The sequence below is a fragment of the Diceros bicornis genome, unplaced genomic scaffold (genome assembly GCF_020826845.1).
Source record: "Diceros bicornis minor isolate mBicDic1 unplaced genomic scaffold, mDicBic1.mat.cur scaffold_55_ctg1, whole genome shotgun sequence".
Classification (NCBI taxonomy): domain Eukaryota; kingdom Metazoa; phylum Chordata; class Mammalia; order Perissodactyla; family Rhinocerotidae; genus Diceros; species Diceros bicornis.
Window position 1 is genome coordinate 549,410 of NW_026691429.1, and position 144,179 is coordinate 693,588.

Genomic DNA, 144,179 nt, shown 5'->3' on the forward strand with positions numbered 1-144,179 from the left:
CTTATCATTGCTTGAAAAACTTACAAGAAGTGCTACTGTTTAACAAAACTGAAAAAATATATTTTGTCCTTTATGGAAAATAAGGAAGAAAGTATCAGGAAAGGAAAGAATAATTTAGCTCAAGTACTTGGTAAGAAATAGGAATACAAAAACAAATAACCAGAAATTGCTAGTATATGTATCAGCCATCTCAGAAAGAAGAAACAGGCCACTTTATTTCCTTTAAGGCCTGACATTTTTCTCTCTGCCCTTTTCCGACACCCTCCATTGTGTGGTCTCTAAGCAGCCCTACTGTGAGCAGCTGTAGACGCTAATTCGTGGTTCACTGAGGTGTCAATTGAGTCTTAAACCAAGGAAACAACAGCTGCAAAACAATACTTGACTCTGGTGCAAATATTTTCAAAGGTAGACTAAAGTTTCAACTGTTATTTTAGATAAACAAAACCCCAAACCATAACCTTCCATCAAGTCACAAAACAAAAGAACACGCGGCCGGAGTTTAATTCATTGCGTAGCGACATTTCTCATCGTGTTGCCGCTATTTAGACAGGCTTTCACGACTTTACCTTGACAAACGACTTCCTTCACTAGATGAAAAACTAGCTTCCGAAGCGATTTTGTTAGTTGTCTTTGTCCTGAATGTACCGCTGCCAATATTCAAACCTGTGAGAAGCACAAACATGGAGAGGGAGTGTCAGCCACCACGCAGCAACGAGTGAAGAAGAGGGCTCACAATAACTTTGGTGAAACAAATGTCAACAGGGGAAGATGCTGCTCAAGCCACAGAAGGCAGGGAGCTTCTGAGGCAAGGAACATGTTGATAGAACTCTGAAAGGAAGTGGAGCGTTTTCCGCTGATACTTAGAAGCCACAAAAAATAAAAAATAAAATCATTCGAAGAGCTCTATTCCAAATGACCACGATGCACATGTGAGCACATGGGTCTCTACTACAGCACCATGCACTGGATAATTCACCTTGTTATAACACATGGGCAGCAAGGGATCATCAAAATAATGGGTGCTGGGAACCAGGTCTCAGAAATAACTGACACCGCTGGATGACAGTTACCCACCCCACCCACCCTTAAGCCCTCTGCCAAATCCTCTGTTTTTCCATCTCCCAGGAGAGACTGAATCTCCATTGAAAACCATCAAGGCCACTCTTTAACCAGCCTGAAAAACTTGATGGGGAAGATGCACAATCCACCTCTTTCCTGGAGCCAGGGGAACCAGACTGTTCCCATGATGCTATCAGCGTGCAGGGCAATCCTTGACCTCTGCCCCCTGGGTGACTTCAGCCTTGGATGTTTCTGCTTCAAGTCTGATTCTTAACTGGCAGTCACCTGAGATCACGGATAGAGAGTGCATGGGTGTCTCTGCAAAAGGCATTTGCTGAGTTTCTATCCTGTAACCTGCTTGCCTGCATGTAACCTCTGCAGCCAAGCCATTCTCTTAAGAATGTGTCCGTGCTCAGCCTGAAGAGGGTTTCCATGTGCTTACCAGCATAAGGCCTTTTCAGACATGGAAAGGAAGGCGCAAGGTGGCAGTGGCTTTCCTTAGTGACAGGTCCAGAGGCAGAGACCTAACACATCTGATGCAGAAAGTAAGTGAAACATGCACTGCTTCTTCAATAGTCAGATTTGGGGTGGCTCCTGAGTTCAGGGTGCCCATCCTCACCACTACCTGTAACAGCAGTAGCGGGGTACGCTAACCACGGGGTACATGGCTTCCGTTTCCCTCCACCCTGCCAGCCTGCCTCCTGCTTCTCTTTGGAGCTCAGAGAAGTCCCCAGGATCAGAGTGAGAGCGAGAGAGTGAGAGTGAGAGTGAAAAGTATTGTGTGACCACACGTAAACTAAACGCCAGAGGCCGTATCTGACCTCAGAGATGGCTGACACCACCAGAAGGACTTCTATGATCCCAACGCAGGAAAATGTGGAATCTTGCAAAGCACATAGTGTAAATTTGAGTGTGGAGTGAGGGAACTGAATCTAGGGGTGCTTGATTATACAACCTATAAAGTATCACTTATGAATAAATTAATAAACAAATACATTAATCATTAGTATATTAATAGTAACAACATTTTTTTGTGTGTGTGAGGAAGATGAGCCCTGAGCTAACATCCATGCTAATCCTCCTCTTTTTGCTGAGGAAAACCGGCTCTGAGCTAACATCTATTGCCAATCCTCCTTCTTTTTTTCCCCCAAAGCCCCAATAGATAGTTGTATGTCATAGTTGCGCATCCTTCTAGTTACTGTATGTGGGATGCGGCCTCAGCATGGCTGCAGAAGCGGTGCGTCGGTGTGTGCCCGGGATGCGAACCGGGCCGCCAGTAGCGGAGCACACGCACTTAACCACTAAGCCATGAGGCCGGCCCCCAACATTTTTGATATACATCCAAGGGACTACAACTTATGTCAAATTTACTCATCCTTTGAACTTGTCCAATTAACTATCCATATAAAATAAACTTACCAAACATAGATGTGTGGAGTCACCTTCCAACCACGTGTGTCTGCTAACTGGCTGTAAGGCTCTGAGGGAGGTGCTACTCTCTTGTCGCCTCCTTTTGTGAAATGAGGGGGTTGGATAAATACTTTCTAAATCTCTCTGGATTCTAATTCTGTGACTCAAATGTGAAGAAAGTGGTGAAAAGCAAACGGTTAAGGGCTCACGAGTGCTACATCTTTCCAAAGTGATGAAGCCCTCCATCGGGGCAGAGGCCCTGCTTCATACCTCAGCCAACTACAATGTCTCACATTCGCGGAGTTCACATAACACCCAGCACCACCGCGGCCAGCAGTCGCTGAGGGCTGCTCTCTAACAGGCCCTGTGCTGGGCATTTCGCCTGCAGTGGCTCACTGAATCCTCAAAACAACCAAAATAACAGAATTTTGCAGCAACCAATTCTAACACTAATATTATCTAGGAAATAGCTCTCTGAAGACAGACAGCTAAGTCTAATGCACCATATGTCCCTCGAAAAAATGCCTGTCTGATATAGACATCTTTGAGACAATTGGGAAATCTGGATATGGCCTGGGAATTATGTGATGTTAAGAGATCACTGTTCATTCTGATGGGTGAAATTATGGAATGGTGGTTTATGTAAGGATAAGGAAGTGACTAAGGTGTACTTCCTTCTGTATGAATCCATTTATTTTCACAAAGGGAGCTGAAGTGACATACTAAAAAAAGGTGTAATAAAATAAAAACCAATGAAAATAATAAAAATGCAATAAAGTATAGGAAAACAAAGAAAATTACAATTAAAACAAAAATCCTAGATTGAAGGAACTACACTTAAGCTTAAAATTTAGCTTTACTGGGATTTACAGTCTTTTCATTTAAAAAGCCCAAAGTTTTCCAACATTCTGGTGAGGGAAAATAGCCCAGGATGATGTTCCCCATTGATGATTAAGAAACTGGAAGATGTGGGAAAAGAAAGAATTTGGGGTGTCTCCTGTGGTACTTAGTGACAAGTTACTATCATGACATGCCAGGTATAATCCAAGGGCCTGTAAGGACCATCGCCATGCCAGGGCTGGCACATATCCAGGAGAGAAGACTCTTCCAAATTCTTGTTTGTTAAGGACTGAAAAAGTACTGGCTGATTCTGATCCAGTGATAGCTTATTACAAAGCAAACTCCAGAAACTTTCAAAGAATGACCACCTTTCCCTGAGCACAGCACTAGCTGCTGCCTTGGGTCACCTAGACACTGGCTGTGAGTGCTGAATCTGCTCACTTACCTGACAGTTGTGATGCAGAAGCATCTGCCTTTTGGAACCTGTCTTCAGTTTGATTTGTATTATCCTGAAGGGTAGACCACTTCAGCAACTGGTAGGCTTTTGTTTCTATAGATTTAAAAAAAGGCACAGATAACTGGATATCCACATGCAAAAGAATGAAGTTGGACCCTTACCTTATACCATACACAAAATCAACTCAAAAAGGGTTAAAGACTTAAACATAAGACTGAAAACTATTAAATTCCCAGAAGAAAACATAGGAGAAAAGCTTCAGGACATTGGTTTTGGCAACGATTTCTTGGAGATGACACCAAAAGCACAGTCAACAAAATTAAAAATAGACACACAGGACTATCTCAAACTTAACTTTTGCATGTCAAAGGAAACAATCAACAGAGTGAAAAGGCAACCTACACAATGGGAGAAAATAACTGAAATCATATATTTGAAAACGGGTTAATATCCAGAATATATAAGGAACGTCTACCACTCGACAACAATAACAAAAATCAAATAACCCGATTAAAAATGGGCAAAGTGCTTGAATAGACATTTCTCCATATACAAATGGTCAATAAGCACATGAAAAGATGCTCAAAATCACTAATCACCAGGGAAACGTAAATCAAAACCACAATGAGATATCACCTCACACCCATCAGGATGGCCACTATCAAAAGAACAGAAAATCATCGTTGTGGAGGATGTGGACAAATCGGAACTCTTGTGCACTGCTGGTGGGTGTAGCTATTAGGGAAAACAGTATGGAGCTTCCTCAACAAATTAAAAATAGAATTACTATATGATCCAGCAATCCACTCTGGGTATATATCCAAAAGAACTAAAAACAGGATCTCAAAGAGTTATTGGCACACCCTTGTTCATCACAGCATTTTCCACAATGGCCAAGAGGTGGAAGCAACCCAAATGTCCATCAGTAGTTGAATGGATAAAGAAAATGTGGCATGTACATACAATGGAATATTATGCAGCCTTTAAAAAGAAGGAAATCCTGTCACATACTACAGTGTAGATGAACCCTGAGGACCTTATACTAAGCGAAATAAGCCAGTCACAAGAGGCCAAGTACTGTATGATTCCACTCATATGAAGTAACAAAAGTGGTCAAAATCATAGAAACAGAAAGTGGAAAGGTGGTTATTAAGGGCTGGGAAGAAGGGGGAGGGAGTATTAGTGTTTAGTGGGTATAGTGTTTCAGTATTGCAAGATGAAAAAGTTCTAGAGATCTGTTGCACAGCAATGTGAATATACTTAACACTACTGAGCTGCACACTTAAGAACAGTTAAGATGGTAAATTTAAAGTTATGTATTTTTTACCACAATTAAAATAAAAAGTAGAATTTGTCCATGACAATTCAGGTTTCTGCCTGTTGTCCCAGCATAATAATTAATAGAGTTGTCTTTTGTTAATCAAAAGTTTCCTAATTTAGACAATAAATTATATGGTGACGCTACTTAAGAGACATATGAGCCAAATGCAGTGCAATGGCACAGTTTGGCTACTCATCAAAAAACATCAACTGAAAAGATATCTGCTTGGCTCCTGACTGAACACTGATTGGATATATGATATTGCTAAATTGTTATTAACTGCTTTAGGTGTGAAAAAAATACACAGAAATACTGAATTTTCTACTACCTAGAAACAAGTTTCTTGAATTCCTCCTACGATGTTAACACTTTTCAAATGCATGCAAATTAGTTTTTTGAACTGTCCCTTTTTAGAAACTCTGAAAACAAACAAACGAAAAACAATTTAGTTGAACCCAGGTTTCAAGACTCGAAGTCAAGTTGTATGAATGTATTTGAGGTGGCCAAATTCTAGTCATTATTTTGAGTGGGTCTGTGGATAGGTTCAACTCACAGTAAAATGGTTTCTCTCCAGTCCAGGCCTTGCAGAAGCGGCTACAGGAATGAATCAGAAGACACATAACTGACTGCCTTGGTTGGGCAGCTGGTCCTCTGCAGCACGCGCTGCCCTGGCCCTCAGGCTTGCACATTCGAGTGTGGGGTCTCTGGGCTGAGTGAGGGGCGGGAAGGTCAGGAAGGGGAGGCGGCAGCAGGATGAGCTGGGGGACCCACCGCTGAGAAAATCTAACCAGGCTCATCGTAGGGACAGAGAAGAGCATCTGCAGGGAGCAAAGCCAGGTGCCCCAGAGGGGTCAGCAGCAGCCTGGGCACCCACAGGACACCCTTACCCTGCAGGACTGTTAACAGTGTCTGCTGTAAGTTAAAGTGGGGAAGACTGTTGGGAAAAACAATAAATAATGATCACGTAAAGAACCTGAGAGACACAACTTTCCCATTACCTCAAGGCTCAAGGATGCCTGGATGAAAGAGAGGCTGGAGAAATAGAGTTTTAGCACAGACATAACAAAACAGCATCCACGTCCACATCTCCAACATGGCCACAAACAAAAGGACTCCTGCTGTCAGCACCGGAGGCTGGCAATCACTGCTTTCCTGCTTTTGCTGGTTCAATTTAAGAACTTAACCATGAGCCCCTTATTACTGGATTAAAACTACCGTCACACTGACGAATACAAATGTAACTTATCTTGCCCTACTGAGAATCAATCAAGATAAAAATAAGTACTTAAAATGAGCATCATATTTTGAAATATTAAATGCTATATAGTTAAAATATGTACAGATCAGGGACTCAACTCTGAAAATAATAAATCCTAAGGCAACACTTTTTAACATTGCTGGATTGTGATATTAGTTGGGCAAACCTGAACTAGTATTTTGACAAATTTAATAAAGAAAACACCAGATGTCATGCATGCAGAAGGGGAAAGTACTGTTTTGCATAACTTGTGTATATGTGTTGGGTACTGGCCTAGGACAGAAAGTGTTTCTTGCTGTAGATTAGTCCCACTGTCCTAGGACAGCATCATAACACTCTCCTGTCAGTCCTACTACCTATATTACTTCAGATTTGTGGTAAGGTACTTTTGGGAGAGGAGAAGTATCAATAAAATCAAAGAATTCTAAAAAGGTAAGGAATCACTGTAAAAGAGGTAAAAATGTTCTGTTTTGTTTTTATTCTATAAAGATCAACCAAAAAGTTTTTCAGCTTTTAGGATACAAGTCCAGATCATAATGACCATATGCTATTTCTGCACTCAATTATACTGACTTGGTCAAGGAAAAGAGAGCAAAGATAAAAGTTAAAAAAAAAAAAGAATAGGAAAAGAAAAAAAGAGTAGCTTCTTGGTAAACAAAGGCTCCTGGCAGCTGGAAGCTGGAGTTAGGCTTTCCTCTCATCTATTGTTGTGAGGTAAATCATCTGACTCCAGTGAGCTGGCTCTCCTGCTCCTCAGAAAACACGTGCCTTTTATTTTTAGGAGAAGATTTTCGTGAAAAATATAAAGCTAGTAGTTGTGAGTTAATTTCACATTTGGGAGGATTAAGTATTCTGTCCAAATATAGGACAGTACGGATATTATCACTGGTCTGAGTCTAGCAAAGGAGGAATGTGAAGTGAATTCACATTAGCAGTAAGGGACCATTTTATTTTACCACTCTGGAAAAGAAAGGCCATTTCCATGTTCCACACACTTTCCATTCTGGTTTCCTTCTCTTCCTTCCTCTTATTCTTTTTTTTTAATTGAAGTATAATCAACATACAGCATTATATTAGTTTCAGGTATGCAACATAATGATCCAATATTTGTACATATTGTGAAATGATCACCACAGTTAGTTAACATCAGTCACCATACATAGTTACAAAGTTTCTTTTCTTGTGGGTGAGGAATTGTAGGATCTACCCTTCCCTTGCTTCTTGAAGGACTTGGACTCTGTAACTGGCCTTTCCCTTCAAGGCTGCCCTGAGTCTGCTTTCAACCGTACACAGTTTTGGAGGGATGTAGCTTGTCTCTCCAGTCTCGTTCTCCCAGAGCCCACCCCGCTTCCCAGCCATAGCTCCTTACTGGTATTTGATCTTTAAACCTTCTGTAGCCCTTCTCTAAGCGGAAAGTCAGTGAAGCTCACCCGGACAATTTTTATCTGGGACATAGCCGCCCTGACCTAAGTAATAGAGGGTTGGCAAAAATCAAGCTGAGGACTGCTGGGCACATGGCCTGCTCCCATCCCCGATGCATGCTTCCTCGTGTGGTTTAAGGGCAAAGTGAAGTTTAAAAGGTGAAAGGATTAAGTGTATTCACTTGGAGGAAGAAACACTAACTGAGGCAGGACCAAGACACCAAACCAGCCAGAGGGGTTGGAGCAGGCGGCAGGTGCTGCTGTCTAACAGGAGGTCTGTGTCGGGCAGCAGATGCTCAGAGCTGTGGTCATTCTCCCATGGCATGTATCACACCCTCAGTCACCCCTGTTTTAGTCAGAAGAGCTGCACAAAACATTTGAAGGACTGGGAAACAACCCAAAAAGGAAAAACAAAATTAAGGTTTGGTTAAAAAATAACAATGAGAGGATAAAGGCTACATAGCCTGCGTAGAAACAAGGGAAGAGGGTTTAAGAACAGAAATTGCATAGATTGGACAGGGCAGGATTATAAATGCAGATGCTCTGGGGCCAAGCAGGTAGCACAGAGAAGTGAGTCTGGCCAGCTGGAGAGCACATGCCTGGCCAGAGGGGACAGCTGTTCTCCGGCTACAGCCAACTGCTGCCAGGTGGGAAAGTGGGCCTAGTCTTGCCAGACTCCTGCCTTTCTTAAAAAAAAAAAATGCAACACTGCACAGGCCAAACAGAACACATTGGAAACCTCGAAACTAGATGGTGGTGAGCAATTTTTTCTGTGTTCCCTAAAAGTGGCACAAGAACACTCGGAGAAAAACTTCAGCCAAGGGATATAAGCTAGATGTTAGCAAAAGCTTCCGTAGTTGACAGAGCTGAGAGACCCGGGAACACACTATCAAGGCAGGCTGCAAGAGCTGTGTGGAGGTTTTTAAGTAGCTGCTTGTATCAAATAGACCAGGCTTCAGACTCTTTGGAGGCAAGAGTCTACGTCTTGCTAGGGGCACTCGAACAATTCAGACCTCCTCCTGGAAAAGCCTAGAGGTCTTGGCCAGGACGCCAACTTCATAAGTCAAGTAGGCAAAGCTACGGGCATGAAGTTTCTGGTAACTCAGGCCCAGGCTCTCCTAGAAGGAAGAAGGATAGTGAAGAATCAAGCAGTTCAAAGCTGCACTGTATTGCCCTGCAGATTTATAGTTACGAAATGAATGAACGAACAAAAGAGCAAAAGTAACAAGTCTAGAGTTCAAATCAGCCTGCTATAGACAAGTGGGGGCCGAGTTCCTCCAGTTCCAAGGAGAAAAGACTTGAGTCTTCTCAACTGCAAGTAAACCCTAAGTCTGCAAATTCGAGGACTAGGTAGCCCCTTAAGGCTTTACTTTCCAGCCTGTGACTGAGAACTCCAGAGAAACGTTTCCGCTCATTAGTCATGTCAAACTCTCAGAAAATTATTGAGAAGTGCGTATAATTAGATAAAACAAATATTTCTAAAGAATACAATTATTGTCAATTAGAATGTTCTGGTACACACAGAAACAAATATATCTGCATGCTCAAGCTTTCAGTTCTGGATCTCTCAGTCAAGCATCTATTATACAGTCAAATCTGTGTCAAGATTTAATTTAAAAAGTAGAAAATATTGCAATTTAAAACATAAAATAAAGGAGTCCGGGGGTTAAAATCCATCCTTGGCTATTAATTCCAGACTGATGACACAAAGAGATAAATATGTTTTTCCCTACTTTGTTACATAAGCCAGCCAAACCCAATCATCTATCTTCCTACAAAGTGGTGAAGAATCACTGAGATTGTTTTTTTTTTTTTTTTGGATATGCATTTCGTGTCTAGAAAATGGAAACAGCCAGAGAAGGAAAGCGAAAACATGCTGAATAAAGGGAGATAGGAGAGAGATGATGTTGAGGAGGGAAGAAAGAAAAAGCCTCAACTTCTTATCTTTTATTCTCTTTTATATGCAAATGTACACCTGCTAAAATATTTCTAAATCTAGAAAGAAAAAGAAAAAGAAAATATTTGATGAAAAAGTGCTTTTAACAACTCATTACAAGAACCAGAGAGAGGCAGGGTTCACCAGCCTCTAGGGGTGTCTCCAGGCAGAGAATCTGCCTCTGGCTTGCGCAGAAATCCCTAATGAAAGAAAGAAAAGTTGGGCCCGGAAAAGGAGTAACAAAGGGAGATGCAAACAATACCATCACTACAAATAGAAAAACAACCTTGAACCAACAAAGAACTGGGCATCTTTGAGTAAGGAAGGGGAATTACTATTCCTATAGGAAGTATGTAGAAATTTAAAAATTAAATTTGAAAAGTATTTTCTGTCCACTGAGTTTCCCAGTGCTGTTACTTTTCACATATTTCTACACCCATGCAAATTTTTTTCCACACTGTTACTAGATGTGTTGCTGATGCAGCAAACAGTCATTTTTGTAAAATAAAATAAAAATTGTGACATATATTTCTAAAATTAATTCTAAAGATAAATATTATCACTGAAAATCCAGAAGTCATTTGTCTAGTAATCTGCTCAAATGAAAACAAGAAAATATTAGGATATGGGTGCCTTCACAATTCTGAAAATACAGAAAACTCATCTATATTTAGGATTTTTTTCAAAGGCCATAAGTCAATGTGAACCTGAAATACATAGGTTGGATCCATGACGAGAATCACTTTTCATGTCCAGACTTTCTGCAATAAACTCCACTCCCCCAGTGTTGTGGGCCTGTAAATCTATTGCCAAGGTTTCTCTGTGCTCTCAGAGACTGCTGATGTACAGAGAAGAGAAACTCCTACTTCACATGAGTTGCCTGAAGCTGCTTCAGAAAATAAATATTTAGGGGCCAGCCCTATGGCATAGTGGTTAAGTTCGGCATGCTCCGCTTCGGCAGCCTGGGTTCGCAGGCTCGGATCCTGGGTACCAACCTATACAACTTGTCAGCCATGCTGTGGCGGCGACCCACATACAAAATAGAGGAAGACTGGCACAGATGTTAGCCTAGGGCTAGCCTTCCTCAAGCAAAAACAAGAGGAAGATTGGCAACAGATGTTAGCTCAGGGTGAATCTTCCTCAGTTAAAAAAAAAAATTTACATCACATTCTTAATTTCTACGGAGTAATTCAACAATTACACTTGAAAATAAATGTCAGGCTTGTAACTGAACTTTAACGAATGTTCCAAAACTGAACTGAACAGTTCCGCTGGTATTACTTCATATGTAAATTTATAACCATAGTGCCTGCCACTTAACATTGTTCAGCCATGGGAGGGGAATTTTTAACTCTCCAAGTCATGCAATCTTGAACTTTTCAAAGATTGAGTAATCTTGATCAGGAAGCTATATTTTATTGGCATAATTAAATATTTTTAAAAACAATATTTTTAGCAATTTGCATTCAATGATTTATATAATGAGAAGAATCAGAAATAAAGACAATAATATTATCATTAGCATTATAGTAGGGTCAGGAATAATCAATGTATAAGATGAACTAGATGTTAGAAATGTAAAATATGAAGAAATCTCTCTTCACCCCCTACAGTGGGTTGAATGATGTCTCCCCTAAAATTCATGTCCACCCAGAACCTCAGAATGTGACCTTATTTGGAAATAGGTTCTTTGCAGATGTAATTAGTTAAGGATCTCAAGATGAAATCATCCTAGATTTGTGGTGGGCCCTAAATCCAATGACAGGCATCCTGACAGGAAGAGTGGACACAGAGACAGAAAAGAAGGTGATGTGCTGATGGAGGCAGAGACTGAAGTCAAGCTGTCACAAACTGAGAGCCACCAGAAGCTGCAACAGGCAAGGAAGCCTTCTCCCCTAGAGCCTTCAGGAGCACGGCACTGCTGGCCTTTGGTTTAGACTTCTGGCATCCAGAACTGGGAGAGAATACATTTCTGTTGTTTTAAGTTTGTGGTACTTTGTTACAATAGCCCTAGGAAAATAATACACTTCGTGATCCTCGATTTTATTAAAGTATCTGAAGCCCAACCTCTTCTCTCCCCACTTGAGTCTCTTGCATAAAATGAAGGTGTTTCACAACATGACCTACAAAGGCTCTTTCAGCTTTGAGACCCCCTGCTCCATGGTTCTCAAACCTGGGGAGTCACCTGGGGGTGTTATAAAAGACTGATGCCTGAGCCCCACCCCTAGAGGTTCTGATGTAACTGGTCAAGGGTGTGGCTGGGGCATAGGTATCCACCCAGGATTCTACTGTCAACGACCAAGGAGAATTTCTCTAGGCATTTATGAATTAATTTCCTTGAATGCAGGAGCAACCAATCGAAAACACTCTTCAGAAAGGTGCCTTTCATTCTTTACTGACCATGTTAAACAAACACCACCGCCCTGTAATGTCATGAGTGAAGACGCTTTGCTGTAGCAGCAAAGGGGAAGCCCCAGCAGCCTGACATCTACCACAGAGACAGGGCCACAGGGACTGCCATGGACAATCCAGCAGCATGAGATGGTTCCCCTGGTTTTGCACGAGTTGGGGCTCCCAGGCTTGGCAGGTAACACGTCTTTCCTGATCCTCGTGCATTTCTGGGACAGGACAGGTGAGACACATTCTTAGTAAAGTCTCCTTAGTGGAGTGTTACGCCACTGTACTCTGGCGTCCAACGTTGTCACCACAGTCTTCTCTCCCAGGGTAAATCCAGTCACCAATGACAACCTGGCTATTGTATGTTCCCAGCCTTTTCCAATTTGATGTAAAACTCAAGCAATAACGTTTTGAGAAGCACTGCCCAGAACCCCAAGTGGCTGACCTCCCTCACAGCTTCTAAATGGACATACCTTAGTATGACATTGAATATTTCAGCTTGCCAAAGAATATCAGTGAGAAACGGCACTGTCAGGCAACCACTTTCAACACAGCTTGACCGAGAGAATAGGAGTCAAAAGAATGAGAGGCTGAATGGACATTCTTAGAGGCTTAATCCTCTTCAGATAAAAGCTGAGAGCCCTTTTCACACGGAGCTTAAGGAGATGAGTTTTGCCAGGATGGGCACGTGGGGTGGGGAAAGTATTGGTAGAGTGACTGAGTGAAAGAGACAGCGTTCTGGCCTGAATCAACAAGCATTTAAGGAAACTCCTTAATCTTTGGATTCCAACTCGTTTTTATTCATTCGTTTGACAAACTGAGTGCCCACTGTGTTGTGTGCCAGATACCGTGTCAGGTGACGGGTTTCTATGACATTTAGCATAACCTGTGTCACTTGCTAAAACTAAAACTCACTTCACTCTCAGAGGTAAATTCAGTATGAATACAAATAAAATTGCCAACGTGGGAAATTTCACTTGGGGGTATAAGTAGTTCAGATGAGATTTTCCCTCATAATCTAGATAAGCATGGCTTTAATCCTGGTCTAAGTGTTCCAGGGAAGCACTGACCTGAGTATTCTAGTCCTGCACGTGTACTCAGGCTCGCCCCGCTGTATAAAGGGCACACACACCTCCTGGCAAAATCCATACTCGGAAATCCTTGCAAGTGCCCACCTCTCTAGGCCTAACACGAGAGAAAGGAAAGGTATAGCTTCGCTCATCATCACTCGCAAAGCATCCTTGTGGAGCTCATCTTTTGTGATGATATACACTGATGTTTAATTAATCCAGACACCTTGATGCAGTCGCCTCTCTTGTAAAACGAAAGCAGCCGGCTGGTGGAACAGAAGGAGTTCAGGGATTAAATCTTGAAGTTTGAGTTCGATTCAAGATCCAACACACTAGCTATATGGCCTTGAGCAGGACTCAACCTTCCTAAGTTTCTGTTGGACTGACTGTAGAATGGGTCCCTAATGTTTACCCCACAGGACTGTTGTGAGGATCAGAGATGATGAAGACTTAGGAGGGGCAAGGACCCAGTCTTATTCCCAGGACTTAGCCAAAGTAAAGGTGCAATATACATGCAAATGATATACTATCTATTATAGGGAGAAAACCACACATTCATAGATATCAAAATTATTCTTTGATTTCTACCTTAATTCTTCACTGTGAACAACCAGACTAATGAAAGGGGTAGATTGTGTTAACAACAACAGATCATACAGGCTGTGGGAATATTTATTCTGGTTGTGTGTGTGGGTCTGTGTACGGGAGGGTTTCTATGTAAATCTTAGCACAGATTGCAGGAGCTCAACTTATGAAACCAACACTCTGCAAATGATTAACAAAGCAGATGCCTTCAGAGTGACAGCAAACTCTTTAAGGATGAGCCCCTCTGCCAAGGAGACCTATGTTTGGAAGTGATAAGCAAATAAGAAAGGGAAATAAAGAAATGAGAATATTGGCACATTTGACTTCTTTCATATGGAATGAGAATCACAGTCTCTTAGCATTAGAAGGAACGTCAGTTCCAGAAACAAGAATTCCTTCCACAGTGTCCCTCTAGAGAGTAGGTTCCTGCCATGGTTCAAGCACCCAGCACAGAATCTTATACCTGGAAGACACTCAGCTTGGTTTTGCCTCAAAGAAGAGCTAGAAAGTTCTTCCATTACTGAGCTGTGAATTCCTTCCCTGCACCACTCACACACAGAGCCCCCTGAGAGACTCTAAAATTACGCTTGATCAACGTTCTGTCTTGTACGTGGAGGCCTCGCAAATATTTAAAGATAGCTTTTGTACCCTTCTCAGGTTAAACTTCCCCAGGGCCCTCATCATTCAGAGCTTCCCCTCCATTCTGCCCAAACTCCTGGTGCCTGCCTGGGTTCACTTCGGTGTCTTTCTCTACTACATCTCCTCTGAGACGGCTGTAAAGCAAATAGTCACGCAGAAGGACCCACACTAAAGAAGAGCACTTCTGGACTGTCCAAACTCACTACTGGAACATGCTGGTCGTCAATTCGTCAATTCAGGAAGCAGCTTTAACAAGTAACTTTCAATCATAACATCAACTGGGTTTAGTTACACTAAAGTAGCCAAAGCTTCATTATAAAGCAATCTCATCCACAAGGGAGATTCCCACAAAAAGGACTCATGGGAAAACGTTGACGATAATTTTAGGGTATTAAGAATACTGGTGCCCTCATTAGACTCAAGGTTTTAAAAAACATTCTGTGTATATCTGTGTATATTTCCCAAAACATGTTCCACAGAATATTAATTCTGTTGGCTGTTCATAGGAAGGATTCCATTTTCAAATAGAAGATAATTATTTGAAACTTTAAGTTCACACCTTTAAATGGGTCATTTACTGAAAGTCTAAAAGTTTTCAACGTGCTCCCTGCACTGTGCATGTTGCAGAGGGAGAGCGCGATTATGCGGGATTTGGTCAGAGAATGTGTATTCCCTGAAGCATTTTCGGGGTGGAGCCTGCACAGAACACGCTTGGGGAAATGCTGCATCCGCCCATCCACACGGTGAGGCGGCACAGCAGGGGAGGACTGTCGCCTGGGAACCGTGTGCCCTGCAACGCCCTCACCTGTGAGCCTGTAAGAGTTATGGCACACAGGCACTCACAGGCAGAGATGCTGGGCCTTGACCAGTGAGAGCCCCAGGAGCCACTGCACCACGTTGTTGTGATTCTTCTCTAAGGGTTTCTCCACGGGACTAATTAGAAGTTCCAAAAATATCATGCAACTCTCCTCAAGATTCCTTTTTGATGGGGTAAATATCCTTCTGGATTCAAATCATCAATTGAGTTCTTAAGTGGAAATTTCTTGCAGAAACTAATTTAGCGGTACCACTGGGAAGCACTGTCTAGGAGGAATTATGGCAGCACAGGGCTTGGGCGAGTCTTGGTCCCAAGTGGCTACCGCAATTCAGGAGATGGTGTTCAGATGCCTTTCCAAGACTCGTCTCAGGATTATGCTTTCTGTGGCACTGTACCCCCAGCCCCCTGCTTCTTTTCCTCTTTGAGTTTGCTTTGTGAGATTCCTTTTAACTAGATGGCATTGGTTTGAAAAACTGGGGACTGTGGGGCCAGTGCAGAAGATCAATACTACTACTAACATTCACATGAATATTATTATTATAAATCGCAGCTTACATGTATTGAGTGTGTAGTACACGCCTGGCACTTGCACACACACGATCTCATGTAAACTTTAAGACCATCTTGCCAGGTGGTATGTCTGCTTTCCCAGTACAGAGGCTCAGGGAGGTGGAGAAATAGAGCAGGGAGTAAAATGCTGACACTGACGGCTGATGCCAAAGCCCAGGCTCAATTGCAACATCCCCTCAACCCTGAGAACAGCCTCTGGAATATTCCTTTTCTTTGGAATATTCTAGAAGGAATGCAGCCCATAAAACAGGAAAGTCTCAATAAAACTATTATAAAGGGGGAGGCAGAGTCTATCTTTTTTTTTTTTCTTTGTGAGGAAGCTCAGCCCTGAGCTAACATCCCATGCCAATCCTCCTCTTTTTTTTGCTGAGGAAGATTGGCCCTGAGCTAACATCCATGCCCATCTTCCTCTACTTTATATGGGATGCTGCCACAGCATGGCTTGACAAGCAGTGCGTCGGTACACTCCCGGTATCTGAGCCTGAGAACCCTGGGCTGCCACAGTGGAGCGCGCGTACTTAACCACTTGCGCCACTGGGCTGGCCCCAGACTCTATCTTAAATCAAACTATATACCTGCTTTACTCTACCAAGGCCAAATCTCCAATAATTATGCCAAAGACACAAAGATTTAATAAAGAGATAATGGTCAAGAACTTAGAGATTAAACTATTACAATGTTATATGTCAATTATATCTCAATTTAAAAAACTGGGGAAAAAAGAACTTAGAGAGCAAAGTAGTTTCAATCACAGACATGACAACAGCATTAAAGAGTCAAGGCACATGAGGCCCTCAAACATTAATTTCATGGGAAGTCCAGCGGGTGGGGAGCAAAGAAGAAAGAGAGTATGGTGGCGAGGACAGAATGGAAATGCTCAAAGTAAATGGCTTTGAAAGTTTATTTTTATATCTCCCAAGTTATTTTATATGTCTAAAACTTTGGCATGCAACAGGCACAAAGGATTTTTTTCTTTATTTCTTTTTTTTTTTTTTTTGGTGAGGAAGATTGGCCCTGAGCTAACATCTGTTGCCAATCTTCCTCTTTTTGTTTGAGGAAGATTGTCTCTGAGCTAACATCTTTCTCAATCTTCCTCTATTTTGTATGTAGGATGCCTCCATAGCATGGCTTGATGAGCAGGGTGTAGGTCCGCGCCCAGGATCTGAACCCATGAACCCCGGGCCGCCAAAGCAGAGCGTGCAAACTTAACCACTACGCCACCGGGCTGGCCCCACAAAGCATTTTTTTAAAACTGCCAACTATTAATTGACTGATGGTAGGTTGTTGGAATTAAAATTTCTTTAAAAATCTTAATGGTAAATAGCCCTTATTATTTCTAGGCACATCACACCTCTTTCTACAAGAAAAAAAGAAAGATTTGAAACTCCAGTACTTAACTATCTCTTCTCTTATAAAGAAAGTCTATGAGAAAATAACGTTTGCACTAATTTTGAGGACAGTCATCTGCTCACAGCAGGGAATGACTGGAAAGAATACTGAAAAGAGAAGCAAGAATGGGCAACGAGATCACTTCCTGGTTTCTCTCCAATAAGTCTTTATAATTTTAACTGAAATAAATTCAGAGGTCATTAGATACTTCTGCATTCAAAGATAAATGCAAGAGAAAAGTCTCCAAATGACTTCTTGATTATCTGCAATTTGGGATCATCTACACTTCTACTAACAAAAAAATAAAGAGGGAACGCTACCAGAGTTTTCTCAAAATGAAGAATAAAAATGCAATAAACATATCACTGGGAAAATGTTTAAAAGAAAAGAAAACCTCTGTATTTCGGAATGAAATATTATCTGATGCAGAATATATACAATAATTGCTCTATTATAAACTCTTTTTTCAAAACCAGAGTTCATCACAGAAACATGAGTTTAAAAAATTAATCATCAGGCTATGAATTGTATTGTCATAAAAGAAAACTATTCTTTTCCGCTTATAAACAACAAAACGACCACATATGCAGATGCATGCCTCAGTACCGCAGTGCAGTGGTGTGGTTACTTGTATAAATATTTAAAGTCAGACCTTTGAATTTATAATGAAGTAGTGTACCACTTTACAAAATAAGATCCTAGTAAATTTAGACGTATGACAAATAGAACTCTGTTCAGAATACTCATTGCTGCTGTTGATATTCTAAAACTAAAAATGTAATGATATTCAGATTCCAGCTAAACAAGCGTAATACATGTGCAGAAATCTTAATAGGTCTTGATGAAACGTTACTGCTAAAATTTTTAAATTATCACATGGGCTTTGTAACTGAGGCACAAGCAAGCTTCTTGTCTGGCATTTTTTTTTTTTCCTGCTCTTATTTTAATGAGACACATTCAATTATCACAGGAAAGAAAAGAGTAAAATCAGAAACAGCTGTAGTTGGCCACACAATGACTGGTGTTCCCCACGGAGACTGACGTTGTCACACAGACGCAGGTGCTGAAAGGCTATGTGATGGGGTGCTCACACGTGTAACTGTGTAACATGATCATGAAGAATTCAATAGGCATGCTTATTTTCCACCTCAGTTTCTGCTAATGTAAGCGCACACATCATGCTCTTACAATTAATCGTCCCCTCCAGCACGTAGTAGTTGAATATACTTGCTCTTAGCAGAGTCCACACACCACTAACCTAGAATGTTCTGATTATAAAACAAGGTTGAATCCTGTGTTTGAAACTCTTAGGCAACCATAACTTTACCTGTGATTGGAATCTTTGCTGCCATGCTCTCTTCCTTGCTCTCGTCTCCGCAGCCACTTGAAACGTCTAAAAATCAAACACAAGATAATAAAAGTGTATTTCAAGGTTATATTTACGGAATAGGCCTTTGCTTTTTTTTTTTTCTTAACTGCCATTCCTTTTATTTTCACTGCTTCCCCACCTCCTTTCTTTGCTTAGTTTATTTCTTGTCTGAAATAGTACTGTTCCTAAAAAGAAACCTATTCTAAAACTAAGGTATCTCTATGTTGCTTTCATGCAAAATGATTTAGCCTGACATCTATCAAATTTGACTGGGGCTTAAAACAAGCGAGCCTCAAATCCTGTGCATGTGTATCAGCTTCTGAATATATCCTGAGCAACTCATAGCTCTCTTGGGAATACATTATAGCGGTTTATTGGCATGTCTTAACAATAACGTTAAAATAATCACAATTTTCGGGCCGGCCCCGTGGCTTAGCGGTTAAGTGCGCGCGCTCCGCTGCTGGCGGCCCGGGTTCGGATTCTGGGCGCGCACCGACGTACCGCTTCTCCGGCCATGCTGAGGCCGCGTCCCACATACAGCAACTAGAAGGATGTGCAGCTATGACAGACAACTATCTACTGGGGCTTTGGGGGGAAAAATAAATAAATAAAATCTTTAAAAAAAAATAATAATCACAATTTCTGGATACTAAAAATTGGTTATTAAGTTTTGGGGGGCATAAACTCTGATTCTTAATCATCTGTTTAAACTTATAAAAGGTTCTATTATAATTAAAAAGAATGTTTACCAATTATGAGTAAATTCTATTAAGTGATATCAAAAACTTCACAGTACTCTATGTGAAGTACTTGATGGACTCATTTTCATAGAATCATCTTCATCTTTGTGGGATGATAATAATTATCTACTGCCAAGTGCTTAGTCCTGTTAAGATTTCAATTTATAAAAACTTATTTTATTGGAAATTCAGCAGGACAGCAGATCTACAATTAGGTTTCCTATTCCTGTTAGACTGAATGAAAACATATATTTATTGGAAGGTGGTATAAAACAAATAACATATTATACATATTAAAATTAGAAGTGTTCTTGAGTCTGCTTTTTTATAGGTACACCTTGAGAAAGGGTGTTTGCGTTGACTCTGAATGCGTTTTTGCTGTGGACAGACCCTTTAACAACAGTTACCTTGTTCCCTTGTAAGAACACTGTTGAGCCATAGAGTGGGTTTCGCTTCCTTTATTCCACTACTGTCATTCAGAATAGATGGCAAGCTGCAAGATGATTCATTACTGTGAACGGCCGAACTATCGTCACACTCTTCTGTAGGGGCTTTTTTCAATAACGCTGCTGCCTACAGTGTTTAAAAGAAATAAAAATAAACTCTAGCCACATTCCCGTTGGTCTCAAAGACCCAGCCTTCAGACATAATTTTAGGTTAAGCTTTACTTTGGATTTAATTTGCTTCCTGACATTTAATTGAAATTAAAATGTCTTCAAGATAAAATAACATCTGATTATTTTGCAGCATAATTTAATTCTTTACAACAACTTACACTTGTAATAATACATTTTTTTGTGGCCTGAATCTTATGTCATGCTGAAGTGTTCTGCTTGTGAAGTACGTATGTGAAATGTGACCACTCTTGTGAACCTGGGCTGGTTTATCCAAGATCGACTCTCTCATTGCATGAATGCTGTTGGTTTGGATTGAGAAAGAGATGTGGAAAAATGTGACCTTGCAGTATCCCCATCCTTCCAGAAATGACCCCTGAACTTCCCTCAAATGAGAAGACTGTAGAAAAACTTGGTGGCTGAGAAGGAGACACTAAGCAAAAAGAGAATTGCCCTTATTTTAAAGCATAATTGTCAATCAAGGATAAACACACTCTGCACTTTGCTGCTAAGTCTGCTGGGGAGCTCAGGAAACTTACTAGCCACACTGCCTATCTGTTTTCAAAGGGCACCAAATTGTCTTACCCATATCGCCTCATGTGTCCTGGGCAGGGAGGTGGGCACAGATTTTATCACAGCCAACTTGAGAGGCAGAGAAAAAGTAAAAATTAACAGGACAGGTAAATACCCATGTCTCTTAATTTCTAGGTCAACACTCTTCCCCCAAGAAATAAAACTATACTGGTAACAAGAGTTAAACAACCAATGATGACATTGTCCCGCTGCCAGAGTGTGTTTCTCTCTCATTTCCTACTTGGAAGTGGTGATTTGCCCAGGCTGCTGGGAGAGGAAATCTCGGTGGTGGTGCTGACCTTTCCCTGGTCTCTGGCAACAGTAGTAAATACAAGGAAATGTCCAACTCAACCTGTAGAATGGACACGAGACTCTACAAGTTAATATGAAGAGCAAAACTGGACAAAGCCTCATAGGTCATCTTTAGTTTGAGAGCGAAGGGGTAACAACAGAATTCTCTAGTGAACAAGGGGGAAGATAATCATCTCTTCTCATGAAGATGCCCTGACAGGAAGAATCACAGAGGCAGAATATGGAAGATCTTGCCTTGTAAGTTTGGCTTTGAACATACAAGGCCACTGCCATCGGCCTTGATATCCCTGCAAGGCTCCTGCCCTCTGCCCTCCCCTGGACCAGCTGGCCACCTGGATCCACGGCCTATCCTAGGGGCCGGAGCAGCTGATTTTAGGGGATTTAAGGAATTCTAGTCTCCTCGGCCGAAGGACTTGGTGTCAAGTTAGCCTTGTAGCCAGCACCTGTCTGTGGTCCAGTTCTAGTAACCAGGAGCTCTTCCTCTATTTACATAAAGTAGTCCCTGAATTTTACTCGAGTTGTGACAATTCTCTGTTGGGATGACCTGCACTGTATCCCTGTTTCTGCATACTGGGGTTCAGGTGTAGAGTCCTGCCCTCGAAGCTCAGGCCAGGGCTGGTTCCCATCACTGGCTGCCATAATGCCTCAATCCCAGCTGCCTACATGGACCACTGTACTGCACCTGCTTCCAGAATCTGTCCAGGAAGACAGGTGTGAAGAATAGTGTCACCTCCTTGACCTGCCATCTCTCAACTGTCAGTGCGCAAGCTGGACCACTGTGGCCTGTCTCATTTCCAGACCTCCACCTCTCCTGCTCTAGTCTGTCTGCTTCCACAGAGAGATAAGCTCCTATTCTGTGTGCCCAATCATCCTGGATCTATGAAAAGCATTTTAGAATATGAACAAAAAGAACTGACCCAAATTCTGAAGTGAAAGTTATAATTTTCTTTTCCTAAAATAATTCAAACATTCTGAGAGAGCCTCAAATATGTATTTCTTCGTCGTATTACCTTATGCAATAGCTGTAACTAATAATTTCTTGGCATGACTTCGTAAGAGCCACTGTTTTAACACATATTTTAAGAATAAAATTGTTAAAGGACTTTCTACACTTTTTACTGTAGAATTTGCAGATAATGGAAACTGTTTTGGATTGTCAATGACTCAGATTACTTGTAACTGGGCCCTCAATGATGACACACAATTTATCTCACTGTTTTGTGCACCTCTTTCATATTAAGACCCTCTTTTGCTTTAGCTGGGTTCCAACTGGGTTTCAAAAGAACACAATAAAATGCTATAATAATCCTGCAAATGTCTTTCTAATAAGTCCTTGTATACTTGATAAGAATACCACCACTGCTACTAGTTCTACACTCTGCCCTCTTTTTTTTTTTTTTACCATGGTGAGGTAAATAAAGTAGTGGGCATACTGCAGGTTTTCACTTATTTCATATATTTTATCCCATTTATCTTCACTACTCAATACTCTTATCTCTAGGATTTCTCTTACTTTTTTGATAGAGATGTTTATAAAAGGACTCATCTTTTAAGATAATCCTAGAGATAATTTCTCAAAGATGAGTCTTTTATTTTATAAGGATTTTGATGGATGGTCAAATTACATGAGAATGGTTGGCTTCACTTTACTGGACCACAGAGCCAAGAAAGAGAGCAGCAGATCTGCCCAATGGGTCATTCATAAGGGAACCCACAATATAAATCCCTAATAAGCAGGTAATAATGATAAGCAGGGACAGAAACAAAAGTCAATCTCAGACAAGGAATGGTTAGAGGTTTCTAGTCAAAAACAACTTCTGCAGAGTCAGGAAAAACATCTGTAATACATTCTCAGGATGTACTGTTTGCAGATGCTTTAGCCAGGCATATTTCTAAGGAAGCCCCCAATTTGAAGGAGCTTGCAGTCTGAAACTGACAACACTAACCCATACCTACAAAGAAACAAAAGCCCAGAGAAGAGGGAACAAGCTGCTTTACACAGCTCATGCTGGGACTGAATGGGCTCTGCAAATTGGAGCTCTCTATCTGAAAAATGCCACCAGACAACACTTTTACCATGGGCCTCCTGATGGTGCTTATGAATAGACTATGCTTGGGTCTCAACTTATCTGTTAGCTAATAAAGGCTCTCTTTGATTTCATACATTTGGAGCCCAGGAGGGAGACTGGGGACTGTCTCACTGTTCTCAGCAGTCTGGAGCCTAAGTCAATAGAACAAACTAGTTCCTCACTTTTCTGCCTTCCCAGGAGCCAGGAGAAAAGGCTTAGAAATTCAATGCCAAGGCACACACTATTTGTAGAATGACTGATGGTCATATTTGACATCTTAGAAAGGCAAATCGTCCTATGATTTACACTTAGCAGGACACTTAGAATTACTGGCTCAATTCTACCAGAATTTTTCTCAAAGGTCAGTTACGGTTCCTGCTAGGTCTAGAACCCCAAGAGTCATCTAGGCTGCCTCTTAATTTATATCCAGAAACTTAACTGTGATATTCAAATGCATAAATAGACAGATGAAGATAATAACGGAAAAGACTTTGTGTCCAAAATATCATTAAGAAAAATGAAAGGCAAAAATCAAACTGCTCAAAATATTGCAACAAATTGTACGAATTTATATAAAAACAATTCTTACAAGTCAACAAGAAAAACATTACTAACCTAATAGAAAAATGAGCAAAGGACACGAACTGGCAAATTATAAAAGAAGAACCACAAAGGGCTCACAAATAGGTAGGGGAAAAGTTTGACCTCAATGGTAAATATAAAGGTCAAATGAACAAAAAAATTGGATGTCATTTGCACTTCTCAATTTGGTGCTCAAAAAAAAAAAGGTTGATAGCACCCAGTTTCATAAAGAGCTCAGATTATATATATATATATTTTCCTCCATTCCTTGTGACTTTGATGACCCCTCCAGAGTGAGATCTGGCAGTGCAGAGCAAAAGGCTGAAAGACACGCATTCCCTTCGACCTAACAACTCTACATCTAGGAATTCATTCTAAGGAAATAGCATGGATATTTGTACAAACTGAATTGCTCAGATGTTCTTTGAAATTTTTTTACTACAGGAAAAATTAAAAACAACTTAAATGTTGAACAAGAGGCTGGTTAAAGGGACAGTGGAATAGCCACACAGGGGTCTCTGCACAGCTGTTGGAAATGATGTAGAAGAACATGTGATGGTATGAAAGGAAGTTCACTTGTGACAAGTGGGAAAAAAAGAAGCTATGGACACAAACAGTACAACCCATGTTTGCCAATATATTAAGTATTAAAAACCATGCACCACAACGTCAACGGGCAATTTTATTTTCTCCTTTTTGTTTACCTTAATATTCCAAGTTTGGTTTTCTTTTTTTCCTGCTAGTTTTTTAAGAAAAACACATGCTAGCTCCAAAGGAATCTGATTTCTGCGATGGATGGTACAAATACAAACAGAAAGCGAATGTGAAAGCATTTAATAAAATTACATTTCCTTCTGTATGTAAATCAGTGCTGTTAATGCAGAGACAGAAAAGCAGGAGAATTAAAAACCACGGATGTAGACAGCAGATGACAATTTCCCCTAATACACAGATTTAACTGACTTTTTCCTCAAGAACCTTCCTCTTGCACACCAGAAGTAATTTTTCAATGTTTAAAGAGAAATGCAAGCATCATCACCTAAGGTATGTCTAAGTTATAGGAAGGGGATTTTATCTGTGCAGCAATTAAAAGAAAGGGGAAAGTATTCATATGAGCCAGCAAATGAGTATTCAAGAGAGAAGACCAAGAGAACAGTCGATCCTTAGGGAGAGATGAAGGTATTTCTGTGACTAGTCATGTGTCTTTCTGGTATGTGTGGTGCGGGCACTCTATGAGTGCCACCAGTAAGCCACTCTGCTTTCCCTGGAGAAGTTCTCCTCGGTGGAAACAGACATTACTTAGGAGAGAAGGAGTATTAAGGCACTTTGTGTTTTAATGAAGCACCCAACTCATTTTTTTTTCCACATAAAGTAATTATAAATTTTTCTGATTTAAAAGCCTGCAGCTCAATTATGCAATTGCCTAATAGGGTATGCGGATGCTGTGGATCTTATCTGGTCTCAAGGGGACATAATCTGAGTTTCAGCGGCTTTAATGATGTATTTACTCAAGAGACAGGACTGACTCTAGCTGACAGCAAGGGGACCCACAGGTAAACATCATTTACACGTGACTGTTTAATTAGCCATTTACCCAAGAGATCAAAGTAAATATTTCTGAGCTGCATTAGACTCTTAGCCAAGTAATTTTTAGTAGAACTTTCTTAAATTTTGAAAATCTCTTATTTTTAAGATTTTTATCTACAGAGAAATATGTAACTCATGCTATTTACTAAAGGTGTATATTGTTTCAATACAGGGAAACAACCAAAGATACTTGATTTTGCTAATAGTAAAAGCATGACATGTAAATCAAAGCAGTCCTAGAACTCACAAAAGCATTTTGTTCTAAAGTTCGCAAGGCTTGCCCTGCCCACGTCATTTTGGTAACATTGTTCTTTACGGCTGTGCATTTCTTCAGTCACAACCTAACCGTTTCAGAAACTGCCTGCTTACTTCGATTTTTAAGGACAGATTTTGTGATTAATTTATTGGTAATTTTTATGATTGTCACTAAGATGAGATCAGGATGATTTAAAAGGGAACAAAAAACCTACGAGGGGAGGCAGAATAGCACTTGATTCATAAGTTATTAATTGGGCAGCCCCTTCTCATTAATAATGGAGTTATTGGGCCGGCCCCGTGGCTTGGCAGTTGGGTGCGCGCGCTCCGCTGCTGGCGGCCCGGGTTCAGATCCCGGGCGCGCACCGACGCACGGCTTCTCCGGCCATGCTGAGGCCGCGTCCCACATACAGCAACTAGAAGGATGTGCAACTATGACACAACTATCTACTGGGGCTTTGGGGGAAAAAATAAATAAATAAAATTAAAAAAAAAAAAACAAAAAACCAAGCAACACTGAGAGATCCTTTAAAAAAAAAATAATGGAGTTATTATTTGAAAAATTATGAGTGGATTGGTTGTCTGGAACTGGGAATATGTTTTCTAATATAAACAACACCTTTTTAAAAGAAGATGACTAGATAGGAAAGGGCAGTGGACCACTGCTTATTTCAGCCTTGACACGGCTGAGATGTGACCTACTCGAGTGAACAAGAATGGAATACAATGTTGTTACAAAATAGTACTAGAGAAAATGGACAACAAAACCGGAAAACAAATCCTTCTTAGGATCTACATTTATTGGGCCAGCCCAGTGGCAGAGTGGTTAAGTTCCCCTGCTCCGCTTCAGCGGCCCAGGGTTCACAAGTTGGGATCCCAGGCGTGGACATATGCATGGCAGGTGCATCAAGCCATCCTGTGGCAGGCATCCTACATATAAAGTAGAGGAAGATGGGCACGGATGTTAGCCCAGGGCCAATCTTCCTCAGTAAAAAGAGGAGGATTGGCAACAGATGTTAGCTCAGGGCTAATCTTCCTGACTTAAAAAAAAAAAAGAAAGAAAAAAAAAAGATCTACATTTATCAATAGGTGTGGAACAGATCTAAAAAACACAGGTTCTGTTTTTCCTCAAGAACATAGTTCTTTCTCAAAGAACATTCACACAACTGGTATCATACCTCAAACAAAACAAAACTATAGGTTATTTATTGAGTCACAGGAAGTTCAGTGAAATGAAAATATGTGTGGGAAGGATAACACAAGATTACCTCTGAAAAGGGGCAGGGGCTTGAGGAGAAGCGCACAGGGGCTGTATCTCCATAATAATTTATTTCAGGAGAAAGAAATTGGGGAGGAAGGAGGTTAGAGGAGGGAGAGGAGGAGAAGGAGAAAAGGAGGGGAGAAGAAGAGGAGAGAAAGAGCAGAAGAAGGGAGGGAAGGTGCGTGAAAGGGGGAGAGAGAGAAGCCAAGAGGGAGGGGGAAAAGGAGGAGGGGTGGGAAGATGAGGAGAAGGAAGAGGAGGAGCAGGTCTGAAATAAATAGGGTGCAATGGTAACAACACATGTGAGTCTGGGCTGGTAGGCATGGGATTCCTGGGTTCATTTTATCACTCTCTGTTTGTATGTTTGAAATGCTTAAAAAAGCACTTCTACTCTCTTTTAATCAAAGGGGCAAAGAACGGGGGGCTTGAGAAGGACTGAAGGTGCTCTGAGAGGCTTGAGGGTTGATGGCAGAGGCTCTGGACCGCACAGCGACACAGGTGTGTGACTTCAGTGCAGAGATGGCAAGCCGCGCCTCCGGGAGGGGCACATGCAGAATCCTCGAACTTTGTGCACGATAAAAATGAAAAGCATCAAAGCCAGAAAACCCTATATTACATGTAAGGATGAGAAAACATACATGAAACTAGACACGTGCACAAGACATTAAATTTAGGAAAGGAAAGGCCACCTCTCTGAGTATATGGCTTCTCCAGGGAATGACGAGGACCACGACGGGAACGCTCTAAATCTGGCTCCTGGGCGGGAGCCCCTCCTGCCTTCCTTGGGAGTCTGCTCCATGGGTTCCCTGGTCTCTTCAGCAGCTCACGCTCCCCTCTGCGCCAGCTCCTGAGTCAGGCCCCTCCTGCCTTCCTTGGGAGTCTGCTCCATGGGTTCCCTGGTCTCTTCAGCAGCTCACGCTCCCCTCTGCGCCAGCTCCTGAGTCAGGCCCCTCCTGCCTTCCTTGGGAGTCTGCTCCATGGGTTCCCTGGTCTCTTCAGCAGCTCACGCTCCCCTCTGCGCCAGCTCCTGAGTCAGGCCCCTCCTGCCTTCCTTGGGAGTCTGCTCCATGGGTTCCCTGGTCTCTTCAGCAGCTCACGCTCCCCTCTGCGCCAGCTCCTGAGTCAGGCCCCTCCTGCCTTCCTTGGGAGTCTGCTCCATGGGTTCCCCGGTCTCTTCAGCAGCTCACGCTCCCCTCTGCGCCAGCTCCTGAGTCAGGCCCCTCCTGCCTTCCTTGGGAGTCTGCTCCATGGGTTCCCCGGTCTCTTCAGCAGCTCACGCTCCCCTCTGCGCCAGCTCCTGAGTCAGGCCCCTCGCTGTCTTGTCTGGCCCACAGCAGGGCCCGCTCCTCCCCGCCTCAGTCCCACTCCAAGCAGACAGAACTCCCCAAGGCGCAGCAGAGACCTCATGACAGCCCCGCTCGCAAAGCTCTACCGGCTTTTCAGAATCTACTCAATAAACACCAACTCCTTGGCCTAGGCTGGACCCGGCACAGCAAGGCTCCACTCCCTCGGACCTTCTCGCCCCCAGCCCACACGTCAGCCACGGAAGACGGCTCTGTTTCCCGGGTCTGGATGGAGTGGAGAAAGAAAACCAGGATGCCACAAGAGGCTTCTAAGTTCCTTGGAAAATGCTGTGGTAGATATGCTTAATTAGGTTAGCTCCAAAACCTGAATCAACGTTATGTAAGGAGTTGAGATTCCTACATAAAACACTATGCAAAAGGCCTGAGAGCAGAAAGTTAAAACCAACCATAAAACCTCACTATTATTTAATCTTTTTTCAAATATGTTAACCATTGCTAAGAACATGACTATTTCCTTAAATGAATAATTTGTACATCTTGAAACTTATTAAAAAAAATAAAAACTACTAACCCCTGTCCTCTGGTCCACGTTTGTGACTAGGAAAACTTCAGACTTCTTAGCTACCTCTTCTGTGATAGAATTATCACGTTCTTTCAAGGTGGCCATGTGCTGACCCAACTGTGCCCTCAACAAGCCTGAGGCTGACGCTTGTTCAGATCTGTAACACAGAAATAGGAGACACATTAGAAATTTGTAGTATTGGGTTACTTATGAGATTCCCATATTTTCAAAGGCCCCTTAATCAAGTTGGTAGAAGATAGTTCATCCAGAAAAGTCTAGAACCTAATATATTCTGGACTAAGGGAATTTCCAGAGTCTTGGTATTTCTTTTTTAATTTTATTTTGGTTATGATTTCATTGCTAGATGAGCATTCTCAACTTTGGCTGCATACTGGAACTACCTGGGGAGGTTTGCAAAATCCAGGTGCCTAATGCCACCCCTACAGAGTCTAATAAAATTGGCCTGAGGTGTGGTCCAGCCATTGGGATTTTTTAAGGCTCACAGAGCGATTCTAATGCGCGGCCATGGTTTCAAATCACTGCACAGATAGTCACCCTCCTCTTAAGTGTAGTTAAGAGAAACAGATCACATTTCCATCTCAACAACAGTTGATTCCTGTTATATACTTACTATGAAATTTTTTAAAAATTAAGGTATTATTAGGAAAGAGTTAAAGGGAAGCCTATATTGCTGCCTAGACTACGGTATTTAGATACTAAAAGGAACCAGGTTCCCTTAGGGAAATGCCCTGTTCTAGTTCTGGGGCAGGAAATGTACAAGACGAGCCTGGAAAACCTTGTCATACTAGAAAGTACGGAAGCTATCAAAGACCACTGAGTCATGTCAAAAGGCCTCAGAGGCCATCTTGAAAGGGTTCCTGCTGGCCAAGGACGGGACAATTTGAGCACCAAAAAGAACAATGAGTGCAATGGACTTAAACACAGCAAATATATAAAAATCTACAAGTTCATTTAAAAAATAAATAATAAAAAGTTTTAAAAATAATAAAAAATCTTTGGATTCAGCCTCAAAAAGGAAGGAAATCCTGTCACATTCTACAACATGGATGAATCTTAAGGACACTATGCTAAGTACAATAAGCCAGTCACAAAAAGACAAAGACTGCATGATTCCACTTACATAAGACACCTAGAGCAGTCACATTCACAGAAACAGAAAGCAGAATGGTGATGCTAGGTGCTGGGAGAGGGAGAAATGGAGAGCTATTTAATGGATATGAGTTTCAGTTTTGTAAGACGAAAAAGTTCTAGAGATCTGTTGCAGAACAATGTGAATGTACTTAACACTACTGAGCTGTACACTCAAAAATGGTTAAGATGGTAAATTTTATGTCATGTGTGTTTCACCAAAATTAAAAATATAAACAAATAAACAAACCTTTGGAGGCTGCTAGGGAAACAACTTGATATTCTGAAAATTGGTAAGTAAAGGGAGAGAATCAAGCATTTATCCTGCCTTTGTGGTCAAAAAATGCATTTCACAATTAACAAGTAGTTGATGGGAAAAGTTCTTCCAACTAATAAATGCAGAAGAAATTAACAAATTAGAAAAGTCACCATTTTGTAAGTCCAAATTAATGAATGCATCTAGGAAATGATCATAATTTTGTGGAAAATGCATAACAGTAAATTTTATACTGAAGCATCAGTCTATCAATGTTCAAACCCACAGACCAGTCTTCCTAACAACATGACAACCAGACATCACATGCGGCCTGAGGGGGGTGTAATAAGAAGTACAAGCACTGGGGCAGCCTGGTGGCGCAGTAGTTAAGTGCACGCACTCCGCTTTGGTGGCCTGGGGTTCGCAGGTTCGGATCCCGGGCGTGCACCAACGCACCGCTTGTCAAGCCATGCTGTGGCGGCATCCCGTATAAAGTAGAGGAAGATGGGCATGGATGTTAGCTCAAGGCCAATCTTCCTCAGCAAAGAAAAAAAAAAGAGGAGGACTGGCATCGGATGTTAGCTCAGCGCTGATCTTCCTCACACACACACAAAAAAAAACGAAGTACAAGCACCACCTATGACATTGTCTTGCCAAAATAACTGGGCTGGAGTATCATCATGTATCTGGATTGAACCAGCAGTTTACAGGTGATAGCATTTCGATCCTGATACAAACAAAGCAAATGTAAAATGACTTTTTTGAGATAATCAAGACAAACTCACAAGAAATAGGTATCAGATAAAGTAAAGAATCTTGGTAAATGGTAATGTATTACATCCTTATATGTTAGAGATATAAGTATTTGTGAGTATTTATAAGTAAAATATGTTGTCTCTTTTAAACTACTCAAAGAAAAAAGTGTGGATGAGGGAAAGATAAAACAAGACTAGCAAAATGTTGACAACTGGTGGATCTGGGTGAGGGGTACATGGGACTTCATTATGTTATTATAGCGGCTTTTGTGAATGTTTTAAAAATTTAAAAGTAAAAAGTTAAAAAACAGTATACTAATGTCTGCAACTTACTTGGAAATGCATAAAAATAAGAGATTGTGACTGATGGATGGATGGAAATATGAAGAGACACACATATGGGAGTGCAATCAAATGTCAATGGTAGAATCTGGGTGGTGGGTATATGGATGCTCATTACACAGTTCCTTTTACTTTTCTGTATGTTTGGAAATTTTCATAAGAAAATATTTGGAAAAAAAATAAGTCTAGGTACAATTCAGAACCTTCTTTAATAAATCTTAATTGTTATAATCTTTGCCTGACCTAACTCTAGTTTTTCCCAAGAGTTGAATAAAGTGGGATGGGTCATCGGAATCCTTGAACTTATTTAAAAACTTCCCAGAATGATTCTAAGGTTTCTGGCTGGTTTGGTAGAAAGCCCCTTCAGCAACTTGCCTTTCTTGGTTCTGTCTAGACCTCACCAATGTCATAATGCACCCAATTCCTTTGTTCTGTTTCTATGTAAATGAAGCAACCTTTTTCTACATTTGGTTTCACAAGAGATTTCCCTACCGGGAAAATGCAATCACAGGCTACCAGCAAATTCTAGTCCATTCAGCCGTTTCATTTCTCATAATGAGTAAATCAATTGTGCTTCTGGTCTGAAAAGATGTTTACTTAGGTTGAGTTAAACCTGGAAACAAGTTGAAGTAGGGTGAATTAAGTTAGTTCAAGTAGTTGGGATGGACTGAATTATCAGAGACCGTCTCGCTGGTGACTGATACACGTGACTTCTGCAGAGGCAAAGCCAAGGCAAGAGGCTACTAATGTCCCCACCAATTGTAACCATCCTTTGGGCTCTGGTATGAAAGAACTAGCTAAGGTTTCCTATAATTATTATACATACCTCACAAAAGGACAAAACCCATTAATTGACTTGCATGGGGTCAAATAGCAAATGAGCTATGGAAGGAGGTACAGCATCTAGACTCTGTGACTTCTGAACAGTTAAGCCAACACTTACAGCACAAAACCAGGCTTTCATGCAGATTGATTTCAGGACAAATTGGGTGAGGAGTACAACAGCCATGGCTCTCCTTGCATGGAGTCTTGCCCATGTTTCTACATAAACACACCAAATCAGAAAATTTGCAAAGTGGTACAAAGGATTTTGTGTGTGTGTGTGAGGAAGACCAGCCCTGAGCTAACATCCAATGCCAATCCTCCTCTTTTTTGCTGAGGAAGACTGGCCCTCAGCTAACATCTGTGCCCATCTTCCTCTACTTTATATGGGACACCGCCACAGCATGGCCTGACAAGCGGTGCGCTGGTGTGCACCTGGGATCCGGGCCAGCGAACCCCGGGCTGCCACAGAGGAGCGCGAGCACTTAACCGCTTGTGCCACTGGGCCGGCCCAAGGTACAAAGGATTTAAAGGAGTTTTTTTTTTCTCTTTCGTCTACTTTACATTGGAAAATTTATAACATCAATGCCACAGAGAAAAAACAAAGTTCAATGTCAGCTAAATTATATACTCCTTTAATTAAAAAGATAATAAAAGAATAGACTTTAAACAGTCTATAATTAACTTCATACACTTGGAATGGCTTCCAATCAGAAAACTGCAATTTAAGTAAATGTACCAACATTTCCTAATTACAACTGATTTACAACAGATTGGTAACTTGACCAAAGTTTTAAATGCAGACAAAATAGTAAGTACCCTGAATTTTATTCTGAACATAATAGGCAGAATAAAATAAAGAGGTTTTTACATACTATAATCCAAATAATATAAAGCTGACTCAATTTTTCAGCATGAGTTTGAGAGCACAATTGGGCAACTGTATCTGAAAGTAGCCACTAACAAGAGACAATTAATTAGTTGCACCTGGAAAAAAAATAAAATAATGAGTACTCTCAATATGGATTTCATATAAGATAAAATTACTTAAGTAATCATTTTTATGTTAAAATATGTTTTCCAGAAGGCAATAATGAACAAATTTTTTATCAATTACCCCAAATGACATGAATTATATTTTAATAATTCACGATTGTCTAAAATAACAACTTGGTCTTCCACCTAATAACGTAAACCTTTCATATGAAGGTCTTTGAACACTTAATCCCTGATATAACAAAAATCAATAATGATGATAGGAACGGTTTTGTTCTTTTTCCTTTTAAGATGCTTCACTTTGTGAGCAGGAATTCAGAAGTCTTCTCACTATCTTTTAGAGTACGCTGTGGGGCAGGTACCCCATTTTGCAGATGAGATTATAGTAAAGAGATAGACCTCGACAGCCATGGTTGGGTCAGGGGCACAAGCAGGGCTGCCGCCACACCAAACACAGTTCTCTTCAACAGGCTTTAAGGAGTTCATAACCCATTAGAGCCTTCCTACTCTGCCTGGCTTAGAATTCTAATGACATCAGTGTCATTAACAATTAAGGAACAAAAGTAGATCATTCTCTCCAAATCTGTGTTTCTGAAATAGTTTATCAAGTTGACCAGTTGACTGCTTTGGTCCAGGGGAGATCTCAAAGCAGATGGGAATATATCACTTAGGGGAGTGTCCAACAATAATTCCTGGGCGCTGAGGGGCACAGAGGGTGGCTAGAGCAAGAAGAGCAGCAAGGAGCCCGATGCCATGATTAAAACTTGTTAGAGGGGCTGGCCTGGTGACCTAGTGGTTGAGTTTGGCGTGCTCCACTTTGGCAGCCCTGCTTCACGGGTTCGGATCCCAGGTGTGAATCCACACCACTCACTCATCAGCCATGCTGTGGCAGTGACCCACATACAAGATAGAGGAGGATTAGCACAGATGTTAGCTCAGGGCTAAACTTCCTCAAGCAAAAAAAGAGGAAGACTGGCAACAGATGTTAGCTCAGGGCTAATCTTCTTCAGCAAAAATAAATAAATAAATAAAACTCTTTAAAAAGAATCTGTATTTAAAGACCTGACTGCTTATCTCTCAAAGGTCATATAAACACTTGGCACTTTTTCCAAGGCTAGACAGTGAACCAGTGACAATCAGTGTGCATTAAACAGCACCCCCAGTCACAACACACAATGGGGCATAAAAGGGCAATCCTAATCGTAACAGAACATAACACTGACATTAGTAATCATTCCTGACTTCTTTATCTGGCTTAAAAAAATGATTGTGGTAAAGAAGCAGTCTTGCAGCCTCCAGATATTAATTTTAAAATTTGTGTTGGTCATAAAGAAGGATCATTTCTTAGGGAAAGCTGATTTACACATAACTGTAGACCAACAGTCATGCAAAATGCAACCTTTCATAATGGAAATCAATGCTCTATTATGCATGTTGAGAAACTATACAAATCTCTAGTCTAGTAGATGTAGATATTTTATCTCATCACCCACAATCACAGTTTGGCAGCGTAGGCTGAGAGAGTCACACAATGAATCATTTAGTCTAACAAGTCAGTTTGCACAGAGAATTATAAATGCATATATGCTTTCTATGCCACATACCACAACTGTGGTTTATGCAAAATAGTATATCAACAGATACAAAAAGCAGTGAGAAAGAAACAGGGGCCTGGTTACAGAGCCTCACAACACATAATCACCAAATGACCTACAGAGTGCAGAAAGACTCCGCCCCAGACAGCTTCTTCCACCGCCTTGTAAAGGAGTATTTAAGACTGCTGTTTTTTATCTTGCATGATAAAACAACAGGAAAGAGGGGGAGCCGGCCCTGTGGGTTAGCAGTTAAGTGCGCGCGCTCCGCTACTGGCGGCCCAGGTTCGGATCCCGGCGCCCACTGACGTACCGCTTGAACGGCCATGCTGAGGCTGCGTACCACATACAGCAACTAGAAGGATGTGCAACTATGAAATACAACTATCTACTGGGGCTTTGGGGAAAAAACGGAGGAGGATTGGCAATAGATGTTAGCTCAGAGCTGGTCTTCCTCAGCAAAAAGAGGAGGATTGGCATGAATGTTAGCTCAGGGCTGATCTTCCTCACAAAAAAAACAAAGAACAAAAAACAGGAAAAAGGATTTTCTTGCATTGCCCTTTACTGCTTCAGGTTGAAAAGTTACTGACCAGGAAGGTCATTTCCAGCATTTTCCACAGTTTGGAGATCACTAGTACAGATGCAGAAGGTAATGTATACACTTTCAGGACTTGTGAACCTCATCTTGTGCTCTGTTAAATGGAACATATGATTGGCCAAGTCTTCTTGTGCCAAGGTCCTTTTAGAAACCATCATCTTGACTTCTCACGCTTTCGTGGGATTTATGCTGAATTCTACTCTGAAGAAAATCATTAACATAAAACAGCCTATGTGGCACACTGAAGGTAGAGAAAATGATGTTAGATATAAGATAACCAGACCCAAAGCCCCTCTCACTCTCAGCGAAACAAGGTCCTTTCAGGTGGGCTTTCACAGACACTCATCTGCTGACCATGCTCGAGAAATAATTTGTTCTCTGCTAGTAAATAGTGGGGATATATTTTAATAAAAGGAAATATAGTCAGTCCCCAAAATAAAAATCAGAGTTAGGTCACTGGCAACAATTATGCAACATGAATTAGGCACCGACCAGGTGCCAACACTGGACAAACCATTACACAAATTACACATATGTAATTCTATGACCTCAATAAGTCGCTCAGATGCCACAAAGCTTCTGGGGCCATGAAAAGAAACCCACACTACCTAAAAGGTGGGTAGAGGGTACAGAACAGATTTCTGATTGACTCAGGAAGGATGTACAAGAATCATGGTTCACATGGCCAACTACCCTGCAAATAATTAACCCCCTCTCTCTCTCATCCTAGCTTTATGGCCTTTAAGGGATATCCTTGAAGTGGTGGCTCTCAAACCTGAGGGAGGGTAGTTCCCTTAAGGGCTCATTAAAACCCAGGTGGCTGGGTCTTACCCCCAGATTCCTGATTCAGTGAGGCCTGGGAGGGGAAAACGTGTTCCCAGGTCTTGTTGATGCTGCTGGTCCAGAGACCATACTTGCAGATTGGGGGCCTGTATCTTCTAGATTGGGGGCCTGTATCACCAGCATGACCTTGGAAATTGAGGAATCCATCTGGGGTTTGGACTTGCCAATGACATCCCTCTAGGGTGGTGGCTAGACTAGATTATATCCTGGGTTGTTCACGAAGGTATGCTAATATACCAGATGAAGGCTACCTGTGCTCCCTCCCCCCAAGTAAGCCCTTAAAACATTGTTATGAGTAGGGATTGAGTGGATATATCCAATTAACAATTAGAAACAAATACATTTACAAAGAAGTAAATGGTCAAGTCCATAAAACAGTTAAACTGACAACTACAAGTGTCTATCCCAGTGGTGACCGTGTGGACTAGTGTTTTGTTTTCATTTGGAAGCATCTGGGAACAAGAATGGCCATCCTTCCACAGCAGCAATTTCATCCCAATAATACCTGACTTGCTTTTCATGGCTGCCACCTCCAGGGAAGAGTCTCGGAGGCTGGTGAAGGACAGCTGTTCCACAGGCTTCAAGGTCTTCTTTCAGAATGTCACTGTGATTATAGAGCCTATAAAATAAAACAGGTGCTGCATGAGATGTTTATTTAAGCACAGATGGCCCAGCTTCTAGAATCTACGGAGGTTCTTCGTGGTTTATTGAAATATATCTGTAATATAATCTAGACACAAAAATGCAGCAACTAGACTATCTCTCGACAAAGATGTAAAATGGGGCATTTTGAAAACCTTGTTTGTGTGTATGTGGCAGTTTTAAATCCATCAGTGGAAGTAACTTTTAACCCTTTGAAGACTTTAATGACCTTCAAATCGACAGCTGTGCCATCTCATTCCACATTCCACCTGACTGATAGGAATGCTAGATAATCTTAACGGCAGAAAAGGCTAATTTTCTATTGTCAATCATAACAAAGTTAGATCTCCACAACTCATGTGAAATTTACTTAAATCGTCACTGCTAAGAAATCGAAAACTGCTGGCTGGATATTGGTTACGTCCTCTATTTCTGAACGCAGAAAAATGACTATTATTTCTCCATTCAGATCCCACTGCAATACAATTTTCTTTATTTTTAGTAAGAAGAGGAAGGGAGGGAAAGAGGGATTTAGCCTTCATTATCTATTTCCAGTCTACTGGGGGACTGGTCTAGTCTAACAATTTGGCCACTGTTTTAGGTTAGGTCTGTCACGGTATCATAGTAGCTTCCAAAGAGACTGGTTAGAAACTTCCTTTAAAAACATGTCCATTTGGGGGAAAGCATGATTCTAAAAAGCTATAGGAGAAGATATCAAAGACAAAACAGTATTTCTACTTTAAAGAAGCTGATGACATACGTAGTTGGGAATATTCAACATGTACTCCAAAAAGAAAATGAAGCAACTTGTAAAGCAATGTGTTAATTAGCAACGTCTTACTAACTTGTAGTTAGTACAACAGTGGGTTAAGTTACTGGATCCATTTGATGGCCATGTGCCTAATATCAAAAGGATGAAAGAGATGTGCTCTGTTTGTCTATTAGAGGGCGAGTGACAAGTGTAGGCTCAGGCACCCTGACTCTGAAGCAGGCTTTTATCCTGGGCAGGAAATATAAATGTCGTGTCATGTCCACCCCCCCCCACCCCCCCACCTCTCATTCAAGCCCTATTCTGGACCCTAGGCCACCCTATGGGCGCTCCAGTTCCTTGCCGTGTCTCAAGCTCTTGTCTAAACTCTAAGCCTAAGATTCTTAGTCCCTCTGGGCTACATCCTGTGTTGGATCCTTCACCTCTGAGCTCTGCTGCCAAAAACCTTCCATTTTTTGATGGGGTTGTTTTGTTTTTTGTTGTTGAGTTGTATGAGTTCTTTATATATTTCGGAAATTAACCCTCTGTTGGATATATGATTTGCAAATATTTTCTCCTAGTTGGTGGGTTGTTTTTTCATTTTGTTCATGAATGGCCAACAGGCATATGACAAGATGTTCAACATCACTAATTATCAGGGAAATGCAAATCAAAACTACAATGCGATTTCACCTTACATCCATCAGAATGGCTGTAATTAACAAGACAAGAAATAACAAATATTGGAGAGGATGTGGAGAAAAGGGAACCCTCATACATAACTGGTGCAAATGCAAACTGGTGCAGCCACTATGGAAAACAGTATGGAGATTTCTTATAAAATTAAAAATAGAAATACCATATGATCCAGATATCCCACTACTGAGTGTTCATCCAAAAACATGAAAGCAACAATTCAAAGAGATTTATGCATCCCTACGTTCATCACAGCAATATTCACAACAGCCAAGACATGGAAGCAACCCAAGTGCCCATCAACGGATGAATGGATAAAGAAGACATGGTATATAGATACAGTGGAATACTACTCAGCCATAAAAAAGACAAAATCATGCCATTTGTGACAAAATAGATGGACCTTGAGGGTATTACACCAGGCAAAATAAGCCAGACAGAGAAAGATAAACACCGTATGATTTCACTCATATGTGGAAGATAAACACGTGGATAAGGAGAACAGATTAGTGGTTACCAGAGAGGAAGGGAGTAGGCGGAAAGTGAAAGGAGTAAAGGGGCACATATGTATGGTCACAGATAAAAACTAGACTATTGGTGGTGAACACAAAGCAATCTATACAGAAACTGATATATGATATTGTATACCTGAAATTTATACAATGTTATATGCCAATATGACCTCAATAAAATAATTTAAAAAATAAATTAAAAAACAAACAAACAAAAAACCTTCCAGACTCCTGGCCTATATGACTTATAGTACCTATAATACTTCTTTTTCCTTTGGCAAAATCTGGGTCCTAATTCTTCCTGGAAGGCTTTATCTCGTCACCACTCAATTCACAAAATAACACCTGCCCTTAAGAAAAGGAAGACAGGCCCATCGGAGGTAAGCCAATTTCAGAGCAGTAAAGGAGAGCACATAATCACTGGGAAGGCAATCAGGAGTTGTGAGGCAGTAGAGAGACAGAGAGCTCCTTGGCATCACAAGGGCTTGACTATGGAGGAGGAACTTCAGCTGGGCAAGATTTAGACAGAAGGGGAGATGACCCTTTAAGCTAAGGGGTGGCACAGGCAAAGATGTGAGGAAATGCCAGGGTAGGAGGGGTGTCGGGACCAGCAAGGACACAAGTCTGGCCAGGTGGGGGTTGCTGTTTGTGGTGATAAGATAGTAATGGGAAATAAAATTCAATATGAAACTCGGGTGAGAAAATAGTAATAAATCTTGCGGATTTCTGAGCTATGGCTGGTTTCTTGAAAGCAGTGTTTTTGAGAGGGTTAGCCTGGCAGCCGTGCACAGATGCAGTTGGTGAGGGGACAGACACGAGACCCAGACCAGAGCCAGGAGACTGAACTTGTGCTCTAGATGGCAGGGGAAGAGTGTGTAAGTGGGAGAGCAGTGGTGGGGGTGGCAGAGAGGGAGAACAGTCATTCACGGCTCAGCTGGGGGGAAGTCAACGCCCACAGCTGGTGGGGTGGGCTCGCGAAAAACTGGGGTGTGTGCCTCACTCAAAGGGCCAGTCACTCTCAGCTCCCGCAGCGGAATGTGTCTCAGTGACGTCGATCTTCCTAGTTTTCAAGAGAAGCTGGAAATTCACAATTGCTAGTTTTATTTTTACGTGACATCTCTCAAATTTAAAAATCTGGCAGCTAATTCAAAAGGAGGTTAAATACTATGCTGGACAAACAGAGCTGGTCTGCAGGCTTGGGGTCTCCAGCTTAGACTGCCTCTAGTCTCACCTCCCACCCCAGGTGGTAGACCCTGAGCAAGGACCAGGGCTTGATGTTTCTGCACCTCCTCTGAAATGCTGGTACAATGGCGGAAGTTAGCAGATGCTCACCAATGCTGGGGTACCACAGTGGGGTATAGGCAGGGTGTTCGGGTGGGAGCAGCCTCCCTCCAGGGAGGAGTATTTTATCTCCGCCATTCTTAGGAATGGTGATAAGAGAAAACAGTTTTAGTGGTTTTATTACTGTTTATAAATGCTCTACAGACAATGCACCCTTTGTTGCCTGTATGCCCACCCCCCACCCCACCACGGTATGCCAGTGCTAAATAATACCTGATTGTCCAGTCAGGACAGATGCCAGATAACCTTTGTTCTTTTCCAATCTGATCAATCCAAATATCAGGCTTACTTAGACTAGCTCTTCTCATACTTGTCTAGGAGCTTCTCTGACTACCTCATTCACAGGGATCTTTCTTATCCCTGAATTCCTTTAGCACAATACAGACAACATCCTACATTGTACTGTTCTCTAGTTATGTCATGTCTGTCTAGTCTTCTCAACAAGACCAAAAGCTTGTTGAGAACAACAATTGGACTTCTGAATTTTTATCTTACTTGAAGCTTCATGTCGCACTCAGCACAATACTGAAGACATACTTAACACCACGAGTTGAATGACAGGCCAAGATTTAAACCTAGATTAGAGAAATCCATGACACCTATTTTTACAGTATGTTTTTATATGGTTGCTGTTAGACCAGTCCAGGGCTTCCACGGCGTCCATGGCTTGGCAACGAGCGATCAGTAAGACGGCCACAAGTACTGTCTGCACAGAGCTTATGGTCTACTCTCGATTAACTCAGAACCTTCTCTGGCTAAAAGACAAGTTGGTCTGTGCTTAGGGTTTCTAGTAGTTATTTCTCCACGTGATACCTGACTTTAGCTTACAAAATATTCATCAGTCCTTTGCTGAAAAAATATCTATTAAAGAATTCAAACACTATGGAGCTAAAGATTAAAGACTATGTGTTATAAAAAACACTATCCTAGAATTCAAGACCTCAATTTCTTTCATGTCTTCTATTTGCATTCCCATCAAAATAATTCCAACTGGAGGGGCATCAGTCTGACCAGCCCATGCCCAGTCCTTCCTGGGGAACATGTAGACGGACCTGGCACTAACACACTGGGCCTTACCATCAGTTTGTCTCTGTGAACTCCAGCAAGTGGACAAACGTGATGGATGACAAGTAATCTCTAGAAGCACAAAAGGCACTTTAAAGAGGTATATTTTATTTTACCCAACAGTGCAGGCAGATAATAAATAAATATTTTTGGCCAAATTTAAAGTAATTGCTTTCTAGCTTCATTTTCATCTTTCAGTCACACAGAATTTAAGAGATAATTTAAAAGAAAACAACTCCACTCCAGGCTAATGGGAACACTCAAAGGAAGGTACAATTTTTTTTGGAAGCAAGGAAGAGAGAAAAAGTGCCATGCTTTTCCTTTCAGTACTGCAAACTGAGAATTACTTTTTGGCAAAAATGACCCTGTATGAGGGCTGTAGAAAATAAACTTTTCCTTAACCCCACCAGGTAACTTCCACACATTCCCGTGGGTGTTCTATCAGAGTGGACATGTTTCAGTCGCAGCACTAAAGGCATGACTTTCAGGTTTTATTTTCTCTAGGGAACAACAGTCTCAAAATGGTGTGGTAATCACTGCCCATAACTAGTAATGAGTTTACTTCATAATTTACATAATATAATGTTACTTTTAAAAAGTTTTATAAAATACATTTACTGTATTTTTAATGAGACTGAAGAATAATAAAGCACCACAGTTGGTCACATCCAGAACAACGTTTTGGGGAAGGAAATTGTATTGCTAAATGAGCAACGACAAAAAGGCATCATCTGCAGAGGTGGTCTGTAGTTCTGAGTGTGGGGTTTAGGAACAGCCCATATACAGAACGGTGGGCAAAGGGCAACATGACCGGCCTTTGCTTCCCATTCCAGTGCCTGCAGAACACTGGCCTGCACACTCAACTTCTTCCTTCTCATGGGTTTGACCCTACCCTCCTTCCAAAACATAAGAAGGTTTTGATCTTTAAACTAAGAACACATGGCCTGGATAGAAAAGATTACTTTTAAAACCATCACTTTGGGGCTGGCCCGGTGGCATAGTAGTTAAGTTGGAGTGCTCTGCTCCGGCAGCCCAGGGTTCTCAGGTTCTGATCCCGGGTACGGACCTACACACCGCTCATCAAGCCATGCTGTGGTGGCATCCCACATACAACATAGAGGAAGACTGGCACAGATGTTAGCTCAGGAACAATCTTCCTCACCAATAAATAAATAAATAAATAAATAAATAAAGTCTTAGTTGCATATTTTATCTCTATTAAAAAAATAAATAAATAAAACCATCACTTGATCATGTTCTGGTTCTGTTTTTCACATTTAATTCCCAAGGAAATTTGTTGATTACAATCAACAACATTTAAAATCCTCCTAAGACCCATGAGAATTGTTAAGTCTAAACAGAAGTAACAGAATGCATTCATGCACCCAACACTCAAAGACCACAACTGCTACAAAATATAACTAACGAACCAAAGCGGGCTGTTGTCAGTCAAACCCTGATATGCTAATTCAATTTGTGTAGCTTACTGGTCATCCTGAAGCAATTTAGCACCTTCACCAATAAGAGAAAACCTCCAGTGACCACCCACCCACAGGTACACAAATACATCAGAGAACCAGAGACGTCTGTAGAAGCCCTACCTCCATAAAGATGCAAATTAAGATTTAAACAGTGTAACAATTGGCGAGAGCTAATCCTTTTACAGAGGTGTAAATGGCTATTGAGAACTGAATTCCGGCTGCTAGCTTTTGTTAAGTAGCATTACAGACAAGTTTCACCCAAGAGTAATGCCACCAATTCTGAAGACTATTGATAAAATAGTTTCCTAAAGCCAGTGCAATTTGTTTACTCTGATATCAAGTTTCCTGACCATAAATCCAAACATGTAAATATAAACCACATCAAGAATTAGTGCCCTGGGAAAATAAACTGGGAGGAACTATCTCAAGCCTGACACCCAATGGCTGGAACAGCTGTATGTGCGGCTACAGAGAAGTCTGTATACGGGGTTTTGTTTGCCACACAAAACAGTTGTAGAAAGGACAAACACATACATAGTTAAAGAGTATTTTTCTTTTTTTTTTTTTTTTTTTTTTTAAAGATTTTATTTATTTATTTTTTCCCCCCAAAGCCCCAGTAGATAGTTGTATGTCACAGCTGCACATCCTTCTAGTTGCTGTATGTGGGACTCGGCCTCAGGATGGACGGAGAAGCGGTGCCTCGTTGCGCGCCCGGGATCCGAACCCGGGCCACCAGCATCGGAGCGCGAGCACTTAACCACCAAGCCACGGGGCCGGCCCAAGAGTATTTTTCTTTTAACGGGCTGTCTTACAAAACCTATGTTTTGGTGGCTCCCTTGGTCCCCATTGTGCAGCCCCCTGGGTGGTCCCTTCCAGGGGGCCACTTGAAGGGAACACAATGCCAAAAATGAGGGAAGGAGGGGACAGCAACACAAAGGCCAACAGAGCGGGGCGGTCTGCAGCGGCAGGCTGCAGCTAGGGGTCAGCAAACAAGGCTCTCTCTCTGGACCCAGGAAACAAGGGCTCCTTCTCCATACCTGGAAACAGCGTGATTAAGCTGACAGCTTGAATTATGGGCTGCATTTTGTAGGGTACCGTCTGCCTGCGTTAAGGTCCTCTTTATTGTAGCAGAGGCCTCACAAGCAAAACCCTTGCCTTTTCCCCCTCTTTGGCTTCAAAACATCATTCTGTTCCATTTTAATTTTCAGAACTACTCCTTCTCCCATATCACCTTTCCTTTTTTTGTTTTTTAAGTTGCTTAATGAGGTGCTGGGAGGCCTGAGAGAATTTATAATAGGGTGTTTCCCTCTACCCTTAAACAGAGATAACCAGCCTGAACCCATAATGAGATTTTAGCAGCCGAGTCATTAGCGATGGCTGCATAAAGGATGGTTCCTTTATGAAACGGATGTGTTCTTTTTTTTTTTTTTTTTATTATTTATTTTTTACCCCAAAGCCCCAGTAGATAGTTGCATGTCATAGATGCACATCCCTCTAGTTGCTGTACGTGGGACACGGCCTCAGCATGGCCAGAGAAGCGGTGCGTCGGTGCGCGCCCGGGATCCGAACCCAGGCCACCAGCAGCGGAGCGTGAGCACTTAACCGCCAAGCCACGGGGCTGGCCCTGAAATGGATGTGTTCTTAATTTGCTCTTTGATAGGTCTGTGGATCCCAAACTTAACACCTGAGTTGATAAAAATCCTCTTTGCTGGGAAGGTGAACACTGGAAACATTTACTCTTGCTCCCTGGATTTCCTTTAAATCAGCACAGATGTGTCGCCAGAGGGGTGTTGTCATTAGGGTGCTGGCTGCACCCTCCAATCTGAGGTGCACACAACAGATTTATGGAGCCAGTCACCTAAAGTGACCTGGCTTTAAATATCTGCTGCAAAAAAGAACATGGAGGGTAAATGTCTTATCATACAACTTTATGCCTTTGATAGTGCTCAGGGCAAGCTACCCCAGGAAGCACCACTCTGGTATGCAGATTATTTCGAGCTGAAGACAATAAGGACTCAGAGAACTCAGGAAGAATATTTGAGTTGCCCCTCCCAAACTGCCTAAAGAATTTAAAACAAAAGATCTGTTTCAGGAAGGAGTTATTATCATGACTGCTATAAAGATAATGTAGGATAGAGGTTACAATAGAAAAGGCACCAACAAGCCCATCTTATCGGAAGTTCTGTCTCTCTGGCCACATGCTCTAGATGGCCCTGCGAGGGGTTACCAGACAATCATTTACAAGGGAAGTCTCCATTTGTAAAGGTATCTCCCTCTCTGTATTGGGAAGAGAGGGGATGACCTCATTTCTAGAGACTTATCAATGTAGAAGGTGAGGCCTTAAAACTGCATAATAAGAAGTTCTGTCTCTCTGGCCACATGCTCTAGATGGCCCTGCGAGGGGTTACCAGACAATCATTTACAAGGGAAGTCTCCATTTGTAAAGGTATCTCCCTCTCTGTATTGGGAAGAGAGGGGATGACCTCATTTCTAGAGACTTATCAATGTAGAAGGTGAGGCCTTAAAACTGCATAATAAGCCTTACTCTTGTTTACAGTGCTTTAGTGATAATCTCCTGTAACTAACACCCCCGCCCCCAACATCCTCCTTGTCTTTGGTTGGACATGGTATTTAAGACGAGAATCTCTGCTACTGTGTTGAGAAACGCAGTGTCCCTGCTTTCTCCCATGTATACATGTTATTAAACTTGGTATTATTTTCTCCTGCTAACCTGTCTTGTTATTTGGTCAGCCATAAGAACCTTAAGGAAAAGGGCAGAGGGAGATTCCCCCTCTTCCCCCGACACCTTTCAGAAATGTAATACAATCAGGCCTTGTATTTTGACTAAATTTAAAGAATACTATGAACATAATAAATTTTTTTATTAGACATTATCATAATTGGTTCTATAATTAAACTCTAGAGGGCGCTTTTTGTAAAAGGGCATCTGATATTTTCAGGGTAGAATCATCTTTGCTGGAGCTTAAGGACTAACAGAGGATCATAAAACAAAACACCAGACTTTTGCTGTTACACGGCTCTCCATCTGTCTCCACATGTGTGTATGTGCATGTGCAGGTGTACGTGCGTCTGTAAGAGAAGAGACAAGGAGGACCAGACTGGGCTGGCAAAGATTATGCTACGTGAGGGGATCCAGGGAGAAGGCAAATCAGAAGGCATGATGGGATGGTGGATGGGCTTACTGAGGGCTCAGGCAACGTTCAGACTCTGAAATAAGTTAGTATGTCACTTCTCTGGGATAAGTGAGTCTCCTTAGAAGCCAATTAACTCTGATGAATGGGAATGGGGTCTAGGGCAGTCACCCTCCACTGAGGGAGAGCTCAGACCTGTAGGGCAGGTCCCTCCCTGGGTTCTGACTCATTGTTCATTGTTCGGGGCCCACCTCCATGATGACAATGAGATGGGAGTGGCAGCACCCTGGGAGGGCACCAGCAGGAAGGAGACTGAACACTTGGCTATTAACGATTGCCTCCTGCTATGTGAGTATGGTAGAAATCAAAGACAGAATTACTGACAAAATTGTGCTGGTTTTCTGCTGGCTCCTTCAGAGGGCCAATACTGTATTAAAATGAAGAAGCTGAATCAATTTATTATTCAAATGCTCATTCACCTAAGAAGCTGCTAAAAGGAAGCCAAAAGAAACAAGAAAGTGAATGATAACAAACCATCATTATGAATGAATAAAGGGGATTAACCGGGAGGAAAGGCAGGCGGGATGCAAGCTAGGAAATAATGCCCTCCTGGGTAGACCCTGGGAGCCAGGTGAAAAGGCTTCTCGTCAGTGTGGAAGTTCAGGGGATGTAAGACAAGCACATCCCCAATTCCAGGTAAGTACACCTTTCAAAACAGCAGAAACCAGTTTCAGCTGTGCCCATGATTACAGATGTAATAATGCTCCAAAACAACCATGTCCAGCATACATCCATGTAATATATAACATCTGATCAGCAAGCACCATCAATCCCAGACCCAGCACTGGAAATTCTTTTAGGGATTCAATTATCCTAGAAAGTAGTGCTTTTCAATGTTTAAGGTGGCAGAACACCTGGAATTCTTAGAACTTTCTGTAAAATATCATGAAGTACTGATATACGTCATTTCATCACACAAATTAGGAACATTTTTACTAGCGGACAATGAATATATGTATACAATATAAAAATCAAACCACTAACACAAATACCCATGATGAAAAACCAATCTATCAAACCTAACAGGATCAGCTGATTTCACATTTTTCATTATTATTCATTTGGTACTCTCATTCATTTTCTCTTCCAGTAGGCAAGCTATAGCAGGTAACCAAAGTTTTATTAAAATAATTTTGAGGAAGTTCTCAAAATTACAAAGATTTATTTTCCTAAAAATTGGAAAAGACCACTTGACTCAATAGCAGGAGAATTCTACTGGAATATATCTGAGAATCACTGCACTAAAGAAAACGAATCTAGCATTGTTTTAAGCAGCAGATTCAAACACACTTCCAGTCCACAAAAATGACAAGCAAATTAAAATGAATTTACACTGACAAAGGAAAATAGAAAAAAGTTAGACAACTAGTTGAAGGCCATTAAACACAAGGTGTTCAGAAGTGCTCCTCACATCTCTCTTGTAGGTTAAAGTAATACTGTAAGTCTCCTAACTGGGACTCAAAATAGTGAGATTCAGTACAAAAGCACAAGAAAACATATCAAGGTCTCACTTATTGCTTTTTGAGTTTTTCTTATCTGCTTGGCCTATCTGCACAGATTCCCTCACAAAAGCCCTCACTGAATGGAAGCTTTCCCACTCAGTTATCAAGCTCAAATGTTCCTTATCAAATCCCAGCTTAAAATAAGTTTCGTTTTTCTAGAAGCCTATCACCAATAGCTCAACAACTGCTCTTCAAAAGGTGAGAAATATAAGTTTAAGAGAATAAAAGGGAAGATGAGCCATAAGGAACTGATCAAGTCTAAGATCAAGGTGCTGGCTGGCTTGGTTCCTGGTGAGGGCCCACTTCCTAGCTTGCAGACGGCTGCCTTCTTGTTGTGTCCTCACAGGGCAGAGAGAGGAGGAGAGCTCTCTCAGGTCTCTTCTCATAAGGGCACTAATCCCATCACGAGGGCCTGACCCTCATAACCTCATCTAACCTTAATTACCCACTAAGGGCCCATCTCCAAATACCATCACATTGGGGGTTCAGGCTTCAACATATGAATTCTGCAGGGACACAACTCAGTCCATAAGAACACCGCTGCCACCATCTTGTTCCTGGCCTAAGGATGAGGTCAGCACTGAGGATGACAGAGCAGGGAAACGGAACGGACCTGGGTCTTTGATGACAAAAGTGAAGGGCAGTATCAACCAATCCCAGGGCTTGCTTTACTCCCGGACTTTCAGAAATAAACAAAAATGTGTTTATTGTTTAAGGCAGTTCGAGACAGTGTTCCCGTTATTTGTAGCCTGGTATATCAAGATAATTAATAGGTAAATGTTCAACAAGGCCAGAAAGCCAAGTTTGAAAAAAGAACTCTGATGGATGGCTTTTCCATAATTCAAATTTACATTTCATTGAAAAGAATTTAAGGGAGGTATCTTAAAATGACGATCCTACCCCTGTCACTCTGCTCCCCTACCATGTCTCCTTTTTATAAATACCAGTAACAGCAGAATCTTTGCTCTTGGTGTGGCTGGGCCAGCACAAAGCAGGATCGAGGGGCTGTTCATGTGCTGGGTGTGGAGGGATAAGAAAAAGACCCCTGTAGCCCCTGAATGTGTTCCCCTGGCCTGCAGTGGTGCTATACTCTGCCACATGAGCCACTCCTTCAGCTGGAGTGACCAACAGTTCCCTAGACATGGGCCATGCTGGTCTGTCTCCAGGCCTGTGCTCCAGCCATTCCTCTCTTAAAATCTGGAATGGCTAATCTCCTTTCATCAGCCAAACCAATCACCATGGCTATTCTGGTTTTCTATTGCTTGTAATAGCTAACCTGAATTTAGTGGTGTAAAACAACAATCGACAACTTTTTGTTATGTTCATGGCTTCTGCGGGTCAGGAATTTGGACAGGGCACAGGGCAGGTGGCTTGTCTCTGCTCTGCAATGTCAGGGACCTCAGTCTGAATATCACGGGGTGATGTGGAACACAGGTGACTGGAATTATCTGGAGGCTTCTACACTCACATCTGGAGCCTGGGCTGGACTAAATTCAGGCTCAGCTGGGCCTGCTGACTGCAACACTGACACACGGCCTCTCCCTGAGGCTTGTTTGTTGTTAGCCCCACTTTCTTGGAAACCTGGCCATATTCCAGTCTCTCCTACCTTATTTGAATCTTAAACAACCAAGACTTGACCCCTAGAGTCTCCTCTCCAACTTTTGAAACCATAGGTAAACTTGTTCCACTCAGAATAAACTACTTTTAGATCTCAAATTTGTATTGAAAGAGGTCTAATTTTTCTGCAGCCCTCGTGGAATGTGGCCTGCTGGTTCCCTCCCTAGCAGAGATGCAGGCCTGCTATATTCTCTCATCAGCCTCCCTAGTCTCTCTTTCCCCCTGCCCTCCCTTTCTCCCTCTCCCCAATCGCCTCCTCCCTCCCCTCCCTCTACATCTCTTATTTGGCTCCCGGAGTGCTGGGATAGGGCCTCTTAACACTTCATTGAGACATCTCCCCAAAAATGTTGTAACTCACTTAAACATCAAATGATAAGAGGGATTCTAGGAAAACAGTGGCAGCACAGCCTTTATTTTTAAAAATCTCCCTGAATTCCCTTATATAAATATAAAAAAAAGATAGAACAACTAGGAGAGCAAACCAAAAATTCATGCATAATATCTATGACAAAATTATGTGACAAAATATGAGTGAGTGGAACAAACTACTGATAGCAACTAAACCCCCATTATATCTGCAATTGTACAGAAGGAAGTGGAGGGACAGCAAAAGTATGAATGACGTTCCTGAGAATGCAAGAACCTCCACATCGTCAAGCGGTACTCACTGGCAGGCTGAGGTGAGAAGGGCAGCCCATCTGGAAGGGGGCTGCAGGTCCATTTCAAGGGTTAGAACAGAGGGACTGCGGTAGGTGCAGGAGCAATCCGGGCCCTACCACTCCAGAACCTTACCAGTCTAAGTGCCCTTTCAGCAGAGCTCTGCACTGAGGAGAAGCTGCTGGGAGTGAACTCTAAATTGAACTTAACTGGGACAATAACGGCAGAGGAAGAATCTTTCCATTTCAAGTGGAGGAGGGGAAAAGAGCCAAGGGATCTAAGAAAGTAAGAGGCCACATACAAACATTCTGGGAGAACAACAGAAGAGGGAGCTCTGGAGCCATAAAACTAGGAAAGCCAGCCTGGCCCACCTGCCCCTCCTGAGTGCAGGAGAACTCCTCTCACCAGACATAGGCCCAGAAAAGATTCCAGGTCTCTTTATCAGTAAAGCGCAGGTTAACGACACCTCCACTGCATAGGGCTGCGGCAGCAGATGAGATAATGTATGTAAAGCAGCTGGCACAGCATCGGGTACACAGTAAGCACTCAAAGATGATCGAAATTATTACCATTATTATAAACATTAGCATATCAAGTTTATATAACAACCTTAAGCCTAACTCTAACAAAAGATTAAAGATTTCAGTTAGGCCACAGTGAAGTGTGGTAAAACACCACTGTCCCGCTCCAGAGGACATTTCCCAAGTTGTCCACCCCGGACTCAGCACCCTTCTCCGCAGAACAGTACTACCCAGTACATAATTGCTCAATTCTGCCTCTCGCCTTCCCTTTCCCCAGCTGCAGGCTGACCCTTTTCCAGCTGCTCACACATCCTTGCTTCAGAGAGCCTCTTACAGCTCCCTGGTCTACGATTTTCCTTTATGATCAATTTTCCGCCCTGATTATCTTGTTTCTGGAAGGTATCTCAGGTTTTAGGAAAACTTCTGATCACACCCAATTGGATGATGATTTCCTGGTTGAACTCGCAGAGTTCTGGAGCCTCGCTGGTGACCTCATGTACTGATGCTAAGCACAAGCTCTACTTACAGTGCATCATACCCAACACTTCTCAGTGAAAAGGGCTAAATAAAACAAACTGTCCATTTTGTCAGGATTCTGATTCATTGATGCTAGAAATTAAATTTATCAAATTGCTAAGAGTCAGAGTAGGAGAGACAGAAGCCAAGTTCATTTCTGACTTAAAAAAAAAAAAAGAGGTTGGCCATTCCCTTTATATGTCATGTATGTCCCTGCATCTTGACTTCCAGAACCACACTATCAGATTACCATTAACTATCAAATGCCAACATGTGCCAGTCACTGTACCAGGTGCTTCAGCTGAAAAAATCAATCTGATGAAGATAGTAAACTAGAACTTTGAAGTCAAATTTAATTAGTCAAAAGATGATACTGGTCAAAAGGAGATCCAAGACTATAATCACAAAAAGGTCATGGCTCTGCCAGTCTTCCTGTGGTCTAGAGCAGGGAAAGAGAAAGAGAACATTCCAAACAAATCAGTAAGTTCCTGATTTGTTTCTTGTGATCATCTCTAGTTAAAGAAAGGGAATTAGGGACAGGGCTAGCCTGACAGGAGAAATAAAAGGGAACAGGTTCATATTCTGGATAATTTTTCATAAATGTGTACAAAACATAATATTCTGAAATCACATATTCTCCATGTCAGCAGACGGTTATGAGTTTGGAAGGCTTTCTAGTAACCACACATAATAAAATAAGAAAGTACTGTGTATAATTTAAAAGGACAAATTGTTAAAAGACTTGGGAGGGCTCATCACAAGGAAAGAAAGATGAAATGGAAGGGGAGAAAACTGTTCCACCAATAGATTTAAAAGGTAAAAGAAAAACTAAATTAGAAATGACTTTGTCAAAGCTATGCATTTCATAACTAAAACTGAAAGTGGCCAAACGATATCTGGTTTCCCCGGCCTTCAGAAAGGAAGCAGCAGCCAAGTGGAAGCGACTATGAGGGAGAAGGGAAGAAGAGACACCAGGTAGGCTTCAGGGTGCTGATACTATTTCTTGACTGGGTGGGGGTTACCAGCTGTGTTCACTCTGTGATAATTAATGGAGCAGTACACTCATGATTTGTTCACTAGTATGTAGGCTATACTTCAATAATAAAATTCATTTTAAAAAGAGCACATGACAAGGACTTCTGCTTCTTGTAAAGGCATCCTAGGTAATGCAGGCCAATCCTTGCACTAAGAACAAAAAAAAGTATAAAAAATATCTCTTTGATAGCTTAGAGAGATAAGGCAGTGATGAATTACAGGATCAAAACCTAGAAAAAAAGGAAATTCAGAGAGATAAGCCTAACATCTGGGGCAATTTTTCTTTGAAGGGCATGTGCCAATTCCAGAAAAGGCAGCTGAGAGTCTGAGAAGCTGAGTGGAGCTCCAGGCAATCCCACAGAGTGGGAGAATAAAAACTGAAGTCCAGGTCTACCAACGAAGGGGAAACTTAATAAATCACCCACACTTTGAACTGGAACTTCAAAGGGCTGCTTCCTGTGGATAACGGTGAAACTGAGTCTGGCCCTCAAAGGGACCAAGGCCTGGCTTCACACTGTATCAATTCTTCAACCTGGATGAAAGGGACCCAGGATCACTTCTGCCCCAGGCACCTGCCAGAAGCAAATGCAAATCCTCTTTAGAGGAGGAAAACTTCCTTGTCCTCAAATCACTCCCAAAATGCTCCTACACAATATCCATTCAAAAATTGCCAGAGATTTGAGAAAAACAAGACAAGAGTGATTAAAAAGCGAGAGAAAGAAAAGAAAACAGAAGCAGACCCATGGGGAAGAAATGGAGATCCAGTCTCTAAGGTACTTATACTGTCTGGAAAGAAAGTAAAAATATTAATTAACAACAGATTTTGAAAGGTCAGAAACTTATAGATGAAACAAAAATTAGTAAATATATAGGTGATTAGAATCATGTAATTATTAAGCTCGAGCTAACAGAAACATACAGAACCCTACCCAATGAAGAGTGAATATACATGTTTTTGCATTATGGGCATTTATAAAAATTGGCCATTACTATGGCCAATCAACAAAGACCAAAGGACAGATGTTGTTCAGAACACATCCTCTGCCAACAATGTGATAAAATTGGAAATCTATAATGAAAAGAGAATCCTCTTTTCCCCTAATATGTTTAGAAACAACCAAAAATCATTTTACATAATACCTATGTCAAAGAAAAAGATATAATAATTATAAACATTTAGATAATTATGTTAAAATACTTAAAACTGAATGGGAGTGATAGCATTATTTGTCAAAGCCAGTGGGGTGCAAGTCAAGCAGTACTTACATGGAAATTTAAAGCCTCAAAAGTATATGTTCTAAAATGGGAAAGATTGAAAATTAGGCATTCAACTCAGTTAGAAAAAAACCACCTGGTAAAACCAAGCAAAGTAAAAAGGGAATAATAAAGATAATAACAGAAACAAACGAGATTTTAAAAAAGCAACAGATGGGATGAAATCTGATTATTTGGAGAAATTAATAAAATAGACAAATCTCATGCAGGATTGATTGATGAAAAAAGTTGGGCAGACATAAAATTATGAATGAAAAAGAAACATAATTATTGACACGGTAAAAATTCTAAAATATAGGGTCCAGCCCGGTGCCCTAGTGGTTAAGTTTGGCATGCTCTGCTTTGGCGGCCCAGGTTCAGTTCCCGGGCGTGGACCTACACCACTTGTCGGCAGCCATGCTGTGGTGGTAACCCACACCCAAAATACAGGAAGACTGGCAACAGATGTTAGCTCAGGGATGATCTTCCTCAGAAAAAAAAAAAAAAGAAAAAAAGAAAAAAAATTGTAAAATATAAAAGCTGCCCACAAATTTGAAAACTTAAAAAAGTATTAAGAAACTAGAAAATTTTTCTAGTACACTCTACATTTTCAAAATTGACTCAAGATGAATGAAAACATCAATATACGTATAAGCATTTAAGAAACAGAAAAAGTAGACAAAAATTGAGAGAATTTTCATCAGTGCACCTGTCTTGCAAGAAATGTTAAAAGTTCCTCTGGTTTTAACCTTTGCAAGTGTTCTCAGTATCCCAGACTCCTGCCTTTGCTCTAGGGCACCCACCTCTTCTGACTGAGGCCAGAAGCCTATGGTGAGAAGGGTGGGAAAGGCTGGGGAACCAGGTTCAGGTCGGTCAATGGAGACTTCTTTTAACATCTCCCGTACAGACACTGAGTGACAATTAATGTCTACTTTGCTGACCATCTGGTCTGAGGACTGCTGCCCTCTTGGAAGCCTGGTTCTGGACTTTTAAAAATGTAAACCAGGGGCCGGCCCAGTGGCGCAAGCGGTTAAGTGCGCGCGCTCCGCTGCGGCGGCCCGGGGTTCGCTGGTTCGGATCCCGGGCGCGCACCGACGCACTGCTTGGTAAGCCATGCTGTGGCGGCGTCCCATATAAAGTGGAGGAGGATGGGCACGGATGTTAGCCCAGGGCCGTCTTCCTCAGCAAAAAAGGAGGAGGATTGGCGGATGTTAGCTCAGGGCTGATCTCCTCACAAAAAAAAAAAAAAAAAAAAAAAAAAAAAAAAAATGTAAACCAAAATAAAGATAAGGAACGTCTTAGATTTTTCAGATCAAAGTAGGTGAGCTAACAGGAGAGGCACAGGCAAGACTGGGGCATGAAGTGCCAGGCAGAATAGGAAGGGGATACACTGACAGCCCCACCTGCTGGCACCAGGTTATCTTTTCAAAAGTGTAATGCACAACCTTACTTTGGGAACAAAAGCGATCATTTGTGGGGCAGCAAGAAAAAGCTCAGGGGGCCACTTGTTGAGGGGCAGAGGTCAGGTCCAGGAAAAACAAGAGACAGTGGTGAAGAAAAAAAGCAAGTGAAGCAGACACCTGAAGGCATCATCACATCTGAAGGAACACTGAATCGATAAACATGCTGCCAGCTCCGCTTAGAGTGACTTGCGGGTAAATTTTACAAGAAACACAGTTTTATGCAAGAATTTCAGATGCAAGAACTTCCTTCCCATATTTAACTTTGAAGAGGGGCTAAATTAAAATCACTAGAGGAGATTCACTTCATGTGATCACATTTTTATGACCCTGAGAAACCAAGGCTTTCACTTATTTAGTGTAAAAGGCGGCATTACGTTTTGCTGTCAGCCATACTCCAAGGGGGGAAGGAACAAAGCAACTCTGCGAATGCTTTGCTCAGCTTGAAGAAGGGCACACAGCACTTCCTCAGCTTATTTGAGGCTGGAAGGCACAAAAATCAATACGGACAGAGCAAAAGGTCAAATTGCCACCGCTTAGTTTTCTTTTCTTCTCCTAATTAAATAATCTAATTTGCTTCTGGAGCTTCCTTATTCAACCTAATGAGATATTATCTCTGATATTCCAGTTTTTTAGGCAGTAGAGAGTTACTGGGAACCAGCCCAGGGTATCAGTTAAGAATACAGACTCTGGACCCAGACGGCCGAGCTCAAAGTACACTGAGCCACTTTGTGACTTTGAACATAACTTCTCTGTGTCTCAGTTTTCTCCTTTGTAAAAGGGTAATAATGATAGGAATAAATGGATTATTATAAACAAAGCTCTTCACAATAGTGCCTGGCACAGAGTGGGTGCTATTGAAGGGTATATCACCATTATGATTGTGATTTGCATGGTAGAGCACAGAAATTAAGAGCATGAATTCTGGCATCCGGCTGTCAGTTCGAATGCTAGCTGCACCTCTAAGGTTATTTAATCCTTCTAAACCTCACTTGAAATACTCCACTTGGCATCTGCAGCACAACTTCTTCTCGGTTCTCTTGATTCTTCCCTGCAGCTTCGCCTCAAACTCCTTTGCTGTTTCCTGCTCATTTTCCTGACCTTGAATGTGGAGCCAGGCCTTGGGCTGCTTTCCTATTCACACTCATTGCCTAATGTTCTTCTCAGGGTCCACGGCTTTAAAGTGCATTTATATTCTGATGATTCAGTAAAGTTGCAGGATACAGAATCAACATACAAAAATCAGTTGTATTTCTACATAACAATCCAAAGAAAACAATCCCATTTACAATAGTATCAAAAAGAATAAAATACTTAGGAATAAATTTAACCAAGGAGGCAAAAGACTTGTACATTAAAAACTACAAAACATAGCTGAAAGAAATTAAAGAAGACACAGACAAATGGAAAGATATCTCATATTCATGGATTGGAAGATTTAATATTGTTAAAATGTTCACACTATCCAAAGTGAGCTACACATTCAACGCAATCCCTATCAAAATCCCAATGGCATTTTTCACAGAAATAGAAAAACCAATCCTAAAATTCATATGGAACCACAAGGGACTCTGAATAGCCAAAATAATATGGAGAAAATGAACAAAGCTGGAGGAGTCACATCTACTGATTGCAAAACATATTACAAAGCTACAATAATCAAAACAGTATGGTACTGGCATAAACACAGACACACAGACAAATGGAACAGAACAGAAACCCAGAAATAAATCCACATATATATAGTCAACTGATCTTTGACAAGGGCATCAAGGAGGCACAATGGGGAAAAGATAGTCTCTTCAACAAATGGTGCTGTTATTCACGTGCAAAAGAATAAAACTGGACCCTTATCTTACACTATACACAAAAATCAACTCAAAATAGACTTAAAAATCAACTTAAACGTAAGACCTGAAACTGTAAAACTCCTAGAAGAAAACATAGGGGAAAACCTGCCTGACATTGGTCTTAGCAATGATTTCTTAAATATGACATCAAAAGCACAGGCAACAAAAGCAAAAATAGATAAGTGGGCCTACATCAAACTAGAAAATTTCTACACAGCAAAGGAAACAATCAACAGAGTGAAAAGGCAACCTACAGAATGGGAAAAATATCTGCAAACCATATATCTGATAAGAGGTTAACATCCAAAATACAAAAGGAACTCTAACAACTCAATTGCAAAAAACCAAATAACCTGATTAAAAAATGGAGAAAGGATTTGAATACATATTTCTCAAAAGACGATATATAAATGGCCAACAGGTATATGAAAAGATGCTTAACATTACTTATCATCGGGGAAATGCAAATCAAAACCACAATGAGATATCACTTCATACTTGTTAGGATGGCCATTATTAAAAAAAAAAAAGAAAGAAAAGAAAATAACAAGTATTGTTGAGGATGTGGAAAAACTGGAACCCTGTGCACTATTAGTGGGAGTGTAAAATGTTGCAGCCGCTATGGAAAACAGCATGGAAGTTCCTCAAAAAATTAAAAATAGAACTACCATATGATTCAGCAATCTCACTCTGGGTATTTATCCAAAAGAACTGAAATCAGGATCTCAGAGACATAGCCGCACTCCCATGTTCACTGCAGCATTATTCACTGCAGCATTATAGCCAAGAGGGGGAAACAAACTAAATGTCATCGACAGATGAATGGATAAAGAAAATGTAGTATATAAATGCAATGGAATATTATTTAGCCATAAAAAGAAGGAAATCCTGTCAGATGCTACAACATGGATGAACCTTGAGGACATCATGCTACACGAAATAAGTCAGTCACAGAAGGACAAACACTGGTTGGTTCCACTTATATGAGATATCTGAAGTAGTCAAATTCATAGAAGTAGAAAGTAGAATGGCGGTTGCCAGGGGCTGGGGGAAGAGGGAAATGAGGATTTACTGTTCAATGAGTATGACGTTTCAGTCGTTCAAGATGAAAAAGTTCTAGGGATATGGTATACAACAGTGTGCTTACAGTTAACAATATTGTACTGTACATGTAAAAATGTTAACTTTTCAATAAATGGTGCTGGAACGGGATAGCCACATGAACAAAAATGAATCTAGACACAGATCTTATACCCTTCACAAAAATTAACTCAAAATGGATCACAGACCTAAATGTAAAATATAAAACTATAAAACTCCTAGAAGATAACATAGGAGAAAGTCTAGATGACTTTGGGTATGGTGATAACTTTTTATTTGTTTATTTATTTTTTATTTTTTCCTGAGGAAGATCAACCCTGAGCTAACATCCACGCTAATCCTCCTCTTTTTGCTGAGGACGACCGGCTCTGCGCTAACGTCTATTGCCAATCCTCCTCCTTTTTTTTTTTTTTTTCCCCAAAGCCCCAGTAGATAGTTGTATGTTATAGTTGCACATCCTTCTAGTTGCTGTATGTGGGACGCAGCCTCAGCATGGCCAGAGAAGCAGTGCGTCAGTGCACGCCCGGGATCTGAACCCGGGCCGCCAGTAGCGGAGTGCGCGCACTTAACCGTTAAGCCACGGGGCCGGCCCTGATGATGACTTTTTAGATAAAACACTAAAGACATGATCCACGAACAAAATAACTAATAAGCTAGACTTCGTTAAAATTAAAAAACTTATGCTCTGCAAAAGATAACATCAAGAGAATGAGAAGACAAGCCACAGACTGGGAGAAAATATTTGCAAAAGACACATCTGATAAAGGACTTATATCCAAAATATACAAAGAGCTCTTTAAAACTCAACAATAAGAAAACGAATAACCCAATTAAAAAATGGGAAAAGATCTGAACAGACACCTCACCAAAGAAGATATACAAATGGTAAATAAGCATATGAAAAGATACTCAACATCATATGTCATTAGGGAACTGCAAATTAAAACAAGAAGATATCATTACATACCTATTAGAATGGCTAAAATCCAAAAAAACTGACAATAACAAATGCTAACAAGGATTATAGAAACAAGAACTCTCATTCATTGCTGATGGGAATGCAAAATGGTACAGCCACTTTGGGAGACAGTTTGGGAACCTCTTATAAAACTAAACATAGTCTTACCAAACAATCCAGCAATTGCACTCTTCGGTATTTACCCAAATGAACTGAAAACTTACATCCACACAAAAACCTGCACATGGATGTCTACAGCAGCTTTATTCATAATTGCCAACAATGTGGAAGTCACAAAGATGTCCTCCAGTAGGTGAATGGATAAACTGCAGTACATCAAGACAACATAATATTATTCAGCACTAAAAAGAAATGATCTATCAAGCCGCAAAAAGACATGGAGGAACCTCAAAGGCATATTACTAAGTGAAAGAACCCAATCTGAAAAGGCTACATACTATACGATTTCAAGAATATGACATTCTGGAAAAGCCAAAACTATAAACTGTAAAAGGATCAGTAGTTAGCAGGGGGTGGGGGTGGGGGTATGAACAGGTAGAGCACACAGGATTTTTAGGGCAGTGAAAATACTCTTTATGATACTATAATGATGGATACATGTCATTATACATTGTTCAAACTCATAGACTGTACAATACCAAGGGTGAATTGTAATATAAATTGTGGACTTTGGGTGATTATGATGTGTCAATGCAGGTTCATCAGTTGTAACAAATGTACCACTCTGGTGTAGGATATTGATGATGGGGGAGGCTATGTATGTGTAGGGGCAGGCGGTATATAGGAAATCTCTGTACCTAATTCTTAATTTTATTGTGAACCTAAAACTGTTCCAAAAAATAAAGTCTTAAAAAATGTTAAGAGGATAGATCTCATGTTATGTATTATTTTATTTTATTTATTTATTTTTCCCCCCCTAAGCCCCAGTAGATTGTTGTATGTCATAGTTGCACATCCTTCTAGTTGCTGTACGTGGGACGCGGCCTCAGCATGGCTGGAGAAGCGGTGCGTCGGTGCGCGCCCGGGATCTGAACCTGGGCCGCCAGCAGCGGAGCGCGCGCACTTAACCACTAAGCCACGGGGCCGGCCCTGTATTTTTTTTTAAACACAAAAAATATATGTATATCCAGAATTTGACACTTCTCACTGCTGCCACCCTGACCCAAGGCACCACCACCTACTCCCTAGATTACTGTAATATTCTCTAAACAGGTCTCCTTGCTCCCACCCTGTCCCCTACAGTTCATTTTCCATTAAGCAGCCAGAGTGGTTCTTCACCTCCCTTGAAGCACAATCCAAAGTTCTTCCTACAGCCTACAAGACCCTTTGTGATGTGGCCCACTGATATCTCTCTCACTCCATCTCCTACCTTCCTCACTCACCTGTTGTGGTCCAGCTGCACTGGCTTCTTTGCTGTTCCTAGAAACACCACGTATGCTCCCACTAGAGGGCCTCTGTACTTGCTGTTCCTGCTGCATGGTATTCTCTTCCTCAAGATATATCCCACTCATCTCCAAGACACTGAAGGAGAGAAATGAAACATAAATTGATAAACAAACAAATATACCAGGGTGAAAATTAAGGTAACAAAGAATAAAGCAGGTTAAATAGACAGAGAAGGCATGGGTACAATTTAATGTGGCTTACTCTCACTCACTTTGGATCTCCTCTCAAATGTCAAATCACCACAGAGACTTTCCCTGAGTATCCTACACTAAATTGCATCTATGCATTCTCTATGCACTTAACCTGCTCGTTCTTTGTCATAATATTTTCACACAGATTGTTTATTGGTTTGTGTTTTCTTCCTCCCCTCCACACGCATGATCATAAATACCATAAGAGCAAGAGTAGTGCCTGGGACAGAGTAGGCACTCAGTAAATATTTAATGTTAAATGAACAAAGTCCTATACTAGCTATCTATAGACTCGTAACAAACTACCCCAAAGCTTTGTAGCTTAAAACAACAACCATTTTGGGGCCGGCCCCGTGGTGTAGTGGTTAAGTGTGCGCTCTCCGCTGCTGGCAGCCTGGGTTTGGATCCCGGGTGCGCACCACGCACCACTTGTCAGGCCATGCTGTGGTGGCATCCCATATAAAGTAGAGGAAGATGGGCATGCATGTTAGCTCAGGGCCAGTCTTCCTCAGCAAAAAGAGGAGGATTGGCATGGATGTTAGCTCAGGGCTGATCTTCCTTACACACACACACACAAAAAAAACAATAATAAAAAAAAAAACCACCACCATTTTATTATATCTAATGACTTTGTGGATCAGAAAATCAGTCAGGGCTTGGCTGAGTGGATTCTTCCATTTTAGGTATTATTGAGAGAGGTTATTCAGTGATATCAGCTGGTGGATGCACTTGGTAGAGGGTCCAAGAAGGCTTCGCCTACATGTCTGGTACTTTGGAGGGGATAGCTGCAAGGATGGGCACAGCTGGGACCAGTCTAGAGCACCTACACATAATTTCTTTACCACGGCAGTCTCAGAATAGTCAGACATCTTACATGGTGGTTCAGGGTTCCAAGAACACATGTTCCAGCAAAAAGAGTGGCAACTGCATGGCCTTTTATAACTCAACCTTGGAAGTCATAGAGGATCAATTCTACCATGCTCTACTTGGTTGAAGCAGTCATAAGCCCATCCATATTCAAGGGAAGGGGAGAGAGATCCCATCTTTTAATAAGAGGAGTGTTGAAGAATTTGCAGCCATATTTCAGATTGCTACAACCCCATACCTCACAGTACAGAGCTTTGGGCCTACTAGGTATTCAGGAAATTTTGGTTGACTCAAAATGGAATTATAAAATGAGATTTTCAACTAAGGTACTATAACTAGAAGAGAGAACAGTTTGGTTCTTTAATACAGGGGTTTATAAAAAGTAATTAATTTTAAATGGTCTACATAATTTCAAAACCAAAAAACTAAACATCAAACTCAAAACAGACCATCTATGAGGGGCTCACCAATAGACTGGACATAGCTGAGGAAAGAATCAGTGAGCTTGAGGATATGTCAGTACAAATTTCCCAAACTGAAATGCAAAGAGAAGGAAGAATGAAAAAAAAATGGGACAGAACATCCAAGAATTGTAGGATAATTACAAAGGGTGTAACATACAAGTAATGGGAATACCAGAAGGAGGAGAAAGAGAGAAAGGAGCAGAAGGAATATTTGAAGTAATAATGGCTAAGAATTTTCCAAAGTTAACAACATATACCACCAAACTACAGATCCAGGAAGCTCAGAGAACACCAAGTAGGATAATTACCCAAAAAATCTACACCTAGGAATATCACAAAAATCCTTAAAGTGTATGCACCTAACAACAGAGCATTGAAATACACAGGCAAAAAGTGATAGAACTGCAAGGAGAAATAGATAAAGCCACTATTATAGTTGAATATTCAGTCACCTCTGTCGGTGACTAACATATCCAGCAGGTAAAAAGCAGCAAGGATATAGCTCAACTGAATAGCACCATTAAATTGGATCTAATCGACATTTATAAGATACTTCATCCAACAACGGCAAAATACACATGGTCACATGGAATGTTTGCTAAGACAAACCACATTCTGGGCCATAAAACACACCTCAACAAAGTTACAAGAACAGAAGTCATAGAAAGTATGTTCTCAGACCACAACAGAATTAAACTGAGATCAATAACAGAAATATAGCTAGGAAATCTCAAAATATTTGGAGATTAAACAACACACTCCTAAACACATGGGTAAAAGAGGAAGTCTCAGAAGAAATTTAAAAATATTTTGAACTGAATGAAAATGAAAATACAACTTATCAAAATTTGTGGGATGCAGTGAAAGCAGTGCTTACAGGGAAATTTATAGCACTGAATGCACACATTAGAAAAGAAGAAAGCTCTAAAAGTCAATAATCTAAGCTCCCACCTTAGGAAACTAGAAAAGAGAAGAGCAAATTAAATTCAAAGTGAGCAGAAGAAAAGAAGTAATAAAATTTAGAGCAGAAATCAATGAAATTGAAAATAGGCAAACAATAAAGAAAATCAAAAGACAAAAAGCTGGTTCTTTGGGGAAAAACCCAACAAAATGGATAAACCTCTAGCCAGGTTTATTAGTCTGCTCAGGTTGCCATAACAAAATATCACAAATTGGGTGATTTAGACAACAAAAATCTATTTTTTGCAATTCTAGAGGCAGGGAAGTCCAAGATCAAGGTGTCAGCTGATTTGGTTCCTAGTGAGACTTGCAGATGGCCACCTCTCACTGTGTCCTCACATGGCAGAGAAAGAAAGCTCTGGTGTCTCTTCCTCTTCTTTTAAGAGATCAGCCCTATTGGATAACGGCTTCACCCTTATGATCTCATTTAATCTTTATCATCTCCTCACAGGCAACTCATTTAAAGCTCAGGGTCCTCTTCCAAGTTCACTGGTTGTTGGCAGAATTCAGGTCCTCGTGGCTATAGGACTGAGGCCCTCAGCTCCCACAGGGCACATACCATCATCTGCCACGTGGCCTTCGTCACAAGATGGCAAGTTTGCTTCTTCAGGTGAACAGGAGAGTATCTCAGCTGCTTTGAATCTGATTTCAGTAAGTGCCCAGTCCCTTTTAAAGGTTGATATGTTTAGGTCTGGCCCACCCCGAACAATTCCTTTTTGATTACCTCAAAGTCAACTGATTTGGGGACTTTCATTATGTTTGCAAAATTCTTCATCTCTGTCACGTAACATAGCCTAATCACAGAAAGGAAATCCTTCAAACTCACAGTCCTGCCCGCACGCAAAGTGAGGGGATTATACAGAGTGTACATCAGGGGGCAGGAACCTCAGGGGCCATCTCAGAATTCTGCCCACCAGTGTATACAATTAATCCTGATGAAACTAATGATGTCAGATTAATTTTCCTAAATCAAGTTACTCACCATACCACTCTTCTCTTAAAATAACCTTCAATAGTTCTGGAAAACACAGAGAAGGAACTTTAAATTCTTTACCCTGATATTCAAGGTCTTTCTCAAACATGACTCAGGCAACATTTTAAACCTTTACTCCAACAAGCCCTGCTCAATGAGCCCTTAGTCACACGCTTTGCTCTGCCCTCCCACGCCCTTTGTGTTCTCTGTATCTGCATTCCTTCTTGCACTCTTCCTTCAGACCTCATTCACCCCTTTCCCTGCTCCTTCTTATTCAAGCCTTTACAGCCTTCAAGATGCTGCATCAACACCGGGATAAAACCTTTCCTGACCCTTTTGACTCACACTGAGGTTATCTTCATTTGAATTTGTCCTCAAGTACTGTGGTGGATTGCAAAAAGCAACCATAATCTTCTCATTCCTGTGCGCAATCATTTGCAATGTGACTTTGCCACTCATCCCATCAAGAGGTGGATTATATTTTTTCACCTCTTGACTCTAGGCTGGGTCCTGTGACTTTCTTTAACGAATGGGACATGAGCAAACCTGACACAAGCAGACATTTTAAAGTATTTGTGCACTGGGGCTTGCCCTCTTGCTGTGCTGGGAACCCTGCTACCACCACCAGGTGACTGAGGTTGGACTACTCTACTGGACGATGAGGGACACCTGGCCAAATAATTCTTGTAGCCCCAAATGACACTGGGCCAACCACCTGGCACCTAAAAAATAATAAATGTCTGGTGTTTTAGGTCATGGAGCTTTGTACCAATGTTTGCAGCAAACTACTCTTTAAGAATGAGATTCAAGGTCCTCCTTTTTAACAACATTGCTTTTACTCAGCTTCATTCTAGTATCTTCCTTGTGAGAAATGTTAATTATAGCTTGCAATGAAGGAACTGTGCAGGAAGCACAAGCTGGTCTTCAATTATCTGGAAATATCCATGGGAGTGGGTCATGAACCTTCTCAAAGATGCTTGGCTTTTAAACAGAGAAGCAATCCATATGTCCATCAACAGATGAATGGATAAACAAAATGTGGTATATCCATACACTGGAATATTATTTAGCCTAAAAAGGAATGAAGTTCTGATACCTGCTACAACATGGATGAATCTTGAAAATGTTATGTGAATTGAAATAGACCAAAAGGACAAATATAGAAGGAGGACAAAAAAGTTTTGGAAATAGGTAGTGGTGATGGTTGTACAATATCATGAACATAATTAACGTCACTAAATTGTACACTTAAAAATGGAAAATTTTATGTTATATACATTTTAACACAGCATTTAAATATTAATAATATAATATGCCAAAAACTCTTGAATTATACACTTTAAATGGGTGGATTGTATGGTACGTGAATTATATCTCAATAAAGCTGTTAAAAAGTTTTTTTAAATAAAACAAACAAAAAACAAGAGAAAACAGCACCAAAAGTCACCCTTGATTTCACTTTTCTCCTCAGATGGAAACTACGCTGCATACCGCACATCTATTTCCCCTTCACTGCCAGGAAGCTTAAGACCAAGTTTTATGTTCAAGGTCAGCAACTCAGCTGGCACATAGATGTGCTCAAACATAGTATCTATCATCATTCTCATCAAATCAGAGGTTCTGCTTTCCTGTTCAGATCCTTCTATGTGTCTTCCTTTGTCCCATCTCTCGATCTTTGTTAACTAAAATTCATTCAAGTGACTTTTCTCCAGGCCCCCAACAGACCCTAAAGTAAACTGAGATAATGAACGTTTGAGGTCATAGTATTAGCTCTGTAAATATGACACTACAGTCTCAGATGAATAATTAACCCTCAGAGCAAGGAGAAGAGCTCATGCTAAAGAGGAAATAAGAGAATGCAGCACCTCAAAAGCGGTGAGGATGTCAGCAGGTTAACCAGGATCATTTAAACCACCTTCAACCTATTCCTGGGTAGTACTTTTTTTTTTTTTTAAATGTTTATTTATTTATTTTTTCCCCCATAGCCCCAGTAGATAGCTGTATGTCATAGATGCAAATCCTTCTAGTTGCTGTACGTGGGACACGGCCTCAGCACGGCCCGAGAAGCGGTGCGTCAGTGTGCGCCTGGGATCCGAACCTGGGCCGCCAGCAGCGGAGTGCGCGCACTTAACCGCTAAGCCACAGGGCCGGCCCCTGGGTAGTACTTTTACCACAGAAAATCAATGGGCTCAAATTTGGTAACAGACAGAAAACAACCATTGCTGACTGACCTTTCATTCTGGGACCATTCCATTAGGACAAACTATTCAAAAATTCCCCAAATGCCCATATTTTCTAACAAATTTTGGAAAACTATATCCCAAAATTCTGAGGAACTTGGCTTTAAGATCATAGGAAAAAGTCAGTCATATAGGAGAAGGAGAGATAGAACATTCTTAATTCTATACACATACCCAACTTTTTTCATCTCAGAAAAAGCCTGAGTCCTGGGTAAGTACGCTAGTCCCCCAGTTAATCCACCAAACTACTTACTTGTCCAATGAATTGCTATAAAAAGAAGCCTACAAATACGAAACCCAAAACAGATACATTCTATCTCTAGTAATAAAGTTTCTGATGATGTAGTATATAATATCTGTACCTCTTTGACGAGAGAAGTATTCTTACTAGAAAAATCCATTGTGGGGCCAGCCCGGTGGCGCAAGCGGTTAAGTGCGTGGGCTCTGCTGCGGCGGCCCGGGGTTCGCTGGTTTGGATCCCGGGCGTGCACTGACGCACCACTTGTCAAGGCATGCTGTGGCGGCGTCCCATATAAAGTGGAGGAAGATGGCCATGGATGTTAGCCCAGGGCCAGTCTTCCTCAGCAAAAAGAGGAGGATTGGCAGATGTTAGCTCAGGGCCGATCTTCCTCACACACACACAAAAAAATCCATTTGGCTTGCCACTCTAATAAATCAAATTTCCCAATGACAGGAACCATGTTGGTTCTTCCATCCACAGTACAAGTACTTTGTACTTGGATGTGCTATTAATAAATATTTCTTGAACATCACTTTAAAGTCAATCAGACTATAAATTAAAATTTTCACCATAAGTAGATAATGAATGGTACGAGGCAATACATTAAAGGTGCAACGCTGCTCTAAAAGAGAACATATTCCCTCATATACAAGGATGCCCACTTGGCTTTTCACTGTTGCTGGGACTGTTGGAGCGAAAGAGTGACAGCATCACAGTGTAACAGAAAATTCTAGTGGTGGCATGTGGGTTGGGGAGGCAGGCTGTATGGAAGGTCTGCCCCAACGGCCTCCGTGTCATTCCTATGCCCCTAGCCTTGATTTCCTCATTTTTAAAAGGCGAGATCTACCTTAGTTTATTACGTAGGTTCCTTCCACTCCTAAAAGAGATTTGATGCTATTAGAGTTATTTTTCATTGCAGAATTGGTTTTCAACAGTTTCCATGTTTTCTACACAATTCCACCTAGTACCTCAAATCAATAATAAAAAATTATACATGAGCTTTCATGAGTTGGATATTATAATAAGTGCTCAAAATGTATAACACTGATGTTGTTCCTATTTAACATTAAAGATTCCAGCGTCCTCATATTTACATTCAGAAAAGGAAAGCTGGCTTAGATATACACTTAGAAGAACTTATTAACTCATATTTAATCGTATGACAAAAATGACACCATGGCAAGGGATATTAGGATTAAGCAAATTAATTAGATACAAAGTTCCTAGCCTCTAAAGCTGAATTCCTAGTAAGTTTAACCGTTTGTCACCTTCTGTGTTACCACAACTTCAAAATGATTTGTTTTCTTAAAAGGCTGGAGGGTAGGGGTGGGGGGAATGACTTATGAATTAACCAGGGATTGTTTGGATATAATTATAAACTGCAAATCACCATGATTTCAATGATATTCAGACTTTTAAAGCTATTTTATAAAAAAAGAAAAGAAAGCAAATTAGACCTTTGCTAAGAGATTATTTATGAGTAAGGAACTTATACATTCATGACTGAGTGTTCAACAATACATTCCCAGTGGAATGATCTCTAAAAATGTCTATAATTAAAAACAGAATAGTAAAAAATAATTCAATGGCTTACTCTCTTGTTGGTGAGTTAGTGGAGGATTCCTTTTTTGAATCAGGAGAGCTTAGAGTTTGCAAAATACAATTATGTTTTTCGGTGGATAGGGCACCTCTTTCTTGCTCAGAGTGGATTAATTTTAAGGCCTCTATTCCATCTTCTCCCTCCATCTTGTCACTGGGATTTGGCTGTGGTTCTGGACTCTCTAAAATCAGACCATCTTCACTTACGGCAACTGTGAGGTCACTGCTGCTGCTCAGACTTTCCTCTTCCTGCTGTTGCTGCATTTTCCTGAAGGGCTTCTGTGCCTCGGGGTCCCCGTGAGGAGGATGATCTGTAAGAGGGGATACGAAGAGACTACTGATCACTAAGTGCAGGGAGAAGCGAGGTAAGACGTTCCACCTCACGGAGTGGGATTATTCATCAGTTAAAACATGTAGAAACAATCCATGATTAAGTACAGTATTTAAAAACTCATTAAAAATATTTTATTAAATATATTAAAAATATAACAATGAGTTTAAAAATCAGAGAATTCGCTTGTAAGAATATTTCCACATACATATTTAAGAATTCATTAGAATGGAATTTGTTGGCAAAGTCACCACTGTACTTTGTTTTTTGACAAAAGATAAAATTAGAGAGTACACTTTGTTCTTACATAAGACCACTACCACCCAGAAAAACTAAATACCAACAAAAATCAGCAAACAATCTCAGCCTCTCACCCCACCTGAGAAACCTTCCTGAGCAGAATGCTTCTCTTGAGAACACTTCCTTTCAGATGCACAGTATTCTGAGACGGATATCGGAGCGACTGGTAGTCTGGCACTGTCTTCCTTGACTTCAATATGTTCCCGTGTCAGTATTTCTCCCTCTGATGCCCCTGATCTGCTGGAACTGTCACACTTTAAATCAGTGGTTCTGCTCCCTGGACGTAATCTTCCCCGTAACAGGGAATGGAGTTCAGCAGACTTTCTGCTTTCAGATAAATTACTCTTGCCGTGACGTGAGTTGCTTCCTATCTCCAAGCAATGAGTCTGTTCCTCCTCAGACAATGGGCTGGCTGTGACTGGCATTTTCTCATCAATCTGAAGAGATGTCCTTCCATCTATTTTGTCAGACTTATTTAAGCACTGTGTGCCACTATTAGTGCAGACTACATAGCTGTCTGTCACATCACTGCTCTGGGCTGTCTGTTGCTGTGAACATGGGTCAGGAATTGTTCTGAAGTTCTTCGTGGGTTGAGGAGATTTCTGCTCTGTACTAACATCTCCAGCGCTTGAGATGGCTGACATTTGGCGGCCCATAAAGATTGTTGCTGGTTGATACAATCCTCTTGACACAGCTGTCCCCAAGTTAATCCCTGCCTGCATTGCAACCTGCAGCACCAAAAGAGACGTGAGTTAAATGTATTGTGTATGAACAATTAGGTTGTTTAGGTTGTTTTCAGAAATGAAATGAGGTAAAGGAAGCATGCCCATTGAAATCAACAGCTACCATGTTTATAAAACTCATGGCTTCCTACAAAATGAATGAGCAAAAACCTGGTATAGTCCATACTCTTTAATTTTAAAAACAGTGTTGGTTCACAAAGCAAATATTGTCAAGGAACTATGGAATCTATATTTTTCAAAAAGAAATGCATACATTGCACAACTATGTGAATGTACTTAACGCGACTGAATTGTACACTTAAATGTGGTTAAAATGGTAAATTTTATGTTATGTATATTTTACCACAAGCAAAAAAAAAAAGCTGTGAGTTCTAGCCACTTTCCTCAGAGATGCTCAGATTTGATGGAGCTAGGAAGGTACCTGATGGCAAAAAAAAAAAGGGAGAGGGAGAGAGAGAGATGCATACAAAGGACTACCAGAGGTTTCAAAACTCTATTTCTGGTATTATGTGTAATATAAAAAACCCTCCAGGGGCCGGCCCGGTGGCGCAAGCGGTTAAGTGCGCGCGCTCCGCTGCGGCGGCCCGGGGTTTGCTGGTTCGGATCCCGGGCACGCACCGAAGTACTGCTTGGTAAGCCATGCTGTGGCGGCGTCCCATATAAAGTGGAGGAAGATGGGCACCGATGTTAGCCCAGGGCCGTCTTCCTCAGCAAAAAAAGAGGAGGATTGGCGGATGTTAGCTCAGGACTGATCTCCTCACAAAAAAAAAAAAAAAAAAAAAAAAAAAACAAAAACCCTCCAATAATCACATTCAAGATTGCATTATAATATTCTGCATATGTGCAAACAGCCATAATTTCTAGTCAACCTCAAATAACAACAGTTTTTCCTGAACATCTTCAAATAATTTTAAATACATTTAAAGCAATTTAAATTTACTGGCATGTCTATCAGGAGAATGAACATTTTCTCTTCCTTGAAAAGAGAGAGGGGAGGGGAGAGGTGGAAAAAGAAACAGAAGCAATTGGTTCAGTGGCTTGATCAAGGACGCGCAGTAGGAAGCAGAACTGGAAGTAACAACCCTGAAGCCTTGAGGAATTTAAGTGCTTTTCTTCCAAAGAGACCAAAGCATCTCCACATATACAGTAGCATTTAGTTCACAGAGCCCTACAGAACAGATGGGGAGACGTATTTGCACCCCTTTTCTGCATATGGAAAAACTGAGGCCCAAATGTTCAGACAGAAAATGCCATAAACACAGCTGAAACAGAATCAGGTGTTGCTTCTCTTCAAATATACCGTCTCTTCTATTCCAAAAAATAAAAGAAACAACTTTGATGTTAAAAACAAATGAACAGAGATGTCAGAGAAAATGGTAGAATAAGAACCTCTCAAAATTCTTAAATTCCTTAAAAGGAAAAGCTGGTTAACAAGATGTCCATAGGGGGCTTTGAAAAGCTCCAACACACTCCTGGAAATCCAGATGGCTACCTGCACGCTCAGGCCTTGGGCATGCTCAGGAAAAGTCCTGAGAAGGGCCTAAGCTCTCACCTCAGGCTTACCCTGAGGCTCTGTGCAAGCACTTAGTAAAGGTCAAGGTGGAATTGTAAACTGCCTGGATGAGGGCTGAAGGTGTGCCCGAAGACACACTCAAAGCCCCTTGGCAAAGACTGTGAAACTTACTGGTTTTAGGCATTTCAAAAAACTCTGTCTAATCATTAGCTGATCACTAATAAGTGAATAGAACCTTCAGTGACCACACATGACAAAAAAATACTTTACATAATTAGTCCAGAAAGTCAGTAAACAAACAGCAACAACAAACTCTGAGAGGAAGAGAATCAGATGTTCAGAGTTGTCATATTTTATTATTTTCAAATGTCCAAATTGTAACAAAAAATTATGAGACATGAAAAAAAACAAGACAATAAAGCCCATACACAGGAAAAAAAAAAAAAGCAGTCAAAAGAAACTATCCCTGAGGAAGCCCAGATGTTGGACTTACTAGAAAAAGGCTTTAAATTAGCTATTTTAAATACGTTCAAAGAACTAAGGGAAATCATGTCTAAAAAAATAAAGGAAAGTATGAGAACAATGTCCAAAAAGAGATTATCAATAAAGAGATAGAAATTATTAAAAAAAAAAAAAAAGAACCAAATAGAAATTCTGCAGTTGAAAAGTACAATCACCAGAATAAAAAATTCACTAGAAGGGTTCAGCAGCAGATATAAATAGGCAGAAGAAAGTATCAACAAACTTGAATATAAGTCAATGGAGATTATCAGACTGAGGAAAAGAAAGAAAAAAGAATGAAGGAAAATGAACAGAGAGAGATCTGTGGGACACCATCAAGCATACCAGCATAGGCACAATGAAAGTCCCAGAAGGAGAAGAGAAAGAAAAAGGTACAGAAAGAAATTCTGAAGAAATAATGGCAAAAACTTCCCAAATTTGACGAAAAACATTAATCTACACTTTAAAGAAACTCAACAAAGTCCAAGTATGATAAACTCAGAGATCCTTACCTAGATACATCATAATCAAACTATTGAAAGCCAAAGAAAAAGAGAGAATCTTGAAAGTGAAAACAGAGGAGTGACTCCTCATATATAAGGGATCCTCAATAAGATTAGCAGTTGATGTCTCATCAGAAACCATGGAAGCCAGCAGGCAGTAGGATAACATACTCAAAGTGCTGAAAGAAAAAGACTGTCAATCAAGAATTCTATATCTACCAAAACTTTCCTTCAAAAATGAAGGAGAAATTGATGTATCCCTTGCTAAACAAAAACAGAGAAAATTTGTCATTACCATACCCGCCCTACAAGAAATACTACAGGGAATCCCTCAGGCTGAAATGAAAGGACACTACACAGTAACTCACATTCATAGTAAGAAATAAATAGCACTAGTAAGGGTAACTACATTGGGAAATATAAAACAAAGCATAAATATATTTTTTGTTTGTAACTCTTCTTCTTCTCCTATATAATTTAAAAGACAAGTGCATCAAGCAGTAATTATAAATCTATGTTGATGAGTAGCATATAAGATATAAAGATATAGTTTGTATTACAATAACATCACAAGGGAGTGGGAAAAGAATGGAGCTATATAGGAGCAAAGTTTTTGTATGCTATTTAAATTAAATTGGTATTAATCCAAACTAGATTATTATAAGCTAAGATATTAATTATGACAGTAGGGTACCCACAGCAAAATAAATGACAGAGATTTAAAATGGTATCCTAGAAAATATATATTTAGTGCAAAAGAAGGCAGCATGGAGGATTAAAGGAACAAAAAAAGATATATAGAAAACAAAGAGCACAATGGCAAATGCAAATCCTACTTTTTCGATAATGACATTAAGTTTAAATGGAATAAATACTACCATTAAGGTAAGAGACTGGTAGAATGGATAAAAAACATGATCCAACTATATGCTGTCTAAAGAGACTCATTTTAGATTCAAAGACACAAAGAGGTTCCAAGCAAAGAGACAGAAAAGGGTATATGAACAAAGCTTCATGGAAAAAATATACTATGCAAACAGTAACCAAAAGAAAGCTAGAGTGGCTATATTAATATCAGACAAAATAGACTTTAAGACACAAAATTGTTACTTGAGACAAAGGACATTTTATAATGATAAAAGGATCAGTTTATGACAAATTTATAACAATGAGAAACAGATATCTATACCTATATCTATATATCTACACATATCTTAACAACAAAGCCCTAAAATACCTGAAGCGAAAACTGAGAGAATTAAAAGGAGAAATAGACAATTCAACAATAGTAGTTGGAGACTTCAATACTCCACATTCAATAATGGATAGAACAACTGGATAGAAGATCAATAAGGAAACAGAGGTCTTGAACAACTATAAACCAATGAGACCCAATAGACATATACAGAAGACTCAACCCACCCAACAGCAGAATACATATTCTTCTCAACTGCACATGGAACATTCTATATGTTAGGCCATAAGTGAAGTCTCAATAAATTTAAAGGGATTGAAAGTATGAACTCTGCTGACAATAGAATGAAATTAGAAATCAATAAAGGAAGGAAATTTGGCAAATTCAAAAATATGTGGGAATTTGAAAACACACTCTTAAATAATTAATGGGTCAAAGAAAAAATCACAAGGGAAATTAGAAGATAGTTTGAGATGAATGAAAAGGAAAACACAACATACCAAAACCTATCAGAAGCAGTGCTTAGACTAGGGAAATTCATAGCTGTATGTGTCTATATCAAAAAAGAAGAAAGAACTCAAATCAGTAACCTAAACTTCCATGTTAAGAAATTAGAAAAAGAAGAGCAAATTAAATCCAAAGCAAGCAGAAGGAAGAAAATTATAAAGATTAGGGCAGAAATAAATGAATTAGAGAAGAGAAAAGCAATACAGAAAATCAACAAAACCAAAAGCTGATTCTTTGAAAAGATCAACAAATTGAGATACCTTTAGCTAGACTGACCAAAAAAAAAAAAAAAAAATAGAGAGAAGATTTAAATTACTAAGTAAATCAGAAATGAAAATGGGTACTATGTTACCTACCTTACAGATATAAAAAAGATTATAAAGGCATACTAAAAATAATTGTATGCCAACAAATTAGATAACCTAGATGAATTGGACAAACTCTTAGATGGACACACACTAACAAAACCTACTCAAGAAGAAATAGAAAATCTAAATAGGCTTATAACAAGTTAAGCAATTGAATTAGTAATCAAAAAACTTCCCCTAAAGAAAAGTCCAGGACCGAAGGCTTCACTGGTGAATTCTACCAGACATTTAAAGAATAATTAACACTAATCCTTCATCAACTCTTCCAAAAACAGGTGAGGAAGAAATACTTCTCAACTCATTCTATGAGGCCAGTCCCTAACACTGAAACTAGACAAAGATGTCACAAGAAAAGAAAATTACAGACCAATATTTCTTATGAATACAGATGTAAAAATTTTCAATAAAATACTAGCAAACCAAATTCAGCAACATATAAAAGGGATTATACACCATGATCAAGGAGGATTTATCCTAGCAATGCAAAGTCGGTTCAACATATGACAATCAAGTAATGTAATATACCATATTAATAGAATAAAAGACAATCCCTCTGAATAATTATCTCCATAGACAGAAAAAGCATTTGACAAAATCCAACGTGTTCATGATAAGAAAAAAACACTCAACAAACTAGGAATAGAAGGGAACTCCCTCAACTTGATAAAATGCATCTAAGAAAAACCCACAGCTAACATCATAGTCAACAGTGAAAGACTGAAAGCTCTCTCCCTATGATTCAGATTAACACAAGAATGTCTGCTCTCATCACTTCTATTTAACACTGTACTGCAGATTCTAGCCAGGAAGTATGACAAGAAAAAGAAACGAAAGGCATCTAAACTGCAAAAGAAAAAGTAGTCACGTGCTGAATAATGATGTTTCAGTCAATGACACACTGCACATATGACGGTAGTTCCAAAAGACTAGTACCATATAGCCTAGGTGTGTAGTAGGCTATACCATCTAGATTTGTGTAAGTACACTCTATGATGTTTGCACAACAGTGAAATTGCCTAACAATGCATTCCTCAAAACATATCCAAATCATTAAGTGATGCATCACTGTAAATCTATCTCTATTTGAAGATAACGTGATCTTATATAAAGGACTCCACAAGGAACAAACAGAGCTAATAAACAAGTTCTGCAAGGTTGTAAGATACAAGATCAATATATAAATAGAAATAATGTACTTCTATACATTAGCAATAAACAATCTGAAATTGACATCAGAAAACAATTCCATTTACAATAGCATCAAAAAGAATAAAATACAACAGAATAAATTTAACAAAGAAGTGCAAGACAAATACACTGAAAACTATAAAACATTGAAGAAAGAAATTAAAGAAGACATAAACAAATGGAAACACATTCTGTGTACAAGCAATGTAAGACTTAATGTTGATAAGACAACAATACTCCTAAACTGATTTACAGATTCAAAGCAATCTCTATCAAAATCCCAGCTGGCATTTTTTCAGAAATTGACAAGCTGATACTAAAATTCATATGGAAATACAAGGGACCTAGAATAGCCAAAAAAATCTTCCACAGAAGTGCAAAGTTGGACTTTGCAAGTGGAGGACTCACACTTCCCAATTTCAAAACTTACTACAAAACTAGAGTAATTCTAGTCTGTACTGGCATAAGGACAGACATACAGATGAATGAAACAGAACTGAGAGTCCAGAAATAAATCCATGCATCTAAGTCAACTGATTTTTAAGACATCATCTTTTTAGAGCAATTTTAGGTTCAAGGCTAGAAGGGGCTGGAATTGGTTATTTCCTTTTCTCCACATAGAAGCCTAGGGCCTTCTGGAGTTGGGTATTTCCCTTTCCCTAGATCAGTTAGGCTCTGGTTAAATAGCTTCTCCTGAGGGCAGATACTGCTAAGAACAGAATGCTCTAGTGCATTTCAAAAATGGTTCCTTTTCCCCATTCCTCTACCTGAATTATGAGGGAATTTTTCTCTGATGTTCACTGTGAGGACCTGTAAACTCACAGAAGAGGGGAGTCTCCCTATGACTAGTCCCCCTGGAGTTTTTAATCTCTTGAACCTATTTACACTGAGCCTCCAGCAATTTGTCAGTTACAGTTGAGGTTTCTCTCCCTCAGCACTGGTTATTGTAGAGGTTTCAGCTCTGTTCTGGTAAGTTGTGTTTTCTCTATGCACCTGGTGGTCCCTCCAATTTTAGGAGTAGTGGACTGCCCTATGATCTCACTTCTCTGACAGACTGAAGAAGAGTTGCTGATTTTTTGGTTTGTTTGTGTTTTTACTTGTTAGGATGGAGTGGTGACTTCTAAGTTTCTTACTTGTTGGACTGGCAAAGAGACTATATTGCAATTTTAACAGCTGCATATTATCCTGTTCTATAGATGCACCATAATTTATTTAACCAGTCTCATTTTGATGGACCTTGGTTTGTTTCCCACCATCTACCACTGCAAACCATGCTGCAACAATATCCTTGAGTGTATGTCTATCTGCAAACGTGACAATACTAGTGGGACAGCTTCCTAGAAATAAAATTGTTGGGTCAAGATTGCCTTAGAGGATATTGCAATTTCACCATCCAAAGAGGCCATTACGTCATTCCTAAGAGTTTTCCATTATACCATATGGTTTAATTATCAAAATTATATTAATCAACATTCTGATTTATCAATATGAACAGTATTTGTGATGCAATGTGTCTTCTATTCCTTTTGTAATTGAAAAGCTGATATAATAACAAAGACAAATTTTAAAACAGGCAAAAATCACCTATTACCAGTACCCTAATGTAACAACTACTTTCATTTTTCCTGTTCTCAAAATAAGTTATTTATAAAGATGGCTCCAAGTGATGTGCTACTGTGGTTGAGCTTCAGCTGGCTGCACGTGAGGACTCAGAGTAGGTACACAATAGCGGTCATTTAGTGAAGACCTGAGGCAAATCAGTGACCAGACTTGTGAGTTTGGAAGGCCTTTGATATTTCACTTTCAAGACCCATTTAGGGAGTGTTGATGAACCAATACCAGAGAAATTACTAACCCAGCTCAGGGAGTACACAGCAGTCCCTCCCTCTTTGTTGGTCTGTTAAAGGCCAAGACATAAAGCAAAGGTGTAGGCCTGTCTCAGAGATGAGAAAGCCACCTGGGAGGGCCAAAGGAAGTGCCTTGAGTTACTCCTTGCAACCAGTAGTTCTCAAACTCCTCTGACCCACTAAGAGAGGCAGAAGACTCCAGGCCCATTTCCACTGGACAAAGAATGCAGAGAGCCAAGAAGCGGAGAGAAACAACAAGAATCTAAATGGTAACCTGTGCGATCAACAAAAGTAGCACAAAACCATGATTTAACTTACAGTAAACGCTTCCGTAACCACAGGAACTGAAAACAATGACCAATTCAAAAAAGCACTGTTAACAGTGGGTACTTCCTAAAAACAGGAGAAGTTACAATTCTCTGTGATAGCAAGTAGTTATTAAGTGCCATTTTGCCAAGAATTCCAGACTTTTTAGAATATGGAACTCTGAGTCCTCAACAAACTCTAGTAATACACTAATTAATGAGAACATTATATTTTAGTGGCATGTAATATATCAGGGGTTATAAAAAGATTACCCTTAATTATGCATAAAAATCAGTCTGGTGCATTATTTCCCCATAAGGATCAAAGGAGGCAACTTGTATTTGAGGATCTGCTGAGACCCAATAGGAATAAATAGAAAATTATTTAGGAGACTCAATAGGGAAAAAAGTTCTACTTTTTTGGAGGGGGAGAAGGGTAACTTTTTATTTTGATATAACTTCAAACTTACAGAAAAGTTGCAAGAATCATACAAGAAACTTCCCTAATACTCTTTAGCTGGATTTAACAATTGTTTATGTTTTGCCCCATTTGTTTTATCATTCTCTCTCCCTCTACATACATGCATGTGAGTATGTTTATATATATGCATACTATTTTTTCCATTTGAAGGTAAGTTACAGACATCTTCCCTCTCTCCCCCTAAACAGTTCAGTATGTATTTCCAAATGTCCACAGGGACATTCTCGTTCATGAGCAGAGTTCAATGATTAAAATCAGGAAATTTTACATTGATACAATCTTATTTTTCATTCCACAGTCCACATTCAGATTTTGTCAATTGGCCCAATAATCTCCTTTGTAGCCAACTTTTTTCCAGGTTCAGGATCCAATCTAGGGTCATGTCTCTTAAATTTCTTTTAATCTGGAACAGCTCCTCAGTCTGTCTTTGTCATTCTTGACCTTGACATCTTTTTAAGAATATAGGCTGGCTACTTTGTAGACTGTCTCTCAATATGTGTTTGACTGATGTTTCCTCATGGTTACATTCTGGTTATGCATTTTTGGCAGGAAGACCACAGAAGTGTGTTTCTAGTTTTCAAGTGACAGGAATAATACTTTCATAAAGTAAGTTTTTTTTTTTCTTTTGTGAGGAAGATGGGCCCTGAGTTAACGTCTGCCAATCCTCCTCTTTTTGCTGAGGAAGACTGGCCCTGGGCTAACGTCCATGCCCATCCTCCTCCACTTTATATGGGACGCTGCCACAGCACGGCTTGAGAAGCTGTGCGTTGGTGCGCGCCGGGGGTCCGAACCAGCGAACCCCGGGCCACTGCAGCGGAGCGCGCGCACTTAACCGCTTGTGCCACCGGGCCAGCCCTGATAAACTAAGTTTATTGGGAGGGAAATTAACTTCCAATCTTTCTCCTATCACACAAAATAGTTAGAAATATTCCCTTAAAAACTTGGCTTACAAAAACAAACAAGACTGACAACAATGTAATATCATTTTATACCCATTACATTAAATTTTTTAAAATTAAAACTATAACACTCAATCCTGGACTGGGTCCTGGAACAGCAAAGAGGCATTAATAGAAAAACTGGTGAAATCTGAATAAAGTCTGGAGTTTAGTCAATAGTGATGTACCTATGTTGGTTTCTTAGATTTGACAAGTGTGGCACTATAATGTAACAGGTTAATAATGGCGGACACTGAGTAAGGGATTCAAGGGAAATCTTGATATTATCTTTGCAGCTTTTCTGCAAACCTAAAATTATTCTAGAATGAAAAGTTCACTTAAAAAATTATAACCCCCAGTATTGATGAATGATAGGTAAAACAGAAGCTCTTGCATTCTTGGTAGCAGAATAAACAGGCAGAATCCTCTTGGAAAAGAGTCAGACATTAAGGGTCCTAAATATCCTTGTTGCCTTTGATTCTATAATTCTACATGGAAACATTGTAAGGAAATAAACCTAACAGAAAAAAAAAGCTACGTGGACAAACAAGTTCATTTGCAGCATTACTTATAATCATGAAAAGTTGGAAGCGACCTATATGACAACAAAATAGGCAAGATTAGGAAGTCATAAAAATGAGGCAAATGAAGACTATGTCACATCAAGGGAAATGCTTAAATATGGTAAATGAAAAAAAAATTATATATTCAGTATGCTTATACCTATGTAAAGATCAATCTAAACACAGGAAAAAGAAATTACCCAAAATCTGTTTGTACAGGATTATGCCAGGAAAATGAACATTGTCTTCTTGGCTTTTTTTTTTCCAATTTAACAAATTTAACTTAATTTAAACTGTTAAAAACAGTTTTATTGAGACATAATTCACAGATCATACAATTCATCTTTTTAAACTATATAGTTTAGCAGTTTTTTAGTTTATTCACAAAGCTGTGCCACTATTACCACAATCAATTTTAGAACATTTTCATCATTCCAGAAAGAAACTCCATACCCTTTAGCAATCACTCCCCATCCTCCCCAACCTCCAGCCCTAGCAACCACTTACCTTCTGTCTCTAAAGATTTGCCTCTTCTGGACATTTCATATCAATAAAATTATACAATAGGTGTAAGAGGTGGTCTTTTTGGAGTGGCTTTTTTCTTTTTCTTTTTTTTTTGGTGAGGAAGATCGGCCCTGAGCTAACATCTGTTGCCAATCTTCCTCTTTTTGCTGAGGAAGATTAGCCCTGAGTTAACATCTGTCCCCATCTTCCTCTGTTTTGTATATGGGATGCCACCATAGCATGGCTTGATGAGCAGTGCGTAGGTCTGTGCCTGGGATCCAAACCTGCAAACCCGGCGCCGCCAAAGCAGAGCACGTGTACTTAAGCACTACACCACTGGGCCAGCCCCTGACTGGCTTTTTTCACTCAGCATAACGTTTTCAAGGTTTATCCATGCTGTAGCAGTTATAAGTACTTCCGTTTAATGGCCAAATAATATTCCATTGCATGGATATACCACATTTTGTTTCTCCATTTATCAGATGATGGACATTTGAGTTGTTTCCACTTTTTGGCTGTTATGAATACTGCTGCTTTGAAATTTGCACATAAGATTTTGTGTGCATGTTTTTACCTCTCTTGAGTATATACCTAGGTGTGGAGTTGCTGGGTCATATGGTAACTATGTTGAACATTCTGAGAAACTGCCAAACTGTTTTCCAAAGGGGCTGTACCATTTTACATTCCCACCAGCAATACTTTAAACTTTTATAACAAAAAATGTACAAGAAATCTGCAAAAATTAACTCCTGCTCACCATAAGGTAATGCTACATTTGAACGGGCTCAACATTTGCAAAGTAAAATATTGGCTCTAGTGAAATACAAGCTGGGCTTTTGCAGGTTGGCAGATTTCCCACTTGCCGAGAACAGGCACAAAGACAGGTGTCTCTTTTCTTTTTTAAAATAGTCTGTCAGTTTGTTTGCGTAGCAACAGGAAATAGGGTGGTCTTGAATCTTAAAATTCTGAACATAATTATGTGTCTTCTCAAAGCAGTTTCTGAACCAGGGAAGCTGAAGAGAGAATGTCGCGTTTCACATTATTGTTGACACTAGAATAATATTAGGAATTGACAGGTTTTTGAGAGACAGATGTTATTGCCGAAAGAAGGACCGTGTATCAGAATTTAAGGATCTGACATAATGATCAACTTTTTTACGCCTTCCTATTACTTTCTGTAGTTGAGTGCTTGAGGTAAATCTATAATCAAAGATTTTAGTTCAGTTCTTCCTTTTCCTGTCACAGTTACCTATCTGCAATTTCTTAAAAAATATTGAGAGTTGGGGAAAGTGATAGCAAAGCAAACAAACACAACTGAAAATACTTATTAAGGAACAGAAGGTAACTTCTTCAATCAGGCATTCCTCTTTGCTGGAGGAAAAGAGGGGACATATATAAAGAGATATCAGCAAGTTTAGAATTATTGTAATGATGTCTCGGTTAATAATTACTAACCGGAATTTTCAAAGCAAGAGGATCCTGACCACTACTGTACTTTGAAAAAATATTTGTTATACTTCGTTTTACAATATGCTGAGGAAATTTTAATTTTTTCTTAATATATTTTTTTCCCCAGACAAGGGAATTGGGAAGCATCAAGGTGAATGTAGAATGGAAACAGAGCTGTCAGACTAAATTTTCAGCTTTTCACACAGTATAATTATCACTTTTTAGTTTCCACATAAACAAGTCCTTAAATTACATTAAGAAGATTTCAAAAATATCCCTTAATAAAAACACATATAACAATCCTGAAGGAATTATTTTACTTTACCATGTGTTATAAACTGAATTGTGCTGGCCCCAAATTCTTATGTTGAAGCTCCAATCCCCAATGTGACAGGGCCTTTAGGGAGGTAATTAAGGTTAAATGAGGTCATAAGGGTGGAGCCCTAATCTGATAGGACTGGTGTCCTTAGAAGAGGAAGAGACAGCAGAGATCGCTCTCTCTCCACGCACAGGCACAGAGGAGAGGCCATATGAGGACACAGAGGAGGGTGGCCACATGCAACACAAGGAGAGAGGCCTCACCAGAAACCAACCCTGCTGGCACCGTGCTCTTGGACTTCCAGCCTCCAGAAGAGGGAGAAAATACATTTCTGTTGTTTAAGCCACCCAGTTTGTAGTATTTTGTTATGGCAGCCTGACACAACTAAGACACCACACCAATGTGATTTGTAACTGTTCTTTCCTTTTTGCCACTGTGATAGATTATAGACACAACCAAATTTTCTCAACTGAGGCCACAAAGAGATGTCTCTGGCCATTAAATCCAATAGTCATTGGAACTACCTAAATTTTAAAATGGATCCATTAAATTTAGGCTTCAAAGGATGTATTCTAAGTTAATTTCTAGGATAAATCACTATAAAATCAATATATTACAAGTTGTTACCACCAGGGGGCTTTACCTCCCATTTCTTTAATTCATAGCTAGCCTCTCTATCCCCAGAGCTGGCCTCTCCACTATCCTAGATCAGCGGCAAGAAGCCAGGACCAAAGTATGGCTAACCTAGTGGAGAACAAAGATGGTGATGATGGTGACAGTGGTAAGAGTGGTGGTGACAAGATCAGTGAACATTTGTCAAGCACTTACCAGATGTCAAGCAGATATCTATTACCTTTTTTAATCTTCAAAACAATCATTATTATTATCCCCACTCTTACAAGATTTAGCAAGGTTCAACAATTTGCTCTCTGTCACAGGATTCAAACCCAGACACAAGCACTCCAGTGCCCATTTCTTATGCTACAATTCTCAAAACTGAATCATTTAAACTCAAATTGTGTTACTGAACCATAGCTTTTTTGAAAAAATAAATAAAAATCCCTAATAATGAATCTGAAGTCTATGTCTAATTTCTTACTAAATACAACCAGTACAAAACCAGATCTACTAAAATAGACTCTAAATGGAACTTGTACCTGATAAATAAAACCAAGTCCCTGTAGGGTAAATGGGAAGAGTAGAAAAGCAGACAGAAGCTTCAGGAGAAATTCAGCATTCCTAAATTGTACCAGTAGGTGATTTTCAAAAAATGATGGAACATTTTTTGTTCAACATTTTCCCCAATACCTCTAGGCCAAAGCAACTGCCTTCATCAAAACAATACAAGTTAAGTCTTGGTTTCAAGTAAAGAACAGAAGCTTAACAAGTGTCTGAGAATATCAAGGCAACTGCTCATTCTTTTATAATACAGTTTAATATGCCCTGTATCTGCTCGGAAATTCCCAAATAGGGTGACTCAGGATATAACTATGTCTCTTAGAGTTCCCTGTTCACTAAAGAATTACCACAGAGAGACAGAACACCAACTCCATTTTCTAATTCTGAGAGACCTGAGTAAAGATAAAAGCAACTCATACTCTACCACAATTAAAAAAGCAATCTCATCCACAGGCAGGCTCCTTTTTCCTAAACTGGATTAACCACCTGTCCATTCCTTCCTCATATATTGAATTTTTTTTTCACTATATTAACATTATTAAATTAACTAGAGCTTCTATTCCTAGAGCATAGATTACCAAAAGTTGGATCGCTGGGATAAAGTATATATGGCTATTAACTGTGATGGTTATTGCTAGATTCCTTTCCAAAAAAGTTCTAGGCACTAACATTTTTTTTCAGACTATATGAAGCAGGCTGTCCTTTTCTACTAATACAGTATTTCATAGACTATAAGTACACAAAGTTTGGAAAGTCTTCTAAAGAACAAGAAATCAATATTTGTTCTCCTGTGGAGGCTTCTGTAATCCCTTGTACTATCAAAAGGAGAAAAGAAACTGTTACTCACAAAATTTATCTGCCTCGTGCAAAATAGACTTATGTTTCCTTTTCCCATTCTCGTTCACTTTTCCTCTCTTCCCCATCACTCCACTGTAAGATGTGCACCTATATGTATGAACACAGCTTTCTCACTTGTAAGAGCCTTGACACCTAACACACTTGTCCCATAATTTCACCACAGAGAAGGCGAAAGGAACGATAGTTGGGTAGCCAAACATTTCCACAAAAGGTAAGACTTTATTGTTATTTTCTTTCTTGACTACGAGAGAAGCTAAATCCCTTAAAGAAAGGCTCCCTCTCATCATTTTCCTAAGTGAAATCTTTCTTCCAGTAACTGAAAAGTGAGTAGATATACTTATTAATTAAGGCTCTGAACCAGTCTGCTGAGGTTTGCTCTTCTACCGACCAGTTGTGTGACCTGGGAACAAGTTACCTAACTTCTTTGGCCTCTGTTTCTTAATCTGTAAAATGGGTACAAAAATAGTTCTTACTTTGTAAGGTTGTTGCAATGAGAGTGTGTATATGTTTATGTTTGTGTGTATATTTATAAATATTTATATACACACATATATAAAGACCTTAGTACCTGAAACACAGTAAGACCAATGTAAGTGTTAGCTGTAAATCTGAGCCACATTCCCCACTACCCACCTGGAAGGCACCCCTAAAAGGAAGCAGGATGTGGAGAGTTCAAACTTCATTTGCCCTCTAACTCCATGTGAAATGGGAGGCATGCACACCTGGCTCAAAGAGAACAGCTGTCTCCTCTCCCTCTTTGAAGTCAGGGGGCCATTCTCACTCACCAGGTGTAGCAGGGGAAGGGGCCCTGGGCCCTGCCCCACGGGAGCTCATGGTCTAGCGAGCCTGGAGAGAAGAGCAGTTACTACCCTCTCCTGAAAACAGGCCTGCAGATCTAGTTTTAGGGCCAGGACTTGAAAAACTGTTTGTGTATTCAGTTTAATTTCTAATTGTTTTCTGAATAGAAACACACATGAATTAAAAGCTATTAAGATAAAAGAGGTCCAGCTGAACACAGAGAGACTACCTTTCGACTTGTCATCGCTCTGGGTCAAATGAAGTCACATCTTTGAGGATGGCAGAGCTGAGGGGTCACCATCCCCGTGAAGGCACAATGGCTTGGTATTAGAAACCTGGGCAACCGCTCAGAGCCCCACATTAGGGAGATTCTTGTGCACTGTGTATAACTGAGCAGTGATTCAAGGGGACTGTTGGTGAAGGAAGCACTGTGGGCTAGCAAGGATAAGAAACTGAGGCTTATACAGACCACTTTAAGTAAGAATCCAACTCCTTCACCCCCTTCCCCTACTGTTCTTTCCTGTAGCAAGTATGACAGGGCCAGGCCCAAATCCCTGGGGCCCTCACCACCCCAGTACATGCCCACAGTGTCCTCCTACAAGCACCCATGCCTCCTGGCCGGAGCACTTCCCTCGCTGCTGTGCAGCTGCCAGAAGTGGAGCCAGGCACAACACTCAGTCAGTGACAGACGGGAGGGGAACGGTAAACGCCTCCCTTTCCCACCCCCGTGTGCAATAACTCTGAGGCATGTTCTACAGTCTTCCAAGGTTCCGTAAGGGGACTGAGCTCCAGCTGCTCACAGAGGTAACCTACTCAGTCACACTCTTTATCGGCCCTGTCACTTTCCTCTCTCCTCTATCTGGGATTTTTGGGACCACCTCCGACATAAACTACTTATACTCAAATCCTTGTCTCAGGATCTGCTTCCCGGCAATTCCAACCTAAGTCATTTCCTCTTTAAATATGGGCACTTCAGGATAGTCTTATGACTCCTTTCCCCTTGCTAGGATGTTTATTTTAACCAGGTGTCCCCTCCAGAACACGGGTCACTTCACCCCTTGGAGATAAGCCTGGGCTCTACAGTGGCTGCCTTGGTCTTATGAATACTACTCAGATCCTGGGAGCTGCAGGCTGCCCTCTCAGGATGGAACTCTTCCCACCGTGTAACGCTGGGGTGTCTTCGTCTGGTGCCTCTCCTGCCGTGGGGCTTCTTCCGCTCACAGCTCCACCACCTCTCCTGACATGGCTCAAATCCACAGCCAAAGCCACTGCACACTAGGCACACATCTGTCTTCTTGCTTGAAGTTTTCTTCAGTGGAGCTTGAAGGTATTTCTTCTCTCCAAAAAAGCCAACTCAAATGGATGCTCCTTTTATTGGAAATGTGAGCAGTTTAGAGATGGGCACTCTGCTTTTCATGGCTCACCTGATTCAGCTGGAATATTACAGCACTAAGGGAGACCATTTCACTAGCTCCCAGAGTTAGATAAAAATGCAGAATCTAAATAAATAATTGAAATATTTCACATGATGTAGCTAGGATGTTTTTATCTGATCAGGAATTCCTCCCAACTTTTGAAGAGCCTTTCACCCATGCTCACTTATAAGGCAGTGCAGCAAGATGGCTAACAGTATGGCAGCTGAGGCCAAATGGTCAGGGTTTGATTTTTGCCTCTGCCTAGCTGTACAGTCTTAGACAAGTTAACTTACCCCTCTGAGGCTCCCTATAAAATGAGGATAACAACAGTATCTACCTCCAGGATTGCTGAGAAGATTAAACGAGTGGGCCCTCAATTCAGTGACTGGCATCCTTATAAGAAGAGATGAGGACACAGAGACATGGAGGGAAGAAGATCATGTGAAAGACATAGGCAGAGATTGGAGATCTGCTGCCACAAGACAGGGAAGCAGGAACCATCAGGAGCTGGAAGAGGTGAGGGAGGATTCTCTGCTGTTGGTAAACTGTGTGTCAGTTGTAGGCCTCTCCCTTTGTTCTCACTCAAACCATAAAACCTAACAGTACCTTGTCTTAAAAATTCTGATTATCATGTGGCTTATCATACGGCTGTCCTGAAGATCATGGACCATGCCCGATGCCATCATTTAAATTTCTCAGGTCCACAGTTATCACCCCTGAACTCCTTCATTTCTCATTGTAACTCACTGAAATCATAGTCTCCATCTAAGAATCAGTAAGGAATAATTTTAAATGTATGGGAGAGAAAACCCAGCGAAATTTAACTTAAAATAATTTAACAATATAAGAAGAAGGAAGAAAAGATTCGATGAGGGAAGAAATCAGCTCTTGGTAACGAGACTTGAGGAGCAGATTGTGTCCAGGCACAGAGATGCAGCATACAAATGAGGGGGCAGGTCTTGTCCTGACCGTCCCTGATGCCCACCCTACTCTGCTCTCCTCCCAGGTGGCCTCAAACCCTGTCAGCGGCTCCTACGCTGTGACCTCGCTCAGCTCCACTCCCCAGAACTCCAGGTCTGGCAGGTAAGAACCCCGTGTACACCCGGCTCCTCCTCCTGTCCCATAAAGGGTCCTGTGCCTGGATCCTGCTGGACCAGAGAGGGCCATTTGACACCCCATTGCTAGGACATTGGGGATTTGGAATATGCAGAGTAGCTCACACTGAGGAATTAGAACACCCTAGTCCTCGGGAGGAGTCAGCCCCACACCAAAGCTGTGGGATCCGGGAGGGAGCCATCACTGTGTTAAATCCAGAGGCCATTGTCAGGAGGCACAAGGCACAGCTGTCCACCTCCACTCCCTCTCTGCCCTTCCGTTTCTCAGTCACTCTTTGACCCTCTGAAATAGGCTTCCTTCCCCATGACTGCTAAGACTGCTCTATCAAAGCTCTTCAAGAAAGTCCAGAAAATTCCAGATCCTTCCAAAACCACCTCAGTCCTTTCCCTTCCTGACCCAGTGAAAGATCCCCCCATCTCACTTCTGTAACTTGACCCTTTTTGGTTAATTTCAGGTGTCAACTTGACAGAGCTAAGGGATGCCCAGAAAGCTAGTTAAGCATTATTTCTGGATGTGTTCACATGGCTGTTTGTGGAAGAGATTAGCATTCAATTCCATAGACTATGTAAAGAGGCCCACCCTCACCAGTCTGCGACCTGATACTACCACAAATACGCAGGCAAAAGATAAGTTCATCAAACACCATAAGAAACTATAGTAACAATTCAGAGCAGAAGGAAATGACAAATCTCCAGAAACCAACCTTGAAGTCACAGAAATTTACAATCTAAATGACAGAGAATTCAAAATAACTGTCATAAAGAAACTCACCAAGTTACAAGAATGTTCAGACAGTTCGATGAACTCAGGAATAAAATTAATGAGGAAAAGGAATACTTCATCAAAGAGACTGAAGCTATTAAAAAAAAAAAAAACAAGCAGAAATTCTGGATATAAAGAACATAATTAATGAGATAAAAAAGAATCTAGAATCCTTACAAAATAGAGCTGATATCAGGTTGAAAGAATAAGTGATTTAGAGGATAGAAATATAGAAATGCTTCTAGTGGACGAGGAGAAAGGACTCAGATTTTTAGAAAATGAAGGAATTCTTGGAGAAATATATGACGCAATTATAAAAGCAACCTAAGAATTATATGTATTCCAGAGGGAGAAAAGAGGGAGAAAGGAGCAGAGAGCTTGTTCAAAGAAATAATAGCTGAGAACTTCTCAACCCTGGGCAAGAACCGGACTTAAAAATACATGAAGCCAACAGAACGCCTAATTACATCAATGCTTAAAGACCTTCTCCAAGGCGTATAATAGTAAAATTGGCAAAAGACAATGACAAAGAAAAAATCTGAAGGGAAGCAAGACAGAAGAAAATAACCTACAAAGGAACCCCTATCAGGCCTTCAGCATATTTCTTGGCAGAAACTTTACAGGCAAGGAAAGAATGGAATGATATATTAAAAATACTGAAAGAAAAAAACTTTCAGCCAAGAATACTCTATCCAGTGAAATGATCCTTATGATACAATGGAGAAATACAAGTTTTCCCAGATAAACAAAGGCTGAGGGAATTCATCGCCACGAGATCTCCCATACAAGCAATGATCAAGAACGCCCTCATACCTGAAACAAAAAGAAGGCAAATGTCTACAAAGCTTTGATCAAAGAGATAAATAGACAAAATCAGAAAGCTACAGCTCTGTTTCACAACAGGGTAGCAAATACTTAATTATAACTTAAAAGAAGAAGGGAAGGAAGGCATCAAAAGTAACTATAAACACTTCAACTTAGTCACAACCGCACAACACAAAAATGAATAACTTGTGACAACAATAACTCAGAAGGAGAAGAGGAAAGGAATGGAACCTGCTTAGGCTAATGGAGATAAGAGGCTATCAGAAGATGGACTGTCTCATCTATGAGATCTTCATACAAACCTCAGAGTAACCAGCAAACAAAAAATCAGAGCAGAGCCATAGATCGTAAAAATAGAGAAAACTACCACAGAAAACCCCCAAAATGAAATGGTAGTCAGAAACACAAAGGAAGAGGAACAATGGAAATATAGATTAGGTGGGATTAAGCCCTCATGTATCAATAATCACTCTAAATGTAAATCGATTGAATTCTCCAATCAACAGACACAGAGTGGTGGGGTGGATTAGAAAACAAGACCCAATGATATGTTGCTGCCAGGAAACACATATCAGCTCTAAAAACAAACAGGCTCAGAATGAATGGATGGGAGACAATACTCCAAGAAAATGGCAAATAAAAGAAAGTAGGTGTTGCCATACTCATATCAGACAAAGCAGACTTCAAGATAAAAAAGACTATGAGAGACAAAGAGGGGCAGTATATAATGCTAAAGGGGACTTTCCACCAAGAGGACATATCCCATTCAACATAGTACTGGAGGTTTTGTCCAGAGCAATTAGGCTGGAAAAAGAAATAAAAGGAATCCAAATTGGAAAGGAAGAAATGAAACTCTTGCTGTTTGCAGATGACATGATTGTAAATAGAAAAAACCATAAAGAATCCATCAGAAAACTATTAGAAATAATCAACTACTACAGCAAAGTTGCAGCGTACAAAATCAACTTACCACAATCAGTTGCATTTCTACTCTAATAATGAACTAACAGAAAGAGAACTCAAGAATACAATCCCACTTACAATTGCAACAAAAAGAAAAAAATCTCTAGGGATAAATTTAACCAAAGAGGTTAAAGACCTATACAATGAAAACTATAAGACATTATTGAAAGAAATCAATGATGACCTGAAGTAATGGGAAGATATTCCATGCACATGGATTGGAAGAATAAACACAGTTAAAAAGGCCATATTACCTAAAGTAATCTACAGATTCAATGCCATCCCAATCAGAATTCCAATGACATTCTTCACAGAAATAGAACACAGAATCCTAAAATATATATGGAATAACAAAAGACCTCGAACAGCCAAAGCAATCCTGAAAAGAAAGAACAAAGCTGGAGGCATCACAATCCTAACTTGAAAATATATTACATAGCTATAGTAATCAAAATGGCATGGTACTGGCACAAAAGCAGACTCATAGATCAATGGAACAGAACTGAAAGCCCAGAAAGAAAACTACACATCTGTGGTCAGTTAATCTCTGACAAAGGAGCCAAGATCATACAATGGAGAAAGGAAAGTCTCTTCAATAAATGCTGTTGGGAAAACTGGACAGCCACATGCAAAAGAATGAAAGTAGATCATTATCTTCCACCATACACAAAAATTAACTCGAAATGGATAAAAGACTTGAATCTAACACTTGAAACCATAAAACTCCTAGAAGAAAATATACGCAGTTCAGTCTTTGACATCGGTCTTAGCAGCATCTTTTCCAATACCATGTCTACTCAGGCAAGGGAAAGAAAAGAAAAAATATACAAATGGGACTACATGAGACTAAAAGCCTTCTGCAAGGCAAAGGAAACGATGGACAAAATGAAAAGACAGGGTCGGCCCCGAGCCTTAGTGGTTAAGTGTGCACGCTCCAGTACTGGCGGCCCAGGTTCGGATCCCGGACGCGCACAAACGCACCACTTTTCCAACCATGCTGCGGCCGCGTCCCACATACAGCAACTAGAAGGATGTGCAACTATGACATACAACTATCAACTGGGACTTTGGGGGAAAAAAAAAGGAGGAGGATTGGCAATAGATGTTAGCTCAGAGCCAGTCTTCCTCAGAAAAAAAGAGGAGGATTACCATGGATGTTAGCTCAGGGCTGATCTTCTTCACCAAAAAAAAAAAAAAAAAAAAAAGGAAAGACAACCCACCAACTGGGAGAAAATATTTGCAAATCATATATCTGACAAGGGGTTAATCTCCAAAATATATAAACAACTCATACAACCCAACAATAAAAAAACAGATAATCCAATCTAAAAATGGGCAGAGGATATGAACAGACATTTTTCCAAAGAAGATATACAGAAGGCCAACAGACACATGAAAAGATGTAAAACATCACTAATTATTAGGGATATTCAAATCAAAACTACAATGAGAGATCACCTTATACCTGTCACAACAACTATAATTCCCAAGACAAAAAGTACGAAATGTTGGAGAGGATAAGGAGAAAAGGGTACCCTCACACACTGCTGGTGGGAATGCAAACTGATGCAGCCACTAGGGACAACACTATGGAGAGTTCTCAAAAAATTAAAAATAGAAATAGCATACCTTCCAGTTATCCCACTACTGGGTATTTATCCAAAGAAATTGAAATCAACAATTCAAAGAGATTTATGCAGCCCTGTGTTCACTGCAGCATTATTCACAATAGCCAAGACATGGAAGCAACCCAAGCGCCCTGCTACAGATGAATGGATCAAGAAGAGGTGGTATGTATTATATACAATGGAATACTACTCAGCCAGAAAAAAAAGACAAGATCATCGTGTTTGCAACAACCTGGATGGACCTTGAGGGTAGGATGTTAAATGAAATAAGCCAGACAAAATCAAACATGCATGATTTCACTCATACGCAGAAGATAAACATATACAGGGATAAAGAGAACAAATCAGTGGTTACCAGAGGGGATGGGGGCTGGGCATTGAGTGAAAGAGTTAAAGGGGCACATATGCATGGTGATGGATAATAGTTAGACTACTGGTGGTGAGCATGATGCAGTCTATAAAGAAATTCACAAATAATAATGAACACCCGAAATTACACAATGTTAAAACCCTTTATAATTTCAATAAAATAATTAAAAAAGAAAAAAAATAATTCATTCTTTTTTATGGTTGAATAGTATTCCACCATGGGGATATACCACACTTTGTGTATCTGTTAACCAGTAGATGGACATTTTGTTTGTTTTCCATTTTTGTCTAGAATAAATAGGTTGTTATCAACATGTGTGTACAAGTCTGTGTATAGACATATGAGTTTATTTCCCTTGCATGGATTCCTAGGAGAGGAATGGCTGGATAGACGTATGTAATTATTAAAGACGCATCCAAGCTATTTTTCACCAGCACTCTATGAGAGTTTCAGTGACTTGACATCTTCAACAACACTTGCTATAGTCAGTCTTTTTAATTTTAGCCATTCTCAAGTGTGGTAGAATCTCATGATGACTGTCACTTATATTTCCCCAATGACTCATGTTGTGAAGGAGAAGGCAAGCCACACACAGACTGGGAGAAAACATCTGCAAAACATATCCCTAGAAAAGGACGTGTACTTATAATATATAAAGAGCTCTTACAACCCAATGGTAAGAAGACAATCAACACGTCATGGCTTACCAGGAGACAGCAGATCAGGCCTGTGATGAGCACCAGGAAGCCCGCCAGCAGATGAGGATGAGGGCCCAGAAGGAGAGGTCTGGGGAGACAAGTGGTGGGGTGAGCCACCTCCTGTCATCGCCCCAGGGCTCCTGCTGACCCCACTGTGCCTCAACCGTCCTTGACAAGGGTTGGCCAACTTTCCTCATCATCCAAGACCCTGTGCGCATAGTTCTCTTCGATGAGGCACAGCATCAAGATACTCGCCCCCTACCGTGGGCCTGGGTTTTCTGCAGGTTTACCATGCTTCTCAGTCAAGGTGTCATTTCTGTTGGGAGAATATTCTGGAAGTGAATGAAATGGAGAATGCATGTGAGTGTGTTTCACTCTTTTTAATAAAACTTTTTAGACACAGAAAAATAAAGGGAACAGTCTCATAAACATCCATCATCTAGATTTAACAATGCATATTCCATCCAATTAAAACAATATTTCATCAATGTATAAATTATTAACACTTGCCGCCCTTGATTCATCCCATGTTTTCAATGAAATATTAAAGTCAAGTAGACATCATCATGTTTCACCCCATTTTACTTTCCATCTCTAAAAAGTGAGCACACTTTGCTACAAAATTCAAGGCCATTATCACAGAACAAAAGTGTAATAAATTAAACTAAATTAATACCTCTGGGCACAGAGGACTGAATTTGGGTTGGACTATCTTATGATGGCTGGGGGGAGAATGGGTCATCACAGTTGGCAAGCCTATGTGATCTCTCTAAATTCGTAAATTCCCACTCAAAATTGTTCTTCCGTGCCTAGAAACACATCATCCCCTTCTCCTTTATCTATTTGCTTAATATTCATTTTCTAGGATTAACCTACAATGTAATTTCCTGCAGGAAGTCTTCTCTGGTTACCCCCTAAAAATATGAGTTTGTTCAGATCAAATAATTGATAAGTTTCAATTCTCTATTCTTGTTATTGCCAGCAACAACATAAACTCCAGGAGGGAGTGGGCATGGGGGGAGGGGTGCAGGTCCCCCTACTTGTGCCTCTACCCAGACAACCTCTTAGAGGTGTGCTGTCTGATATGCAGCAGCAACAAGTCTCTTTTTGAATTAAAATTAATTTTAGTTAAATAAAATAAAAATTCTAACCTCAGTAACATTAAAAATCAGTAACAATAAAGACCAGTCACAATACCATCTTTCGAGCACTCAACAGCCACATGCAGCTATGCACTGGACAGCACAGATACAGAACATTCCACCACTGCAGAAAGTTCTAGTGCATTGGTGCTCATCTAGAGCGGGACTTGGCAAACTATAGCCTGTGGATCAGAAACCACATCCACCCCCAAACCTGTAAGTCTGCTTCACACACAGCTGGAGGCCCTCATTGACCATCGGGCCCAGTGGCTCTCAGTGCAGAGATAAGGAAACAAAAGTCCGGAGAGGGGAGGTGACTAGCTTGAGGTCACTGAGCTGTTTAGGAGAAGTTGAGGGCCTCCCATACTACACTGGTGTGCTTTTCTCTCTCTCAATGGTGGCTAAAGACTGGGGGACTATGCCACCTCCTGCCAGCCTGAGGAAGTTCAGTGTTCTCTCAGCCCCAGGCCTACAGAGTCCCTAGAAAGGCCTCACTTTCTTCCCCAATGACCAGGGAGCCTTACCATCCACAAGGACATTCTTTCCGTCCAGGGTCAAGTTCTGCAGCTGGGTACCCTTCTGGTCAGCCGCAGGAATTCCTCATAGATGGCAACTCTATCCAGTCTCTGTGCCAAGGCGGCTGGGTACACAGTGAGTCCACTGCAGTGTGGTTACCATGGGGGACCGACCTGGAAGGACACAAGGGATGAACAAGGGTGTCTGGAATTCTACCCTGATTCTAGATTCTCTGCTTCTGGGTCCTGTCCAAGAGAACTTTCTGCAATAATGTCAACATTTGCCTGCACTACCAAATACACTCATTGTTAGCCCCATGTTGTTATCAAGCACTTAAAATGTGGCTAGTGTGTGTGAGTGAGGAACTGAATTTCTCATGTAATTTCATTTAAAGTAATTAATTGATAAATAAATAACCACAGGGAGAACATTTTTGAAACTTTGGAGTAAGGACGTCTTCAAATGCATAAAAACAATGAGAACACTGGTAAAAATGGTCGAAATCAACTTTTCAGAAGTCTAGAAATTAATCAAAGGCTTGCAAGAATCTGAGGAGGGTTTAGTGAAGAAACATGGTGGAATCTTGATAAAGGGAGCAAACTTTGTGGCATTATAACTTGCACTATTCCCATCCTGCTCTCACAATATCCTCCATAACTTTGAAAACCGTCAGTCTCAGAACCATGGTGGCTGAGACAACCCGCAGCACAGCAGCCATAATGGGTGTGGAGCTCTGAAAAGACCCCTCCCCACCCAACTGCAACTAGCTGACCTGCCTGGCAGCTCCCCGAAAACGCCCCATGTTCAGGGCTTGTTGTTACTAGACTCAGAGCTTGCCCAGGGAGGAAAGTCTGTCCCCAGGGCACTTGCTAAAAACAATCAGGGCTAATTGTTTTCTATTGTAGTTGCCTGAGGGAGTGATACCAGCTGAGGCAGGCAAGAGGTGAGCCAACAACTTAGAAGAAAAATTGGGGGAATGAGATGTCCACAGGGGGCTTTGAAAATCTCCAGGGTATTTCCGGGCATCCAGAAGGCCACAAGGGCTCAGGCCTGTGGCACGCCCAGGAAAGACTTGAGAACATCTTAATCTCTCACCTCTAGTTGAAGGGTTGGGTTAATATCTGAAAACTTGATTATGTAATACACCATATTAATAGAATAACGGCCAATACCACGCAATCTCGACCACATATACAGAAAAGAATTTCACAAAATACAGTGCCCTTCATGCCTAAAAAAGAAAACACTCAACAAATTAGGAATAGAAAAAACTTTCTCAACCTATAAACAGCATCGATGAAAAACCCACGGCTAACACCATATTCAATGGTGAAAGACTGAAAATTTCCCCCTAAGACCAGGGACAAGACATTGATGTCTTCCCTCATCTCACATGTTAATCACAGGCACCAGAGGCTCTGATGAGGGCAATTAGGCAAGAAAAAGGAATAAAAGAAACCCAGATTGGAAGGGAAGACGTAAAACTATTTGTTTTGCAGATGAGAAGATATTGTATCTAGAAAAACCTAAAAAATACCACCCCCCCACACACAATATGTGCATCGTATCCCAATACGTGTATAATAAATTTAAATTGCCCCATCTGGTTAGTGGCTCCAATATTGGAGAGCACAGTTAGACCGCTAATATTTGTTGAACCTTTCCAGAAGAGGAGGAGGAGGAGGATGCTGGAGGTTGGTGGCCCCAAATGTTAATGCTTTTCTCAACCCCCGAAAATCTATGGAAGGAGATGGTAGGATTAGCTGACAGGGATGTGGGGCAGAATGGCCACCATGTCAGTGACTTCCAGATCAAGGATGTGTCACAGGAGCTCAGAGCCATCAGCCACCTGCTCAGCCAATGCTTCCAATCTCCTCAACCCACATCAAGTCGGTGACCAGGCAGGAGTGAAATATGTCTCATAGCTGGCTGCCTCTGTAGAGCTTGGTGACCTAGAACAAACGCAAGGGAGAGTGGGTGAGATGGAGGTCTCCTGGAGACGCAGGGGGCCACTGGAGCCAGTGAAAGATCACAGACCTTGGGGCAAGGGAGACCTGACTTCAAATCCTGGCTCTGCCCCTAACTCACTGTGTGACCTTAGGCACAAAAATCCCCTTTCTGAGATTCAGTTTACCCATGTGAGAAATGGGGAAGGCAGCTAGGACATCACCTCTGGACACTGAGAGAACCCAGGCACACAGGGAAAGTGAAGGGTTGAAACAATCACGTAACAGATGTAAGTCCGACGGAGGAATGAGGGTGCCCTCAGGGCAAGGAGAGACGGGACAGGGGAGACCCCACCTGGTCCTGGGTGTCCCTCAGCAGGGCGGTGTACTCCGAGGATGTGGGCTCCGGGTTGCTGAGGTTCCAGCTGATGATGTGGAAATGTAGCTGGTGCTCTCTCTGGATGGATAAACTCTGGGCTGCAGAGCCTGGAGCCACTGAGAGGAAAAGCAGACAGGTGGAGACTCTCCACTCCCAGCACAGAGGCATGGAGGCCCACGGGGTCAGGATGGTAGGTGCAGACGGTGTCCACACTGCTGGCTTCCCCATCCTTTTCAGGCCTGGGGAGAGAGGGATGTGGGGACTCTAGAGAGAGGTCCTGAAACCTCTGGGGTGGGGGCCAGAACAGGAAGGAGGAAATGGGAGGACAGGGGGGAGACTGAGAGAGGGGTGGTCACAAAAGTGGTCATTAGGGGCAAATACTCAGAGGAGGGTCTCACCTGAGGGAGACCAGTCTGCAACTCAAGGAGAAGAGGCCCAGGCTGCTCTTCTTGAACAAGGATCCAGCTGGGGAGGAAGGAGGAGGAGGAGGAGCAGGAGGGACAGGGAGTGGGGGAGGGGCTGGGTGGGATTTAACCCAACAGGAGCTGCTGGAACCAGGGTCTCCCCAGGCTCTGCAGGACCCTCTCAGTGGAGTTGAACGTGGCTGAGCCATTGCTCCTGTCTGATGAATACTGGAGGGTGGAGATGGGGAAGGTGACTGTGAGGGACTTCAGGTTGTGCCCCAAAGCTGCAAGACGAGAGGGAGAGCGATGGCCAGCACTGAGAGCTGGCCTGAGACCACACCAGAGTCCTGCACTCATTATCATCTGTCGTCTTCTCTCCCAGTGTCACCACCACCCACCCGTGTGGTCACCCAGGTCAGAACCAGCACATCTGCTCAGCTCCTCCTCCCTCCCAGTAACACCAATTCCAGTTGCGCACCGGTCCTCACATACACTCCCTCTCCATCCCTGTCCCAGCTCAGGTCTTAACTTCCTTCACCCGGACCAACACCCCAGCAGGCTCACTGGATGCTCTGTCTAAAGGATGTTCTACATGGACTACTAGAAGAATCTTTCTGAAATGAATACCTCACTAGGGCCACCACTGCTCTAGTACCACCCATGGCTCCCTATGGCCTTCAGTGTTTAGTTCAACCTTCTTGACCTGGCACTCAAGGCTCTACTCAATCTGGCTCCTGCTGACCTTTCAGTCTCATTTTATCCATGTACTGCGGGTTAAACTCCATGCTTCACGCAACCCAAATTCATTTCAATTCTCCCCATAGGGCATGTTGTTTCTGGCCGGAGCCTTTGATCATGGAATCCTCTCTGCCAGGAAAACCCTTCATCCTCTAGTTGCCAGGGTCCCTCCTACTTATTCTTAAAGACTCCATTCTGGTGAAACTTTCTCTAGCAAGCTCTTCCCCTCCAAATTATGCCAGGCGCCTCTCCCCGAAACCTCCCACATTGTACTATAATGGTGTGTTAATTTCACAAGACTCGGGGCTCTCTGAGGGCTGGCCTGAGACTGAACCGTCGGTATAATCTTTGTGATCAGCATGATTGCCCTAAAACCAGAATTTCACACCCTGGCTTCGCAGCTCCTGGATCACAACTGGCTGGTGGAGGAGTGGGGCTGGAGAGCTTCTCTTGGGAAGGAAAAGGGGCCCCCAGATACCTGTGGTGGCTTCTGGTGGCACAGGTGATGATGAAGTATGCAGGGACGTGGTGGCTGGCTCGGGAGCTGTGGCGAGGGCTGTCATCAGGGAGGGACAGAGTGGGAGGAGCCCCCAGGCTCACCCGGGCTCCAGCAGTGGCTGTGCCAGGACCACCATTCACAGGTGAAGCATAAATGAGAGTGAGGGGACGGGTGACTGTGTGAGTAGAGGGATGAGCAAGCCTGTGGATGAGAGGAGCCCAAGAGAGAGAGATAGGTGAACAAGAGAGACTGAACTCGGAGGAGAGGCAGATGGACGGGCAGAAAACTGGACAGACGGATGGGACACCTGGAAAAGGAGGACCAAGGGCAGGGCTTCAGGAGAATTAAAGTGAAAACCACGTGGGGTCAGAATGTGGTGGAGAACACGTCTGTGTCTAAGGCTTTCTCACCCTGGGCTGGGACTCTCCACCAGAACCCGGGAGGGAGAGAAGGGATGAATTAGGGCCCTTCCAGGTGCTTCCCTCACCAAGGACAGCGGGTGAAGGAGAACAAGTGCTCCCCAACCCCAAATGCGGACGGGACCCAGGACGTCAGGGCCAGGAATACTCACTGGTGGTAGTCGGGGCTGCGGCTCCATAGGTGTAATCTGTGGAGAGAAGGCGAGAGGAGCTGAGCAAGAGCTGGGGTGAACATAAAGGATTAAGGGAGAGGGTGGATGTAGGGAGCTTTGTGGGGAAAGCAGAGGGGAAGTGGGGAGTGGTGTTCAGGGGGGAGGCAACGAGGTGGAAGGTGGCTGGACCCAGTGATCACACAGTGATGAGAAGACTGATCCCAGACCAGGAGCATAGAGAGATGGATCATAGCTCACTTTAGAGCAACGGAGGCAACACAGAACTCTGACTGGGAGAGAGAGTGTGGCTGTAGCACAGCCCCTCACCACTGACGTAGAGGCTGTCCCCGTCCAGGGTGAGGGAGCCCAGGTGGGTGACGCCCTGGGTCTCATGGCTCAGCTCACAGTAGAGTCGCTCTCCGTCCAGCCTGGGACCAGCGGGGGTCAGAGTGGAAGGTGCAGATGATGTCCACCCCAGTGGCTGCCCCACCCTTCTCAAGCCTGGGGGAGGGAGAACCTGGGGACATGGAATACTGAGCAGGGGTCCTTCTGGGTGTGGAAAGCGAGAGAGGGGAAGGGAGGAGGCTGAGGGAGAGGCTGAAGGGGCTGCTCTGATGTCTGGAGAGGCTCTCCTCGGTGTCTCCCATGTGAGACAACCCCCTCACAAATAAGGCCTGACTTCCTTTAGGATGTGGAGGGGGGCCTGTGAGTGACAAAGATGGGTGAACACACAGACCTGGGTGAGGGGGCGCCTGCAGGTCTGCACGGACAGCAGCGAGGAGCACAGTCACTGCCCTGTGCCATCTGACACATCCAGGCAAGAAAGTACCGTTACGTTCTCTCGGTTCTCCACTCCGAGGTCTTTTCTTTCTACTTCTTTCCTACTCCACAGCCATCACCCAGGCCTAGGGAACAATCATCTTATTCCTAATCTTATTCCCAGCACCTCCCATCTTGCCTATTAAGTCTACATTCTTAACCATGAAGTCCATTTGAACCAACGTGCTTAGACCAAACGCTAATCACATCATTCTTCTACTCGCATCTCTCCAGAGTCTTCCCACTGGTCTTAGAACAGAATCCCAAGTCACCCCTGATCTGGTCCTGCCTGTCCCCCCTCGCCGGCGTGGCTCACACCCCTCCCCCTGTGTTGACTCGGCTCAGCCATCCCTCTTCTCAGTTCATGGACACACCAGGCTCTCTGCTTCAAGGGGTGTCCTCATGCGGGTCCCTCTGTCTGAAACGCTCTCTTGAACACACTCCCACACCCTCACTCCAGTCTAACCCTCCAGACGCGGATAAGACCCCTGGGGACAAAATCACACGGAGGACGGTGACGGAGACTCTGAGGAGGGGCCGGCGGCGCCCGGAGCCGGGAGGAACAGAAGCCTCGGGCGCCCTGACGAACAGCCCGGGGGACACGGGGCTCGGGGGGACAGAGGGACGCCGGGCCGTGACGGGGCTGCCCGCGGCCCAGGCCCCTCCCTGGACCGCGACCGGAGACGGGACCGCCCGCAACTCACCGCGCCTCGCCCCTTCGGCCGAAGGGCCACGGGAATGCGGTCCGCGCCGAGAAGACTGGACACACCGCGCAGACCTCCCGCTCCATCCACGGCGCCGCCCGCGCTTCCGCTTCCGGTCTCGGGTGGGCGTTCTGGGAGGAGGGAAGTTCGGGGAGGACGGACGTTTGGGGGCTCCGGGTTGAGGCGGCGTGAGGGGCGGGGCAGGGCGGGGCCGCGCACCCCAGCCTCGGGGGAGGTGTCTAGTTTCTAGAGTTAATGTGAGGCCGGGCCTCGGGCTGGGTCAGCACCAGGGACAGGGACCAGGTCTAGGGGCGGGGCTGTGGGTGGAAACCAGTTAAAGAGGCGGGGCTGTGGGCGGGACCAGGCTGTGGGCGGAGCCCGGGACCTGGCGGGGAGAGACGGAAAGAGCCGAACTGTGGCCGCGAAATCGGAGAGAGACGAACCCGAACCGCTGAGCCGAGGAGCGGCTGAAGATAATGTCAGTTTTATTTCATCCTTTCCAATAAATCATTCCTTTTGTATCATTTCCTGCCAATATTGCATTAAGCAGGGCCTCCAGTGTGTGTTTCGTAGTAGCAATGATAATGAACGTTCTTCTCTTATCCTTGATTTCAACACTGCACCATAAAGTTTGACTCTGTAAATACTCTTTATGAGATTGACAGAGTTCCCTTCTATTCCTGATTTTGTAAGAGTTGTTTTTGTTGTTGCTGTTTATTTTTTAATACACGAATGGTGTTGAATTTAATTAAATGTCCTTTTCTGCAGTTATCGAGGTTATTATTTCTCCCTTTTCAGGGACTAGAGTACTGAATTACATGGCATGACCCAAGCTTAGTCATGATATGGCCTTCTTATAAAATATATCTGGATTTGGAATGCTGATTTGATTTTTATTTAGGATACATGAACTTAATTCAAGAAGGAGAGTGGCCTGTTATAATAGTCAATTACTAAATTGACTAAGGAAGCATTTCAACTCTGCAGTTCTCATCCAGAATATTTCCTCGGATGAATAACGGACATAACAGAGAGGTAGAGAAAGTCTCTGTAAGGCATATACTCACCTGTCTCATTGGAAATCTCATTCTCTGGGCAGGGAGTGCAGTGAAAACAACAGAAAGCCTCTCTCTCCTGAGGGCTCTTCCTAAATCCAGGACTACAATTCTCCCTGCATAAGGAGCATGAAGTCTGGAGATAATCAGATACCTGTTGGTAACAGCTGTGACTTTTAACTAATTTTCTAATAACTAGAATGTTTTAGATTATTGGGCATTTAACAAATATATATATATATTTTTTCATTTTCTGAGGAAGATTCACCCTGAGCTAACATCTGTTGCCAATCTTCCTGTATTTTGTTTGTGGATTGCTTCACTCCTTTCCATGGCTGCATAATATTCCAATATATAGCTATGTCACATTTTGATTATTCATTCATCCATTGATAGACATCTAGGCTCTGTTTACCTTTTGGCTATTGGGAATAGTGCTTCTGTGAATGGTTTTTACATTTTTAAATGGTGAAAGAAAGTCAAAAGAAAAATAATATTCCATGACACATGAGAAGTGTATGAAATTCAAATTTTGTTGTCCACAGATAAAGTTTTATTGGCACCCAGCCACATCCATTCACAACATCTATGGCTGCTTTCACATTATAACACTGGAGTTGCAACAGTGACCCTATGGCTTGCAAAGTTGAAAATATTTACTACCTGGCCCTTTACAGAAACAGTTGCTGAACCTTCGGCGAAGGAATCAGAAGGTTCATTATTAGTCACCTCCTTTGCAAGCTCTGCTTGGATGAAATATTAATGCTCTCTTGTTTCCTCTTATTATGTTCTCCCACATTTGCGGGCTGCAGACAAATTAAGAGAGAGCCTCATTGTAATATCCTGTAAAAATAATATATGTACATATTTGTATGCAGTGTATAGTAATAGTGATAGTAGCTGATAGATATTTACTGTGTACATCCTACTCTGCCAAATGCTTTCCGTGCATTGTTTCATTTAGTCCTCAAGATAACTGTGTGAAGTAGACAAATATTTTTTAGTAGATGAGAAAACTGAGGGTCAAAGAGACTGTCAATTGTTAAGGTCACATATTACATGGTTGGATCTGGAATGCGGATGTTATGGCTGAATTGCGTCTCCCCAAATTGGTATGTTGCCGCCCTAACCCCCCGGGACCTTAGAATGTGACTGCATTTGGAGACAAGGCATTTAAAGTGGTGATTAAGGTAAAATGAGGTCATTAGGGTGGGTCCTAATCCAATATGAGTGGTGTCCTCATAAGAAGAGGAGATTAGGACACAGACATGCACAGAAGGGAGACCATATGAGGACACAGGGAGAAGGTGACCGTCTGTAAGCCAAGAAGAGAGGCCTCGGGAGAAACCAACCCCACTGACACCTTATCTCAGAATTCCAGACTCCAGCACGGTGAGACGATACATGTCTGTTGTTTAAACCACGTAGACTGTCATATTTTGTTACAGCAGCCCTAGCAAACTAATACTGTGAAACTCATGCTATCTGCCAGAAAAGCCAGTCCTCTAAGCTCACAGAATTTATTGTCCCTGATTTGGGCTGTACCCTTCAGACGTCCCTCTCCTTCTAGGACCTCTTCCTTCTCAGAGGCTTAGGCCTGGAGGCTCATGTTTTTTCTTCTCTAGATTCTTGCAGATCCACTTCCCTGAAATTCTGGCCCGTGGGCCCTGTGCTTGGGGAGCAAATGTGATGATGTATTATTTTCCTCTCCAAGCTTCTGCACTTTCACATCTTCCTCTGGTTCTACTTCTGGGAGTGTCTGAAGGTCTAGGGTGACAGTTCTTCTAGCTGTTCCTTCTGCCTTTGAGATAGAATGATAAGTAAGAGCATTCGTGGAACTGAGTTTCTGCAGTAATCTGCAGAGGGAGCGTGTGTGTCCAGCAGGGCTTGCAAACACCAGGAATCTGCTCCAAGGGGGTGGGAAAGCAAATTGTGACACATTCACAGAACAGCACACAATGTAGATTGAAAAGAGTGTGGCCGAGCTCTAATTATTGCTAAGGAAGGGGTTTCCAAGAAATATTTCTTATCAGTCAGTGTGCAATTAGGAAATAGAAACTGTACACATTTTTATTGTTTTATCTTGATTTTTAAGGAAGTATAGCTAGAGGTTGTATCTTAGCTTTCTAAGGTCAAATGTATTTATCTTTGTGAAATGAGATCAAGCCCCATATGAAAACAAATTTAAGAGACCGCGATTCTCTGGAGAAACTCAAAACTCATGTCTTTTGGTCCCTTTGTATAGCATAAAATAATTTTGTCCCTTTATATAGAATGGGCAATAAAATAACTTGGCAGAATGGTGGGCACTCTTTATTTTGGAGCCAATCTTATCAACTTTTGGAGGGATGATTCACATACAACACACGGCTTCCTTTCACAATGTAAAATTTGCTGTGTTTTGACAACCTCTGTCACAATCAAGATAAAGAACATCTCCATCATCCCCCTCACTTTCCTCGAGGCTTTTTCTGATACATCCCTCCCTCTGCTTCACCCTAGGCCACCATTGATTTGTTCCTCCTCTCTCCCCTATATGTGGTTTGCAACCTCTAAAATTTCCTATTGTTGGACTGTGTGATGGCTAACTTTATGTGTCAGTTTGGCTAGACTGTGGGGACTAGTTGTTTGGTCAAACACCAGTCTAGGTTTTGCCGTGAAGGTATCTTTCAGATGTGATTAACACTTAAATCAGTAGATTTTGAGAAAACCAGATGGCCCTCCATAATGTGGGTGGGCCTTATCCAGTCAGTTGAAGGACTTAAGAGCAAAGATTGAGGTTTCCCAGAGTGGAAGGAATTCTTCTTCCAGACAGTAATGTAGAAATATAGAAATTCTGCCTGAGTGTCCGGCCTTCAGACTCAAGACTAGAGCATCAACTCTCACCTGAGTCTCCAGCCTGCTGGCTTGTCCTACAGATTTTGGACTTGCCAACCCCCACAACTGCATGAGCCAATTCCTTAAGATCTCTCTCTCTCTCTTCTATTGGTTTTGTTTCTCTGGAGAACCCTGACTAGTACAGAAATATTCCAGCATTTACTCTTTTGTGTCTTTTATGTCAGATTTCTTTTCCTCAGCATAATGTCTTAGAGATTCATCCACATCATTGAGCAAGTCAGCGCTTCATAGTGTAGATATATCACCTATCAATGGACGTTTGGGTTCTTTCCAGTGTTCAGTAATTGTGAATAAAGCTGCTGTGAACATTTGTGTGTGAGTCATTCTGTGGAGGTATGTTTTTGTTTCTCTTGGATAAATACCATATGATCCAGTAATCCAACTTCTGGGTACATATGCAAAGGAAATGAGAACAGGATATTGAAAAGATATCTGCACCCCCATGTTTATTGCATCATTATTCACAATAGCCAAGATGTGGGGACAACCTGTCTGTCAACAGAAGAATGGATAAGGCAGATGTGACATATATATGATGGAATATTATTCAGCCATGAGAAAGAAGGAAATCCTGCCATTTGTGACAATATGGATGGACCTTGAGGGCATTATGCTAAGTGAGATAAGTCAGACAGAGAAAGACAAGTACTGTATGACCTCACTTATAGGTGGAATCTAAGAAAAGCTGAACTTGTGAAAACAGAGAGTAGAATGGTGGTTTCCAGGTGCTGGGGTGTTGGTGCAATGGGGAGATGTTGTCCAAAGGGTACAAACTTGCAGTTATAAGATGAATAAGTTCTTGGGATCTCAAGCACAGCATAGTGATTATAGTCAACAACACCGTATTGTTTACTTTAATGTTGCAAAGAGACTAGATTTTAAATGTTCTCACCACAAAAAAGGATTGATAATCATGTGACATGATGGAGATGTTAACTGATGCTGCAGTGGTAATCATGTTACAATATGTAAATATATCAAATCAACCCGTTGTACATCTTAAACTTAAAAAAGTGTATGGATATATTTCCATTCTAGTTGGTAAATCACGACTTCAGTCCAGCTGCATATCTAGCCTTTACCATAAGATATCCCACAATCCAGCTACTGATGAGTTAGTGGCTGGCACTAGGGGTGGCCCCTAGGATCTTGTCTGAGGCTCATAGCCAGTGTCCGTTCTGTATGGTCAGTGCCCTGCCCAGACCAGGAATCCTATACTTTGAATATCACCTGTGCAGAAAAATATTAACATAATTGGCCATTGGTTGGGGTCTGGGAACTTGGACCCTGCCATGAGGATTCTTGTGCACTGGGTTTATTGAGGGAGGACATTTAGCAGAGGAGGAGTGAGGGGAGCAGGGTAGGACAGAGGGAGGAGCTGAGCAAGGAGGTGGTCTCAGTTGGAATCTAGCCTCAGCCTAATCCCCTGGGGAGCCCTGTAGCCTGAACAACACCACCGAATTGATCTCACCTTGGGGCGAGGGCTGGCTTTTTGTACTTCTGTGACCACCAGTTATTGGCTGTGGGCTGGGTCAGAGGGCTTGTGCAGCTGTTGGACTGGAAAGCAGTCCTCTGGGGAAGCGGAAGCTGTGAGCTGTGAGCAGGCGACACCCCCGGAAGCTGGGGGATGGGTGCACCAGCTGCTCAAGGGTGGCTGGACAGGGAGGCATCAACAGTGTCTGCTACAGGGGGCTTCAATTAGTTTAAGATGACTGGGGTTTTGGGGGAGTGGGGAGGCTAGATGGGGAGACCAGTGTAAGATGAGGGAGGGTCTCGAGTGCCATATTAATGAGCATGGACTTCATCCTGAAGGTAATAGGGAGCCATGGGAGGGTTTAGAACACAGAAGGAGCATAGTCAAGGTGGGCAGGGCTTCCCTGGAGCCCCCCACACACAGTGTGAGGATGAGTGACATCTCTGGGGCTCCTCCAGGCTGACCTCTTCCATCTTGAGTGTCCTTAGATTTCCCCTTTGCTGGGAAAGTCACAAGGGGTTAGGTTTCTGCAATCGCTTGACTAGAATGGTTCATTTCCTCCATCCCATCTTTCCCCTTTTTCTCCCCTTACGACTTCCCTCATCCTTGCAGGACCTCTGTGGTCCAGATATTATAGCCTTGGTCACCTCTTTTGGGTTTGAAGGGTGAATGGCATCTTGTGTGCTCAATCACTCACTAAGACCCCAGACCCCATCTGTGGTAGGTAGAATAATGTGGTTCCCCACCCCAAGTTGCCCACATCCTAATCCCTAGAATCTGTGAATATATGACCTTACACAGAAAAAGGGACTTTGCAGATGTGATTAAGTGAAGGATCTTGAGATGGGGAGATTTTTCTGGATTATCCAGGCGGGTCCAATGTAATCACAAGGGTCCTTTTAAGAGGGAGGCACAAGGGTCAGAGAGAGAGAATAAGAGAAGGAGATGGAGGGGGAGAGAGAGAGAGAGAGAGAGAGATTGGGATCTATGTGTCTGTGTATCTATATATGTATCTATGTTTCTATGTATTTATGTATCTATATATGTACGTATGTATGTATGTATGTATGTATGTATGTATGTATGTATGTGTGTATCTATCTATCTGTCTATCTATCGAGAGGGTGAGAGAGAGAAAGAGGAAAAGGTAGAAGAAGAAGAGAGAGAGAGAGATTTGAAGCGAGAGATTTGAGGAGGCTACACTGCTGGCTTTGAAGCTGGAGGAAGGGGTCTTGAGCCAAAGAATGCAGGTGGCTTCCAGAAGCTGGAAAAGGCAAGGAATGGATTCTCCTCTGGAGCTTCCAGAAGGAGCACAGACCAGCTGCCGTCTTGATTTCGGCCTCATAAGACTCATGTGGGACTCTGACTTCCAGCCCTGTGACATAATAAATTTGTGTTGTGTCAAGACTCTAAGTTTGTGGTGATTCATTATGGCAGCAGCAGAAGACTCATTCATCACCTCATCCCATTCCCATCCCCACGAGGAATCTGGGCTTGATCAGAAAACCTTCCAATTCCTTAATGCAACCTCCAAAAGTCAACTCTTCCTTCTGTCTCAGACTCCCCACCCACATCCTGATGTTACCCCAATCCTCTTCCTACTTCCCAAATTCCTCTCCATCTCCACAGCCCCTGTCCTAGACCAGACCACCACCACTCTTTTCTCTCTCTTGGATCAGCCTCACTTTCTCCCTGTCTCCCCACCCATGACCACATCCTGTGCAACACCCACTCTACACAGCACAAGTGTTGTAAAACACCAACCTGCCCATTACTCCCTTCCTGAACCTCCTTAAATTGTCCTGAGGATAAAGCCTCAACCCTTTCACCCACTTCAGAAGATACTGGATGAAATGATCTTTGGCGACCTCTTCAATTCAATTGTGGCTGGTACCATGCCTCCTATGAGTAGCTGTAGCCATTTGGCATAGTGGGATAATGATATTGACAACAGTAACTAATACTCTTGAACATTTAATCTGTCATGCAGGATTTTTTTATTTTATCACATGAAACCTCAAACCTTATGAAGTTATTATCGTCATTTTACTGATGGGGAAACGTTGCTTCTCAGTGTGTTAGTTACTTCTTGCTGTGTAACAAATTACTCCAAAACTTAACAACTTTAAACAACATATTTTTATTTTCTTATACTGTATCGGGGTCAGGTATCTGGAGGTGGCCTAGCTCGGTGGTTCTAGATTGGGGTCTCTAATGAGGTGGCAGTCAAACAGATGGCTGGAGATCTCAGTTCCTCCTCACAGGGGCTTCGCCACTGCGCTGCTTGAGTGTCATAACAGCATGGTGACTGGCTTCACCTCAGTCAGTGATCCTGGCAAGAGAGAGCACGGAGGAAGCCACAATGACTCTTACAACCTCAGGTGTCTCAGATGTCACACAATGTCACATCCTCCTTTTCCTGTTCATTAGAAGCAAGTCACTAAATCCAGCTCACACTCAAGGAGAGAGGAATTAGGCTCCCCCTCTTGAACGCAGGAGTATCAAAGAATTTGTGGACATCTGTTAAAGCTACCCCGTTGGTCTTTTTGCCTCTAGGGTCCACACTCCTGGATGCATTGAACAAGGATTATAGAAGAAAGTGCAAGTCCCAGCATCCCCTCCCAGGTAGCAATGTTACCAGACATTACTGCATCCCTTCCACAGCGATCCTTTGGGACAGGGCCTATTGCTATTCCTATTCTCCAGATGAAGAAACTGAGGCCCAGACAGGCAAGTCATCTCCCAAGGTCACTTTGGGAATATCTTGCAGATTCAGCATTTGATCCCAGGTCTGTCTGACCTCAGACCCTATCACTGTGATAGCCAACGCTGGGGGATTTCCTGTGTGCCAGGCTCTGTTCCAGGCACGTCACATATGACCACTCCTCGGATGTTCATGTTAGCCACACGGAGTAGATCCTACCATTACTGGGCCCATCTCATAGATGGGAATGTTGGGGCATAGAGAGATTGAGAAGTTGCCCAGGACAACACATGACTGGCAAGCGGTGGAAATGGGATTTGAACCCCCCAGCAAGCTGGTTCCAGAGTCTGCTTTTACCCTCCAGTGCTTCTCAAACACAACACAGCTCTGTTTATCCTCCTTCTTGGTGGAATTTGCTGCATTTTCATGCTGGCTCTTAACTGCAGCCTCACTGGGGCAGGGTCCCTTGATGAATCTGCTTCAGTGATCATAACTCCAGGATGGGTATCTTTCCTTGCACAGATCGAAAGGGAGAATGCAAAGACAAGTGGGGCTTTTCTTCCCAAGAACTTGGGGCTGGTCTTTCCATCTCATTTTTTAGCTTGTAGCAGATACTCTTGGTGCCTGCCCACCCCCGTGACCCTCAACCCCTCAGGACACACTAGAGTGAAATCTGCCAGCCACTGCATTTTGTTATCAAGAGGGTTACACTCTGGAGCCTCAATCTGTGAGTGACAGGAGCTGGTGGATAAACACCCCAGTTCCCTCGCCCCTCGGTTGGGATAACTCTGAAGAGTGCACTCTATGCTGCCTTCCAGAGGTGCCAGGGAGATTAAGATCCAGTTTCTCACTGTGTAACCTGCTTGATTACACACCTGCTGTGGGCTCTTTCCCTTCCGTATCTCACTTCCCCCCTCACTAGCTGGAGTTTTGGTGGCCCTCTTTGCAGAACTACCCTTACCAGAATTCTTGTCTCAGCTTCTGCTTCTGGAGGACCTGAACTAAGGTGTTACTAGACCTCCATATTTATGAGATTGTGCATGTGTGTGTGTTGGGTTGGCTTGGGGAGCTGGGAATGGGATGGGAGCGTTGTTGTGCATTGAGGTGATGATGGATATGATCAGATATAGTGGAGAGCTGAAGGCAGATGAAATGAGTAAACTCTAGACTTTGGATTCAGAGGGTCCTGGATTCAAATCTCAGGTCCAAGTAATCTTGGACAAGTCACATCTCTTCTCCAACCCTCAGTTTCCTTTTGTAATTTTTGGTAAAATAGGTGGGGGTGGGAATCCCTACTTTATGATGTTGACATGATGATGAAATTAAATTTTGTTGGCAATGTGTCTACACAGTGCCTGGTACATGATGGCTATGGTGCTTATTTTTATGGAGCAGGCTGGGAAGAGACCCTTGAGTTGGGACTTGCCTCATTGGAGTCAAGTGGTGGAAGCCCATTTATCATTGGGTGCAATGGAGGAAGGTGATGAGAGATGGGAGGTAAATATTGGTGGGGAAAGGAAAAAGGGAGCAGGAGGGAAGGAGAGAGAGATGGAGAGAGATAACATGGTGACACAGCAGCCAGACCAATTTTTCTTCACGGTGATGAGAGGAGAAAATAAGGGGTTTGCCACCCTGTCCTCATTTAGTGGGAGCAACTCAGCAAAAAGGGTCATGATATTCTCACAGTGTTGAGCAATTCCAGCTCCACCCCTGCCCTCTTCCCACACTTTCTGTAATTGAAAACCCGGAGAACAGAGAAAAGTTTCCCCTCCTTGAGTGACAGAAACGCAGCACGATAGGGACCTTCAGCTTGCTCCTCTTCTGGGGTGAGTGTGAGGCTGAATGGGGCACTCGGGGAAGCCTGGGCTGGAAACAGGCTGTAGGAAAAAGGGAGGGCCATGGACCGTCCAGCCAAGAGGTCATAAATGTAGGTTGGACACTGCAAACACCTTTATTGGGGGACCTTCAACAAAAATCACTCTAGCTCAGGGAATTCCATCTGTCAGAGCAGAATTCCTTTATAGCCATTCACTTGACATGTATTTCCTGAGTACCTACTATGTATCAGGAGCTGTTCTAGGCAGTGAGGATAGAGAAGTGAATAAACAGGCGAGGTTCCTACTCTCGTGGGGCTAACATCCTAGTGGGAGGGCGTGGGTGGAAAAGAATCCACTAACAGTAACAGCAACCACCCACTTACCATCATTCTAAGTTCCTCAAATATAGAATGCATTCAACCTCCACAGAATTTCTCTGATATTGGGTCATCAATAGCTCCATTTTACAAAGGAGAAAACTGAGGCAAAAGAGATTAAATATCCTGCCCAAGACAGCTTAGCTGGTAAGGGGTAGAGTCAGGGTTTAAAACCAGGCAGTCTGGTCCAGAGTCTGTATGCTTTATCACTACACTATGCTACCACAAATAATAAACAAAAGCATTTCAGGTAATAATAAGTGCTATGAAAGAAGTTGTTATAGAGTGTGACTAGGGGTTGTATTGAAGGCGGAAGTCAGGAAAGACATTTCTGAGGGGATGATATTTGTGCTAAGATCAGAACAATGAGATGGAGACTTTCTGTCTGTCCTCTTATTGCTTCTTCTTTAGGCGTCAGTTTTTCTTGGTATTGTTTATCTTCTATGTTGTGGTTTCTTTGACATGTCTTGTGAGTTTGGGTCATGGGTTCAAATCTAAGAATGAGGGATCTTTTCTAAGTGACAAGTGTGGGTTTCCTCTGCTGTTGTAGAGTTTCTCCTATTTTATGAAGGAGGAAACTTAGGTATGATGAGATTAAATAACTTCCTTGAGGCCACATGGTCTGTAATTGGTGAAGCCAGATTTTTAAACCCGCATATTTTGATGCCAGATTTGGTATGCTTAAATACGATACTCGGTTGCCTCTAAGATAATTCATGAGCAAGAGGATTTCAGTTAGTGATGGTGAGTTGGAGTGTTGGGAGTTTGGGTCTGTGGAACTGGTTGACTGGAAGGCTTCATCAGAAGGAGCAGATAAGTCATGGACTCCAAATGCAGGAATGCAGGGTTGTTGCTTTGGGGTGTCAGCACTGGTATTAGCCATTAGCACCCCTCATTATGCCCTGAAGTCAACCAGCAAAGAGTAGTGATGATGACTTTGATGATGTTGATGGTGAGGGTGATGATAATGGTGGTGGTGGTGGTGGTGGTGATGATGGTGATGGTGATGATGAAGATGATGATGGTGGTGGTGGTGATGATGATGGTGGTGGTGGTGGTGATGATGAAGAGGATGATGATGGTAGTGGTGGTGGTGGCAGTGGTGCTGATGAAGATGATGATGGTGGTGGTGATGAAGGTGATGATGGTGGTGATGATGATGATGGTGGTGAGGGATAATGATGATGATGATGATGATGATGATGATGTTGGAGAAGAGCTAAATGCTGGAGGACTACACTGCCTTTTAGATATTTAAAAAAACTAATTGCCCTACCATTTCATGAAATTTTAATACCACAGGTAGACTGTACATCTATTTGTGTATTATATGTATATCTATATGTGTATTATACATAAAAGAGTAAGATTTTTTTCATCTTTCCCAAAAGAACCAAGTTTTGCCCTTTTGGGGGAGATGTCATGCCTTTAGAGAATGCGTGTTTTATTGTACATCTTTGAAAACCGGCTGGAGCTATTTTTGTAATTGAAAAGAAAATGAATACAATCAAAATGAAAAACCAAAATAAAGTGCAGAAAGGCAGGAATGGTGGCTCTGAAGATTATGTGCAATAATGTATGTTTCTCACTCAATTGGGTTTCTCATGTAAGCTCATCAAACCTGAGGCCATGCCAGGAGTAATTTTTAAGGTTGAGCCCAAAAAGCTTCTTGCTGCTTCACGGTATTTTTCTTTTCTTTCTACACAGGGTGTTGTGGTATATGTAGCTGCAGAATATTCGCATCAACCCCACCGGAATCAGCGACATGGCGTAAGTTGGTCCAAGAGAATCCATATGTCCAATGTGGTGGGAGGACGTCTTCTGGAGAGGAGATTCTTTTGTTCAGAGGCTGACAGCTGGTCACTTGCTGAGAGCTAGTTAGTGGCAGAACAAGGGATAACTTCCAGGTCTCCTGGTTCCCATTCCAGGCTCTTTCCTTTGTACCTTAGACTTGCTGTGTGACCTCAGGCAAGTCACATAACCTCTCTGATCTTCAGTTTCCTCAGCTATGAAATACAGATAACAAGATTCCTATCCCACAGGGATGTTGTGAAGCTTGAATCAAAAGAGGTAACTTTGTAAACCACCTGGTATGTGTAATAAGAACTTCATAAATGGTAGTGTGGTGGGTATTGGGATGAAATTTAATCAAACTACAACTCAATGTGAAAAAAATACATTTTTTATGTTTAATTAAGAATTCTCATCTTCCATATAAGCTCCTGTTGGATAGAGGAGGAAAACGTTGTCAGCTCTTAGTGTTCTCAATGTCTCAGTTTCTCAGTTTAGTCTTACTTGGAAAACCCAGTTTATATTGTGTGAAGACTTAATCTTTCAAAATTTCTCACCCTGCTCTTGTTCCTCCCAAGATGGCATCTGGGTGTTGGTGTAGGTGCAGCTTATGGGATCTTGGAGCTGTGAAGTGTGGACTCTGGTTGGGGTGTTTTGTCTACAGATGGAGCATGGTCCTACCTTGGTTCTTGCTTGTCCATCAATCCTCTCAGAAGCTCTGCATCTCCCAGGGGTCCATGCAGTAGCTCCTGGTTTCCATGTCCAGGCTATAGAAACCAGAAGAGTTTTCTTGGGTCACCTACTAGCTCTCCCTGTCTGCTGGTTCTAATCCTTGGCCCCCACACCATGTTGGATGTGGCAACAGCAGAAAGAAAGCTTTTGTTGGGAGAAGTCACCCCTTAGCCTTGATGCCCCTAAATTCACCCACTCCTATCTGGAAGTCTCTGAGGTGACCCATCTCCACTTGCATTTAGCCTTGAGGTGAGATGGCAGAGAAGCAGGAATCCTGGTGAGTCTTCTTCATCTTATCTCTCTTTTAGCTTCCCACAGTTTTCTTTCTGCCTGTATAACAGGTATATCCCTTACATCATATCCTGAGTCCTCTCTACACCACAGCTTAATGAAATCTCTATCTTCCAGTCCTCCAAGCCTGGCTATTGAAAAATAAAATTTATTGAGATATAACATTGTGCAAGTGTAAGGCATACAATGTGTTGATTAGATACAGTTATATATTGCACAATGATTACCACCATAGCATTAGCTAAGACCTTCATCACCTCACATAATTACCATTTTTTTTGTGGTGAGAACATTTAAGATCTACTCTCAGCAACTTTTAAGAATATAATATAGTATTGTGTACTATAGTTACCATTCTGTACTTTAGACCCCCCAAACTTATGCATCTTGTAAGGCTTTGCTTTCAAGACTATTGTCTTCTTGGGAACTCAAAAACCCAATTTGATAAGGAAAATCTGAACATTACCGTTTGGCTGTCATTGTGTGTCTGCAGCTAAGACATCTGAAATTTTCCTGAATGAGATGAAATCCTTTGGCAGAATGGGTTTGAGGAGGGGGGGGTGTCACATCCCTATAAGTGGAAAAGAGAAAATTACGTCAATATATTTCCAAAAAGATCATCCTTGATTTAAAAAATCTATCATTTTTTAAACAATAAAAAAGTCTTTAATAAAAATTTTTAATAAACCTGAGCCCAGAAAGCCTTTGGTTGGTGAGAAAGAGCTAATCTCCACAGTTCTGGGACCCCGCCCAAGCCTGGCAGAGTGTGGGGAAGTTAGGTGGATAAATGAAGAATATGTGCCCCACAGAGAGAGTGTGAGAAAAGTATGGGAGAGGGATGTACAAGGAATTTATAAACGGGAATTCAAAAGGCTTAACCTTTGAGAAAATTTGGTACCATCAGGATTAAAAATCCATAAACACAGGTGTATTAACTTTGTGAGAGTTCATTGAACTGTACACTTATGATAGTTGCACTTTTCTATACATATATTACCCTTAGTAAAATGTTATCAAAATGCGCATGCACTTGACACAGCAATTCTTCATCCAGGAATTTACTCCAAAGAAATAGTCATATAACATAGAGAGATATCTCACTATACACTCAAGGGTGTGCATGTTAGTACTATCCTGGTAACAACCTGGTATAAACTAAATGTTTGTTTACACTCAGGGACTGGTTGGGTTAATTGTTGTGCTGGTTAGAATAACTCTAGCTACTGTAACAAATAAACCCAAAACTGTCAGTGGCTTAATAAAAAGAAATTTAATTCTTGTTTGTTTAAGAGTCCAATGCAGATATTTCTGGCTAGTGAGTGGCTTTCCTCCACGCGATGATTCAGGGACCCAGATCCTTCTGTATTGTGGCTCAGCCAAGCTAGGGTCTCAGAGTCTTCTGCAGGCAGCGGCAGAAGGGGAAAGAAACAGTGGAGAAGGCACACCCACTTCATAAAATCCTAGGCCTGGCCGTGACACATGTCACTTCTACTCACGGTCACATGACCATACCTGGAAGCAAGGTGAGCTGGGAAATGTAGTCCATGGTTGGGCAGCTGCCTTCTAGTGACAATTCCACACCATAGAAAGGGGAGCGTGGAGTTTTTGTTTGATCTTTGGCTACCTCGCTATCTCTGGTGCATCTATAGCTCATGGATACAATGGAATACTATGCAGCTGTTAAAAAGCATGAGTTAGGTCTATATGGACTGACTTGGAAAGTTGTCCAAAATGTATTATTTTCTTAAATTTCTATTATAGAAATATTAAACAATCAGAGGCAGAGAAAATAGTATAACAAATGGCCATGTGCCCACTGTCCAGCTTCAACGCTTGACAAAAAAAAATTTGCTTCTCTTGGTTTGCAAGACATACTGTTGAGTGAAAGAGCAAGTAGAAATAGAACAGAGCTGCCCAAAAGAACTTTCCATGATGATGGACATGTTATAGATCCACAGCAGCCACTAGTCACATGTGGTTATTGAGCAGTTGAAAAATGCTGTTGGCACTATCTTCATGCTGCCTCAAACCTACCTCAAACCAACAACCAAAAGAACCCCACACTTCCCCCTCAAGGCGCAAGGACACTTCCTCTCTTCAGTTTCAAAATAGAGTTTCTCTGTCATATTTTGTTTAAGGGTGTGAGTCCAAAGGAAGGTTTTTGCTTCTAGACAAACTAAAGCAGCTCTCTGCTAAAAAGAGGGCACATAACTAGCAATAAACCCATATAAGAAAACAATGATCCTCAACTCCTACCTCACACCACACACAAAAATCACTACCAGATGGATCATAAACGTGAATGGTAAAATGACAAAGCTTCCAGAATATAGCATAGGAGAACATCTTCACCATCTTGGATTATGTAAATATTTCTTAAAAGGACAAAAGAAAGCACGTACAGTAATGGAACACATTAATAAATTGGGCTTCATTGAAAGTAAGAACATAAATTGATCAAAAGATATCACAGAGCCAGCCCTGGTGGTCTGGTGGTTAAGATTTGGCACTCTCGCCACCGCGGCCTGGGTTTGTTTCCCAGTCGCGGAACCACACCACGCGTCTGTCAGTTGTCATACAATGGTGGCAGCTCACGTAGAGAACTAAAACTAACAACTAGGATACACAACCATGAACTGAAGCTTTAGAAAAGGAAGAAAAGTGGCCAGCCCGGTGGCGTAGTGGTTAAGCTCACACACTCTGCTTCGGAGGCCTGGGGTTCACAGGTTTGGATCCCGGGCGTGGACCTACACACTGCTCATCGAGCCATGCTGTGGTGGCGTCCCACATACAAAAAATAGAGGAAGATTGGTACAGGTTAGCTCATGGACAATCCTCCTCATCAAAAAAAAAAAAAAAAGAAAAAAGAAAAAAAAAGACATCATAAAGAGTGAAGATAAGCTATCATAAAAGATACACTTGTAATATATATCTAACAAAGAATTCATGTTTTTTTAAAAAGCATCCTACAAATCAGAAAGTAAAAGAGAGACCACCCAATTTTGAAAAATGGCAAAAGACATTAACAGGCACTTCATAAAAGAGCCTACCCAAATGGCCAACAAGCAAATAAAAAATTTTAACATTATTAGTGACCAGAGAAATACAAATACAAACCACAATGGAGTATTACTACATATCCCCCAGAATAGCTAAATAAAAGTCATAAAATAAATCAGAAAAAACACTGACTCTATAAAGCACTGGTGAGGATACAGAATAACTGGAACTCTTAAAGACTGTTGGTGGGAATGTAAAATTTTAAAACCACTCTGGAAAACTGTCTGGCAGTATCTTCTAAGCTGAACAAATGTGTATCCTATATGCAGCCATTCTAATCCTAAGCAGACATGCACACACATGTGCACCAAACACACACACAAGCACGTCTATAGATACATTCTTCTTTTTTTTTTTTTAATAAAGATTGGCCCTGAGCTAACACCTGTTGCCAATCCTCCTCTTTTTGCTAAGGAAGGTTGGCCCTGGGCTAACATCTGTGCCCATCTTCCTCTACTTTATATGAGACGCCGCCTCAGCATGGCTTGATGAGCGGTGCGTAGGTTCAGGCCTAGGATCCGAACCCACGAACCCCAGGCTGCCAAAGCAGAGTGTGTGAACTTAACTGCTATACCACTGGGCCAGCCCCAGATGCATTATTCTTAATAGCTTAAAACTGTAAATAACCCCAAAATGCGTCAGCCATAGGATGGAACGTAAATTTTAAAATACACAAAATGGAATTCTACAAAGCAATGAAATAGAACAAATTATTGCCACATGCAATCACATGGATGAACCTCCCAGACACAATACTGAGCAAAAGAAGCTAGAGAAAAAAGCAGTACGAGTTGCATGATTCCATTTCTATGGAAATCAAGAACCAGCAGCACTAGTCTACAGTGACAGAGGTCTTAAGGGTTGTTACCTTTGAGGAGGTAAGTCCATGGAGGGGACTCAAGGTGGCTTCTGGGGTGCTGGTGGGGTTTTTTGTGTGTGTGAGGAAGATTAGCCCTGAGCTAACATCTGTTGCCAATCTTCCTCTTTTTGCTGAGGAAGATTAGCCCTGGGCTAACATCCGTGCTCATCTTCCTCTACTTTATATGTGGGACACCACCACAGCATGGCTTGATAAATGGTGCGTAGGTCTGCACCTGGGATCCGAACCTGTGAACCCCGGGCCGCCGAAGTAGAGCATGTGAACTTAACCACTACGCCACCAGGCCGGCCCCAGGGTGCTGGTGTTTGATATCTTGATTTAGGTGGTGGTTTACAGATGTGTCCCCTTTGTAAAAGATTTTTGAGCTACTCATGTAAGATTTGTGTACTTCTCAGTAAGTCTGTTACGTTTAGGTAATAAATAAATTAAGTAATTAATGAGTGAGTGAATGAATACAGAAATTTATAAATAAATGGGGCATAGTAAAATGGAGTCAAATGTGTGGAATCATGGTATTCCACACTAACGCACCTTTAGTCCAGGGGTTTAAAAGGCATTTCTCACAGTAAATGTCTTAGAAAATTCAATATCTGTGTGTATACCACATATATAAGTCTGTTTGAAACTGGCAAAAGCGAGTGTTAATATCCTCACATACAGTTAAAAGCGTCATTTTATATACCAGAGCCAGATTCTGGGCTCCGTCCAGCTGAAGTTGTTAAGGAGAATTCTCTGAGCTGCAAACTGCCCTTCTGTTTTTAATTCCCAGAAACCGAGGTTAGATTAGGGACAAGGAAAACCAAGGAGTTCTCTTTCGCTTGCTGCACCATGGAATAGACACCACAGACATTGGACTATCCCAGTCAGACGATGCTTCCTTCCAAGTCTTTTCGTTTGGTTTTAGGTTTCACAAGATACTGTCTTCAACTGAGTGAATTTCTCTTAAATGCCACGTAGCAAGTGGGAAAGCTTACAGAAAATTTTATCTCACCATTTTTAGTACAGTAAATCTGGAATGTTCTTAAAACAGATTTGAGTCTAGTGCCTCTAATTCACACTGTTAGAGCAATCTTACACAGTAAACACGGAGAGAAAAGCCAGCGTAGAGTCACCTCTGGCCACATGGGATATGACCTTCCCTTTTCTCTGAAAATCCTTTTTACTGAACTGCAACTTGAGACATGTAATTCAGCATAAAAGCTTTTGTGCAGCCATTTTGACAAGTCTAAACGTTCAAGCAAAACATATAACTCCACTTAAAACAACCATAATTCAAGCAAATGAGTTTTCAGAGGGAAGTTTATGTAAAATCATGCTGTCCATCATATATTTAACTGGACCAGGAATTTAATGGAAGTGTTTATCTTTGTTTCCCTCTTTTAGAAGAAACATAACCAGACAAACACAAAGAACCCCAGGAACTGAAACACACAAAAGATACGAAGTTGAAAACGTTTCCAAGTTATCATGGTGTAAGGATATTTCAGTTGATCTCCAAGCTTTCACAAGAGACTCCTAAGTCAGGGGTTCAGAGGACTCTTACAGAAAGATATCCCGTCCACCTCTGACCCAGAATTCTTCCCCTCTTCCCTGTGTCCCCCTATGTCATCTTGTCCCCTTTGGAGCCTCCAGTAAGGCTCCTTCCCCTCTGCTTCTCAACTACTTGGTACAAAGGCTAAAACGCAAGTAAATAGATGCCGAGATTTCCACATATGGCCAGTTGGCATATTTTCATTGCTTGCATCTGGGGGAAAAGTTTTCCAGTTTACTTTTAAGGACCTACATTTTCACTTATAGTTCAAAAATATCTCAGTTCACTCAGACATCACTATAATCTTGTATAGCTGGTTTCCACAGTCTAGATGATAGGATCTGCATCTATGGTAATGTTTTGGATAAGCTATCACTTTGCTCTAAGTAAATTGTCCACTTAATGTTCTTTATTTGCTCAAGACACATCTCTATAATTAGTAGACATCTTTATATTAAAATCAATCCTTGATTTTATTTGTCCATCAATAAAAAAAATTGCTTTTTTACCCTCAAGAAAATCCTAACCCAACGTTTGATATAACCTATACAAATTTTATCGTAAATGAAGGCTTTCCTAGAACAGTGGTATAAAAATTTCACTTATCTGTAGATACTATGAAAATTGTTATGTTTAACTTTTAAATACAGAAATAGCTGAATGAAGGGCAGTGGTAGGATCTGGGGAGAAGAAGGGGTAATCAAGGGAGGCCACCCTGAACCTAATCCAGGGTCCAAATTACTAAATTGAACTAAGTTTGAGAATTGGGAGAATAGAATATACGCTTTGCTAATCGAGAGATATCCAAATGTTATTGGTAGAAACCAATATATTTACTTATTTATTCAATACACATTTTGGGGGCTCTCTAAGTGTGCTAGACACTGTTCTATGTGACGAGGATTTGGAAATGACCAGGACATGGTCCCTGACCTCAATGAATGCAGAGTGAATTGGAGGAGACAGATAAGAAACACAAACAATACACATATTTGTTTTCTAGTACCACAAACTAAATGGCTTAAACAACAGAAATGTATAGTCAGTCTCACAGTTCTGGAGGCTAGAAGTCCAAGATCAAGGTGTCAGCAGATTGGTTCCTTCTGAGGGCTGTGAGGAAAAATCTCTACCATGCCTCTCCCCCAGCTTCTGGTAGTTTCCTGGCAATCTCTGGCATTGCTTGGCTTGTAGAAGCATCACCCTAACCTCTGCCTTCATCTTCACCTGGTGTTCCACCTGTGTGTGTCTGTGCCAGACTTTCCATTTTTATAAAGACACCAGTCAGGTTGGATTAGGGCCCACCCTATGCCATTATGATCTCATCTTAACTAATTATATCTGCAATGACCCTATTTCTAAATCAGGTTACACTCTGAGGTACTGCGGGTTAGGATTTTGACATAAAAATTGGGGGCGGGGTGGAGCGGTGACACAACTCAATTCAAAACCATACAGAAAGAAGGGCATTCAACCTGCCTCTAATCATCCACAGACTTTCCTTAATGGCCTCCATTCCTACCACCTATTTCCAAGTCAGTCCCCTGTCCCTACCATCTGCCCCAGTGGGAGGCTGGCTGCCTGCAGAGCTAAAATCTCAATGAATGGGAGCTACTGCAACTGAGTGTGCACAATAGCTGTGTGAGGGTCCTTGCCTTCTACTTAACTTCCAAAGCAAAGCCATATGTCAGAACCCAGAATACTGAAGTTCCAAAAATATAAATCGGAGAACTCAGTAATACATTCCCTGACAGAAAATGATCCATTTCACTTGTGTTGCCAATTCAAGGATAGAATTGTGCTTGTGGACACATTTTTTCTGGAGCTGTGGGGAAAATATTGATATTATTTGGTACTTTTTTCTCAGTAAAACCTACACTTCATAGTGTTTATAGTCAACTTGAGGAAGCATTCCAGCTATCACACTCCTAGGGAAATATTTTAGACTTAAGGATATAAATAATAAGAAAATGACAATACAAAACAGATCTCCGAGCTTCCCGAATTTTTGTCTCTGCAGGTCTATGCTCTGTTTGCTCACCCTCATGGCTCCATCAGCAGCCTCAACGTGAAGATCATTGACGCCTCTCTTCTGAGTGCCACTCAGGGCTCTGCCTCTTCCCCTAATATGCTGTTCACTACCTCCCACTCTTAGCACTGTCTTGAGTTTTCTCTTCGGTCGGTCAAATGCCTTTGGTTTATCTGGTTTCCTTGGTTGGGAGACTTCACTAACCACTTACCTTACCCTAGCTTGACCACACCCTCAGTATTCTGCTCTGTTCTCCTTGGTCTGTACCATGCTGCTCTTCTTTTAAACATATTTTTGTGAAAATGTAGAAATGTGGCAATGAGCTGAGAACACACTCAGAATTCTGTCTTAGCTGAGCTAAATTGCTAATAGGCCACTGTCCACCCCAGATAGACATCCCCAATTCCAGGCTTTAGTTCTAGGCCCGCTAGCTGTAGCTCTGGGATACACTCAGGATATTCTATGGCTTCCATGGTTTCTCTGATCCAGCACTGAAAAACAAAAACAAAAAGAGAAGAGCTCACACCTGGGGAGGCTAAGAGGTCTTTAGTGAATCAAACGTCATACACTCAAGGTCTTTAGAATTACAAAGTGCCCAGTTGAGACAAAGGACCACTATCTTCTTCCGCAGATGGCATCTTCAGGCTGAAAAGAGGTGCCCTCATGAGGAAAAGAATCCCTCCACTAAAATGAGGTCAGAAGGAAGCTCCACCCTCAATTAAAAGAGGGGCCAGTGTCCTTCATTTACTACTGTGAAGGGATTAGAGGAATATAAGGCAAAGGCCTTTATAGAATAGGGCTGGAAGCCCTGTAACTTGGCAATGGTTCTATTTTTTATTTTAGTCCCTTGTCTGTTTCCATGGAAGAATTAGCTGTAAAACTTGAAATAAAAAAGTTCAAGAAAGGCAATGAGGAGGATTCTCAGAAACCAGCATGGATCAACTCTCACCTCCATATTTGTGTATCAAATGGCTTCTGAGAAACAATGCTGTGGTTGACTAAAATAAAAAGAGAAATCTCTTACCACCATCCCCACCACTACCACCACCGTCAGCAGCAACAACCATCAGAAACACTGTCAGTTCCCTCCATTTAGTTCAGAAAATGAAGGCAAAATACTTTGATGAGGAAAACACTTTTCACTCAGTCACTCATAAGAATTCTGGCTAGTACCCAAACCTCTTCCTGGGTCCTGGTAATTCTCCTTTACTGAACAATTTTGGGTTAGAACTTCGCAGGGAGAAGGAAGTTTAGTAACTCATTTTGGAAAACTTTGATATTTATCACATCTACCTGTCAATGCTATAAATGAAACCGCATGAGCTAAAACAGTGTACTTCTGAACACAGCCATATCCTTCACCAGGCAAAGGCAGAACAGGTATATGCACTCTACCACGCAGTGTGGTTCCTTATGTGGGTGGTCTTAATTCAGCTAATCAATGTTACCTTAGAATCCAGCAGTGACTGCTCGGAGCAGAGTTCTCAATCATTCATAAGATCCTGTACATGTCTATTTCACTACACTTTCACATTGCTTTATAAGTGTTTGGGTCTGATGCCCCCACTAGACTGCAACATTTCTGAAGGCAGGAGCTGTGTATTACTTGTCATTGTATTACCATAACCTAGCAGAGTGGCACATAGTAGGTATTTAGAAAGTGTTTGCTGAGTAAACAAGTCAACTAATAAAAAATGGCTCCTTTTTCATTTTCTTTGCGTTGATTTTAAATGTATAATTCGGTGACACTTTCTGAAAGAACAGATTCACTGGTAATGGCCTAAGACATATATGTATGCTAGATATTTGTGCTAATGTGTACACAAATCTTCAGGACTCTGGGATAACATAAAAATTAAATTAAGTGGCAATCCAGTGTATGGAGTTTTATTTGTTTCTTTGTTTTAGTTTGCTTTCGACTTTGATGAAAAAATAAACGACTGTTTTGATATGTCTACATCTGTCTCTGCTCATAACTAACCTTTGTATTTTATTAAGTCAGATATCTGCTAAGTAGAACAAAAAGTAAAGGTGCACGATGGTGATGAAAAATAATGTCAACTCCACTATTATTTTATCTAGGACACTTTTACATGCCAGATTCAGAATGTTAGCATGAATGCAATGATAAACAATTAGTATAATCTCTCATTGGGTATATTCTGTCTATGGTCTTTAAAATATATCCAGGGGCCGGTCAGGTGGCATAGTGGTTAAGTTCGCGTGTTCCACTTTGGTGGCCCGGGGTTCGCCGGTTCGGATCCTGGGCGCGGACCTACTGAGGCAGTGTCCCATATAGAAGAACTACAACTCTACAACTATGATATACAACTATGTACTGGGGCTTTGGGGAGAAAAAAGAAAAAGAGGAAAATTGGCAACAGATGTTAGCACAGGGCCAATCTTCCTAGAAAAAAAAAAAATCCAGAGTCCTGAAATAATATTTCGATTTAAAGTCTCCTGGATGTTTTAGGTCATTCTTCTGACTGAAAACGTTTGCTAAGACATTAATTCAGGATCACAGTAGATGTTTCTATCGTGGCCATGTCTGACTTGTCATTCTGGACTCTGTCTCCCCGATTTTCAGGGCCCCATCCCTACGGCTGTCCTCCAACAGTCTCCAGCCCCTGCAGACCTCTACCTGTTCCAAGCTTCTTTCTAGAAGGAATACATGCCCTTAAACACGGTCTTCCTCTCCCCAACCCTTCCAAATAGCTCCTCTTTCCTCTAACCAATAATTCCCCAGAAATTAGGCTAAGATAGTAGAAGGCAAACAATGCAATTACCTAATTAGAGTAATTTGCACAATGTTGTGAATAATTGATATGTACCACTCTTGCAGGCTACTTGCACTTTAATCGATGGAATGTTCTCTCCAGGATTTTTTTGATCATTGGGTTCAGTGGTTTCCCAGATGCCTCTACATGTGCCCTCTCACTATCATATTTTCTCACCTTATTCCCTTAAAATAGGAACTTCAAGAATGAAAGCCAGCAATCCATCTCATTTTTGTGAACTTAGCTGTGCCTGCTACTTAAAGCAGTTTAACATCAGTATAAGTAAAAAGAATTATAAGAAAAATAAAAGGTTTTCAGATATGCATCCAAAGATGATACAAAGTAAAATTCAAACTTTTTTTACAACACTGAGCTTAAATTAATTACTTAAGGCAATAAACTTTAAGTATGACCATATTATTCTATTCTCCATTAACATCTTATAAAATCTTTATGGAGGGTATGTATACATAACTTGCCTTTTAAAACAAAGGGAATAAAGACAGATCAGAATTTTGAGGGAGCACTTTTAAAACTAGGAAGATTTAACTAGCACATTTTCATAATATTGATTCTTATTATTTCCTAAAGTAGATGAATACTTTTTTATTTTGTAGATTAAAAAATGTCAGTTCCTTCTTCTTCTGCTTTCCTTATAAAAATAATTGATAGCCTTTTCTATCCACGTCACATTGAGACAAAAGCCAAAAGAATATTTTTAACAAAAACAAAACTCCAACCATCTCTGAGACCAAAGTAAACAAGCTGGGTCAATGAGTAGAACACACAGGTTTCTAAGAGCAAAGGGAAGCCCTCTTCATGCAAATCTTATGGTTCAGAAGATCCACTTAGCAGTTGACATTGGAAGAAGAGGAAGTACTGGCACAAACAGTGGCAAAAACTAACCTAGCATAGTCAGTGGGTGACATCAGGGCCCATGGCGTATATCCCATGGGTGTTGAAAGTTTCAATAATGCTGATTGAAGCCATGTAAAGGGTAAACACATTTTTAAATCAGTATGACACCACTGGCAAACAAAGAAAATCATACTTGAATGGAATTCAATGCTGGCTGAATTTTACTAAAAAGCTGGCCACAAGTCTGCCATTACACACATGTTTCAGTTCGGCACTGGGCCTCTCCAACAACAACGCAGGTGAAATTCCACAAAAATCCGCTCCTAATAAATCATCCTGTCAGTTAGACAGTAACATTTACATATCATCCTTCCAATTCCTAATTGGCTAATCAGTTGCAAGACCAAATTACACAATACTGATGGCAATAAAAAACACAGGCATGTAAACAATATTTTTTGTACTCATTGTACTGTCAAGTTTAACCTACTTAAACATGCTATATCTATTTGGATAAAGAAAGCCTCCATAATGACACCATTTTTATGAAGCAAAACTAATCAATAATACTAACCAACACAATATATTGTTTAGGAGTACATACTATTTTTTTAAAAAGGGAATGGTACCACAAAATTCAAGATGGCAGCTACATCTAGGCAGGAGGCAGAAATATAGGATGGGAAAGGACCATGATATGGAAAACAACAGTAGTCATAAAATGAATTTTTAATTATGCTTAATAATTTGTGCACACATCTATTATATTATTTAATGTTTATCATTTTTTCCATGATTGACTTTTAAGAGGTCTCTGTCTTGCTTAGAATATGGAGTACCCTATGTCATAGAGCATAGCAAGCTTGGATTACGTAGAGAGAGTATCTATATTTATTGTTAGAATTAGAAATCTCTTTGAAAGCTCTTTGAACTTTGCAATATTCTGGCTGAAAAGCTTATGAAGTTTTCTGCAGTAGCAGCAGCATATAAAAAAAGCTAATGATGTGCTTTTAGTTCTTTGATATTTATCACTTTTTTAAAAATTAAGACTTTAGTGTTTTAAGAGCAGTTTTTGATTCACAGAAAAATTAAAGGGATGGTACAGAGATTTCCCATATACTCCCTGCCCCTTCTCCACAGTCTCCCCCATTATCAACATCCTGCACCAAAGTAGTACATTTGTTACAACTGATGAACCTACATTGACAAGTCATAATCACCCAAAGTCCATAGTTTACCTTAGGGTTCACTCTTGGTGATGTATATTCGATGGGTTTGGATGAATGTATAACGACATGTATCCATCATTATGGTATCATACAGAGTATTTTCACTGCCCTAGAAATCCTCTATGCTTTGCCTATTCATCCCCCCGACCACCCCCCAACCCATGGCAACCACTAATTTTTTTTATTGTATCCATACTTTTGCCTTTTCCAGATTGTCCTATAGTTGGAATCACACATTATGTAGCCTTTTCAGATTGACTTCTTTCACTTAGTAACATGCATTTAAGGTTCCTCCGTGTGTTTTCATGACTCGATAGTTCATTTTGTTTTAGTGCTGAACAATATTCCACTGCCTGGGTGTACCACAGTTTATTTATTCATTCACCTACCGAAGGACATCTTGGTTGCTTCCAAGTTTTGGCAATTATGAATAAAGCTGCTATAAACATCTGTGTGCAGGTTCTTTTGTGGATATAAGTTTTCAACTACTTTGGGTAAATACCAAGAAACACAACTTCTAGATCATATACTAAGGGTACATTTAGTTTTGTAAGAAACAGCCAAACTCTCTCTCAAATTAGCTGTACGTTTTCCAGCAATGAATGAGAGTTCCTGTTGCTCCATATCCCTGCCAGGGTTTGGTGTTGTCATTGTTCCAGATTTTGGCCATTCTAATAGGTGTGTAATGGTATCTCATGGTTGTTTTGATTTTCATTTCCTTGATAACATATGAAGTGGAGCATCTTTTCACGTGCTTATCTGCCATCTGTATATCTTCTTTGGTGAGGTATCTGTTAAGGTCTCTGGCCTATTTCTTAAATTGGGTTCTTTGTTTTCTTACAGTTGAGGTTTAAGAGTTCTTTGGATAGCGGTCCTTTATCAGACATGTCTTTTGGAAATATTTTCTCCCAGTCTGTGGCTTTTCTTCTCCTTCTCTTGTCTTTTGCAGAGCAGAAGTTTTTAATTTTAATGAAGTCTAGCTTGTCACTTATTTCTTTCATGGATCATGCCTTTGGTGTTGTATCTAAAAAGTTATCACCATACCCAAAACCCATCTAGGTTTTCTCCTATGTTATCATCTAGTACTTTTATAATATGGCATTTTACATTTAATTCTGTGATCCATTTTGTGTTATTGTTGTGAAGGGTGTAAGATCTGTGCCTAGGTTCATTTTCTGCATGTAGATGTCCAGTTGTTCCAGCACAATTATCTTTTCTCCATTGTATTGCCTTTGATTCCTTGTCAAAGATCAGTTGTCTGTATTTATTTAGGTCTATTTCTGGGCTCTCTATTCTCAGAACAGAGATCTATTTATCTATTAATCTATCCATTGATCTATTTATTTTTTTTTCACCAATACCACACTGCCTTGATTACTATACCTTTATAGTAAGTCTTGAAGTCAGGCAGTGTCAGCCCTCTAACTTTGCCCTTCTCCTTCAATCTTGGATTGGTTATTCTGGGTCTTTTGCCTCTCCATATAAATTTTAGAATCAGTGTGTTGATGTCCACAAAATAACTTACTGGCATTTTGACTGGGATTGCATTGAATCTCTATAAATTAAGTTGGAAAAAACTGACTTGTTGACAATATTGAGTCTTCCTATCCATGAACATAGACTATCTCTCCATTTATTTAGTTCTTCTTTGGTTTTGTTCATCAGAGTTTTATAGTTTTCCTTATATTGATCCTGTACATAATACATTAGATTTATACATAAGTATTTCATTTCATTTCTTTCCTAATGTAAATGGTATTGTGTTTTTAATTGCAAATTCCATTTGTTCATTGTTGGTATATAGGAAAGTATCCTGAAACCTTGCTACAATCACTTATTAGCTTTAGGAGATGTATTTTGGTCAATTCTTTCAGATTTTCTACATAATGTTTACCACTTTTTAGTGAAAAACAAATGTGGCCATCTTTTGTGGAATCAAAAAATAAGGTATGGTTACTTCCCTAAATGCTAGGTAAAAACTGATTTTTTTAAAAATCAAAAACCCTTTGCTAAAATTTCTTCAAGACCTAAAACTGGTTAAAAGTTTTTTTTGTTTGTTTCTTTTTTTTGCATTACATGCTCTGTCCAATATGAAGGTTATTCTCTGATTTTTGGTAATTTCTCAAAAGGATATTAGTTGATCATTTTCATTATGTAGTTAATATAGTAGCTGCCCAGTTAGGTTGAAAATTTCAAGAGCTAGGTACAATTGCCAAATTGTTTACATTTTTAAGTCCATTTTGAATAAATGAGATGCCCCTTGGGGAAAATACACAGAAGATGTAAATAAAAATTCAATTAACCCATAAGAACAATGCACCTCGGATTTGTACAAAACCACAGTCCTGGATGATGGTGGTATTTACTGAGATAGAGAACAATGAAGTAAAAGCAGATTTGGGAGGTGAAACCAAGAATTGTTTTTGAACAAAAATTTTAAATGCATATTAATCTTCTAAGCAGAGACCTAAAGCATGGTTGTATATAGGAAAATGGAGCTTAGGACAGATTGGGACTCAAGACATAGATCTGGAGGATCATCATCAGATAGAATGTATTTAAAGCCACAATAATAGGTGAGATCCCCAACGAAGGAAGGTAGACTATACAGGGGAGAGGATCCAGGGCTGATTTCTGGGGCATTTGACATTGAGAGGTTAAGAAGAGGAAGAGAAACCAGCAAGGCAGACTAAGAAGAAACAGCCAGAAAAGTAGGAGAATGTATTTTAGCAGAAGCCAAGTTTTAAGAAAGTGTTTTAGAAAAAAGAAAGTGACCGACTGGATCAAATGTTCCTGAGAGTTTATGTTAAATGAAGACTCAGAATTGGCATTATATTTGTCAATGTGCTGGCCACCGCTGACCTTGATTAGAGGTCTTCCAGCAGAGCGGAGTGGGTTTAAGAGAGAATGGGAGAAGAGGAAGTGGAAACAGGGAGTGCAGAGAGTTCTTTCAAGGAGCTTTGCTAAAAACAGAACAAGAGAAATAAGGTGTCACGAAAAGATTCAAGACCAAGATCAATTTTATTCTGTTCTATTTACATTGAGAGATGACACAGATACCAATCTACATGTTTGTAGATTGATGGAAATAAAGCAGTCAAAATGGAAAACCGTACAATACAGGAGGGATAGGAGATAAGGTCAGTCTTGGAACGCTCAAGTAGACGAGAGGTTGTGGAGTCCAGCGTACACGTGGAAAAGTGTAGAGGTCCAGACAGTTCATCCACTGTAACAGCAGGGAACAGGGAGTACAGTTTCAGATGAAGGTAGATTGGCAGATCTGATGGTGGGAGAATGTAGAAGTTTCTTCTGATAGCTTTTGTTTTCTTATTGAAACAAACAGAAAGTTCATTACACTCTTTCGCCAATATGGAGATTGTTCTCTGAGCGACAGAGTGATCTGAGTGAGAGGATCAGGGGAGAGATGCCCAAGATTTGAGGATAGAGGAAAATAGGTGAAAGAGGCATTGTAAGAATAGGAGATTCACATGACTAGGGACATGTGGTACATTGTTGGACAGCAGTGAGGACCCACTTGATACCTGTGGTCATGAATATCAAGCAGACCAAATAGCATGCTTCTGTGATTTTCTGTAATCATACTCAGCTGCTCAGATGCAGGCATGAGTAGGCAGGTAGTTGGGTTTAATTAGAATTACAGATTTTCTAGGTAAATAAGATTGAAGGCAAAAAGGGATATGGTAGTTGATGGTTTGCAACGATGTGCTTATAATGTTGGACCACAGAATCTGTGCTAAAAAAAAAAAAGGAGGAAATGAGAGGGACGTAAGGACTGGGAAAGGTGCTACAGCAGAATATCTCTGAGAAATTCTCCCACTACAAAAAAACAGAGCAAGCCCCATTTCAGGAAAAAGCAAAGGAGGTTACATCTGACAGGCATTCTCCTAGAAAAAAATCTCATTTTTCCTTCATAATTTAGAGCTTCTGACACAGTGCTGCTCCCTTTCTATTTGTGCCTAAAGTCACTAATGGCAATTTTTAAAATATCAAATTAGGTCACATCATAATGGCTTTTTGTGGCAAACAGAAATTGGCTTGAATATGTTTATTACAGTCAAGTTATGAGTTTAACTTGTGTTAACATATGGAAAAATTAAAAATATGAGAAGAAAAAATTCATTTTAAATTATAATGCCAGGTTGCCCTTCAGTAAAAATGTCAAGTAGGAATAAAGCAATTGCAATTGTATTCCTAACATATCTATATCATACTCTTATTAACTTCCAACTTAGATAGAGATCTCTAAACAGAGATAGAGATGTAGACAGAGATAGAGATCTCTAGATAGAGACAGACATAGAGATACAGATCTATAGATAGCGATCTATGGCTAGATTGAAAGATATTCTTTTCTTCTTTTTGAAATTATTTTTCCTTAGAGTAGTCATTAAGAAAACTGCATATCAATTATTATCATATAGTATTTATTGACCCTCCATACCAGCATAGCACTGTGGTAGTAAACACATAAGTGAAATTTTAGCCCAAGGGAATTCACATTGTGAAGTATCAAGATTAAGTCTTATTTACACTGACAATAACACAAGGTTCTTTTTTTTTTTTTTTAACTCTATGCTATTTGAAATCAGAATTTAAGATCAAAGATGGGAGCAGTCTGATTGGGTGAGGTCTTTAAAATATCTTAGTCATTCTCATTCTAGATAGGCCTAAATAATACTAGAATTTACCTTTGAAACTGATCAACAATAAAAGCACACTAATAGTTCAGAAAAGATAATTTAGCCAATTTAGGCATATCAATTTATATTCATTCATGTAAACCACAATGAAAGCAGCAAAAACCAACCCTATTCAAATGAGTACTTTCAGGTTCTAATTACAAAGAATTCTTATGTACTCATTAAAGTCGTATCTCTGCTAGGAAATATTTGGCCAGATAGTTCTGTGTAACTTTAAGCAGGAAAACAGCATTAAAAATACATAAAATGCAAACCTCACTAACTCAGCTAGATTTCCAACCAGTAGTCTGCCTTACCGACATTTTAGTTTTTAATTGTACCACTATTCCTTGTAACCTGAAAAAAACCTAATAGATTCCTTAGACTTAACTCTATAATCCATCAGCTTCAGAGACAACACAAGTTTTATACTATCTCTATTTCATGCTTGAATTCTACATTTTAATTCCTCTCTGATTCTTCAGTAAAAAGGCAGTAATAAATAGAATAAAAAAAACAAGAAGAGGTAAATAGTGGTGGGATTTTCTGAAACCTTACGTAACTGATATATATGTCAATTACCTGAACTCAAAAAGATAACTTGGTTGGGTATAAAATTTTAGATCACATCATTTTTCTCCTCAAAATTCTGTAGGTATTGCTCTGTTACTTTGGTTTGGAGTCTAAATGATAGATACTAAATTTAGATGACTCAGAGTACTGTCATTTTTGCTCCTTAGCAGGTAATTTGTTGGAGTGCTCTATTTATGTTTTGTTTCATTCTTCATGCATGGAGGCTTACATGATGGTTAATAATTATTTCAAATCACAACCTTTGCCAGGATGAGTCCAGGTGTGTATCATTTCTTATTTATTTTGCCTAAGAGACCAGGAAGCTTTTCAATCCATATACAATCATATGTCACTTAACGACGGGGATACATTCTGAGAAATGCATCCTTAGGCGATTTTGTCATTATGTGAACATCATAGAGTGTACTTACACAAACCTAGCTGGTATGGCCTACTACACACCTAGGCTATATGGTGCTAATCTTATGGGACCACCATCATATATGTTGTCTGTTGACCAAAATGTCGTTATGCTGCGCATGACTGTACTTGGGCGCTTTTCTCCCCCCCAGCAGTGGGAATTTTTTTCAATATTGTTTTGATTATTATTTCTGTTCTTACTACTGTGGTTTATGTTTCAGAAACAATCAATAATTGTTATCAAATCTCCATTCTCTTTACCTCAAGGCTTCACTTTCATTATTTTAATTTCTTTTTCCTTTTCTTTTGAATTCTGGGAGGATTTCTTTACCTTGTTCTCTGCCATACTGATCTGATTTTCCACAGTATCAGTTTTATTTTTTACTGGCCCCATTGTCGATTTTAATTTTGCCGCTGCATTTTTTACAGTCTTGCAATTACCCTTATCTCACCCACCCCCCTTTTCATCGCATCCTGTTACCCTTCTGTTTCTCTACTCTCCGCTTAATGACTTTATACTCTATTTCTTGGATGCCAGGTTCTTTTTCATTCTGTTGAGGATTTTGAACAGTTTTATAAAATTTTTTGGTTTTCAACTGTACATAATTTTCATTAGTGTGCTCTTCTGGCGGCTTTTCAGGATAATATTTCATTGCCTTTGTTATGCAATAATTTTCAAGGGTTGCATACAGTTGTTTTTTTATTTTTTTCTATTTCTTCAGCCTGGAACAAGAAAAGATTTGTCTAAGACTAGTATTTTCCAACAGAGAGGATATGTAGATTGATCTGGGGGTGACTCTTTTGCTTCAGTGCTCTTTTAGTCCCAGGGCTGTGGCTGAATAATAGTTTAAATGTATAGTTCTCGCACAATTTTAGTAGTATTCTGTAAACTTCCATGTAATGAGCCTGTGCTCTATTGAGAAGGCATTTTCCCCCACCCACGGGTTAATTCTCTGTCACTCTGAAGTAATGGAGTACATGAAAATGAAACTGTAAATCCCAGAGTACACTCCTGCTGAAGTTTTCTGATTAGCAGGAACCTACAGCACCTTCTTTGTGTATGTTACATCTCCCAGGATGCAATGCACTTGCGTTGGTCCTTTTCCTACTTCCTTCCCGCTCTGTGGTTTTCTGGGTTTTACAGACCCGGATCAGGCAACACTTTGGCTGCCTGCCAGGTGTATCCTCCTGAAATAAAAAAGAAGTCTTTCCAGATACCTTATCCCTGAATCAGAAACAGGAAAGGAGTGTCAGAGCCATCTTTTCAGATTTTAGACCATCGGATATGGGGGGGCTATCAATTACATATTTGAAAACAATTTCACTAGCCCTGGCTTTCATGGATCTATCCTCTCAGATTCTGGAATGAGGTTGGCTATAAATTCCAAATTTTTGACATTATTGTGAATTTTCATCCTTTCCATTTATATATATATATAAATGGAAATATACATATATATATTTCTACCATCGCCAAGTTTCAGATAAAGAAACTAAGGCACAGAGCAGATATGAGGCTTGTCCAAGGAAAGAGTCAGATGCAGGACTAGGCTGAAAACCCAGGAGATTTTACGCCAGAGCCTGTGCACTTAATCACTGAACTCTCTATCCTTTCTGAACATTATACTTAATTAAGCAATTAGTTTTATCGTAAAATGACCACAGTCTTTTCAAATCATGGTTCTTGTCCCTGGTCACAGGTATATATGTAACAATTAGAATAATAATAGATAACATTTATTAAGTACTTGATAAATGCTAGGCATTGGGTTATGAGGTCAACATACATTATCTCATCTAATCCTCACAACTCTGTGAGATATGTACTATTTTTATTCCCATTTAAAAAATGAAAAACAACAACAACATTAGGCCTTAGAGAAGGTAATAAATTTGTCCGGAGTCAAATAATAGGTAGATGGAAAGGCTGAGATTCAAATTCAGTCTGACTCCTGAACCCAAGTGCTCACCTCTTATGCTATAAAGCCTCTATTTAATAAGTACATAAATGTTGTATATAATTCTCCAATAAATTGACAGTATATTATGCTAAAAAGTCACATGTTAAGAATTATCATTTTATATATTCAACTATAAATCAATACTTTGTGAAATAGAAATGTTCCTTCATCATATGCAAATGGTTTCAAATTAGCCAGAGACGTCTGAACGTATTTGTGGTAGGGGATTTAAATTCAATAATTTTTCCATCTTCACTTTGGTAGATCTTTGTGCACTGCGTGAAGAGGTTTTTTGACCCTCTGACTTCCTGTAGGGTTTAACCAGTAAGGAGCACTGGCAGGAAATCAGACAGAGGAAGGAAAGGAAACCTGGGGTGTTTGTTTTGCTTGCTCAGTCCCTGAAGGGTCCCTACGTGCCGGATGAGCACCAAGGTCACTGCTCAGGCCTAGCAGTGGTAACCTGCTCCTGTGACTAGCACAGCCCACAAGTTTTGTATTGTATTTTGAGAGTTCTCCACACCTGTCCACCCTTATAAATCATTCCTTCACCAAACTCACTCAAATCACCCAATTTAAGTGTGCCATCTCTCTTCTCTGCCAGGACCTGGGCTGACACAGAAATGATTTATTCTGAGATAGAACATATGCCTTGCTATTTTAGAAGACAATATTTTCCCAAGCTATATGCATTCTTAACGTTCATATGTCTTTTTTAAAAATAGCAAAGATGTGTTAAGTGTAATTACAAAGAAAAAGACATGTAATGTTATAGCAAACACACTTTCCTCAGACTCCTAATGTTGACTTTTCAAATTGGATCTAATAAATGACTTAGCTAAAGTACAATTTTAATGCAAGATGAACGGAATGCACAAGTAAACCCATGATTACTGTGCATAGAAAAGTATTCTTGCTCACTTCAGCCATGTCAATTCTATCCTAATTAGGATGCTCTAGGCACTTAAAGATTTATGCTTGGCTCAAGGAGTCATGAGCCCAAACTAAGTGTGCCTAATATCACTGGGTTTTATAAGCACAGCATCAAAGACAGTTAGTCACTTACATTTATGAGATATGTGATGAAATATTTGCAGGGCATCTCCTGGACAGGAAATTTTGAAGTCGAAGAACCTTGAGTGATCATTGGAATTATTTTTCTATTCACAGTGTTAGCAGGGATACAGAGAAATAAGTACTCTAAATATTGGAGGAAGTGTAAATTGATTGATTTAAAGTTAAGATACTCTCTTAAAGACTTAGTATAGTAATTCCATCTCTAAGAATTTATCCTAAGAAAATAATCACAGATGTGTGTGGAGATTTATCTATTCATATGTTCACTAACACAATCAACATAAACACCCACATGAAGGAATATCTAGTCTTTAAAAATGACGTTATGGAAGAATGTATAGTAGCATGGAAAAATGTTTACAAAATATTCTAGATGGAAAGAAAACAGGTATTAAAATTACATGTAAGCTACTCCCGGTGCCAGCCAAGTTGGAGAAAGCTGTCTACAGACCATCATTCCCACTGATTACAACTAAAAACTCTGAGCAGAATACAAAAGGCAACTACCCGGGGACTTGGAAAAGTACGCTTAGCAAGTGGATCGGGAACTAAAGTGAAAACTTGAATAAGGATCCATAAAGGGTGAGGTTCATGCGTTTTAATTTTCCTTTTCTCCCTAGATTTGACCTGAGGATGAACTGAATCCTGGAATTGTGCAGCAATCACTGACAACAAAAACTCCAGGAGAAACACCTTCTTTCCAGACAGAGGACTGGGAAAAAGACAGTTACGTGCTGGAGATTGTGAAGCAGATCCTTTTTTCCTTTTTATTTCTCTCCCAGCCTTGCTCTGAGGCCAGGCCCAGTTACAGAGTTGCACTGGCAATAGCACAAGTATCTGAAACTCCAAGGAAAACCCATCTCTCTAGCCGGGAGGAACAGGGAAAAAAGAGGCCCTGTTGTATGAAGAGTGTGGAGGGAGTATGAGTTTTTTTTTTCTTGTTGCCTCATTGTGAAGGTAGCCCCAATTGTGTAGGACTGCATGACAGCATGGGAGGCTACAATTCTGAGAGGACTCCATCTTTCTAGCCAGAGGAACCAAGAAAAGGAGCATCCGAGAGTTGGAGAGCATGGGACAAACCATGGAGACCTGGAAAAGGGCAACTCCTAATTCTGTGTATGAACTAACAGAACTCCTGGACCTCCACAGAACAAACCCAGAGAAGCATAGCAGAGGTGGCAAGACCTGAGCTACCACATGAACCATTGCCCAGACTAAGAACTGAGTGATGTAAGCTCCAGTAAGATACAAAAGGCATGGCAAGATCTTGAACAATTAAGCTGACATTAGAACTACCATGGGAGAAAATACAAGGTTTGAACCTAACCTGGTTGATTGCCTCCTAAGCAATCAAACAGACAAACAAGTCAACGTTCTCCAAAGGACTTTAACCAGACCCAGAGGGCACAATCCAAAATAACTTGACATACAAAGAGCCAGGAAAATTGGACCAATATTCAAAGAAACAGACAATCAACAAATGCCAACTCCAAGATGGACCAGATGTTGGAATGATCAGGCAAGGCCTTCAAGACAGCTCTTGAACATTCCTCCATAAGGAATAATAATACAAAGAAATATATCCAAATAGCCAATAGTTAAATTAAAATTAAATACTAAAAAAAATTCAAATAATCCAGAAGAAAGCAGGAGACAGGGAACAAGGAAACAAAAAAAGGTAACAAAAAGAAGACAAGTAATAAATGGCAGACATAAATCCAACCACATCAATAATTAAGTTAAATGCACATGATGTCTACTAAAGGATAGAGATGACCAAATTAAATTAAAAAAATAAGACTCAGCTATATGTTGTCTATAAGAAACCCACTCTAAATATATCAATATAGATAAGATAAAAGTAAAAAGATGGCAAAAGGTATACCATTTAAACACTAATCAAAAGAAAGCTGGGGGCCAGCCCAGTGGTGTAGTAGTTAAGTTCACACGCTCCACTTTGGCGGCCCGGAGTTCATGGGTTTGGATCCCGGGTGCAGACAAACGTACCACTTATCAAGCCACACTACGGCAGGCATCCCATATGTAAGGTAGAGGAAGATGGGCAGAAACACGCAATTGTACTTAGAGACTTCAATGTTCCTCTCTCAGTTAATGAGACAGTAAGTAGACAGAAAATCAGCAAGGACATAGAAGATCTGACCAACACCATTCACCAACTTTATGTAATTGACATTTAAGGAACAATCCACCCAACAATAGAACAATACATTTTTTTTCAAGTGCACATGGAATATTCAACATGATAGTCCATATTCTGGGCCATAAAATCAAACTTAACAACTTTAAAAGAATTGAAATCGTGCGAAGAATGCTCTCTGATTATAATGGAGTTAAACTAGAAGGAAATAACAGAAAGATATCTGAGATATATTCAAAAATGTGTAAATTACACAACACATGTCTAAATAACCCACTGTGAAATAGAAAGACTCTTGTGGGGGCAGGGGGTATATGGGAAATCTCTGTGCCTTTCCCTCAATTTTGCTGTGAACTTAAAATTGCTCTAAAAAAAAAGTCTTAATAAATTGTTTTAAAAATAGGAAAACTCAAAGAGAATAAAAAAATGCTTTGAAGTGAATGACAATGGAAATAAAATGTATTAAAACTTGTGAGATGCAACTAAAGCAGTACTTAGCAATTAAATGCCTATATAGGGAAGAAGAAAGGGCTCAAATTAATGAATGAACAGCCTAAGCTTCCACATTAAGAAACTAGTAAAAGAAGAACAAACTAAACCCAAAACAAACAGAAGGAGAAAAATAAAAGAGGTTAAAAACAGAAATTAATGAAATTGAAAACAGAAAATAACAGGAAAAAACAATGAAACCAAAAGCTAGTCTTTGAAAAAAATCAATAAAATTGAGAAATGACTAGCCAGACTGATGAAGAAAAAAGAGATAAGATACAAATTACCTATATCAGGAAAGAAATGTGGTTATCACTACAGGTCCTACAGACAGTAAAGAAAGGTAAGAAGAGAATGCTGAACTTAAGATGAAATGGGCCAATTCCATGAAAGACATAAACGACCAAATCTCAGTGAAAAAAAAATAGATACCTTGAATAGTCTTGCATCTTGAAATCAATCAAACTAAATTTGTGGTTGTGACTTTCCAACAAAGAAAATTCCAGGCCCAGTGTTTTTTGCTGGTAAATTCTATCAAAAATTTCAGGAAGAAGTAATACCAATTCCACTCAATCTCTTCCAGAACACTGAGGAGGACCAAAACTAGCATCACACTAATATCAAAGTCAGACAAAGAAGAAGGAAAAAAACTACAGACAGGGGCCTGTCCCATGGCCTAGTGGTTAAGTTTGGTGCGCTCTGCTTCGGCGGCCTGGATTCTGTTCCTGGGCATGGACCTACACCACTCATCAGCAGCCATGCTGTGATGGTAACCCACATACAAAATAGAGGAAGATTGGCACAGATGTTAGCTCAGGGCAAATCTTCCTTAAGCAAAAAGAGAAAGATTGGCAACAGATGTTAGCTCCGGGTGAATCTTCCTCAGCCAAAAAAAAAAAAAAAAAAACAACTACAGACAAATATTCCTCATAAACAGAGAGGCAAAATCAACAAAATATTGGCAAATCAAATGCAGCAACATATAAAAAGGACAATATATCACAACCAAGTGCATTCACCCTGGGAATATAAGACACATTCAATATTCAAAAATCAATGTAATTCACCATATTAACAGGAAAAAAAATAAAAGCCATATGAACAAATCAATAGATGCAATTAAACTATACGACAAAATTCAACATCCGTTTATGATATTTTTTTAAAAGCCTCTCAGCAAACTAGGAATAGAAGGAAATGTGCTCAAACTGATAAATAATATGAGCAAAAAAATCTATAGCTAACATCCTACTTAATTGCAAAGCCTATTTTCCTCCTAAAAAAGAAATAAGGTAAGGATATACACTCTCAGCATTTCTACTCAATATTGTACTAGAAGTCTTAGCCAATGCAATAAAACATGAAAAATAAATAAAAGCCATGACGATTGGAAAGGAAGAAAACTATCTCTACTAGCAGATGACATGATTGTTTACATAGAAAAAAAGAGAATCTCATGGAATCTATAGCAAAGCTCTTAGAATGAATAAGTGAGTTCAGCAAACACAGGATATAAGGTAATATGCAAAAATCAAGTGAATCTCTATATACTAGCAATAAACAACCAGAAAGTAAAATTTAACAAAACCAGACCATATGTTTCACTGCAAGGATATACAGACAGCAAGCAAACACATGAAAAGATGTTCAACATTATTAGCCATTTGAGAAATGCAGATTACAACCACAATGAGGTATCACTACACACCAATCAAAATGGCTGAAATTAAAAATACTAACAATGTCAAATAACTGGCAAGAATAAGGAGAAACTGTATCACTCACACATTGCTGGTGGAAATGTAAAATGGTTCAGCCACTCTGGAAAACAGTTTGGCAGTTTCTTTTAAAACTAAAGTTGCAACTACCATACGACCCAGCAATTGCCCTCTTGGATATTTATGCCAGAGAAATGAAAACTTATGTTCACACAAAAACCTATGCATGAATGTGTATAGTAGCTTTATTAACAATTGCCCAACACTGGAAACAATCCAGATGTCCTTAAGTGAGTGTCTGCTTAAACAAATTGTGGAGCATCCATATCATGAAATACCACTCAGTAATAAAAAGGAACAAACCATTGACACACGTAACAACTTGGATGACTCTCCGAGGAATTATTCTGAGTGAAAAGAGCCAATCCCCAATAGTCACATATATGATTCCATTTATATACTATTATTGCAATGACAAAAATCATAGAAATAGAGAACAAATTAATGTTGCCAGGGATCAGGGATAAGATGAAAGGAGAAAGTAGGGGTGGCAATAAGAAGGCTACATGAGGTATCCTTGTGGTAGAGTAACTGTTCTGTATCTTGATTGTTTCAATATCATTATTCTGGTATTACACTACAGTTGTGCAAGAGGTTACCATTGGGGGGAAACTGAGTAAAGCCTACCCAGGTCTCTCTCTATTATTTCTTCCAACTGATATGAATCTACAATTATCTCAATAAAAATGTCAATTAAATATAATAGATTTAATAAAACACTCATTTTTAAAAGTACCATTTATAATAGCACTAATAAAAATACAACACAAGTATAAATCTAATAAAATATGTATGGGAACCATACACTGAAAACTATAAAACACTGATGAAATAAATCAAAGATCTATGTAAATGGAGAGATATATCATGTTCATGGATTGGGAGAGTAAATATTGTTAAGATGTCAATTTTCCTCTGGCCGGCCCCGTGGCTTGGTGGTTAAGTGCGCGCGCTCCGATGCTGGTGGCCCGGGTTCGGATCCCGGGCGCGCACCGAGGCACCACTTCTCCATCCATCCTGAGGCCGAGTCCCACGTACAGCAACTGGAAGGATGTGCAGCTATGACATACAACTATCTACTGGGGCTTTGGGGGGAAAAAATAAATAAATAAAATCTTTAAAAAAAAAAAAAAAGATGTCAATTTTCCTCAAGTTGTTCTATAGATTCAACAAAATCCCACTCAAAAATCCCAGTAGGATTATTTATAGATATTGACAAAAGTATTATAAAATTTAAAGAGGCAAAGTAATTAGAATAGCCTAAACAAATTTTGAAAAAGAACAAAGTTGGAGGACTCACACTACCTGCTTTCAAGACTTATGGTAAAGCTGGGATAATCAACACAGTGTGGTACTTGTGAACAGACAGACACATCAGTGGAACAGAATACAGTTCAGAAACAGACCCTCAACATAGCCAACTGATTTTTGACAGAAGTGCGAAGGAAATTCAATGGCAAAGGATAGTCTTTTCAAGAAACGGTAGTGGGACAACTGTACATCCATATGCTAAAAAAAAAAAAAAAAATAGGACTCAACTCTACACTTACCTCACACCTTATCCAAAAAACTAACTTGGAAACGGATCACAGGCCCAAATGTAAAACCTAAAACTACAAAACTTCTAGAAGGGAGTAGAAAAGAAACTCTTTGTGACCTCGGGTTAGGTAAAAAGTTCTAAGAGAAACATCAAAAGCATGTTCCATAAAATAAAAAAATTAATTAATTGGATGTCATCAAAATGATAAACTTTGCTCTACAAAAGACACTACTAGTAAAATTCAAAGATACACCACGAACAGGAAGAAAATGTCTGTACATCACATATTTGGTAAAGAACTTTTATTTGATATACACAACAACTTTCAAAGCTTAACAATAAGAAAACCTATTTTTTTTAAATGGGCAAAAGATATGAACACTTTGCAAAGAAGATATTTGTACAGTAACAACGCACAGGAAAAGATATTTGACATCATTAGTCATGAGGGAAATGCAAATTAAAACTACAATGAGATACCACTACACACCTATTAGAATAGCTAAAATAGAAGAAAAATTGACACCACCACGCACTGACGAGGACGCAGAGCAACTGGAACCCTCGTACATTGCCGATGGCAACGCAACAGGGCACCTCCACTCTGGGAAACAGTTTGGCGGTTTCTTACCAAGTTAAACAGTTACTTGCCGTATAACCAAGCAATCCATCTCCTAGGTACAAACTCAATAAAAGCAAAAACACATGATCATACAAAAACTTGTATGCAAATGTTTATAGCAGCTTTTTTCATAATCACCCAAACTAGAAAAAACTCAAATGCCCTTCAACTTATGATTGGATCAACAAAGTGGTACATTAATGCCTTGGAATACAACTCAGCAATTAAATGGAACAACTACCAGTACACACAAAAACATGGAGGCATCTGAAATGCATTATGCTAAGTGAAAAGAGCCAGACCCAGAGGCTACATACTCTATGCCTCATATATTTTTCTAGAAAAGGCAAAACTATAGGGATAGAGAACAGATCTGTGGTTATTGAGTTGCATGGGAGGGTTTGACTATAAAAGGGCAGCATGAAAAAACATTTTTAGGTGATTGTGGTGGCGGCCACATGGTTCTATGCATCTGTCAAAACTCATAGAACTGTACACCAAAAAGAGTAAATTCTGGTGTATGTTAACTAAAAAATAAATTTATACAAACCATATGTATATATGGAAACTTTGTTTTAAATGAAAGTATATATATGGCTCAAAAGGCAAATATCAAAATACTAACGTTGGTGTCTATGAGTGATAAATATTTTTCTCTGTAATTTAAAACTAATTTTTATATAGAATATGATTTTTCTGAAATCTGACTATATATGTACACACACATATATACATATACACATATATATCTGAAGTCTGACTCTCTCTCTGCGTTTCTGTGTGTGTATAAAGTTCTGAAATGAATACAATCTTCAAGCACTAAAATGCTAAGATGCACAGAAAATTAGAGATAATCAAGATGGAATATATTTTCTTTCCTATGGTTTCCTTATTGTACAAATATTGTACAAATTATTGTACAAAATATTGTACAAATTTTCTATAATTCTATGTATCGCTTTTGAAATTAAATTAACACAGCCTGACAGGTCTGAATATAAGTCAGCATGAAGAGGGTAGGCCATTGTCTAACTGACTTTTTAGAATTCCATGCTCCTAAAGCATTGTAATGAACACATCCCGAATTCTCAAGATTCAAAATGACAGTGTTCTTGCCATTTTGCAAATTCAAGCAATTTCTCTGGTTGCGCTTGATTAGCCTGTGTTGATCAGGCCTATGGAAGCCACATCCTGTATCTTGCTCCCCTCCACAGTGGGTCTGATCAAGGGGTCTCTCACATTCAAAGAGAACTCTGTGCTCAGAGGGCAGGACTAACCTGCAGGTGGGAAATGGGCCCTTTAACTGTCCAGCCACAGGCTTCTAGACACAAAAGAAAGCTCTGTTGCTATGGAATCCTAAGCAGAAAGATTTTTCCAAGCATGCTTTGGATCACAGGCACGTCTGATTCAAGACGGAAAATTGTACTATCGTTCACGGTTCCACAGAAACACATGACATTTCAGGAGAACACAGAGAAACAAATGAAAACCCTCAAGAGCAGCTACCAATTTTGCTAAATGTTATACCAGACGCGGGGGACGGTGGGGATGGGAAAAGAAGTGACCTCAACGAGTGGTCAGATGACTTTCTGTAATTTAAAAAACAGTTGCAACTAAGAAAGAGGATGGGCGATTATATCACCAGCTATTTCCCCCACGCTGAAAAAACCAGGCCCCTGTTTTATGTCTGATCCAAAAGAAACGCTTTCAAAGAAGGTGAAAAAGATTCTACGCAATGTATTATACTCGCAATTCTTCCCCTAGGTTAGGAAACAGCATTATATAATCCCTAAAATTTATGTGCACATGTCAGGGTCAAGTGTGATTCTACCGAAAAAAAATGTGCAGTTTCACCCTCTTTGTATAATATCCAAAAAAAAATAAAACACCCACCTAACTTTGTTCACTGAGTACTCAATGAATTACTGGCCTTCGCATGGCACTCTGTGGTTTTGACTGGCAAGCTAAGTACCATAGTTACATAATAATATACAGAATCTCTTCTCAAGATATTTCATTTCCTATTTAAAATTAAGCCATGAACTAGAGTCAAGAATATTTTATAAGTCTATCAGTAAATATGAGACCAAATACATTATTTAGGATACTTATGCAGTTTGTTTTTCCTTTTTCACACTTTTTTAAAGGTCAAAAATTCTTAACATGTCTAAAAGCGAAAATGTATCCTCCAGGTATACTTGATGATTTCCTGCTCTTTGAACACCCCAAGCTTTTCCACATCTGAGCCCTTATTTATCTTGCTCCCTCTGTGATTTTCTTAAATTCTTTTGCAACATGGATTTAGATAACAAAAATAAATACTTAGATTATATTACTTTAAACCTCTACAAAAATGCCTTCAACCAGTCAAAATATAGGACCATACCTTTGGCTGTCATAAAAATCAGATATAAGAAACATCAAGTGTAAGAATATTTCTATACCATATTCTGCTAAAAAAACAATCAAAAGCATTACTTACTATGCTACTCGATGTCCTTTATATGACAATCTGAGTGATAAATAACCTTGAAAAGTCAGTGCTTGGAAAGAACTGGATGTTTCCTGATAAATTGTTATGGTTCCTTTATTCCAACACTACAGACAATGCAATCAAACGCGTATTCTTTTTCGCCTTGGCTGCCCTGAAGAGTAGCTAAATTTGTTTCTCAATTGCAATAAATAATCTATCCCTGGTGCCTAATACATATTTTTCTCTTCCTTTTATTTTAAAGTTGTAATTTTTTACAACACGTTTTTAATTATGTCACAGTAAGAGTCACCCTAAATATGTTTTGAAATACGTTTAAATATGTGTTAAAGGCAGAATTAATATATCAAAGCTGTGTCCTACAAGACATTCCATGTTAACTTACAAAACAAAAGCAGTGTGTCCCAGAGTTGCATTTATCAAACCAGAATGCGCAAAGAAATCACCTAGAGGTCTTCTTAAAGTGTAGATTCCGATTCAGAAGGTCTGGGATGGAGCCCGAGCTTCCACATTTCTAGCAGGCTCCCAGATAAGGCCCATCCTGCTGGTCCTCAGACCACACTTTGAGGAGGCAGGCCCTGAGCAATCTTCCGCCCATGCATGAATGACAAGTCAGTACAGGAGGAATAAAGAGTAAAATGGAGCCTTTCGAGATGATAACTCTCAAAATGGTGAGTACCACAAACTACAGCAAATGAGATAGCCAGATGTTTGTTTCAATCTTTGCAAATCAAAATATTCCAAACCCAGCATCAAAATTAATTTTTAATAATGAATGTCCAGTTCACGTTTTCCAAAGAAGCTGATTCTGACTCATGTATCCATCAGACAGTCTACCATATACATCTGAATAAAGTTCTAGTTGTATGTTTCAAAAATCCCTATTATTTTGAATGTTTGAGAAGGAAATAGGACAAGAAAAGAATACTCACTGAAAATTTGGAAAGGGAAAGTTTCCATTTATTCAAATGTCTACTAAACACCCATCATACTCCAGCCTTACACTGAGGCCTCAAACTAGAGTTGCCTTTTTCTTTTAATTTATTTATGCTCATTTTATTCTGATTCCCCATTTTTATTATCTTTAGGGGCAAGTATCCTTTAATGAGTGAATAAGTGAATGAATCTGCATCATTTGAAGAAGATTCATCAGCTGTGATACTGGTTAAGGAAACACTTGGACATCAGGTAGTTTAAATTTTCTTTCTTTCCAGGTTATTTCCAGTTAAGAGTATTCCTTCTCTAGGCATGACATGTCGCATAATGATAATTTCTAGAATACTTCCCAGTAAAGCGAAGACCTAGTTTTCCCAATGTTGGTCAATTTTTATAGATTCTCATATTGTCCATTGTTATATGTATGTCTTCTCTGCATAGCTTCATGGATTCAGTAGGCAAAAACCTGTATTTTGGTGAAAGCTAAAATTAACCAGTTATCTAACATACATAAAGAACTAGCTGAATCACTACATAAGCACAACATTTAAGTTTTTCTTCTGGGTCAGAGGATTGAGAGCCAAGTGTACTAGTTTTCTATTGCTGCTGTAACAAATTACCATAAATTTAGTGGCTTAAACTACAGGCATTTATTATTTTACACTTCCGGAGGTCAGAAGTCCAGAATGGTTCTCACTGGGCTAAAATCAAGGTGTCAGCAGCTCTGTGTTCCTTCTGGACGCTCTAGGGGAGAATTTATTTCTTTGCCCTTTCCAGCTGCTAGACACCTCCCACATTCCTTGGATCTTGGCCCATTCTTCCATCTTCAAAGCCAGCAATGTTACATCTCTCTGTGATTTTCTTCCACAGTCACATCTTCTTCCATCTGACCCTTCTCTTCTGCCTCCCTCCATTTTCAAGAACCCTTGTGATTACACTGGGTCCACCATGGATAATCTGGGATAATCTCCCTATTTTAAAGTCAGCTGACTAGCAACCTTAATTCCCCTTTGCCATGTAACTTAACATATTCACAGTTTCTGGGGATTAGGATGGAGACATCTTTGGGGTCTCATTATTCTGCCTACCATGCCAAGACAGTGGTCCATTTCCATTTAATAACTTGAATTTT

At 40.7% G+C, this 144,179-nt stretch overlaps 2 protein-coding genes and 2 long non-coding RNA genes across 4 annotated transcripts; 1 reads left to right on the forward strand and 3 right to left on the reverse strand.

Moving 5' to 3' along the window:
* Positions 1-1,243: 1,243 nt before the first annotated feature.
* LOC131403157 (centrosomal protein kizuna-like) lies at positions 1,244-68,273 on the reverse strand. Its single transcript, XM_058537483.1, has 9 exons — positions 67,631-68,273; positions 66,916-67,231; positions 36,256-36,369; positions 28,407-28,554; positions 20,478-20,534; positions 19,686-19,851; positions 18,497-18,562; positions 3,755-3,859; positions 1,244-1,344 (listed from the first exon to the last, which is right to left on the reverse strand). Exons 1-9 carry the CDS (start codon positions 68,271-68,273, stop codon positions 1,253-1,255), a joined length of 1,707 nt encoding a protein of 568 aa, XP_058393466.1. The 3' UTR covers positions 1,244-1,252.
* Positions 68,274-75,759: 7,486 nt separating this feature from the next.
* On the forward strand, positions 75,760-85,169 carry LOC131403159 (uncharacterized). Its single transcript, XR_009219243.1, has 3 exons — positions 75,760-75,841; positions 82,676-82,723; positions 85,069-85,169. It is a non-coding gene; the product is annotated as an uncharacterized LOC131403159 (long non-coding RNA).
* Positions 85,170-94,645: 9,476 nt separating this feature from the next.
* Positions 94,646-95,389, reverse strand: LOC131403197 (mucin-16-like). The gene is made up of 2 exons (XM_058537502.1): positions 95,047-95,389; positions 94,646-94,697 (listed from the first exon to the last, which is right to left on the reverse strand). Exons 1-2 carry the CDS (start codon positions 95,296-95,298, stop codon positions 94,665-94,667), a joined length of 285 nt encoding a protein of 94 aa, XP_058393485.1. The 5' UTR covers positions 95,299-95,389; the 3' UTR covers positions 94,646-94,664.
* A 1,448-nt stretch (positions 95,390-96,837) lies between these two features.
* LOC131403196 (uncharacterized) lies at positions 96,838-97,705 on the reverse strand. The gene is made up of 3 exons (XR_009219282.1): positions 97,610-97,705; positions 97,283-97,318; positions 96,838-96,912 (listed from the first exon to the last, which is right to left on the reverse strand). It is a non-coding gene; the product is annotated as an uncharacterized LOC131403196 (long non-coding RNA).
* Positions 97,706-144,179: the final 46,474 nt, after the last annotated feature.

Bases quoted from the DNA above. Each gene is read 5' to 3' on its own strand.
- LOC131403157 (XM_058537483.1), bottom strand. From the start codon at position 68,273: ATGCAGGCAGGGATTAACTTGGGGACAGCTGTGTCAAGAGGATTGTAT. The intron at 28,555-36,255 runs GTATTATTGGGA...TCTGTGTTACAG, and splicing joins AGCCATGAAAAGCAAGTCAG to ATCTGAACAAGCGTCAGCCT. The intron at 1,345-3,754 runs GTAAGTGAGCAG...CCGTGATCTCAG, and splicing joins TTCTGCATCACAACTGTCAG to GTGACTGCCAGTTAAGAATC.
- LOC131403197 (XM_058537502.1), bottom strand. From the start codon at position 95,298: ATGGGGAAGCCAGCAGTGTGGACACCGTCTGCACCTACCATCCTGACC. The intron at 94,698-95,046 runs GTGGGGTCTCCC...CGTTTGTTCTAG, and splicing joins TGAGGGACACCCAGGACCAG to GTCACCAAGCTCTACAGAGG.